The sequence below is a fragment of the Bos indicus genome, chromosome 18, assembly GCF_029378745.1.
Source record: "Bos indicus isolate NIAB-ARS_2022 breed Sahiwal x Tharparkar chromosome 18, NIAB-ARS_B.indTharparkar_mat_pri_1.0, whole genome shotgun sequence".
NCBI classification, from domain to species: Eukaryota; Metazoa; Chordata; class Mammalia; order Artiodactyla; family Bovidae; genus Bos; species Bos indicus.
The window spans coordinates 43,479,273-43,623,451 of record NC_091777.1 but is presented as its reverse complement, the minus strand read 5'-3'; the positions used below and the strand labels follow the sequence as shown (position 1 = coordinate 43,623,451).

At 40.6% G+C, this 144,179-nt stretch overlaps 1 protein-coding gene across 2 annotated transcripts; it reads right to left on the bottom strand.

Annotated features, from left to right (window-relative positions):
* Positions 1–55,554: 55,554 nt before the first annotated feature.
* DPY19L3 (dpy-19 like C-mannosyltransferase 3) lies at positions 55,555–130,296 on the bottom strand. Of its 2 annotated transcripts, XM_070770895.1 has the most exons (19): positions 130,158–130,296; positions 128,231–128,372; positions 124,692–124,825; positions 106,136–106,226; positions 98,627–98,748; positions 97,906–98,051; positions 95,843–95,966; positions 95,170–95,304; positions 84,042–84,173; positions 82,590–82,691; positions 80,380–80,453; positions 80,057–80,215; positions 76,555–76,677; positions 76,060–76,171; positions 75,208–75,264; positions 70,963–71,045; positions 64,002–64,134; positions 61,393–61,551; positions 55,555–59,682 (listed from the first exon to the last, which is right to left on the bottom strand). In XM_070770895.1, the coding sequence occupies exons 2-19, from the start codon at positions 128,331–128,333 to the stop codon at positions 59,521–59,523; spliced, it is 2,151 nt and encodes a 716-aa protein (XP_070626996.1). In that variant the 5' UTR covers positions 128,334–128,372; positions 130,158–130,296; the 3' UTR covers positions 55,555–59,520. The 2 variants fall into 2 exon arrangements, with proteins under 2 accessions (XP_070626996.1, XP_070626997.1); XM_070770896.1 differs by lacking the exon at positions 128,231–128,372 and having other exon boundaries at positions 130,158–130,294.
* Between the last annotated feature and the right edge of the window lie 13,883 nt (positions 130,297–144,179).

The window sequence follows — 144,179 nt, the reverse complement described above, 5'->3', positions numbered from 1 at the left end:
CATTCTCTTTTCTCCCCAAGGTTTCATGTACCACTTGTGAGGTGATGGCTCCCAAAACCATGTCTCTAGTCCCATCTTGCTCCTGAACTCCCAGGGGAAGATCCAGTTGCCTATAAAATTTCTCTCTACATGGATCTTCTGCAGGTGTCTCAAATCCTTGAAGTTTGAAACCAAACTCCTTTTCTACTCCAATTCTGACACCAATTCCCATGTGCTTTTTCACACCATCTAGCAATTCCCCAACATAAAATGCATGTCCTACAGGACTACTCTGGTGGTACAGTGGATAAGAATCCAGCTGCCAATGCAAGGGACATGAGTTCGATCCCTGGTCCTGGAAGATCCCACATACTGAGGGACAACTAAACATGTGCACCACAACTACGGAGCCTATGTGCCCCAGAACCCATGCTCTGCGACAGGTGAAGCCACCTCAGAGAGAAGCCTGAGCACCACAAAGAAGAGTGAAAGTCAAAGTGAAGTTGCTCAGTTGTGCCTGACTCTTTGCGACCCCATGGATAGTAGCCTGCACCAAGCTCCTCCGTCCATGGGATTTTTAAGGCAAGAGTACTGGAATGGGTTGCCATTTCCTTCTCCAGGGAATCTTCCCAACCCAGGGATCGAACCCAGGTCTCTCACATTGTAGCCAGACGCTTTACCTTCTGAGCCACCAGGGAAGTCCACAAAGAAGAGTAGCCACTGCCTAATGCAAGTAGAGAAAACCCACACACAACTACAAAGGCCCGGAGCAGCCAAAAATAAAAATAAACTGAAAAAAAAAAAAAAGACAGGTGTCCCACAATTCGACTCAATTCTGACACTGTCTCTGGAAACAGCAGCTGATCCCATGGGTTAAGGACTCAGTCCTACAAGACTACACCCTCCTCTTTCAGATGCCAACTAGCGCTTCTGACTGACTGATTGTAGATGGAACGTTCCAATAACCCCTTCCTTAGGTTTGATTAACTTGCTAGAACGGCTCACAGAGTGCAGAGAAACGTTTTACTTTCTAGATTACTGGTTTTTTATAAAAGGATATAACTCAGGGACAGTTAGATGGAAGAGATGTGTAAAGCAAGGTCTGGGAAAGGGCTTGGAGTTTCCATGCTCTCTGAGGGTGCCATTCTCCCTGAATCTCCACGTGTTTAACAACTGAGAAGCTCTCTGAATCTGTCCTTTTTGGGTTTTCATGGAGGCTTCATTACACAGGCTTGGTTGATTGAATCATTGGCCATCGGTGATTAATTCAGCCTCTAGGCCCTCTTTCTTCCATGGAGGTTGGGACTGAAACTTCCAAACTTTTTAGTCCCTTGGTTGGTTCCCTTGGCAACCATCCCTCATCTATAAGTGGTTCCCCAAAGTTGCCTCAGTAACATAGCAGAAGACACTTTTGAAAATCACTCTCATCACTTAGGAAATTCCAATAGTTTTAGGAGCTCTTTGCCAGGAACTAGGCAAGAGCGAAATATGTATTTCTTATTATAAATCACAATATCATATCTACCTTCCATCAGACATGATGGAGGTGGGTCTTATCATGGGTTCCATTCTCACCCTTTTTCCTCATCAATAAGTCACCAAGTCCTGAAGTTTCTACCATCTCAAATCAGTTCCTCCCAGCCTCTGTTTTAGTCATCTCTGTTGGGAATTACATGACAGCATCCTCCACTTCCTTCCTGTTTTGCTCCCTCACATCTACCATTTCTGAACTTCTCTGTTTTCCTAGAGATTTAAAAAAATCTATTGAGAAAAATTTTTGTGTTATAAGAGACTCTTCTCTAAGAATGGCTTTTTGTTTGAAAAACAATGAACACAAGGACAGAATGCTGTGTCCTTCCTAACTCTTTATTCTGACCATAGAAACTTGGGATGTCAAGATTCCTTAACCTTGGGATCAGTGCTTTGTAGAGCTTCCTGTATTGTCAAGAGTATGTAGTCAACCAGATTTATCACAAATCCTGTGCAACCTTCTAGCTTGAATCGGTCTCGGGCATCTGAAGCACAGTCTCACTGATACCTAGATGCCTTGCTGTTTCATAAACTGCTTTCCTACTTCCATCACTTGCCTTTCAAGGTTAACATTTAGAAATTTGTATGAGAAAGTTTTATCCAGAAATAGTTCCTTTCTTCTTTTTTTTTCTACTACAACATGTGGCTTGCAGAATCTTAGTTCCCTGACCAGGAATTGAACCTGCATTCCAACAGTGGAAGCATGGAGTCCTAACCACTGGATTTCCAGGGAATTCTCCAGAAATAGTTTTAATTAATCACAGATACCAAGAACCACGGTCTGCTGTCACTGGCTTTTTGAATGACAGAGAGAGGGCTGTGTGTCCTGAAGGTCCATTTGGGGCAGTGGCTGCCAGCCTGTGGGGCTTTGTGACTTCTGGGGCAGGATTCGGCAGCCTGGCAGGTTAAGACTGGGGCAGATGGGCTGTGAGACTGAGGTGGGGCATTGAGAAGCCAGGAGACTGGCCAGCCGAAGGTTCTGTGTGGGAGTCAGACAGGAGCAAGGCTAGGAAGTTTGGGAAGGTCTAGGGAAGGATGGGGGTGATAGAGACTCAACAAATGAGTTGATCTTCTCAGTGGGGGAATAACCTCAGTTTATGGGAGTTCCTGGGGAGAAAGGGAGAGACAGAGACACAAATAGGCTCAGACAGGCACAACAGACTCCATTAAGTGAAGGAAAAACATCCAGAATCGACAAAAATGCCCACTGGGCAGAGAACTTAATTGAAGCGTCCTCCCTACCTGTGGAATCATTCTAAAGCAGTTAAAAGCAAAGCAAAGAAAAAGAAAAAGAATTTGTATATATATACTATCATAATATATATGCTATTCTTACATAATATATATTTTATCACTTCAGAATGATTCAATATGTATTTTTTCTTTTTCTATATTCATAGAAAATAAGTAACATTTATTGAAAGCTCTGTGAGCCAAATACTGTGAGAAAGTGGCGTCCAGAGAGATTGAGCAGCTGGTAATCAGAGATGTTGGTATGGCAGCCCTGGAGCCTGAGCTGTTAACAGCCACTCTGGACAAAGAGAGCCATGACTGGTGTTTCAACCACTGGTGTAGGCTATTCAGAGGTACATTGGACAGTTCTGTTTCTGCTGGTGATGGGTTTGAAAGAATAAATGATGAACTGGTTGACCTTCAGTTCTTGTTGCTGCCTTTGTCCTGTTTGGGACTATGAAGGTAAGGGCTGTTGAGCAGGTGTGAAGGTGGTCAGTAAATAAGTTTCGGGCACTTTAAAATAAGGTGCTGTGAATTGGATGTGAGATATGACATTCCCCACGCCCAAAAACCTTCTTATAAAAGTCACTGGAGTAATCAGCCCTTGATAGGAAGCCAATAGCCGTATCTTTTTCTCTCCATTAGGGCACCCCAATTAAGAGACTGGACTTAAAGTCACTTGAGAACTTTATAAGATTTTAATGTCTAAGAATCCAAATTAGCACGTTTCTGTCCAAAGGATATGAGAAACTAGTCTGAGTGCAATTATCATATAGTGTGATACTGGGCAGACACTGTTGCCTATGGACTTAAGTTATTATTGAGGGAGTGGACCACTAACAGCTCCATCAGTCAGAATCCCACTCGGAGCAGCTTAGGGGAGCACCCCTCAAAGGTCTGAGAGGGGTCAGGGGCCGCTGAATGTTGACAGCCTTACAGCCAGGCCACGCAGAGAGATTGCTTGGGAGTTCTGGAAGAAAAGCCACATTTAAAATTCAGATTTGAGATGCTCTCAGGGGGAAGATACTTGTTCAGTGAGAGGTGTGACTAGAACAACAGGAGGGGAGGGGGTCTGCGAACCTTGATTGAATGCTACCTGTCTCGAAGCATCAGATCTGCCTTCAGGCTGCTCCAGGGAGCTGACCTGTGCCTTCTCTTTGATTCTGAGGGGTGGGGCCACCTCTAATAGGGCATCAATAAAGCTTCAGGATAATTAAGTGCCTAATTGAGTGTCTAAATTCAACTGAAGCAATTTACATGCAGTCTTGCCGAGTCTGGGATGCCTTTTTCACTTACATCTAAGAAGTCACATTTTTGACTCTTTATTTTGTTTCTTAAATTCCTTTGATATGACTGTGGCTGCCTTTGCATATTTATGACATTGGATAGGTCGCTGTGGCCACACTTGCAAATCAACAATAAATGCAGTAGAAAAATAATATGGAAATTTAAAATGATAAACAGCTGGGAGTTAGGAAAGAGGTTAGACAAGAACCCCAGAAACTTCCTTAGTGAGAATGACCCTCAAAGGAGTGCCAGAATATCTGGAATATTGGCACTTACTCCTGCCAGGGAACTCTAGGATTTTTATTGGAAATAATGTACATTTTTATTTTGGCTTTTAATCAACAGACCTCTTCTCTCGCCTCTGGGAAAAACTTACTGCCTTTCTTTAGTATTTGTGCTTTGGTTCCCATCCATCCAGTCAAACATTTATTAAGCGCCTAGTGTGTGCTCTGTTCCAGCTGACAGTCTGGTTCTTGCTCTCAACTCTTGCCCTCACCCTCTCCTCCTGCTTCATTCCAAATCCTCTACCCTCCCTCTCCCCCACCGGAAGTGGCATCCTGGCCTGGCACAGCAAGCCAGCCTAACAAGTGAGTCAGGGGCTGGAGTTGGCGGGGGGTGGGGGGACTCTGGGCTGTTGCAGATGGGTTCTTGGAGCTTTGGAAAGCGTAAAGCATTGTCCCCTTTAGCACAGTGCTGGGCTCTCTGCTCCACACCACCCAAAAGCCAGAGATTGCCAGTGGAGTCCACCCTTCAACACTTCAGAAATGTGTGTTCAAATCCCTTAGAAGGAGGAGAATCTGCCCCAATTAGGGCTTTATTTTAAAACTGAACATTACATTTTTGATTAAAAAAATATAAGATGTCAAGGTATGTGCTGTTACCACTTAGTGTATATGTCCTTATTCTGTGCCTGGCTTTCAGGGACAATTTCAAACGTACATGCAAGCTGAGAAAATCGTATGACCCCCACATTTCATTAGCTATCAACTTATAGCCAATTTGCTTTCATCAGTACCTGCTTTCCACTGGATGATTTTGAAGCAATCCTAGGCATCATATAATTTCATCTGTGAATATTTTTCAATATGCATTTCTAAAAAAAGAAAAGCATTAAAAAATCCACAAATTATGCCATCCACCCCTTCTGCAATTCCTTGATATCCATATCTAATCAGCAAATGCTCAAATGATTCAACTGCTTTTTAGTTTGTCTAATAGGTTTTCAGAGAAGGTCCACGTGTTGCAATTGACTGAGATGCCTGTTAAGTCTCAATCTGTGACACACATCACCCCCTTTCCCTTGTGTTGATCAAGTGTTTCTTAAAATGGTAAAACCACCTGTTTAAGATCATCAAAGATGTGTTTTGATGTCATGAAATGATTGTCAGTGAAAAATTAGAATTGTTTTTTCAATTTACACACAGTTGAAAACATAGATAGAGAATTGCTTACAATGAAAAGAGTCCCCTGTATCATCAGCTTCCCCTCTGAGTCACTGCTCCATTTTCTATTTAGTTTCTCCAGTGTTTATGTCCACAACTGTAATTAACATACATGGATCTCTCTTCCCTGGATATTACACACTGGCTCTTCACTGTGAAAGATGAGGACTTGATGCTCTTACCTTGTCTTGCCTCCTCCCCCTTCTTATATTTTGTTGTTGATAAGGCTGGTGGTTTTTGTTGTAATGTTAAATAACTTAAACTTCAGTGTCTTGTTTCACTACTGTTCAGTAGAACCTCTAAGCTTGTCACCATGAAGGAGAACGTACCGATCTGCTCTAACTTCCCTTCCTCTCTCCTACTAATTTCCTAACGTTCGTTAGAGGTTCCTTTCACTTTTTCCTGTGTTCAACGTTAAAAACATTGACCTTCTGTTCCTGTAACTGTTTGTTCTCTCTGATCTGCTTAGAGGCTAACTCAAAAAGTAGAATCGAATACACCATTTATATTATATGTTAAAAAGAAAAAAGTTGGTTTAGATCTTGCAAATACTATTCACTGGAAGCTTGATTAAGTGCATTCACACCTAACTTGATCAGAATGAGTTCTTAGCAGGTCAGTTTTCTAAATCTTTGCAAATTTGAAACCACTTGATTGATAGTTGGGCTTTCCTGATTGCTCAGCTGGTAAAGAATCCTCCTGCAACGCAGGAGACCCCGGTTCGAATCCTGGGTTGGGAAGATTCCCTGGAGAAGGGATAGGCTACCCACTGCAGTATTCTTGGGCTTCCCTGGTGGCTCAGTTGGTAAAAGAATCCACCTGCAATGCTGGAGGCCTGAGTTCGATTCCTGGGTTGGGAAGATCCCACGGAGGCATGGGATGGGCATGGCACGGGCATGGCAACCCACTCCAGTGTTCTTGCCTGGAGAATCCCCATGGACAGAAGAGCCTGGTGGGCTGCAGTCCATGGGGTCAAAAAGAGTTGGACCCAAGTGAGTGACTAAGCAGAGCATAGATTGATGGTTGGCCTGGGTCAGGAGTTCCTAGGTCAAAATTATTTTCCCTAAGAACCTTGAAGATCTTTTTCTATTGAAAAAGTAATTTGCAAGGTTAATTTCCTTAGGTGTTCATACTCTGGTCATCACATTCGAGTACTTATGATTTGAACAGTGCCAAGCACTGTTCCAAGTGTTTTAATCAGTATCAAATTTAAACCTTAGCCCTGTGAAGTTTGTAGTATTATTATCCTCACTGTACATATGAGGTAACCAAGGCATGTAGCTTATCCAGGCAGGATTTAAACTCCAGAATCCATGTTCTGAACCCGGCAACTTTCTTTTGCCTAAGACCACACCTCTTGTGGAGGACGCCCTCCCACAGCCCCAGTCTTGCAGGATTCCTCCTCTGACCTGTTCAGGCCCAGGAGTAACAAGTTTCCAGGGTTGCTGGTCCCCATACCCCAGACCACACCTTTGAAGAGTCTGTTTGTTGCCAAAATTCAGCCTCTGTTCACTGACGCTGAATAGAAATGTGAAAACAAAGGTTTGGGTGAAGTGAAAAATAGCTCTTTTGCTTTGTCAAGCCAAGGGGACCACAGTCGGCTAATGGCCTCAGAACTCTGTCACACCCTGGAGGAGGTACTGAGCAGACTAAGGGTGTTCAAGGAGCAGGGCATGGTCAGCTCATGGACATTTTTCTGATTGGCTGGTAGTGAGGTAATTGGGAGCCAGCATCATCCACCTTCCAGCTGATCTGGGGTCTATGTGCTTGTGGGCAGGTACAGTTAACTTCTTCCACCTGGTGGGGGTTTCAGGATCTGCAAAATAGCTCAAAGGATATGGCTCAGAATATCATCTAGAGTCTTTGAGGAAGAACTAAAGTTCTCGACTTTGTTTAATGGCTTGCTGTTGTTTAGTCGCCAAGTTGTGTCCGACTCTTCTGCGACCCCATGGACTGTCTGTGGGCTTTTCCAGGCAAGAGAACTGGAGTGGGTTGCCATTTCCTTCCCCAGGGTATCTTCCCGACTCAGGTATCAAACCTGTGGCTCCTGCTGCATCTCCTGCATTGTGGGCAGATTCTTTATCACTGAGCCATTATTTTGTCTTGCTTGACTGTTTTCCTTTCCTTCTGCATTTTTTTTCACTTCTCTGATGAAATTTATTCTTAGACTAAAGTTTTTCTACAACAAAAGACAGGCGGAGGACATGGGTCAGAGCCTATTCTGAGACTACCTCCTAGGGTGGTGCTCAGTTACATGTTTGTTAAACAGCTTTCCCTATACCTTCTGAACACCCAGCAGAGACCATGACCAATGCAGCCAGGTGTCTGAGAAGTACTGAGGCTCAGATTCAGCCTGGTTCTGTCAGACTCTGAGTGCTTGTTACCCAGAAGTAAATTTAAGACATAAGAAGACAACAGTTTAGAATCTGTAGAAAATGAAAATGGAGAAAGTTTAGGCCAGTGTGTTTTAATTTGGTACTGAATATCCCCATATTTAAAAAAAGCAAACCCGTGTTAATATTATTATAACTATAACACTGTTCATTTTGTCATTTGTATTTATTACTAGTTCATATCTGTGTAGTAAAATAGTTGATCTAAGCAGCTTCTCTTTTTACAAGTGTCATCTAACTCTAAGTTCTTGTTTTGCCATTTCTGAAGTGTTTTGAAAACCTGTGAGGGTCCCCCTGTGGTACACCCTGGGGCTGCCAGGTCCCCCTCCCCCATGGGCTTTTTTAGTCATCACAGAGCAGGATGGCTGTTCTCCAAAGTTTAGACAACTGGTCCACAGAGAAGACATTGTTTCTGAAAGAGTTGCCATGACAACCTCCTTCTTCAAGGTAAGCATTTGAGTTTTATCAAAACAAAGGACTTGGCTTTGTTTTAAATTGGTCCCCACGGCGGTGTTCATCATGCCGTGCATGCTGTATTAGCTGCCTTCGCTCCCGGTGTATTTTTTCCCCTCAGATTTAGGGGCTCAGCTCATGGCTGGGTGGCCACCTTCTTGCTTCCTGGACTCTTACCAGAAGTCTGATTTCTTCTGTGAAACAAGATCCATCCCTAAATAAAGCAAGCTCTCTGTTAGCTGGATAGGGCTCTTTATCATGTAGTTACTATTTCCTCTTTGAATACAGGATCTTAGATTTAGAAAGAACGTTTTTTTTGCACTGGAATAGAAGCTTGTTTTTTCATGTTTGGCATTTCTCTCCTCTGCCCCTTTTTCTGATAATAGTATTTCACTATGGATTGATCCATTGATTCCTAAATCAAGTTAGTAAATATTGCCTGGACAACTGGTTTTCCATTTGGGGGAGAAGTCATTTCTCTCCTTTCATGTTATTCACAGAAAATCTTGATGGGTTAAAAATAAAAGAATTTCTAGAACTGCAGAAGAAAACATAGGAGTCTATTTTCATAATCCGAGAGATGGAAGGAAAACTAGAAGCAAGAGAAGAAAAAAGAGAGGCTCCCTCAAATTTAAAACTTACATACATAACTATATAATAAACAGTATATAACAAAATTGAAAGTATATTTGTGACATGGCAAAGTGTTAATATCCATAGCGTGTTAGAAGCTTCTAAAAGTAGATAAGACAAATGTATGGTAAAAGACAGTCAAGTTTATGAATCAAAGAGGTATAAATAAACTAGCAAAAATGCCGCTGTTGGGTCAACCTAAATGTAAAAATGTAGAAGAGCATTCAGTGTTTGTAAGAGTGTGGGGAAGAAGCATTCCTGCACTGTTGATGGAACTGTGGAGTTTACCTTCTTTGGAATAGGTAAGTACGGCAGGTGTGGTCCATTTAAAATGTCCATGGGGACCTCCTTGGTGGTCAAGCGGTGAAGACCCTGCGCTCTCGACGCAGGGGACCTGGATTCAATCCCTGGTCAGCGAACCAGATATCACATGCCCCAAGCAAAGATCCTCTGTGTCACAACTAAGACCTGGCACAGCCAAAAATAATAAAATGAAATGCCCATGACTTTCAACCCCCAAATTGCCTTCATACAAACCTATCCTACAAGAATACTGCTGCAGATTCAGGAGGAGTGTGTGCAAAGATGTGTGTGAGAATGTGTGGGTGTGTACCACAGTGTGTGAATGTGGGAGTGTGCAGGTGTATGTGAGTGTGTGTGTGAATATGAGTCTAGTATCCTTTGTGAATTTGCTCACATGTTCTCTCCTCCACCAGAAGCTCCCTGAGGGCAGGGTTCTCATTGGATCCATTCATCTCTTTATCTCAGCACCAGGGAGGGAGCCCCCCATGTGGCAGATAATCAAATGTTTTAATGAATGAATGAAGTTAGGTAGCTGCAAGAAAAAAACTGAAATTACGTCATTAATATGTGATATGGATTTGGATCAGTCGCTCAGTCACGTCTGACTCTTTGTGACTCCACGGACTGTAGCCCACCAGTCTCCTTTGCCCATGGAATTCTCCAGAATACTGGAGTTGGTAGCCATTTCCTTCTCCAGGGAATCTTGGATGAAACCTGGGTCTCCTGCATTGTAGGCAGATTCTTTACTGTCTGAGCCACTAGGAGAATGATATGGTTGGATGGCATCACCAACTCAATGAATACGAGTTTGAGCAAACTCTGGGGGACAGTGAAGGACAGGAAGCCTGGTCCACTGCAGTCCGTGGGGTCACAAATAGCCGGACGCGACTTAATGACTAAACAACAACATTAATGGTGCAGAGGTGTATTTCACAATGAAGGTGTTCCTATTACCCACACAAATGCAGTAAATTACTGACACTGAAATATACAAAGCAGAAGAAATGAAAGGATAAAGGGTCATAAGGAAAATCAGAGTGGGATGCTTGAACACACGGTTCTCAACCTTTGATAGGTCAAATAGGAAAAACAGAAGAGCTAAGGCCTTTGTATAAAGCTGACTTACAGATTCGTGGAACTTACTGCCCTGTGCACAATCACCTTCTTGTCTCAGAACCTGCACAACTCTTCAGTTCCACACGGCGGGAGTCGTAAGGGCACATTCTCTGAAAACAATGTCATAAAACTAAAAATCCATTACAAAAAGTTTATTTTAAAAATTCAAGGCCTGGAAGTCAAGCAGATACGTCTTTTCAGTAAGGGTTAACTTCTTCCAAGTTGCAATTATGGGCTCTTTAGAAGACAGGACCGTGGAAAGCATAGGGTACCTAAGCTTATGAGAGATGCAGGCAGTCTATGCTCAGAGCAAGAGAAGAAATGTTTTCATTATTAGGCAAGAGAGGATGAAAATAAATGAACTAAAGATTCAATAAAAAGCTGGAAAACCAATAAAACAAAGCCAAGGAAAACAAAAATGGAACTACTGGAGACAGAACTAGAGAACAACAAATTAGAGAGAAGAGCGAAAATAGAATTTTTAATATGAGGAATGGTTCTCTGGAAAAAGTTAAAAATGACTTAGGTTTTAGTAATGCTAATCAAGAAAAAAAGAGACAACATTGGTAAATGGTAAAGAGCATGTAAGCACCGAGATGGGCGGGGGAGACGGATGCATTACATCATGCCCCTACCCCACCCCCATTTTCTCCACGGGACCAGCTCTCTCAGGCGCTGGGAGGTGGTGAGGGCCCTCAGGGCAGCCAACACTGGTCCCTGAAGTAATACGTGCACGTGTGCCTGCTAAGTCACTTCAGTCGTGTCTGACTCTTTGTGATCCTATGGACTGTAGCCTGCTAGGCTCCTCTTTCCATGGGATTCTCTAGGCAAGAATACTGAAGTGAGTTGCCATGCCCTGCTGCAGGGGATCTTCCTGACCTGGGGGTCAAACCTGCATCTTCTGCGATTCATGCATTGCAGGCTGATTCTTTAATGCTGAGCTCCCAGGGAACCCCCTTAAGTAGTATGCAGTGGTGGTGGTTTAGTCGCTAAGTCATGTCCGACTCTTGCAACCCCATGGACAGAGAAGCCTGGCAGGCTACAGCCCATGAGATTCTTCAGGCAAGAATACTGGAGTGGGTTGCCATTTCTTTCTCCAGGGCATCTTCCCAACCCAGAAATAGCACCCATGTCTCCTGCATTGTAGGCAGATTCTTTACCAACTAAGCTACAAGGGAAGCCCCTTAAGTAGTATACAGTAATCCAAAAACAGAAATGTCACAGCCTTGTCCTTATCTTCCAGGAGTTAAGGGACAGATGCTGGAGTCATACTAGTCAGTCTCTCTCCTGGAAATGAATTTAAGATTCTCGGACTCTGGTCCATCTGGGCCATTCCTCTAAATCTAGAATATACAAACCTGAGAGCCATTTTCTCTGGCGTTAGCAACCAGGATCTGGTGCTTGGCCTCTTTCTGCAATAGAAATTGATAAGAGGCCAGACAAGAGACTCAAGCAAGTCTTTACTGGGGCCCCTGCGACAACAGGGAGGGAAGCAGAAATAATAACTGGTTCTCTTGCTTGCTTCTTGAGATAGGGCAAGCTGGTTCCTTATATGGGGTGAGGGTAGTGGTGGGTCCGGGGTCAGGCCAGAGGGGTGACTTATGTGGTCTCTTCACCCCTGTGGTGGTGCTGTGTGGGCTTTTGGTTTTTTTTTGTATCTTGTTGTTCATAATTTGCCCTAACTACGCATGCACAGAGTTATTTTTAGTCCCTTATCGTTTGTGTTTTGTTGCTCAGCATGGCTCTCTTTCCACACCCTTATGAGATAGGCTGGGACCTGGAGCCCTTTGCTGCAGTGCTTGAACCTGGAAAAACATGTCCTTCTGCAACAGAATACAAAGAAACTATAAGGCACTGAAAATAACTGCGTGCAAGTTATGAGTTATCTTATGGACAAGATACAAAAAGGCCCAAAACCAACTGCCACCTCTGAGAGGTGTCAGGAGCAAAAGCTGGGTACTGTGCATGCTCCCTGCACACAGCACCACCCAGGGGGTGAGCAGACCACTTAAGCCACCCCTCTGGCCTGACACACTGATCCTGCCCCTACGCTCATCCCATTTAAGGAACCTGCCTGCCCTCCTCGGAGAGGGAGTAAGGGCAGCTGTTACTTGCTTTCACTCCCTTGTTGCTGCAGCCTGAATCCCATGATATCTTGCCTGAATTCTTCCTTGGGCCTTTTACCAATTTCTAATAAAGAGTCCAAGGACCCAAGTTGGTAACAACTCTGCCAAGAGGAGAGTGCAGCAGTGTGGGGACCAATGGAGAAAAAGAGAGACAGAGGCAGATGCCAAGACCCTGTGGCCCAGAGTGACCCAAAGCCAGTGGCTGCTTCAAGCCATTGGATTCTCTGATAGCGTCTTTTTTTTTTTTTCCAGGTCTTATGTAAAGTGTAATTTACAAAAGATTAAATAACATGACTCAACAATAATGAGAACAAGTGTCCAAGATTTCCTTTAAATCAGGTTATGTGGGAACCAGGAAAATGTTGAAACTGGTTCAAAGCACATTGGAGGAGTTGGGTATTTTAGAGAACTTTAATAAAGGAAAGTTAGGGTAGTGAAACCATTGGGTGTCATTTCAGGGGTTCTGAAGAGCTCCAGAACAACAGTTCTTCATGCCTCAGCACATAAAAGAATTCAGTGAGAGGCCAAGTGATAGATAAGAAGTGATTTATTAAAATAGGACACTTGTGAGGTTTATAAGTAGATGGGTGACAGATACCTTGCCCCGAGAACTTAACTGGGCTGCAGTTTTATAATCAAAGGAAAAGTGGGGAGGGGGAGAAGAACGTCTCCGCATTTCTTAAGTAGATTTCTTTCTTAAGATTTCATGCTTCTGTCATCATCTCTTCCTCCAGGTTGAGCAGGGGAGTTTTCTTGTCCTTACATGTACAATGTAGGTCCACAAATATCCGTTTTTATGTGTGCAGAGAGCATGTCCTAGGGATCGTTAACTTACCGAGCTCACTGGGCAGGATGTGAGTCTCAGGCCACCATTGTTTCATTGTTTGGGGGCATGTCTGGTGCTTCTGTTGCCTAGTTTTGTTGTTAAGCAAGCCTGCTTGGTTTTGTGGTTAAGAAACCTGCTCTCTTGAGTAATCATTACCTTATAGGGGCCTCCTATATATTTTTTTACTTACAATCTCTTAGTGGGATTAATTATTTCATCACCTATTTTGTCCCTTTGGGCTTCACTGATGGCTAAGCTGGTAAAGAATCTGCCTGCAATATGGGAGACCTGGGTTCAATCCCTAGGTTGGGAAGATCCCCTGGAGAAGGGAAAGGCTACCCACTCCAGTATTCTAGCCTGGAGAATTCATGGACTATAAAGTCCATGGGGTGGCAAAGAGTTGGACATGACTGAACAACTTTCACTTTTTGTCCCTTTACTCTGTCCCTATCCATAGGATTGCTGGTCTAGATAGAAAACTGATTCATCTCCTACAGGACTATAACCATAGCATCTGGGGTTTTTTTTTCACTGCTCAGAGATTATTTGCATATCTAACTGAAAAAAGCCTTTAAACTCAGTTCTGCTCATGCAGAGTTGTAAAATAGCCCCATCAATAGAAAAGCAGTCACAGGTGCAAACCCAGCAATGCACTGGACATTCAACCAGCGAATCTCATTTATCTATTTTCAAGTTTGGGATAGCTTTTATGACACTGAAAATAAATCTCTCCTTAACCTAGTCTGAGAGTTTTGGTACTCAGATCCTAAGTTCTGATGAGAACAAAGGGAATCGAACAGTGGGAAGCAACCAGGTATGTCCTCAACTGCTTGGAGGACCAGCCCAGAGCACACATACTCCCATACAAGTGTCCCTTCCCACATTTCTAAGTCAAGCTCTGTAAAAGAGCAACATTTGATCAAATATCAGTGAATTTTAGTTCATTATAAATTAACCAAACTATCAATCAACTTGTGTATTTGAGAATCTGCTGTGTAATCATGATCCGATTGGAAGCACAGTCTGCCCTCAGTAACCATGGGTTCCACATCCACGAATTCAGCTGATCGGATCCATGGTTGGTTGAATCCTTGATGTGATGAGGGGACCACTGCACTATACCTTTTTACAGAAGGAACTTGAACATCCACAGAGTTTGATATCTGCTGAGGTCCGGGAAGCAATCCCCTATACAGATGCAGAAGACTCTTAAGACCACCTGCAAGGCTTCATCATTGTAACCAGAACGTTGAAATTCGTTCTGCACGTATCACCATATACTTGTTATTTTTTCCTAGAAACTTTTTATAAGCATGATCATAGATGTTATTGTGACTTACGGAGAGACCAGGAATTCTATGTGAATTAACACAGCAGCAACACTTACTAGTGAAAAAAAAATGAGAAAAAGGCACATTTATGTTTTCAGGGATTATTCATGATAGTCACACCCACTGTGGTGGTCTCTGGTATCATAGAGACGTTCCTGGAAAACTGGAGATTTGGAGACCGTGTCAGTTATCTAAGGATGTTTAACAAACCACTCCCAAAATTAATGTTTAAAAACAACAATAACTTATTATTTTTCTAGAGTCCATGAATTGGCTGGGCTCAGCAGGGGTATCCTTCTGTTGGTCTCCCTTTGCATTTCTTAAATGACTATAGTTATCTGGCAGCTGGAGGGTCCAAGATGGTCTCCTCACGTGTCTGGGGCCTTGATGCTGTCTGTCAGCTGGACTTCTCACTCCACTTGGCCCCTCATCACTTGGGAGTCTAGGGAAGACTCACAGAGCAAGCTGGAACATTCCAAGAACCAGAACAGGAAGCTGCAAGGTTTCTTCTTGCCTCATTTCATGTCTGTTGTGTTCTATCAGCCAAACTTAACAAAGCTTAGAACCAAGTGGTGGGGAAACTGGACCACACCCCCCTGATGGGAGGAGCTACGAAGTCACGGGGAGTAAAGGGCGTGGCCTCAGGGAGATGGGCCGGGTTTGCAATCTTGTCTCATCTACCAGAAAACTGAAGGAGTTGCTGCATGAGACAGGCTGTTGGCACCTATGACTCAGGCAAGGCCCAGCAAGTGGGAGAATTTTAATAAACACTTGCTGTATTGAACCGGACTGAATTAATTTAGGCCCAAAATGTTTCGTCTCCTTGTTTTATAACCTTTATAACCTTACCTTGTACAGTCAATGGACCAAAAAACCCTGGAAAAGATAGTTAGAGGATTAAGTAAAACTCGCTTCAAAATTTTTCATTCTACTTAATTCTAACAAATAGTATATGTATCAGCTAATGAATATTTCAGTCTTTCATGTATGAACCAAAAATGTAATTATGGATTTGATTTTACCAACGTTTGCTGCCTGCAGTAGTCAGTGATCACAAATCGCATTAAATGAAAGGTGAACCCCATTATGGTATCTAGAAAATGGAACTTAATAAGTTATGTAATTATGGGGCAAATCTATGCAAATTGCAATTTTTATTAGGCAATTTTCCATCTTCATCTAGGCTCTAATAGTCTATTAGACTTGTGGCAGTTCAGTGCTTTTATTAAGGAAGTTCTTTAACTTCTTTTCTGTTTGGTTCCTTATAATGAAGAAATTGTATTTTGGGGTAAAATGGTCACAAGCCTGCTTTAACTTATCTTTTTCAATCTTATTACAAATAACCTGAATTCTAAGTTAATTATTTAGCTAAAACTTCTGTAGAGCCAATTTATGCCCATCTTATATAAAGACTTAGAACATAAGAGACTTTTATGAAAAAAAATCATACAATTGAAATCTTTTCCACTTATTGCACCATGCTGAAATGTTGGCTGAAAGAAAAAGAACTTGATTTTTAAATTTTACCAGGTCAGTTTTTCATCCTAAAAATGTTGTTTTGCCTGTTTGGTGATTATGAAACTATAAATCATTTTATAGACTGAAAATTCAAAATCGACACATGAAATTACTCATCACACTACCTTTTTCTGTACTATTTTGTGGTTGTAGGAAGATTTTTATGATATGTCAGATCTAGTAATTCTGTGTTTAGCAAAGTCTCAGGTCTTACTGTCATTTAAAGCCTTTTGCAGTATGTTTTAAAACTGTGATTTGATGAGAAGTAAATGACCCTGTGTTGCTAAGGATTAAGAATAGCCTTAGACTTCCCTGGTGGTCTGGTGGTTAAAAATCCACCTGACGACGCAGGGGACATTGGTTCAATCCTTGGTCCAAGAAGATCCTACATGCCAAGGGGCAAGTAGGCCTTTGCATCCCAACTTCTGAGCCTGCACGCCTGAGCTCTGCAACAAGAGAAGCCACAGCAGAGAGCAGCCTGCACACTGAAGTGAAGAGTGGCCCCCACTCCCTGCAATTAGAGAAAGCCTGAGCAGCAAGGAAGGCTCAGAACAGACAAAAATAAATTAATTAATTTTAAAAAGCCTTGTGGAAGGTTTTTCCGGGTTGCTTGTATATTTCTATATGCCGTGCTGGAGGTGGCTCACGTGGGACAGGGCTGGACTCTGCTCTAAACTCAGGGATTTAAAGGATGAACTTGACCTCGAAACAGAGGGCATGACAAATAATGCTTGCCATGAATAATTCCCAGTGCACCAGAACTCTCCTGACTAGGCCCAGGGACATGCACACTTTTGGTTTAGTTTTAAGAAGATTTTATGCCAGGTACTCACGTCTCCATAATACTTCAGGTTTTCGAGGATGTGAAAAGCACAACTGTCTTTTCCAACAAATTACTTTACATCTTGTACCTGCTGCCCTTGCAGACGGTGCAAATAACCTCTTACTTGGTGGGGTTGGGGTTCCCAAGTAAATGATTATCTGAGTTTCCTTGGGATCAGTGATCCAACAGAAGTATTAAATTTGATCAAGATTTGGTATTCATTAATATCCATGCTGTAAGACACTTCCTCTTTCCTCTCTTGTTAAAGTGATAGGTAACATCAATCTGACAACTGAGTTATAACTATACTTGCATTAGTATCTTTCTTTACTAATCTGGTACGATTCCTGACTCCTCAATGCCTGTTTATGTCATCTGATTCTTAATTTGGAAAGATGAGCAGACTGGGAATGGTATTCTAGGTGCAGAATTATTTTCCTTAAAACCTTGAAGACGTTGCTTTCCTGTCTTATGATTAGGGTTGTTCTTGAGAAGTTTGGGCTTTCCTGGTGGCTCAGATGGTAAAGGATCCAACTGCAATGCAGAACATCTGGGTTTGCTCCCTGGGTCAGGAAGATCCCCTGGAGAAGGGAATGGCCACCCACTTTAATGTTATTGCCTGGAGAATTCCATGGACAGAAGAGCCTGGCAGGCTACAGTCCATGGTATCACAAAGAGTTGGACACGACTGAGTCACTAACATACTTTGAGACGTTTACTGATTCTTCTCTGTTGTAGGAAGTATTTCATTGGAACCTTCTAAGAGTTTTTTTTCTCTGCCTCTCTCTTTCCCCACCTCTTTCTCTGACTCTCTCTCTCTCTCTTTTTCTGACCCTCTACCTTTCTCTCTCCCTCTCTGTGCTGTTCTGAATTTTACACGCTGTCTCTGAGGTAGGTCGCCTTTCTGCTGATGTTCAGAAGGCACTTTGATCTGGGGACTCAGGTGTCTTCAGCTTCGGTTATTCTTTCTCCATTTTTTTTCTCCTCCATTTCCCTCCTGGATCTTCAGCTGAATTGCTGTTAAAATTCCTAGATCTCTGTCTCGCTCTCAGCCTTCAGGCTTTCCATCCTGGTCTCGTGTGTGTCCAGATCCACACTGGATTCTCTCCCTGGCTCCTCAGCACTATCCATTCTGTTGCTTGGCCCATCCCTTCATTTTCAAGATTCTTTTTCACACAGCCCTTTCTACCCACTCCAGTATTCTTGGGCTTCCCTTGTGGCTCAGCTGGTAAAGAATGTGCCTGCAATATGGGAGACCTGGGTTCAATCCCTGGGTTGGGAAGATTCCTTGGAGAAGGGAAAGGCTACCAACTCCAGTGTTCTGGCCTGGAGCATTCCATGGACTGTATAGTCCATGGGGTCACAAAGAGTCGGACATGACTGAGCGACTTTCATTTTTCTTGCTTTGTGGATTCCCAGGAACTCTTCCTCTTTGCTCTTGCCCACTGTTTGGCATGGCCTGGTCGGGGGAGACAGACTGGGTGGGCCTGCCTAGGGGTCACTGCTGCAGTATGACCAGCATCTGTTTGAACACTGACTGGAGCCTGGAGCCTCCTCCTGTCCCAGCATTCCAGCTACTGTCGCAGTCCACAGAAGTTCACTCTTGTGCGTGTTTTGGCGTGGTGAGTTCCTCCAATTCAGGCCCATCTGCCTTCTGAATTTCAGGAATTCTTCATAATTACTGTGTATTGAAGACATTTCTTCTTTTTTTGAGGACTATGTCATAGATTAAACAATACGTGTGTGGGTGTGAGTATGCATGCGTGCCATTTTTAGGCATTTGCAATTAAAGGAAGCTGGATACACTATCTTGTCCAGTCTCTTTGTGTTGTTCTGAGTTTTTTTTCCCATTGTGTGTGTGTGCTTGGTTGCGAAGTCGTGTCCAATTCTTGGAGACCCCATGGACTGTAGCCCGCCAGGTTCCTCTGTCCATGGAATTTTCTAGGCAAGAATATTGGAGCGGGTTGCCATTTCCTACTGCAGCAGATCTTCTTGACCCAGGGATCAAACCCACTTCTCCTGTATTGTCAGGCAAATTCTTTACCACTGGCTCCACCAGGGAAGGCCTTTTTCCCATTAGATGATATATTTTTCAGTATCCTAGTCTTGAGAACAAGATTCTTAGTGGTTGCATGCCATTTTGTTGTCTCTATCGTTGTTTATTTAACTAACCCCGTATTATTAGATTATAATTTTTGCTATCATAGAAAGATGTATAACAAATATCATATACATTATAACTGAGGACTTTCTAGTTATTACCTCTTCATTTGTATTTCCTTGTGTCATTATTCATATATTCCATCTCTTGGCTTTGAGACTATGACCTTTTGTTTCTTTTGGCATTATAAATCACATTTCTTTTTTTTAATTGAAATGTAATTTGCAATGTTGTGTTGATTTCTGCTGGGCAACAAAGTGGTCCACACACACACACAGACACACACACACACATATATTCTTTTTTATGAATCACAGTTCTAGTGAATCATTTTCCAAATGTCTCTTGCAGTACATGTGAAGGATTTCCTTTAGTTGTGGAATTACTGGATCAAAGAATATGTGTGTATCCAATGTCACAAAATTGCTGTGTTCTTTTCCAGAGTGGTTTTGGCAGTTCACACTCTGATCCGCAAAGGGGCAAGTTCTTGCTGGTCTGTGAGCTCATCAACACGGGTCAGGCTTCCTTTTCTGTTAGTCAGCTGCGTGGAAAATTATGGGCTGAATCGTGTTCCCCCAAATTCACATGTTGAAGTCCTAAGCTTCAGAACCTCAGAATGTGACTGCGTTTGGAGACAAGATCTTTAAAGAGGTAGTTAAGTTGAAATGAGGTCACTGCGGTGGGCCCTATTCCAATATGCCTGGTGTCCTTAACTGAAGAGAAAATCATGACACAGATGTGAGCAGAGAAAACAGGGTATGGAGATGCAGGAAGGAGACAGCCAGCTTGCAAACCATGGAGAGGGTCTTCAGCAGAAACCTCCCAGCCGACACCTGGGTCTCAGACTTCCCGCTCTCAGAACTGTAGAAATAAATTTGTGTTGTTTAAGTCCCCTAGTTTGTGATACCTTGTTATGGCTGCCTGAGCAAACTAATATAGTCTCTGTTTGTGCAGTTTTGGAAAACTTTTTAATACGGACATTTTCAAGTGTTTTTAAGTAGGGAGAATAGCATAGCTGGCCTTATTTCCCCATCACCCAGCTGTGTTTATTTACTGAAGCAGTTTAAGGCAGGTCACAGACATATTCACTGCGGTCTTCAGTTGCATTTCCTGGATGTCTAATGAGGTTGAGTCATGATTATGTTTATGGGTCATTCTTGTGTGAAATGACAGTTCATCCGTTTTTGCTTTATTTTTGTGTTTAGTGTTTTCTGTGTCTGTGTATGTACTTTTTTGTCTATTGGGTTATTTGTATTTTTTTTTCTTATTGACTTTTAGTGGTTCTTCACATAGTCAAGACATTAATCCTTTTTAAAAATACATTTATTTTATTTTTGACTACACTGGCCCTTGGTGGCTGTGCACAGGCTTTCTCTAGTTTGGGTGACCAGAGGCCACTCTCCAGTTGCAGGCTTCTCATTGCAGTGGCCTCTCTTGTTGCAGAGCGCAGACTCTGGGGCACACAGGCTTCAGGAGCTGTGGGGTGTGGTGTCAGTCGTTGCGGCTTATGGGATCCAGAGCACAGACTCACTAGTTGTGGCACACCAGCCCAGCTGCCCCGTGGCATGTGGGGTCGTCCCGGACCAGGGATCGAACTGGTGTCCCTTGCATTGCTAGGCAGATTCTTAATCTCTGGACCACCAGGGAAGCCATGACATTAATCCTTTGGCTGCTTATATGTGTTGCAAATATTCTGTGGCTGATCTCTTCACTTTCTCTATACTTGGTCTTCAACTTTTAATTTTGAGATAATTTGAGACTAATAGAATAGTTGCAACATAATACAGAAAATTCTTATATACCCTTTACCTACTTTCATTTCTGTTAACACCTTATATGACCTAGTAATATTTTTGGATGAACAAAAGTTCTTAATTTTAATGTATGCATTCATATTAATATATAATGTATGTAATATATATCTATATACAAATCTATGTAATATATAACATATTATTTAAAATATAATATAAAAATATATTCAAGTAACTAAATATAAATGTATATAAGTGTACAATGTGTTGATATTCCTTTACAGTTGGTGCTTTCTATATCTTATTCAAGGACTTCTTCTCTACTCAAGGTGTTATCCTCTGCTAGCTATGCCTATGAAGCATTTTTTAAAATTTATTTTTTGGTCTTGCCAATGTGGGATCTTAGTTTCCCTCCCAGGGATCCATCCTGTGCCCCCTGCATTGGAAGTGCAGTGTCTTAAACACCCAACACTAGTGAATTCTCTCCTAGGCATTTTTAAAGTCTTGCCCTTCATGTTTAAATCTTTATAACTCATCAAGAATTTCACTCATCAATTAAAAGATAAGGCTTTGATTTCATCTTATCTATACAGATTCAGTTCAGTTCAGCTGACTTTTTGTGACCCCATGGACTGCAGCACGCCAGGCTTCCCTGTCCATCACCAACTCCCAGAGCTTGCTCAAACTCATATCCATCGAGTCGGTGATGCCCTCCAACCATCTCATCCTCTGTCGTCCCCCTCTCCTCTCACCTTCAATCTTTCCCAGCATCACGATCTTTTCCAATGAGTCAGTTCTTCCCATCAGGTGGCCAAAGTATTGGAGTTTCAGCTTCAGCATCGGTCCTTCCAATGAATATCCAGAAGTGTTTCCTTTAGGATGGACTGGTTGGATCTCCTTGCAGTCCAAGGGACTGTCAGGAGTCTTCTCCAACACCACAGTTCAAAAGCATCAATTCTTCTGTGCTCAGCTTTCTTTATAGTCCAACTCTCACATCACACATTATCTTGATACTATTATTGAATGTTCTAGCCTGTAGTGCCACCTCTGTCACATAGGGTTTCAATATCTGCTAATGTGAGGTGAGAAGGCACACCTAAGTGCAAGTTTAATGTACATTTCTCTTATGCATTAGGGTTATCTTTTAAGTAATATTTTCAAGACAAGAGGTGAGAAGTGGTGGGTGGAGGAGGAATTAACAATTGCCGAGGACCCTTTATGAGGCCCAGATGCTGTACTTCACTTAATTCTCATGATGGCCTGATGAGATGAGGAACCATTACCTTCCCCATTCTCGGTGAGGATGCTGTGCCCACAGAGCCAGCAAGGGGCTGAGCAGCGGCTCTGGCCAAGCCTGTCTGGCTCCCCCATTCTGCCCCCTGCAATGCCTTCAGGGACGCTGCAAATGCCCCAGGGCCATGTGGGGTCGGAGGTGGGGTGCTGCCAGCTGTACCGCCTCTCTCGTTGCTGAAATGACAGCGATGGGGGACTGGTTAGCTGCACAGGGCCTTGGTCTATGTGGAATGTAGGCTTTCTCCTTGCCTGACTCCTTGTCTACCTTCTCATTGGGACACAAAGCTTTATTGAAAGATATAATCTTGCTGTAGACACATAAAGCTTTATGATCTTTCTAAAGAATTAAATCTGTCAATCATGGAGATATTGTGATTTATACGAAATATATATTGCATCATTCAGATGGCCAAAATACCTTTCTCATATATATTTGTTCTGCATTCATAGTTCCTGGCTCACAACTCCCCAAACCCTTGGAATTTCCTAAATGTTGAGAATGATAAAGGTGTCTTTTACTATGTGAATGAGGTAACTTTTAGAAGCACCTAAGAAAGGGGGCTGGTTGCCTGGAGAACTAGGCAGGTGATTAGAGGGTGGGGGAGGAGAAAGGGATTAGGGGTTGAATAAATCATCAGCAGCTCATGATTTAGTTGATCATGACTGTGTAATGGAGCTACCATGCAGACTCAGCGTGGGTACTGTGCGGGTTTCGTTGCTCAGTTGAGTCCGACTCTGTGTTCCTTTAGGTTGTAGTCTGCCAGGCTCCTCTGTCCATTGGATTTTCCAGGCAAGAGGGGATCTTCCTGATCCAGGGATTAAACCCGCATCTCCCATTGCAGGTGGATTCTTTACCCGCTGAGCCCTCAGGGAAGCCCAGTAAAGATCCAGAAGGACAGTTTTTTGGCCCCTTTTTACATCAGGCAAACAGAATGCTTCTAAGCGCCCCCTTGTGTGCCCAGGGCTTCATGAAGATGGAGCTTCTTTGTTTGGAACCTCGTTTTATGTATCTCTTCACCCGGCTGTTGATTCATATCCTTTAACAGCCTTTTATAATAAAGTGGCAATCGAGTGAGTAAATGGGCTTCCCTGAGTTCTGTGAGCTTTTCCAACAAATTAATCGAACCCAGGGAGTTGTGGAAACTTCTAGCTTATGGTCAGTTGGTCGGAGACACAGGTAACAACCTATGTTAACTCCTGATGTCTGAGGTAGAGGGCGCTTTTGTAGGACTGAGTCCTCTACCTGTGGAGTCTGATTCTATGTCTAGGTAGAGAGGGTCAGAATTGAGTTGTAGGACACCCTCCTGGCATCTGAGAATCACCATTTGTGGGTGTGGGGCAGCCTCCACACACATGAGTTAAAGCTGAGTCCAGGAACCCTTTCCAATCACTGACTATAGGAAGAAGCTACAAAGTCTCTTGGTTTAGGCAGATATTTTAAATAAGGTTGGCTTTGTTTATTTACTTTAAAATTTGTTTGATTATTTTTGGCTGTGCTGGGTCTTTGTTGCTGCATGCGGGCTTTCTCTAGTTGCGGCAAGCAGGGGCTGCTCTCCAGCCGTGGTGCACAGGCTTCTCACTGGGGTGGCCTCTCTTGTTGCGGAGCACAGACTCTAGGGGGCACTGGCTTCAGTACTTGAGCCATGTGAGCTCAGTAGTTGTGGCACATGGGCTTAGCTGTCCCACGGCATGTGGAATCTTCCGGGACCAGGGATTGAACCTGTGTCCCCTGAATTGGCAGGCAGATTCTTCACCACCGGATCACCAGGGAAGTTCCTATATATTTTTTGTTTGTTTGTTTGTTTTTAATTGATAGTTTTGATTGAACAGAGTTAAACTTGAGTTGTTGTGACTTTAGGATAAAAAAGTTATGACTCTAAATTGTTCAATGACATTTGGTAACAATTATTTACATGTATGTCTGTTTCAATGAATTGGATGTGACACTCATTTGACACCCTAGAGCTTTTGAGTCAATGTGCTTTTGGTATGTAAATGGTCTAGAGCCCTAAGGTTCTATCTCTGTGTTGCCTACAGATTCATCTTCATTTGTGTGCAGGGAGACAGCCTAAAGAATCCCAGGGGACAGAAGCATCTTAGACAGGGTGCTTTAATCTCTTGCTTCTTGCCTCCGTAGACAACGTGCGTGAGCACATTTTTATCAATGACATGAATGATAAAAGCAAAGTCTCGGGATTTCTGCTTTCAGCCCCAACATCTAAAGAGCTTAGAAGAAATAGATAAATCCACTATTTGGAGATTTTAACCTCTTCTGTCAGTAATTGATAGATCAAGTAGGCAGAAAATCAGTAAGGATATAAATGATCTGAGTGTTATCAATCAGCTTCATCTAATTGACACTTATGGAGTACTCCATCCAACCACAGAAGATCACCAAGAGAGACCAACATTCTGGGCCATAAAACACAACGTAACAAATTTAAAAGAGTATAAAGCATACAAAGTATGTTCTCAGAACAAAATGTAATGAAGCTAGAAATCTATAACAGAAAGCTGGAAAGTAACAGAAAGCAATAAAGATAGCTGGAAAATTCCCAAATACTTGGATATGAAACAACCTATTTCTAAACAGCACACGTGTTGAAGAAGATGTCTCAAGACCAAGTGGCCAACAGGTTCATTAAAAGAGGTTCGATGCACGATACTGGACGCTTGGGGCTAGTGCACTGGGATGACCCAGAGGGATGGTATGGGGAGGGAGGAGGGAGGAGGGAGGAGGGTTCAGGATGGGGAACACGTGTATACCTGTGGTGGATTCATTTTGATATTTGGCAAAACTAATACAATTATGTAAAGTTTAAAAATTAAATAAAAATTAAAAAAAAAAGTGAGGGTAAAGTAAAAAAAAAAAAGATGCTCGACATCACTAATCATTAGGGGGCTTCCCTCATAGCTCAGTCAGTAAAGAATCTGCGTGCAATGCAGGATATTCAGGTTCGATTCCTAGGTTGGGAAGACCCTCTGGAGAAGGAATTGGCAGCACTCCAGTATTCTTGCCTGGAGAATCCCATGGACAGAAAAGCCTGGCAGGCTGTACAGTCCATGGGGTCACAGAGTCGAACACGACTTAGTGACTAAACCATGCGATGTGATACTACTTCACACGTTCAGAAGGCACTAATGAAAAAGACAAAACACGTGAAAAGGGAACACTTGTGCACTGTTGGTGGGAATGTAAACTGGTGTAGCTACTATGGAAAGAGTAATTTCAAAAAATTAAAAATAAAACTCCTACAAGAAAAAATAAAAAAGCTTCTTGACTTAGCGTTGGTGATGAGTTTTTTGGTACAACCTTAGAAGCACAACCCATGAATGAAAAAACTGATAAGCTGGACTTTATTCAAATGAAAGCCTTCTTCTCTGTGCAAGACACTCAACTGTTAAGAGAATGAAAAGACAAACCATGGTAATTAACATATATATGATAGAGGACTCACATCTAAGATATACAAAGAACGCTACAAATTCAAGGATAAGAAAGCAAACCCCAGTTTAAAAATGGGCAAGATACCTGAACAGAAACTTTATCAAAGAAGCTATCAGTTCAGTTACAAATAAACATATGAAAAGGTACTAAACATCTTTTGCATTAAGGAAATAGAAATGAAAATAATAAAACACCACTAACATCTATTAGAATGGCTGAAATCCAAAAACCTAAATGCCAATTGTTGGTAAGGATGCGGAGCAAGAAGCACTCATTAATTGCTGGTGAGAAGGCAAAAGGGAACAAATACTTTGGAAGACTTGTTTGGTGGCTTATTTTGAGGCTGAACTTAGTCTTACCATATAATTCAGCAATTGTGTACCTAGGTATTTACACAACTGATTAAAAAGCTTACATCCATACAAACACTTGCACACTAATATTTTATAGCAGTTGTAATCATGATCACTGAGAACTGGAAGCAGGGACCTTCCCTGGTGACCCAGTGGTTAACAATCTGTCTTGCCATTCAGGGGACGCAGGTTCGATCCCTGGTCAGGGGCTGAGATCCCATACGCTGCAGAACAATTAAGCCTGCCCATCACAGCTTACTGAGCCTGTGTGCTTCAGAGCCCGAGCGCCACAAGGAAAGATCCCGCGTGACACAACCAAGACCTGGTGCAGCCAAGTAAATAATTAAATGCTTTGAAAAAGAACTTGAAGCAGCCCCAACTGAAACAGTTTCTCCTCATCAAGATAAAATGTATGTGATATCAAGCCACACAAAAATACAAGTGAATCTTAAAAACATTGCTAAATGAAAGAAGCCAGTCTGTAAGGCTACATACTGTATGACTGTGATTCCATGACGTTCTGGAAAAGGCAAAACTGTAAAAACAGTAAATAGAAAAGTGATTGCCAGGGCTTTCAACAGGTGAATTACAGGGGAGGTTTTTAGAGCAGTGCATCTATTCTGCGTGACATTAATGGTAGTGACGGATATGCAAGACTGGGCATTGATCAAAAACCATCAAGTGGTTTCTGTATGCTTTCCAGTTTGAGTTCTGTATGCTTTCAAGTTTGAGAAGCACAGTTTGCTATGACCCATGTATTTCCAGGTGGGACAGTAGTAAAGAATCCTCCTGCCAATGCAGGAAACGCAAGAGACACGGGTTTGATCCCTGGGTAGGAAAGATCCCCTAGAGAAGGAAATGACAATCCACTCCAGTATTCTTGCCTGGAGAATTCCATGGAGAGAGAAGCCTGGTGGGCTACAAAGAGTCAGATACGATTGAGGGACTGAGCACACAGCAACACACTCAGTCCGACTCCACTGGTGCTAGACATGTGAGTGAAGACGACCTCAGATGACCCCAGCCCTAGGCCTCAGCTGAGTGCAACAGCATGATGGACTTCCCTGGTGGTCCAGTGGTTGGGAGTCTGCCTGCCAGTGTGAGGGACACAGGTTCGATTCCTGGTCCAGGAGGATCCCACATGCTGCAGCTCGTGTGCCTAGAGCTCGGACACTGCAACGAAGAGTAGCCCCTGCTCATCACAACTAGAGGAAGCCTGTGTGCACCAAGAAAGACCCAACACAGTTGAAAATAAATAAATGCAATAGCATGAGACATGAGAGTCACTCAGCTGTGCCCCGTCAACCCACAGACTTGTAAAGAGACAATAATAAATTGTTGGACTTTGCTATTAAGTACTGGAGTGGTTTATAAGGCCACAATAGATAACCAGTCTGGATGGCTCAGAGGGTAAAGAATCCACCTGCGATGCAGGAGATACAGAAGATGCGATTTGGTCCCCTGGAGTAGGAAATGGCAACCCACTCCAGTATTTTTGCCTGAAAGATCTCATGGACAGAGGAGCCTGTCGGGCTACAGTCCATGGGGTTGCAAAGAGTCAGACACAATTGAGGAGAGCCAGAGCTCTAAGGTTGTACCTTGATCTGGGGACTCCTACCATGTTGCCTTGCTTACTCCAAAGAGAGAAATGCCTGAACTATCAGAGGATAAAAATGGAAAAGATCTCTAGGCAACATTCCCAAGTCAAGGCAGACAGTTACTCCAGCTCATTCTTCACCCCTCTCACCCATTCTCCAGCAGAATGAACAGATTTCATTATAAATGGTCAATAGCTAGTTCTTCAGTTCTCTTTCTAAGGGAAGAATTAAAACAATGCTCAGATTATCAGGAAAAAAATGGTGATGGCATCATGCAGTTCTCAGGAAGGCTCTAAGAGGTACCGCACTTGGTATAACCAGAAAGGAACCAACGAGGGACGCAGGCCTAGATGTTACAAAAATGGGGGTGGAGAGTACAGATACACACTTGAACAAGAATTAGCTCACACAACTGAAGAGGTGGAAGTCGCTCAGTCATGTCCAGCTGTTTGCAACCCCATGGACTATACAGTCCATGGAATTCTCCAGGCCAGAGTACTGGAGTGGGTAGCCATTCCCTTCTCCAGGGGATCTCCCCAACCCAGGAATTGAACTGAAGAAACATACTTCTTTTCTGGCCACGCCGTGCGGCTTGCAGAATCTTAGTTTCCTGGCCAGAGATTGAATTTAGGCCAGCAGTGAAAGCGCTGAGTCCTAACCCCTGGATTGACAGGGAATTCCCTGAAGAAATATTACAGAAAATGTCTCCAAAATCTCAACGAAATTATCTTTAATCTTAATCATAGGGCATGCCTACGAAGCAAGAGGTTAAACAGAAGGTCAAAGACAAGAGCATCAACCGGCAGAAACAGAAGGGAAGTGGCTCTTGGAAGCTGAGTGGAGGGGACAAATTTATAGAATGAAAAGCACCTCAGAAGCACCTAGAAGCCAAATGTGTCCTGCTGCCTTGGAGATGAGGTCCAAGGGAAAACCCGTCAGGTGCATGGGGCAAAGGCAGCAGAGAAATGTGATGAGATGGTGGATATGGAAGCTGGCAGTAACGATGCAGCACACAGTGGGTTTTCCCAACGAGAACAGAGCAAGCGTAACACAACCAAATTTGTAGGATGACTGTAATTTGTCTTCTAAAAGGATTCTCTTACTATAATAAGACAAACAGCATAAAACCATCAGAACCAATACAAATCCTATAAGCATCAGAGCAGAATAAGGCCAGCTTATCATGGGAAATTTCAGGTTGGCGTCAGACTTTCCTCCAAAATTCAAGATGCCAAAGGAAAATGGAACAGTCATTTGCAGAGTATGGTGGGAAAGCCTTTGAGCTGAGAACTCACAAATGCTTCTCAAACTATATGCTTTAAGGGAAGACATATTCAAAGAAGAATCAAAATAAAGGACATATGAGTATAAAGATTGAAGTCTGTGATGGGCCTTGAATCTAAATAAACAAAATTATTAGGTTAAAGTGACTGACAATTGTGGCCATAAACCAGAATTTAATTATTAAATTGTTATTATTCTTATATTATGTTGCCTATTCAAGAAATGTAAGAGATCACAAAAATCTCAGCTAGTGCCAGCAGAAGCAATGGAAGCAGAGAAAATTGGAAAGGATCTTGGCTGCTTCATTTTTTTCTACAAGGGGAATATCTTAGTCCATTTGGGCTGCTATAACATAATTCTACAGACTGGGCAGCTTATAAACAACAGATATTTATCTCTCACAGTTCTGGAGACTGAAAATCCGAGATCAGAGTGCCAGCATGGTTGGGTGAAGGCTTTTCTTGCTGTGTTCTTGCCTGGGGAGAGGAACTGTGGGGTCTCTCTCTCATTTTTTTTTTCCATACATAGCATTTTATTTAGTATAAGCATTATATCTCCTTCCTTTTTTCCCTTTGAACTTATTATTTTGTATTGGAGTATAGCCGATTAACAGTGTTTTCAGGTGAATAGCAAAGGGACTCAGCCATACATATACATGTATCCATTCTCCCCCAAATTCCCCTACCATCCAGGCCACCACGTAATATTGAACAGATTTCCATGTGCTATACAGTAGGTCCTTGTTGGCTATCCAATAGTGTGTACATGACCACCCCAAACTCCCTAACTATCCCTTCCCTCCTCCCAGCAACCATAAGTTCATTTTATAAGTCTGTGAGTCTCTTCCGTTTTGTAAGTAAATTCGTTTGCATCATTTCTTTTTCGATGTATGGGGTCTCTTTTATGAGAACTTTAATCCCAATGGTAAGGGCTTCACCCTCATGACCTTATCATCTCCTGAAATTCTCATCTACTAATACTATCACCTTTGGGGATTAGGATTTTAAAATATGAACTTTGCAGTGGGGAGGACACCTTCATATCATAGCAGGGAATCAAGAAGTGATATTTTATTAATTTATTTGCCTTTGGGCTTCCCAGGTGGCATTAGTGGTAAAGAATCCTCCTGCCAATGCAGGAGATGCAGGAGATGTGGGTTCAATCCCTGAGTCAGGAAGATCCCCTGGAGGAGGAAATGGTAACCCACTCCAGTATTCTTGCTGGGATAACTCCATGGACAGAGGAGCCTGGCAGGGTTACAGTCCATGGAGTTGCAAAGAGTCGGACATGACTGAGCGTAACTCAACTTCACATGTGGGATCTTAGTTCCCTGACCAGGGTGGAACGCCCACTCCCTGCATTGGAAGCTCAAAGTCTTAACCATTGGACTGCCAGGGAAATCCAATAATATTTTATTTTTAAAGCTCATAAATAGGGACTTCCCTGTTGGTCCAGTGGTTAGGAATCCACCTTCCAATGCAGGAAATTCAGGTTCCATCCCTGGTCAGGGAACCAAGATCCCACATCTAAGCCCACAATTAAGCCCAGGCCCCACAAGTAGAGAAGACCCAGTACAGCCAAAATTAATTAATTAAAAAACATAATAAATAACTAAATAAAGCTTATAAATAAACTTTAACTTTTTTATGTTATTGTTCAGTTGCTAAGTCATGTCCAACTCTTTGTGACCCCAGGGACTGCAACACGCCAAGCTTCCCTGTCCTTCACTATCTTCCAGAGTTTGCTGAAATTCATGTCCATTGAGTCAGTGATGCTATCTAATCATCTCATCTTCTGCTGTTCTCTTCTCCTTTTACCTTCATTCTTTCCCAGCATCAGGGTCTTTTCAAATGAGTCAGCTCTTCGCATCAGGTAGCCAAAGTACTGGAGCTTCAGCTTCAGCATCAATCCTTCCAGTGAATATTCAGGGTTGATTTCCTTTAGGATTGACTGGTTTGGTCTTCTTGCAGTCCGGACTCTTGAAAGTCTTCTCTAACAGCACAGTTCAAAAGCATCAATTCTTCTGCACTCAGCCTTCTTTATGATCCAACTCACATCGGTACATGACTACTGGAAAAACCATAGCTTTGACTAGATGGACCTTTGTCAGCAAAGTGATGTCTCTGCTTTTTAATATGCTGTCTAGGTTTGTCATAGCTGCTGTCATCTGCAGTGATTTTGGAGCCCAAGAAGTTAAAATCTGCCATGGTTTCCACTTTTCCCCCATCTATTTGCCATGAAGTGATGGGCAGTGAAGGGCAGAGTAGGCACAGATGATTCCAGTAACAAATCTGTTTCCTCCAAGACAAAAATATACTTCCCTTAATAAGCATTTCCCCACTTTTAGATTGCAAGCTTAATTTAGAATTTTACTTGTAAATGAATCTTTGAAGATGAAGATATCATGCAAAGACAGCATAATGTAGTGGTTAGGAGCAGACTCTGGAGCTAGGCTGCTGGTCAACTCCAGCACGTACTAGCTGGGGGATAATTTTTTTGCCATGGGGCATGTGACATCTTGGGCTTCCTTGGTGGCTCAGCTATAAAGAATCTGCCTGTGATACAGGAGACACAGGAAACAAGGGTTCGACCCCTGGGTCAGAAAGATCCTCTGGAGGAGGGCATGGCAACCCATTCCAGTATTCTTGCCTGGAGAATCCCATGGACAGAAAAGCCTGGCAGGCTAAAGTCCGTGGGGTCACAAAGAGTCAGACATGACTGAAGCAACTTAGCACACATGCACGCATGTGGGATCTTAGTTCCCCAACCAGGGATCAAACCTTGAACCTGTACCCCCTGCATTGGAAGCACAGAGTCGTAACCACTGGATCACTAGGGAAATCCAGCTGGGGGATCTTGAACAAATGCATTGGTTGAATTTTCTCATCTGAAAATGGGGTTTGTGATAGTACTTTTCTCATGGTGCTGAAGTGAGGATTAAATAAACTGCTATATGTATATCATCTAGAGGGCTTCCTGGCAGAGAAATGATGCTGTGGAAATGTTAACTGCAATAAATACAATAGATAAAGGGAGATAGAATGTCTGACTGCCTTTTACTCTTGTCCTTGGTGAAGGGTGTGTTGATTGTGGTTAGCCCAGCCCATGAGTGTTCTATCTTTGTATGTTGTGAGTGGGGCAGCACACTTGGGGTTGGAGTGATGAACTTGGCATCTGGCTCTTAAGTCTCTGGGTGGAGAGAGTACCACCTTTAACTCAATTTAGAAATTCCTGTCCAGTGCCCGTAGATTCTGGGCTTTAAGCTTGATGCCATGACTGGATGGAACTTTTGGATATCACCCTTGGAGGGGAGCTGTGTAAGTATATATTGTTTGTAGGGAAGAAGGGTGGTCTAAATATTTAGTGACAAGAAGCATAGACTGTGATAATCTTAAATTGGCCAGTATTTCCGCTTCTCCCATTTCTGGGTATACTGCAGGGTGCACTTTGGGGCCCCCTGGTGGTAGAATGAGTTGTGAGCAAAAGAGATGTATCATTTCCAGGTCAGAGTTTGGGGTGTTTTTAAGTATTTATTTATGTATTTTTGGTTGTGCTGGGTCTCTGTTGCTGTGTGCAGGCTTTCTCTAGTTGTGGCGAGCGGGGGCTACTCTAATTGCAGTATGGAGGCTTCTCATTGTGGTGCCTTCTCTTGTTACAGAGCACTGGCTCCAGGGCGTGCAGGCTCAAGCAGCTGTGGTGCACAGGCTTAGCTGTCCTATGACATCTGGGATATTCCGGGACCAGGGATCAAACCTGTGTGTCTTACATTGGCAGGCGGATGCTTAACCACTGGACCACCAGGCGAGTCCAGGCCAGAGCTTTTAAGTACTGGTGCAAGACCCCCTCAAAGCCATCTCTTCCTGTGCCACGGTGACCAGGCGCATGCCACACAAGGGCCGCTTCATCAATCAGTCTAGCGGGGAGGATAGCATGATGGAAATTTCCAGTCAACTTGCTGGATATGTAGGAAGAGTGGGAAATAACATTTCATTGCTTTAAGCTGCTGAGATTTTAGGGCTGCTGGCAGCAGAATTAAGCCTATCCTGAAGACACAGAAATGTGAAGGGAACATTTCACTTGTGTGAAATCGCCTTACACTCCATCTCTCTGTTTGGGGGCCAAAACCCTTGTTAAGGCCAGAGAGGAACCAGCACGGTGCTGATATGTCGTGGCTGCCTAGAAGGTAGTTTATGATTGATCGGTGAACGTCATATTTTTCATGCTAGAAATTCACTGCCATTGGACCTCTAAGGTCTTCACTAAGCTATTATTAGAACATAAATTGGAGCAGACTGCTTTGTAGTGACAGGAATATGAAAGTTGGTAACTTAGAGGCACTTCATTTTGAAACCGTTTGGACAGCTCACATTCAGGTATTACAGCAGGAGAGTTATAAGGAAAGATGAGCATGGGGAAGGCAGACAGGTTTAATATGCGGCTGCTGGAAATACTCTGAGGGGATTCCAGCATCTCACTATTTACTATGTGATGAGTGTTGAAGGGAGGCAGATGCTTTTTACCATATCAATGTCCAATGACTTTGTTTTTTTTTTTTCAAAGATGAATTATTCTTTATTTTTTTAAATATAGATTTATTCTTATAGACCAGAAAAGGGGCCTAGTAACCCATGGTTATTAAATTTAAGTACTTAAGTAATTTAAGTATTAAATTGTTGGATGTTAAGTTGTTGGGTGTTGAGCAGGCCAAGGCCAAGTTCAAAGTCATTCTTTTTTTGAAACATTTGCATTTAAATGTTTTTGAAGTATAGTTGATTGACAATGTGTTAATTTCTGCTGTACAGCAAAGTGACTCGGATATACACACATATACATACTCTTTAATATTCTTTTCCATTATGATTTATCCTAGAATATTGAATATAGTTCCCTGTGCTATACAGTAGGAACTTATTGTTTATCCATCCCAAATGTAACATTTTGCATCCACTAACCCTGAACTCCCAGTTCATCCTTTCCCTACTCTCCTTCTCCTTGGTATAACCACAAGTTTGTTCTCTGTGAGTCTGTCTCAGTTTCATTGTCATTGTTGTTCAGTCACTAAGTTGCGTCTGACTCTGCAACCTCATGGACTGCAGCCCACCAGGCTCCTCTGCCCATGGGAGTTTGCAGGCAAGAGTACCGGAGTGGGTGCCATTGCCTTCTCCTCTCTGGATCATAGATTATTTCATTTCTGCCATATTTTAGATTCGACATATAAGTGATATCATATAGTATTTGTCTTTCTCTTTCTGACTTATTTACCTAATGTGATTATCTTTAGTTGCATCCGTGTCGCTACAAATGGCATTATTTCGTTCTTTTTATGGCTGAGTGGTATTCCACTGTGTATATGTTTCACATCTTCTATATCTGTTCACCAGTCAATGGCCATTGAGATTGTCTCCATGTCTTGGCTATTGTGACTAGTACTGCTATGAGCATAGGGGTGCATGCAAAATCATTCATTTTTGTAGTGACTCCTCTTAGTTGTTTTAAAAAACATTTCTTTGCCTGCTATATATCACTTTTTTTAAGACCTCATAAAGCTTATCCTTTTAATTCATTCTCATTTTTAATATGGACTTGTTATTTCTATTAGTTCATTTCATAAGAGAGTGAAAAGGGATGAGTGGCTTGGGCAGCATAATCAGATTTGCATTTTGAAACAACTCCTCTGCAATATGGAGAACAGATCTCTGGGCACAGGAGTAGGTGCAGACAGACAGAAAGCTGCCCAGGACTCTAGCTGAGAGATGATGCTAGCTTGGATTAAGTTATATAAAAATGAGGAATTGACAGGTACTAGAGATGTAGAAGAAATAAAATGACTTCTGGACTGCGTCTGATACTGGAGACAAGGGAAAAGATAGTATAAGGATAGTCAGGTTTCTTAAACGTCAGGCTTGAACACCAGGATGGATGAAGGTACCATTCACTGAAGTAGATGCAGTGGGTTGACTGGTGCTCTCCCCAGATGTCTACATGTTAGAACCTATGGTTATGACCTTATTTGGATAAAGGGTCCTTGCAGAGGTATTTATGAGTTAGGATCTTGAGATGAAATCATCTTGGATTTTTCCAGGATCTTCTAAGAGAAAGGCAGAGGGAGATTTGAGACATAAAAGGAGAAGAAGTGAAGATCATGTGAAGATGGAGGAAGAGACTAAAATGATGCAGCCACAAGTCAAGAACACTGGGAGCCACCAGAAGCTGGAAGAGCCAAGGGAGCACTGCCCCCTAGATCTCACCTTTTGAGAGAGGCTTGATTTCAGACTTCTGGTCTCCAGAACTGTGAGGGCATAACTTTGTTGTCTGAAGTCACCAAGGTTGTGGTAGTTTGTTATAACAGCTCCAGAAATGAATGCACTAGTGAACACTGGAAAAGGAACAGGCTTGGAAGAAGAAACAATGAATTTGTTTGGACATGTTGAACTTGAACTGCCTTTGAGACAGCAAGGAAGAGAAGTTGAATGGGCCCATATGTACTTGTCTAGGCCAGAAAAATCAGTTTGTGGGTCATGTACATTTAGGTGGTCTTGGAAGACAGGACACAGTAAGATCAGAGGAGAGAGAAAATACAAGGAAGAGGTATTTACAAGAAGACTAAGTCCTGAAGTACCTCAACCTCTAAAGAGATAAGTAGTAGAAGATACACCTGTAGAAGAGCTAGGGAACGGGAGGGCAGGGAAATAGAATGAATCAGGAGAGCACTGTCTTAGAAAATAAGGGAAGAGGGTCATTTTGGAAAGGATGGAGTGGTATATTTTTATTTTTTATTAAAATATACTTGATGTACAATACGGTGTTAGTTTCAGGTATATAGAAAAGTGATTCAATTTTATACATATATTCACACATACATATGTGTATATATCAATTTGCATAAGTATGAAAATATATATATTCTTTTTTCAGATTTTTCCCTGATAGATTATTACCAGATATTGAATACAGTGCCCTGTGAATTGAATACAGTCCCCTGTGTATACAGTAAATCCTTACTGGTTATCTATACAGAGCAGTGTATATATGTTAATCCCGAACTCCCAATTTGTCCTTCCCCCACCACCTTTCCCTTTTGGTAACTATAGGTTTATTTCCTATGTCTGTGAGTCTATTTCTGTTTGTATATAAATTCATTTGCATAATTTTTAAAAAATTCTACATATAACTGATACTATATGATCTCTGTATTTATCTGACTTACTTAGTACGATAATCTCTAGGTCATCCATGTTGCTGAAAATGGCATTATTTCATTAATCTCTATGGCTGAGGACTATACCACATCTTTATCTAGTCATCTGTCAAAGGACATTTAGGTTGCTTCCATGTCTTGGCTATTATAAACCACCAATGTTTAACACTAAGACAGCACAAGGACTAAAAACTGTCTCCAAATCTCATGAAGTCATTGGTAACAAGAGCTTTGCTAGTCAAGTAGTCCTGCTAAAGCCACACTGGGGCGGGTTGAAAGTGACTACAGGCAGCTTTTTGGGGGAGAGGACAAGGGCGTTAGGCCTGTTCAACAAAGGAGAGAAATTTACGCGTTGGAACGAGAGGATGTGAGGGTTCAGTTGGTTTGGTTTGTGTTTCTGTTGGTCTGTTTCTGTGAGAAGAGTCACGAGTACACTGAAAAGCTGATGAGAAAGACCCAGCTGAATTCAGAGGTTGGCTGTGTAACAAAGGAGGGATAATCCATTCTGAAAGCATCCCGAGAAGAAGGGTCGAGACGGGAACCAAACCACAGGTGAGAGGGCGCTTCTCTGCTGCGACAGGTGGTCAGGGTGATAAGATGATGCAGATGAACGAACAGGTGAGAAAGCTCTCGTGCCATGGCTTCTGTTTTCTGTGGAAAATTGGAAGTGGGGTGTGGGTGGTAGCCTTCAAGACGGCCCCCAGTGATGCCTCCTGGCGCTCATGCCCTTCTGTGACCCCTCCCTAGAGTGTGGGCTGGACCCAGTGACTTGCTGCCACCAGACCCAACATGGCACAGTCACGGGAAGCTGCTTCAGTTATGAGATACCCCGAAAGGCAGTGGCTTCTGTCTTGAACCTGTTGCCTGCAAGTGCACTTAAGGAAAGCAAGCTGAGCTGCCCTATGGAAAGTCTCAGAAGGTGAGGAACTGGGGAGGGGGGCTTCTAACCGATAGCCTGCAAGGAGCTGAACACCACCACCAAGCATGGGAGTGATCTTAGAAGAGGACCCTGCCCCCACTTGGGTCTTCAGGGGAGGCACAGACCTTACCGACAACTTGGCTGAAACCAAATGAGACCTGGAGTCAGAGGCATCCAGCTGATCCACACCTGAATTCCTGAACAACAGAAATGATGGACAGCAAATGCTTTTCATGTTGTAAGCCATTAAGTTTTTTGAGTTAATTTATTACACAGCAATAGATCACTAATACTTGGTTTTATCTACTGAGAATGAAGGATGGTCTCTCTGTGACATCTTCAGGGACATAGACTCATTCAGCACATTTGCTGAGGGTTTATTATGTGCCAAACACTCTTTATGCATTAACAAATATTTACTGGGTGTCTAATTGGGCTTCCCTGACAGCTCAGACAGTAAAGAATCTGCCTGCGATGCAGGAGACCTCGGTTTGATCCCTGGGTCAAGAAGATCCCCTGAAAAAGGGAATGGCAACCCATTCCAGTATTCTTGCCTAGAGAATTCCATGGATAGAGGAGCCTGGTGGGCTATAGTCCATGGGGTTGCAAAGAGTCGGACACAACTGAGTCAGTAGCACTTTCACTTTCAAATTGGTGCCAGGGCTTCCCTGGTGGCTCAGACAGTAAAGAATCTGCCTGCAATGCGGGAGACCTGGGTTCGATCCCTGGGTTGGGAAGATCCCCTGGAGAAGAGAAAGGCTACCCACTCCAGTATTCTGGCTTGGAGAATTCCATGGACTATATGGGGTCGCAGAGTCGGACACAACTGAGCGACTTTCACTTCAATGGGTGTCCACTGTTCTAGACACCGTTCTTGTGGGCGATGTGGAAAATTAATAAGTAAACAAAAAGGTGATGCAAACTCAAAAGGAAAGGAAAGAGGAAGGGATGGGATGAAGGGGGCTCTTTTATATAGGGGGCCAGGGCAGCTTAGTTGCAGGGGCTTCTGTAAATAGAGGATAGTACAGTGAACAAGATAAAGTCTTTGCTTTCTTGAAAGTTACATTCCTGTGGAGGAAATAGAAAATAGAACAAGCACAATCGTGGGACTTCCCTGGGAGGGGTCCAGTGGTTAAGAATCCACCTGCCGATGCAGGGGACACGGATTCAATCCCTGGTTCAAAAGGATCCCGTATGCTTGGGGCAACTAAACCCGTGTGCAGCCACAACTGAACCGGTGCTCTGGAGCTCCACAACAAGAAGCCCAGGCACAACTTAGAGTAGCCCACGCTCACCCCGCTGGAGAAAGCCTATGCACAGCCGTGAAGACGCAACGCAGCTACAAATAATAAATAATTTTTTAAAAAGTATAGCTGTAGGCACTGATAGATCGTAGGAAGCAGAATTAGAGTGAGCAGGGCATGCTTCTCATAAAGGGTAATATCTGAACAAAGTTGAATGGAGGGAGGGAGTCCTGTGGAAACAGAATCCCAAGCCAAGGGGATGATACCTAGAAAAGCTCTCAGATGGGGCCGTGGTTGAAATGTTCCAGCCTTGGCCAGTGCTCTGGGAAGTGAGAATTGCTTTTTGCTGATGGCACAGAGTATTTCAAAATTTTCATGGAGTTAAAAAAAAAAAAAGAGCAGAAAGTGTCTATTAACAGATGATCTCGTCACACCAGGGGTAAACATTTTATTCCATGGGGTAAGAAGAAGAATTACACAAGTCAAACTCCCCTTTAAGAAGTGTCAAAATTGTGTTAATAACAGCAGTAAATATTTATTAGGTGCTTATGCCATGCCTGACACTGCCGGAGAGCTTTAAATTATTAACTAATTTAATCCTTTCAAACCTTATGGGATGAGACTATTGATTTAATCTATTTACAGTTCAGGAAACTGAGATACAGTTTCCTGTGTTTATGTGTTTCTTGTCCAAGGTCACGCTGCTGTCAAGCGACGATGCTCTGGCAGAACCCTTCGCCCTTGTGCTGCCTTCATCCAAATCTCTTGGAAGGGTATTAGAAAATATTAGCAAATAATATGCATTATGATTTAAGTTTAATGGAGTGGATTATATATGTGAAGGGGAAATTAATTTCAAATATCTTAATGTAACATTACAGTAGTTGGATAGAAAGCAGCTTAGATTTTACAGATGGCTTAGTAGTTGTTTGGGTTAGAATTCTTAAAATGTCACTCACTGAGTTTGTATCTTATCATAAAATATTAATGGGCTAAGGATGGACAGGGAGGCCTGGCGTGCTGCGATTCATGGGGTCACAAAGAGTCGGACACGACTGAGCGACTGAACTGAACCGAACTGAATGATTTAACTCCCAGCTGCTGATATGCCGAATCTTTTCAAATATTGTCCATCTGGAAAAACCCTAACTGATCATGGGGTAGGAGTCACTCTTTGTGTTTTATAGTCTTTCCATTTACACAGCAGGCTCAAATACTCTGCATTTGGTTTTCCTTTGATAGTTTTGAGCTCAGTCTGTTAATGACTGATTTTCATATAATTAACTTAAAGACAGACTTTATTTTTTAGAGCAGTTTTAGGTTCATAGAGAAACTGAGCAGAAAGTATAGCGGTTTCCTATATACTCCCGGCTCCCCGCTGACTCCTAGACAGCTTCCCCCACCATCATCTTCCACAAGAGGAGGCATTTGTTACAATTGATAAACCTACATCAGCACATCCTAGTCACCCGAAGTCCACAGTTTAGGGTTCACCCTTGGTGGTGTACATTCTATGGATTTTGGCAAAGGTATAATGACAAACATCCAACATATATTTAGGGAAGATGCATGTCCCTAAAAATCCTCTATGGTCTGCCTATTCAACATTTCCTCCCACCAGCCCCTGGAAACCACTGATGTTTTATGGTCTCCCTAGTTTTGACAGTTCCAGAATGCCATATAGTTGGGATCGTACAGCATGTAACCTCTTCACACTGGCTTCTTTCGCTTAGTAGTACGCCGACTCCTCTATGCTGCAGGCTTCTCATGACTTGATAGCTCATTTCTTTTTGTGCTGAATCATATTCCATTGTCTGGATGTACTACAGTTTATCCATTCACCAACCAAAGGACATCTTGTTAGTCGTTCTTCGGTCACCCAGTCGTGTCCAAATCTGACCGCATGGACTGCAGCACTTGAGGAACAGGGAGGCCTGGTGCGAAGGACGTCTTGGTTGTTCCCAAGTACTGGCAGTTATGAATAAACTTGCTATTAAAGTAGATATACATTTTCAACACATTTGGGTAGTGTGATTTCTGTCTGGGTCATGTGGACTTGGTGGCAGAGGGACCCCTTCTGAGTGACACCCTTGCTTTCAGAGGAGGACGCTGGCTGAGGACAGCAGCTTTCCAGCTTCCCAAACTGCCCTTCCTGGCACTGCCCCTCAGCCCTATGAGTAGGGCCTGGTGCATGCAGTGTGCCATCCTTGAGGAGAGCCCCCGTCTGCGGGGCCTGGATGGAAGAACGGAGCCCCATACCCTTGGCCACAACGGCCTGGAATCTAGTCTCTGCAACACGTAGCTGGAGTTGAAGGGTAAGAAATGCTGTGCCTCCTGGAAAGACACTGCAGCCATCAGTTGGGAGGTTGGGGAGGGAGCCGTGTCCTCATCTACACTGGCCTGGACCGGAGTTCCTGTCACACTGAATGGGGAGGGGGAGGGAGAGGGGCTGGCTGTGGTTCAGATACCACAGACTTGCACTGTGTTTATTTTTAATAGATTTTCTTGAATAAATGTTTTTTTATAAGATAATTTCCAGAGACTTTAAATGGTTGGGTTTAAAAAATTATTTTCCCAATTTATACTCATCAGTGAAATAAGTATAAATTTGGAAAATAATTTTTTCTGATGAGCAGAAAATAATTCACTAATAATTCACTAATAATTTCACTGATGAGCAGGTCCATAGAATTCCTCATGCTACCTGTGTGGAAGTGACACTCTTTGGAAAGGCTTTTGCTAAATTCAATTTTATTAAGACATTAATTCCTAAAGTATTGTCTAAATAGCTACAAATACAGTGTGGTAAAGAGAGAGGGTGAGGGAGATTGCTTTAAGGTTTACAATAGGTAAATACAATAGATAAATACAATAGGTATTCTTCATTATAGAATACCTTCAAATAATACTGTATCACTTCAGGTAAAATATATGAATCTTATAACAGGTGGAGACAAGGGTGAGAAATAACAGTAAACAGAATATAGCCTGACAAAGTGTAAGTTATGACTGAAATTTGGAGGAGAAGGGAGAAAAGCCAAGGTAGATGTGATAATTGATTGTTGCACAGATAACAGGTGAGACACCAGAGAGTAAAAGCTAAATGAGTTTTTCTCACTTATTCCTAATGAAGAACATAAAAAGTACAAATATAAAAGTAACCAGTGAAACAAGATACAAGCTTTCCTAAATATAAACAATAATTTTAGAAAGAAGTTGATATATCACATAAAGAAACATGGCAAATATAACAGGCACAATAATTAAAACAATAAGAAGGCATTAAGACCATACATATCAATCATATCAATAAATGTTTAATGGGCTTAACAGCTATTAAAAATAAGTAAAATTTCTATGCAAATATGTGAGATGATTTCAAGGATATAGCATTAAGAAAAAATAGCAAAGTGCAAAAGAATATATTCATTTTGTGTAAGGAAAAATGAAAGATAAGAAAACATACACACACCTGCTTAGTTTCACAAAAAGATACAAAGAAAAAATAAACACCAGAAACTAGTAAAATGGATTGTGCACAAGAATGAAGTCAGGTGGGAAGGATAATGGAGAAAATGACACCTCTTTTTTATTTTTTTGACTTCTGTAATCATATTAATGTTCTAAATACTAACAAACAAAAAACAGAACAGCATGGATGGGGAGAGAGGAAAACTAAAACTAAACACAAACATAAACCGGTGAATCCAACTGTGTTTCATAAGAATAACAACCACAATTAAAGGGGGACGGGATTAATTTGAGCAATATTTGAACACAATACTTTGACTATATACCCACCCTCAGTCTAAAAAATAATAAATAAATACTGAACACTTTCAAGTAGGTTTTATTTTCATAGTGACTTATAGGCACAGCAGTTCTGAAACTATTTTACATGATTTGGGATTGCTAACATTGGAAACCAGGGTTCTCACTGCAAAAGGAAGACATAAATATTAATTTTTTCTTTAAATATAGGGAAAGCAAGGAAGAACATTGTGGGGTTGTATTGGAATTGGCTGTATCAGCACAAAGTCATGTGTGTGTTTATACATACATGCATGTATATATTTATGCATACACATATGTATATAAATTTTCTCATGCTTGAATATATGTGCATGCATATGTGTGTATGTGTTTCTGTGTATTTCATCTCATAGTCCACTGGAGAAGCCTAGAAGCCACAATGGTCAATAGCAATGAGTACATCTAGCATTCAGAGTTTGGTTTCTAAATACCATTTCCTATTAAAAGGACCAGAGCGCCTTAGAGAAATGCTTGGGTATAGGGCTCAGGAAGGAACACAAAGTAAGTATGGAATGTCTTATTGTACCAAAAAGAGAGGAAAGGTTAAGATAAATAACAGGGCATGTGAAAAAGGCGGAAGAGTCAGCTTGAAGGACTTCCACTGTTCAAAGCTATTAGAATGTGAACACTGAAGAAATAAGATCAGGCATGGTTTGTAAATCTAGTGGAGGAGCCGAAATTGATGAAAAACAGTGTTTTTGTTCTCAAAATATCTTCCCACACATCACTTACTATTTATCTTTTCATAATTATTAATAATAACTATACAGTGGGTTGGAGAAGCTAATGGCAACCCACTCCATAATTTTTGCCTGAAAAATCCCATGGGCGGAGGAGCCTGGTGGGCTGCAGTCCATGGGGTTGCTAAGAGTCGGACACGACTGAGCGACTTCACTTTCACTTTTCACTTTCATGCATTGGAGAAGGAACACTCCAGTGTTCTTGCCTGGAGAATCCCAGGGACGGGGGAGCCTGGTGAGCTGCCGTCTATGGGGTTGCACAGAGTCGGACACGACTGAAGTGACTTAGCAGCAGCAGCAGCATACAGTGGGTAATTGGACAACACCATAAGTAAGTGACCAAAATTAGTATCATTGAGAAAAGAAAAATGGTATCATGTGTCTTCAGGTGTGGTGCCCTGAGAAGGACACAACATCCCTGGTTTAGTATCACTGTATCTACATAATGTATTTATCCACGATTACCCTAAAATCTAAACAAACTGAACATTTCTTTTGAAAGGACAACATTTTCAGAATGGAGGAGAAAACCCTACTGTATGTTTATAAGAGACATCATAAATGTAGGAATACAGAAAGTTTCCAAGAAGAAGGGTGGAAACATATATATATACCATGCAAAGAGAAATGGGGTAACTCTACTAACATCAGACAAAGTAAGCTAAGCCAATAAGCACCATTTAGAAATTAAGTGGGGGAATCTCATAATATTGAAGGGATTCATCTACCAGGAAGGCACAGCAATTCTAAATCTTTTAAAATTAATTTGTCTTGGGTTGTGCTGGCTCTTTGTTGCTGTGTGTGTGTTTTCTCTCATGGTGAGCAGGGGCGACTCTGGTTGTGGTGTTCCGGCTTCTCACTACAGCGGCCTCTCTTGTTGGGGAGCACAGGTTCTGGGTGCGCGGGCTTCAGCAGTTGCTGCACGTGGACTCAGCAGTTGTGGCACGTGGGCTTAGCTCCCCCCATAGCATGTAGAATCTTCCCAGGCCAGGAATCGAACCCATGTTCCCTGAATTGACAGGTGGATTCTTAACCACTGGACCACCAGGGGAGTCTGCAATTCTAAATCTTAATGCATCCAGTAGCATAGCTGTAAGACATGTAAACCGAATTAACAGGAGTAAACTGAGGAACAGGCGAGCCCGTAAACACAGTGGGTTATGGGTTCTACCACCTTTCTCAACAACTGACAAGAAGAAACAAAGAAATAAGCAATTCTATATATTGAATATCTAAATAACAAAATTAAATTTGGCCTAACAATAAATAGTAGAGCACTGTATTCAATCAATAATGACAGATATCCTTTTAAAGTGTATATATGTGTGTGTGTGTGTGTGTATAGTAACCTTTTTTTTTTTTTTTTACTGTTGACTGCTTGGATATTTTTGAGTGGAATTCTCATATTCATACATTCTTTTTGGAACGTAGATGAATCAGTTTCTTCAATAGGTCATAAGAAGGGAAGGTTAGCTTGCCAGAAGCCATGCTCTTGTTCCCTTTCTCTCCCTAAGAGGAACTGACTGACTATAGCTCAGTGAGTATTTGGCCACTTTGATCTTAATTGCAGAATCCAATGCAATAAACCCCTACAACACACTCACTCTCGGTGTCCATTCAGAGTTTGAAGATGAAAAATAAATAGTCCCTCTCAGGAAGTTCGCAGCACAGTCAGAAGGGTAGAAACTTACATAACTAACCAGTCCCTGGTGCTGGGAAAGACTGAGGGCAGGAGGAGAACTTAGTGACTCAACACCAATAGGATGACAAGTACCATGTTAACTGTGTAGAAATGTCTTATGAAATTAAGAACATCAAGAAGAGATGTCTTAAGAAAGCCAGACTCCTGAGAGTTCTTTGCCTGTACTATCATTTCATCAGGGATCAGTTGGTTATAAGAAACAGACACAGTAGCTCAAGTCAAAGAAGTAATTTACTGGAAAGTGAGTTAACAGGTACTTCCTGGAACCCAAGAACAATGCATGAGGCCAGCCTCAGGGGGACTATGATTAGGCACTGATCAGCCACAACCTGCTATTTCTCCCCCTGTCTCGCCAGGCAGCCACATGGCTTCCTAGGCCCGCTTTTTCTGTCTGCTTCACTCTTTCTTTGCAGGATGGCTTTGTCTAGTTTGGTGTGCACATAACTGCTCCAGTCTTGTGGTTTTACAACTCAAAAAGCCAGTGAAGACTGACTGGGGTCCTGAGGTCATAGTTCCAATTACACTTATGTTAAGATAACCCATTTAGTAAGTCAGCTGTGGGGAGGATTCAGGAATGTGCTCTTTTTTGTGTTAAACAGAGGCGGAGAGGGCAATGGCAACCCACTCCAGTACTCTTGCCTGGGAAATCCCATGGACGGAGGAGCTTGGTAGGCTACAGTCCATGGGGTCGCGAAGAGTCGGACACGACTGAGCAACTTCGCTTTTCACTTTCATGTACTGAAGAAGGAAATGGCAACCCGCTCCATATTCTTGCCTGGAGAATCCCAGGAATGGGAGCCTGGTGGGCTGCCGTCTATGGGGTCACACAGAGTCGGACACGGCTGACGTGACTTAGCAGCAGTAGCAGCAGCAGAGGAGGGCAAACTCTCTGGGAAGCACATGTGGGCAGTGCGGGTAATACTCGCTATAGATGGGCAGACCCATCAGTTTCTCAGACTTCTCTCTACATGGTTAATTATCACAGTTGTGGCACTGGAAACAAATGTTAATTATTGTTTTCATAGTATCTATGGGGGAAATGTCAAGTTGAATCTGTGGGTAGATAAAAGTTACATACATGATATCTGCAACAATTTTAGAGGAGATTAATAGTGCTCATAATGGGTTCCATGAAGGATGGGATTACTGATAAAATGGTACACGCTGGGAATTCCCTGGTGCTCCAGTGGTTAGGACTTTGCGCTCTCACTGCCGAGGGCCTGGGTTCAGTCTCTGGTCAGGGAACTAAAATCCCACAAGCCACATTCGGTGCAACCACAAAACACCAAAAAAATGATACAAGCAAAGTATCGAGCATTGTGCCAGACCTACAACAGGAACTTGAAAATGTGTTTTCCTCTTGTACTGAACATGCATTCCCAGCAGCTTCCCTCTCAAGAATGCTCTGGTTTTCCTAGTCATGTGAATTACATGTGATTGGTTTCACAATGAACTCCAGAGGGAGACACACTGATTGGCCTAAGTTGTCAATATAACCCATTCCCATGGTCTCAGCAGCTGGTTCTAAGACAGACACATGAACAAGATCAGGTCATAAAAACTCCATTCTTGGACCTCTGAGCTTATCTGAATCTGGATCATGCCAGCATATAGATCTTGAGAGCAGCTGACAGCAAGTCTAGAAACAGGAAGAGTTCTCTGAGAATGGAGGTAATACATTAGCACTAAATTGCACTCATTTCACATGCTGGTAAGGTTATGCTCAAAATCCTTCAAGCTAGACTTCAGCAGTATGTGAGCTGAGCAATTCTAGATATACAAGTTGGGTTTAGAAAAGGCAGACGAACCAGAGATCAAATTGCCAACATTCATTGGATCATAGAGAAAGCAAGAGAATTCCAGAAAAACATCTGCTTTATTGACTACATGAAAGCCTTTGACTGTGTGAGTCACAACAAACTGTGAAACATTCTTAAAGAGGTGTAAGTACCAGACCACCTTACCTGTCTCCTGAGAAACCTGTATACAGGTCAAGAAGCAACAGTTAGAATCTTACCTGGAACAATGGATTGGTTCCAGATTGAGAAAGGAGTATGACAAGGCTCAATACTGTCACTCTGTTTATTTAACTTCTATGCAGAGTATATCATGCAAAAGCCAGGCTAGATGAATCACAAGCTGAGATCAAGATTGCAAGAGAACTATCAACAACCTCAGCTATGCAGATGACACGACTGAATAGCAGAAAGTGAAGAGGAACTGAAGAACCTCTTGATGAAGGTCAAAGAGGAGACTGAAAAAGCTGGCTTAAAACTTAACATTGAAAAAACTAAGATCATGGCATCCAGTCCCATCACTTCATGCCAAATAGAAGAGGAAAAGTGGAAGCAGTGACAGATTTTATTTTCTTGGGTTTCAAAATCACTATGGACACATGACTGCAGCCATGAAATTAAAAGACACTGGCTCCTTGGAAGGAAAGCTATGTCAAACCTAGGCAGCGTATTAAAAACCAGAGACATCACTTTACCAACAAAGGGCCATGTGGTCAAAGCTACAGTTTTTGCAGCAGTCATATACAGATGTGAGAGTTGCACCATAAAGAAGACTAAGTGCCAAAGAATTGATGCTTTCAAACTGTGGTGCTGGAGAAGATTCTTGAGAGCCCTTTGAATAGCAAGAAGATCAAACCAGTCAGTCCTAAATCGGCCCTAAATATTCACTGGAAGGACTAATGCTGAAGCTGAAGCTCCAATCCTTTGGTCACCTGATGCAAAAAGCCAACTCATTGGAAAAGACCATGATACTGGAAAAGATTGAAGGTAAAAGGGGAAGAGGGCAGCAGAGGATGAGATGGTTAGATAGTATCACCGACTCAATGAACATGAATTTGAGCAAACTGTGGGAGATAGTGAAGGACAGGGAAGCCTGGCATGCTGCAGTCCATGGGGTCACAAAGAGTCAGATACAACTTAGCAACTGAAAACAAAACTGAAGCAGAGCAGTAAAGTAGACAAGAGAGGCATGTTTTCTGACACACCATTGATTAAGCATCATGAACTTAACTGGTCAATTCATAACTCTTTATTCCTGCTTCTGCAAAAGGGCTATTGCTTCCCCACTACGTCAGGTCAGGATAGGTGAGATTGAGGTGCAGTAACAAACAACCCTAAATCAAGGTGACTTAAAACAACCAAGGTTTATTTCTTACCTTACATGTCGAATGTAACTTGGCAGGAAGGTCTGTTCCACACCATCCTTTTTCAGGACCTAGGCTGACGGAGCAGCGGCCACTGCCTGGGAGAGAGCTCCTGAGAATTTTGCGCTGGAGGGTAAATGCTCTGACCCAGCAGTGACACATCTCATTGGCCAGAATTGGTCACAAGGCTGCATCCAACCAAAAGGTGGGCAGGGAGAGGGGAGAACCAGATTACTGAACACCAATAAGGACTACAATGCCAGTCTTCTCCATTTCAAAAGCTACTACCATCATATACCCAGTTTTCCAAGTAAAAAAAAAAATTTAGGTGTTTCCTTTGATTTTACCCTTATTCTCAATGTATAATCCACCTACAATGTATAATCCAGCTCCTATTTAACCCTACTTCTCTTCCTTCTCCATCACTACCATTCTGTTCCCCAAGCCACACACTTTTACTTGGAGTACTGAAATACCCCTCTAATCTTACCCTCTGCCCACTCAAGTCTGATTTCCACACAGCATCTGTGGTAAGCTGGGTAATACCCTCCTCCCCCAATTTCTACTTCCTAACCTCCAGAATCTGTGAATATGTCCTGTTACTTGGCAAAATGGTCTTTGCAGGCCACAAACCTTGATGGTTATAAACCCTGAGACGGGGAGATTATCCTATAACTTCCGGTGGGTCCAATCTAAGGCCACAAGCCCTTAAAAGAACACTTGGACTTTGCTGGTGGTCCAGGGGTTAACAATTCACTTGCCAATGCAAGGGACGAGGGTCCAGGAAGATTCTACGTGCTGTGGGGCAACTAAGCCCAAGCGCCACAACTACTGAGCCCATGCTCTAGAGCCTGTGCTCTGCAACAAGAGAAGCCACCTCAAGAATAAGCCTGTGCACCCCAATTAGAGAGCAGTCCCTTTTCGCCACAACTAGAGAAAGCCCATGTGCAGCAATGAAGACCCAGCGCATACTCAAACAGAAATACAATTGTAAAAAGTGGAAAACTTGTCCCAGCTGAAATCAGAAAGATGCAGTAGACAGAAGGTAGAAGTGACAAGTGATGCAGCAGAGAGGGGCTCCTACACCTTGTTTCTGGTCCTGAGATGTAGGGGACTTGAGAAAGGATCACAGAGAGAGAGATCACCAGGAGCTAAGGGTGCTCCCCAGCTGAGAGCCAGCAGAGAAATGAGCACCTTAGTTCCACGTGTGCTTGGAACTGAATTCTGCCAACAACCAGAATGAGGCTGGAAATGGACTCATCCCCAGAACCCTCAGAATGGAGCCTCAATTTCTTGGGAGAGTTTGAGCGGGACAAACAGCTGAGCTATGCAGACTTCCAACTACAAAACTGAGGTAATGCTTTAAGCATAGAAGTTCTTGGTAATTTGATACAGCAGCAACAGAAAGTGAATACAGCATCCACGGATACCTTTCTTGAAACAGAAATTAATGTCACTACTCTGCTCAAAATCCTCCATTATTTTCCTATCATATTGGAGTAAAATTCATCCTCTTTCCTGTGGCATCCATGGTCTGAGGGCTGCAAGCTTCCACCATCCACTTCCTTCCCTATGCTCTCATTTCTGACCCTTAGTGGACCCAGACTCCTCCCACCTACTTGCCTCCTTCCTGTGGGTCAAATCCTAGCCTACGTGCCATCTCCTCCAACAAGTCTTTCTGAGCACTTAATACCAAGTAACCCCCTAATTGGGCTTCTTAGGTGGCACAGTGGTAAAGTATCTGCCTGCCAGTGCAGGAGACGAGGGTTTGACCCCTGGGTCTGGAAGATCCCCTGGAGAAGGAAAATGACAACCCACTCCAGTATTTTTGCCTGAAAAATCCCATGGACCGAGGAGCCTGGTGGGCTACAGTCCATGGGGTCGCAAAGAGTTGGACACGACTGAGCAACTGAGCACTGTAACCCCCTAATTACACTGTCACAACACCTTATTTTCTCTCTAAACATTTAGCATTTTCTTATTTTTTTTCTTATCATGTGTATCCTCCACTAAAATATAAGTTCAGTGAAACCATGGACCTTGTCTGTCTTGTACACTAATGTGTTCCGAGTGCCTACGGGTCTCAATAAATATTGAGTCCATTTAGTCACTGGGACATTGCTAATGCTAAGTCACTTCAGTCGTGTTCGACTCTGTGCGACACCATAGATGGCAGCCCACCAGGCTCCGCCGTCCCTGGGATTCTCCAGGCAAGAATACTGGAGTGGGTTGCCATTTCCTTCTCCAATGCATGAAAGAGAAAAGTGAAAGTGAAGTCGCTCAGTCGTGTCCGACTCTTAGCAACCCCATGGACTGCAGCCTTACCAGGCTCCTCTGTCCATGGATTTTCCAGGCAAGAGTACTGGAGTGGGGTGCCATTTTCTTCTCCGCACTGGGACATTAGACTAAGTCTTATCTAAAGGCCTAATGTGCTAATAAATTCCTTTTATGGTTTGAGCCCGTTTGAGTTAGGTTTTCTGTAACTCTCAACATGAAACTTCCTAACTGGCACATCTTTTGTTTTCCCTTAGAGGAGTTTTGTTTTTTTTTTTGATTAGAGGTTAATTGCTTTAAAATGTTGTGTTGGTTTCTGCTGTACGTGAATCAGCCAAAAGTATACATATGTCCCTTCCCTAGTGAGCCTCCCTCCCCCTCACCTGTCTCACTCCTCTAGGTCATTACAGAGCACAGACTGAGTTCCCTGTGTTTATACAGCAACTGCTTACTAGCTATCTATTTTACACATGGTATATATATATATATTTCAATATTTACTTTCTCAATTCGTCCCACCCTCTCCTTCTCCCACCATGTCCGCGAGTCCATTCTCTACATCTGTGTCTCTCTTCCTGCCCTACAAATAGGTTCATCAGTATCATTTTTCTAGATTCCATACATATGTGTTAATATATGATATGTTTTTCTCTTTCTGACTTACTTCACTATGTACAACATGCTCTAGGTTCATCCACCTCAGTTCAACTGACTCAAATTTGTTCCTTTTCATGGCTGAGTAATATTCCTTTGTATATATGTACAACTTCAGCTGTGTCTAAAGCATATCCTTATAACCGTTTCACTCAGTATAACAGGGTATTTCTATTCATGTTCATATTATAGGACCTTCCCTATCCTTAGGCTTCACCTTGTCAGAGAGTAGGTCCTCAGTAAGTTCTCATGGAAGGAATCACTGAGCTGAATGATGGTACAGGGAAGGTTGTATTCATAATGTTTATAACCCAACAGGCTCTTACAGACAATCAGATTTCCTATTAAACAAGCAAAAAATACCACCCAAAAAGCCAGAGCAAAATAGCTGTACAGCAGGCTCTCCAATAATGGTTTTGTCCGTTTCTGTCATACTATTAATTATCAATAATCCCCACATACTTTCCTGGCCAGACAGAGAATCAAGCATGAGATCAGGCATTGCTTAAAAAAAAAAAAGCATTAAGAGTGAATTCTGAATGAGCGCAAGTTATGTAAATAATCTTAATAGCAATGATAAAAAGATAATTGTTCACAGGTGTCATTTCCTGGGGAAGGGAGAAATCCACCATTTCTTGCAAGAGAAAATGCTAATAGTTACATTAAATTTATGAGCTTTCATTATCACTCTGCTGTTCTAATTACTATGGTAATTCCTGAAGTCATGTTCTTTTACTCTTTTCCCTCTCTTAGGTAGATTCAGACACAATCAAACACTTTTACTTTCTTTATGAATATGTGCATTTTGGCAGGGCTTTGACGTTTATCTTCAATAATGATGATGTTGCTTCCAAAAACATGCAAATAATTAGCTTCTCAATCTTTGTCTCTGGCTCCTTTTCCTCTCATATATATATATATACTTAGCTAGCCACAGACACAAAAATACCTCTCTTTGTGATGTAAACACGTAACTCAGAAAATACTGAGAAGTTAGTTTCCCTACAAGCTGTATGTCCATAAAGGTTTTTGTTTTGTTTTTTAAAGATTTTTTTTTTTAAACAGCAATATCGCAAGAGTAGTTCACAAAATTATCAAGGGTTCTTCTGGTTGAGTCACATAACTTTGTTCTTCATACTCTTCTTGAATTCTAATTTTGATGACAATGACGATGGTGATAATATCCTGTAGCTTCCACCTGCTGTACTCACCTTGTACAAAGTATTAGACCTATTGCTTTAAATGTTATCATCTCATTTAATCCATCCAGTGACCCCATAGGTAGATGATTAAACCTCTATATACAAAAAAGGAAGCTGAAGCTAAGAGTATATGTAGCTTGTGCAAAGTCATCTAGCCCCATTCTCTTCCTTCTCCCTGTGGGGCTTTAGTTATAGGAAAAGTAAAATGTTTTAGCATATACATCTCATGCTCTTTCCTTTTTCACTTTTTTTCTCCTTTATGTTTTAGTCTGAATATTTTCTTCTAACCTATCATCTAGTTGATTAAGTCTCTCTTTAGCTGTATCTAATTTTTTATTTAACCCTTCACTGAAGACTTATTATTTTTCAATTCTAGTATTTCCATTTTGTTCTTTTTTTTAGTTTTCACTTCACCTAAATTTTCCATCTTGTCATTTACTTTCTTGAATATAATAAGCACTTATTTTTGAAAGTTTAAATGGGTTTCCCAGGTGGTGCTAATGGTAAAGAATCCACTTGCCAATGCAGGAGACATAATGAGCCGTGGGTTCAACCCCTGAACCCACTCTAGTATTCTTGCCTGGAGAATCCCATGGACAGGGGAGCATGGTGCGTTACAGTCCATGGGGCTGCAGAGTCAGACACGACTGACGCAACGTAGCATAGCATATGGTTTAGACGCTAACGTTGGGCTTTTGTGGTGGCTCAGTGGTTAGGAATTCACCTGCCAATGCAGGGGACAGGGGTTTGGTCTCAGGTCTGGGAAAATCCCACATGCCCCAGGACAACTAAGCCTGTGTGAGACAACTACTGAAGCCCCAGCACCTAGTACCTGTGCACAGCAACAAGAGAAGCCACCGCAATGAGAAGCCCACGCACTGCAATGACCATCCACTGCAACTAGAGAGAAAAGCCTGTGCACAGCAACGAAGGCCCAGTGCAGCCAAAATAAATGAATAAATGAATAAAAATACAAAGATGGTACTCTGGTCAGTTGCTGCCAGATAGTCAGTATTGGCCAGACTCTAGTTTTCTTTTTAACTTGTAATTCTGCCTGTGGTAGGCAGAATTCTAAGATTGCCCCTAAGATTCCTACCCCATGGTGATCACGCTCTCTATAATCCCTCTCCCAAGTACCGGAGGGTCCTGTAATGATGATGATCTGATTACATCACAGTCTATGGTAGTGGTGAAGGAAATTTGTTGATGTAATTCAGGCCCCAAGTCAGTTGGTTTTGAGTTAATAAAAAAATGGAGATTATTCCAAGGGGGTGGGAGTGGGAGTGGGTGGGTGATGGAGTCTCACTTACTCAAGTAAAAGGCCTTAAAAGAATCTTTCCTGAAGAGAGATGCATTCCTGCTGGTCTTAAAGAGGCAAAAAACCATGTTATGAAATGCTTATGGAGAGGCATGGGCTCCAGGAGCTAATGGGCTCAGTCCTACAATCACAAGTAACTGAATTCTGCCACCACTTCTATGAGCTTTGAAGAGGATCCTGAACTCCAGATGAGCAAGCTGCCTGGCTGACATCTTGACTGAAGTCTTGTGAGACCCAGCTAAGCTGTGCTTGGACTCCTGCCCCATGGAAACGTTGAGATAACAAATGTATGTTGTTTTAAGCTGCAAAGTTTGTGGTCACTTGTTATGTAGCATTAGAAAACAAATATACTATCTGTGTTGAATTCTAGTGAACTATTTGAACAAGTTTCCTAGGAGAAATGTGGGAGATTTCCTTATTTTTCTATGGCCCAAATTAAATTTGGAGTCATCCTTTCTTTAAAACTTGCAATTTGGCTGTGTATCCTTCTTGCCCAGGTGTCCTTTACAACCTTTGGGCCTCTTTCCAGATTCTTCTATGGTTCTTGTCTATTCAAGTTTTCATCTTCTTCTTTGGGTTCATTTTGACAATTTCTGTTTTGTTAGGAAATCACCCAATTCTGGTAGGGTTTCCCAATTTATTTTTTGCTACAAAGTTGTATACATTATTTCATATATATTTTTGGTCACTTCTGATTCTGTGATTGTCTTCTTTTGCTCTTTTTCTTAATCAGGTTTACCAGGTGTTGTTTTCATTAGTCTTTTAAAAAAATATCCAGCATTTTGGGGGTGGGCCATTTGTTTATTCTATTGTTTTCCTATATAACTGGTTTCAGTTCTTACCTTTTTATCTTCCTAGCTTCCTGGTTAAATTTGTTAGTTTTTTAATAATATTACTTGGGTAAGTTAATGTTTTTTTAATTTAATTTTTATTTTTGGCTGCGCTGGGTCTTCGTTGCTTTCTCTAACTGTGGCAAGTGGGGGCTACTCTTCACTGCGGTGCTCAGGGTTCTCCTTGCAGTGGTGTCTCTTGTTGGGTAGCAATTTGGATATAAACCCTGTATGTATAATCTCTCCTGTAAATATTTCAGTATATATTCTAGAAGATAAGGATCTAACAAAATAACAATGTCCATATCATCCCTAAAATGTATAATTCTTTAATATCATCATCATTGTTCAAAAGGGTCTACTCTAGTAGAGTTGGGAGGACAAGCACAGAGCCAAGTTCAAGCTGCCATCTTCCCAGAGTCCTCCCTGCTGTAAGGGCATGGCTTTCAAATTGACTATGAATTCACAGAAACACGTTTGACATTGCATTCCAATGCACAGATATTGACATGTATAACTGAAACAAACATTTCACAAAACAATACTTATAGTTACCATATTGGCTGTCTGCTCTCTCCCTTCCCTTTTCCTCTCTCTCCTCGTCCTTCCTCCTTCCTGTCTCTCTTTCTCAACTACTAAATGTTGGCTGCAACCTACTAAGCTGATTTCACATTACACTATATTTCACATTACACTATAGCTCTGTTATCTGCACTTCAAAGAACAATCCTATAAAGCAAATATCTAAGTATTAACTGAAAAGGGGTACCTCCTTGGCAGCCCAGTGGTTAAAACTCTGTGATTCTATGGCAGGTGGCATGGGATTGATCCCTGATCAGGGAACTAACATCCCACATGCTTCGTGGTATGGCCAAATACAAATAACGAAATAGTTTAAAGATTAACTGAAAAGGTTTGAGATGAGTTTCAGATACCTCTTCTGAAAGGAGGGGCAGAGAACTAGCATTTTATCTGCTCTGTGCCTAGTGTCACTTGTCAGACCGCTACATGTTCATTCACATCCTGAATCTCTCGCTTATCTGTACTGTTCGCAATTCTTAATTTGCTAGACCGTTCTAGCAACATGGACTTAATTGTAAGTATACTGAAACTGTCTATGTATAGAGTCAGTATGAAATATCTGAGATCCCACCACCATTTTCCTCTGTTAGGAAGTATACCTGTCTCCCTGACCATTTTTGCTTGGAATTTCAATATCTGCTTTGAACGATAGTCAGGCACATTTCTTATCTATACACTTAGCAAAAATGTGAACCACTGGCATTTTCCTGAGGTACTAAAGACTGAGAATTTGATCAAGAAGTAGAAACAATTCCAAAGGTCAAAACAATAGCATTTATCTCTCTGAAGATAAATTCTGCTGATAGCAGCCTTCTCTTTAGAAACCTTAACTATAACCTTGAGGTTCAAGTGAAGCAAATAAGCAGCTAGCAAACCAAATTTTGTGAAAAAATGAACCCCTTCAACATTAGCAAGCACAATTAAGACCTTGCCACATCCATCTTATGTGATGATACTCTATTTAGCACATATTTAATACACTTCAGTAAGCCAGTTCCTTGTTTTTTGACCTTCAAAGAACTGAGAGACACTCATTTTGTGTAACTTAAAAGAGCTTTATTCAGTACATAATCTTCATACAGTTCAACAAATTATAAAAGCTCTTTGTAAGATTTTACCCATAGGATATTAAGTACAGAAAATGAATTGCCACAAGAAAGTAAGCCTCTCTCTCATTTTCAAAGCTTTTTCCCATGAACAAACAAGCACTCTCTTTTATGCCAAAAGGTTGTTGTATATAACGCACTTAGGAGCATACTGGCCAAGTTATATAATCTGAGAACATTTTGTCTTCCTATTAATTCCAAGGTTTAAACGAAAATTTAAAAATGGAATATTTCTGTGTTACTTTAGGTTAAGTTTTGGCCAAAGATGAGCTAAAATTGTTACAAGGTTCATGTGGAATAAGAATAAACATTTTTAGTTAGTTTTAAAGATGCAGGCCAGATGAAACATTGGTCTGCAGTATCTACATATGCCCTTGAAATCACCAGCCTCAACCAAACACATACAAAGACACGCACACTCACATAAACATATTTGTCTAGTTGATCTCGGTGAGGTCAAGAAAATCACCTTTAAGTGGACAACAAATGACGCAGATAACACCTAACTGTGGTCCTGGCTAATATATCTGAAATGAATTCCTACTTTTAAGTCTATAATAAAGTGACCGGAACCTTTCAACTGTAGTAGATCAGTCACTGTGATCAGCATCAGCAGCTAGTCATTTAATGAAGATAAGTAGGTCAAAGCAGGGAATCGTAACTTCACATGTATAATTTGTATATTCATTTGCTCATCTTTTGATGTAAAGCTGAGACGTTTCCTTTGCATAAGGGCCCAATGACTGTGAGAATCCCAGGGACGGGGGAGCCTGGTGGGCTGATGTCTATGGGGTCACACAGAGTTGGACACGACTGAAGTGACTTAGCAGTAGCAGCCAATGACTGTGGTTTTATTCTTGAATAAATCATACCAATAACATGCTTTGGGTACATTTTAATATCTTCTGATCAGTCTAGATTTTTTTAAAGGTGAAATGAGGACTAAAATAAATAAATCTGTGAAGCAATCTAAGCTCATAAATTTTCTTGAATTTTAAGTACTCCCAATATTTTATAATTTTCCCAAACACAATTAATTTAAAAGCAGTTTTTACTAGTGGTAACGTTTATCAAATATGATCAAAGCATTCTAGCTAACTTTCACAGAAATAATCCTTTTGTTTTAGATCGAAATGTCCTGGATTTATGTTCAATCGTGTATTTACAACAGGAAGTAGAGCATGCACAGACAAGCAGAGAACTCCAAGGAGGGAGCTGAGGCCTGTGAGAACAGAGCAGCGGGGAGCAGCCCCCCGTGGCGCTGGGTGGCAGTCAGCTTACATGACGTTGGAAACCATGAAGGGATCTGGTGAGTTGTGTACGTAAAGGATAATAAGAGCACTTACTGTACTTAGAGTTTCTTTTGAATGCTAACTCTGAAGCAAAATCTAGTGGTATTTCTATGCATAAAATACAGCCGTAATTTGAGGTCATTATCAAATATTAGCACAGCCACGGAGATCCGTGTGGAAGGGACCCTGGGCTACAGGTCACTTGCTCTGGCTCGGCAGAGAGCCAGGAGTCTGCCGCATTCCTCTCTTTCCTCCTGTGTACTCCAAGGAGAGGGTCATAAAAGAGAAAACTGAGGAGCACTAAAATATTTAACATGATTCACTGAGAGATTTGGTCATCAGGAAATAAAAACGTCTACTATACATGGTCACAGTGTTTTGGAAAGAGTGTATGTATGGATTCTGTCTTGCAAGATTTCTTGGCACTTTATATTTTTCACTAAAGACTGAACACTAAGTGTTTTGGCAACAGATGGCACCTAAACCACGAAAAAAAGATTACTGTGTGCCATCAACGCAGTGATGATAAGCATAAAAATTTAAGTACGTGTGTCTAGTATACTGAAACTCCAAATACCCAAATGTGTAGATTATAATAATACATATAGAAATATTTAAAATAAATCAAAATATTTCTGAGAAGGTAATAGGGGGTTTTAAAAACGTAACTAGATAGTCTAACATACTGTACCTTACATGTGCTTGGTTTCAACTAGAGTAAGGCACTCACTGAAGAACGGACTGACCCATGCTGTCAGCTACAATAGGCATGCATCATTACAGAATCAAAGTTTTAGTACTGATTAAAATGTTTCATTATTGTATTATCCTAAACTGCCGTGGTCTCCAACCCTATTAAGGGATATAAGACATAATTCAGGAGTTTCAGTTGCATAATTTAATAACCCAGCTACTGGCAATTTTTTATTTAAATAAGTTGTGATAAAAGCCAAGTGTCCTTGAGTCCAACATGACAGTGTAAAATTTCTTTCTGAATATTGCTTAATAAGTAGTAGGTGAATAAAAAATCATTTGGACATATGATCCATCCATCTTCATGCCTACAGCGATTTACTTTAATACGATTGTGAGGAGAAACATTTAAATCATTTCCAACATGAGAGATGAAAGTTAATCTCATTAGCCATCTTGATTTAGTTGAAAACACAATATGCTTTTATCAGCAACTTCTTTACATGTCCCTATCATTAGAAATTAATTATAAAAGCAATTATCAAAAACTTTGAGCAGGTACAAGGTACACATGATCCTCTTCATTGTTGTTTACAAGTAAGCATGACTTAGAGGCACTTGGTTACCTTTGAGTAAGAAAAAGAACAACCTATCAAGGGCCCTTGCAGTAAGATTGGAGACCACAAATCAAACCTAGTATGAAAATGCTTTCTGCCAAAAATATCATAGTTGTAAGTTAGTTAAGATACAACATTTAAAAAATAGTAAGACTTTGCAAGGTTCTAGGCTGTAAAAAATACAAAGGCTAAAAACAAAGAGTTTACAAAATCTTGCAAACCCAGTAAATTTGAATGAGTAAGAAATAAAGAAAAATTTTCTTACTTACAGGATAGGTTAAATAGTATCAACAGGTTTTAAAATAATAACACTAAACAGTGACAAATTTGACTCAGCTACGTAACATTGCTGCTGCTTTAAGGACTTACAGTATGGAATTTGTAACCCTTTTCTGTGTCCAGCATTAAAAGACGCATGCACGTGCTCATGTACACACATGCACACAGACACACACTGCTGAAGTGCTACCCATTACATTGCAGACACAGCACAACGAAAATTTAGATATATACGAAGGCCTAACATGATCTTTCTTTAAATAGTAAAAGCATGACAAATGGAAAACATTATAAAATTTTTAGGTGAAACAGGACAATAAAGAGCTTTTTAAAAAGTCACCAGTTGGTCTTCACTGGTGAAATAATATTAAATAACTTAATTATGCATTTCCTCAATTCAATTCAACTATAGCTGTTTTAAGTCAATTAAAAATTAGAAGTATTTCAAATCCTGAACAGGCTTTGGATTTACAACAGGATATGCAACTGTTCCGGGCTCCCTAGGTGGCGCTAGTGGTAAAGAACCCACCTGCCAATGCAGGAGACATAAGAGATGCAGGTTTAATCACTGGGTCGGTAAGATCCCCTGGAGGAAGGCATGGCAACCCACTTCAGTATTCTTGCCTGGAGAATCCCATGGACAGAAGAGCCTGGTGGGCTACAGTCCATATGGTTGCAAAGAGTCAGACACAACTGAAGTGACTCAGCATGCACACACGCATGCAACTGTTCAGGCTTCCTATAGAACACTTAATTGTTCTACCCAACAACAAACTTCTAGATCACTTTTAGAAAGTGGAAACATTTAGGCTAAAGAACATTCATGAAACAGGACAAAGACTGAAGCTTGTATAAGATACTTTCAAAGATGGTAATGCTTGTGTAAACATTTGTAGACTTAATCATATCACAGCTTTAAGGTTCGGGCTACCTAATTACATATGAAACATCATCTGAGTTTCATTATGATGGAGTTTCACGTATCAAAAATAGAGATTGAATAGAAAGCTCTGTTACTTGTTTCTGGATAGCTTGTAAACGTGGAATGTTTTGTTCTGGAACACTCTAGTGAAGTATGCTGTGTAGCTGGGCAGGTTTTTTTTAATCTCTTCACAGAAGCGAGGGTGGCCTGCAAGTTTCAAATCAGGATCGTTCTCTCCTGGGCCATCCATCATCTAAAGCCAAAACAAAACCAGATACAATTTGGGAAAAAAAATCGTATTTACAAGCCAAACATAAGTAGGAATAGGGACTGAGTTTCTTTAAGAATGATATGCTAGTGAACTTAAATTGAATGATGTCAATGTCACCTGCGGCTTGGAGATCATCCGGTTCATCCTTTTTCCCTTTGGAAGTGTGACCCGGGGCTGAAGAGGAGAGTTCTGTGTCCAACAGCGCTTGCCTTTAATGGTAAAGCTAGAACTAGAACTTGGATCTCCTTGTCCTGAGGAACACACTACACTGTTCCTCTCACAAAAATCAAATATAAGAGAAGAATTTCTATGACCAGAGAAAGCTTTTCAACTCATTAGATGGCCTTGTTAGAAAAAGTTACAAAAGTTACCCACGAAGCAAAATTTAAATGCAGGTGTTTGGTCTGTACCTTCTCGGAATTCAAGATAGTTATGGACAGTTATTTTCCTTGGGCAAAAATCAAATATTCCTTTTTCTTCCCTCGGCTTTATTGAAGCATAACTGACAAATTATATATATTTAAGGCATATAATTGATGCTTTGTTACACATAAACATGGGGAAATCAGGACCACAATCAGTGGGTCAGGACATCTGTGTTGGTCAGCCTTTATAAGATAAGTAAGTTCTGGTGACCTGAATGCACAGCATGGCGACGAGTGTTAATCCTGTGCTCTACACTTGAAATCTGCTAAAAGTAGATCGTTAAGTGTTCAGAATCTCAAATTCTGTAGTGAAGTTTTTTAAGAGTTAGACTAGATTTATCACCCCCCCCATTCTAGAAATATCTATCAGCTTTTATTTTTATTTTATTTTTTATTTTTTTGGTGTCAGCAATCCAATTTATTGATTATGTCCTCAGTGAGGTGGAGGGAGGAAGGGCCACGTCCTCCTACTGCAGACCTTTGATCATCTTGACGGCTTCTGCTCTCTCCTGTCCCTTCAGCCCTGCCTTGGTTTCCCCACTGAGAAGGGAGGGGCTTCTGCTGTCCTATGTGCCTCTATCAGCTTTTAATACAGCCCCAATAATTACAGCAAACACCACTTCTAAAGGGTGAAAATCTTCTGTTTGCTCTATCTGGCACAGCTCCAAAAATATTTTCCCTCAGAAGGGAGAAAAGAGAAGTAGCTTGTTTTCCTGCTCTGGAGCGTAAGCTTGGCCGTAGAAAGCCATCTCTGTGGAAGTGTGTTAGAGGATGGAAAGGGACACCCAATGGGAGAGCAGGGAAGGAAATGAGATTCTGTCGTGGGTGGGGGCGGGGTGGGGGGAGGGCACAGGGGTGGCAGCGATGTGGGCATGGGGCACTGCAGTCATTTTGAACGAGCCAAAATGATGGTTTGGAGAAGCGGTTTTAAAAGGCTGAGGTTTCTTTTTTCACTTCTGAAGCAAGATCGTAAAAAAAAAAAAAAAATTCTACGCAGAGCATGACACAAACCAGGTGAAGACAAAGTTGCTTTATTTGGTGTGAAGCTGGGGATTAGAGCCCCACTCCTATCTCTCCTGCTGTCCAGCTCCCGTGGCAAGTATCTAACATGCCAAGGTAGGAATTCTGCAGAACACAGCAGATGAATGCTTCATCTATCGTGCAATTCTGCAGACACTCAGTCTAAAGGCTGTTACGTTCCTCAGGACTCACCCTGGACCCTCTCCTCCCCGGGAGATGCCCTGTGTGTGCTGGCTGGCATGCTTACGTGTCCATTGGCGACGTCCAGCAGGTCCCGCAGCCGGCAGCCCCGGCGGTGCCTGCGCTCGTAGCAGATGCTGTCTTCCAGGATCACGTAGTCAGTGCCAAACGACCTCAGCAGGGCATGCACTTCCTCTGGGGCCCTCTTTGCATATATCTGATAAACCTTCAAAAGGAGATAAAAAGTGGAATAGGGCAAAATACCAGTTAACCGCTGGGGAAGCTAGTCAAGGACTATCTACGGATGTAACTTCCCCCAGGGGCGAGTCTAATTGCAGCCACCTAGCTCCCTCACCTCTTCCCATGCAGGTCATCTCATTCACCTATAGTCCTGGGGTGTGTGGAACATTTCAAAACAAGAAAATTGTTGGCAAGGGGGAGACTGAGTCATGCTGAATATATTTGGATTTATACACCAAAGAGATCTGGATTGAGAATGTATTACCTTGAGTTATGAATATATTCATTAGCAGATCTTGATTCTAAGACTGCTTCACCAAGGTAAAGAATGAGGCGAAGTGAAAGTCGCTCAGTCCTGTCCGACTCTTTGCGACCCCGTGGACTGCAGCCCGCCAGGCTCCTCTGTCCATGGAATTCTCCAGGCAAGAATACTGGAGTGGGTTGCCATTCCCTTCTCCAAGGTAAATAATGTGATTTAGTAAATAAGGCACGACCTCTCCCTTTGAAAAGGGGACCTTCAGACTAAGGAGTGGAGGAGACTTTGGAGCTACAGATGCGTGTAAGGAGACCCAGCCTCTGATGATGGCAGTTGGGGAACAGGACCCTCACAGGGTCCCTGGACCCGGGCAGGGGAGCACCCATCCTCTACTGCTGCTCTGCTGCACTCGGCTTGACCGGCAGACCCTCCACTTTCTCTCTCGTCTTTCCTGGAGGGAGAGCAACGTGCAGTGCTCAGGGGCACCAGTAGAAGGTGTCTTCCCAGCCACCGCCAGCTTCACTGAAGTCCTGTCTCCTAGGACTTGGCGGGGTGGGGGCGGGGGGAGGTGGATGGGGTGTGCATGGGGAGGGCGTGGTAATGAAGAGAGCTGCTGCTTCCTGTGCCGCCCACTGATTTCTCATATGTCTCTGACTTAGGAGACTGGGTTCTGACAACCTCGGTCAGCGTGTCTGGATGGACGCTGAAATGGTACAGGGTATCTGTACTGCTAACACTGTTACGTTAATCCTACCTACAGTCCAGCACCAGCCTCAGAGTAAGGCATTTCAGGAATTTGAAGGTCATGACTGAGGAGGGCACTGGGACCTTCAGGACATCAATTTTTAGGGCATAAAACAGCACTGAGGTAGAGACTGGATCTTGGAGAGGATGAAACACAGCACTCCCATCTCTCGAGTCAAAGCGGTGGCCACCTCCTGGCTGAACTCTGCATTTTGGTGAGCCAGGCACCTTCCCCTCTTCCTCGAGCTAACCTGGGGCTATCTGGAACATTTGGGCCAGTGGGAAAATTCCCATTTTAGCTGAAATCAGACTGTTCTCTTTAAAATGGAGGAGTTAGTAAAAATCATTTGCTTTTAGGCTAGTTATTAATAAACCTCATCCCCCCCCAAAAGACTTTTCAACAGACCTTCAGCCACCACCAAGATTATGAAGTGACTGACAAGAAACACTGAAAAGTCTGGAACCCCTGTTGGTAAGGACTAAGACAGGCAGCCTTCTGTAGCACTGACCGGAATGTAAAGTTGGTGTAATTCATACAGACTTAGTAATTCTATCTCAATAAAAATGCCCATACCCTGTGACCCAGCAACTTCACTTCCAAGAATCTGATGCACACTTGTACCTGTGCAGAGTGAGTTCTATACAAGTATGTTATTTGAAACACTGTTCATGGAATTGCAGAAGACAGGCAAACAACCTAAATGGTTAAATAAAATTTGCTATTTCCAAGTAACAAAATATTAGGCAGCTTCAAAAATTGCAAGGAAGCTGTTGAAAAACCAATATGGAACAATCTCCAAAATATATTATATGCCCAAAAAAGGAAGATGTAGTAGGTTAGTTCTTTTGTTTAAAAAAAAAAAAAAGGAGGGAAAAGAATATGAATTTACATGTGTATATACATACACACACATTTGTACATACATAAAATTGCTGGTAATGTTATTTGCCTCCTGGGAGAGGAACTGCTAGTTGAAAAACAGTGTTGGGATGGAGACTTTTCTCTATGTTCTCTTTTGCGTGTTCTTAACTTCTTAACTGTGTGCTGCCCCCCTACATACACACACACACTCACACTCACTCACTCACTCACTAGAAATGGCCCATGAACACTGTGACCAGCACGGCTTGCCCCCTTTCCCTCCTCGCTCCAGTTCCAGGCTCCGAGGGCTCCATCCTCAAACATTCTGCCCTAAACATCTCCAGGTGCACTTCTCCTCGGGTACTCTTCTGACCCGCGAGGAACATAAGGCCTAAACGGCACGCCTTTAATGGACGGGGCAGGTCAAGGTCTAGGCTCCGGAGACGTGAGTCCTACCAGGCACTTCAGTTGTGCCTTCCCCTCAGGACCCGCAAGACAAGCAGCCGGAGCCCCGGCTTTACCAAATACAAGCCAGCCCACAGCTGCCCTGCGAGGAGGAGGGTGAGGCCCTCACCGCTTTGGTCCGCTCTCTGAGGCTGTTGTCTTCGTAGTGTGGGTGGTTGGTTAAGGTCCGTCCCGTGCACAGCTTCACGCCCGCCAGCAGCTGCATGCTTCCAGCAAACACAGCCTTCCCTGGAGTGTTAGCGCTAAAAGATTTTAAGAGTCTGAATTAACCTCACTGCTAAGACTTCCATGAAGACAATGCCACACACTCAGGATGACCCGGCTGTGTTAAGAAAGGCTATGTATGAGTTGGGAAAAACAAGAGGCTGCTGTGATTCTGATCTGCACTCAAGCTGTTCTATGAAATTTTTCCTATCTGATTTTGACAATGACTGGGAAGTTTCTGATTTACTGTTTTGATGGGTTTACTCTTACAATGAATTGTCTTAGGATGTGGGTACCTCCTGAGTCTTCTAGGCTCAATCCCACAACCCTCTCCTGCTCCTGTTCCCAAGGGACAGCTTCTAACAAGAGGCCTTAGAAGACTGCCAGTGCCTTTTGTATTAAACTTAATTAAATGGGCTGCCTAGAGTAAAACAAATTATAATGCTAGAAACTGCAGCTGGCCATGAGTTGATTCCAAGGGTTTTTGGTTAAAACAAGAAAAAAAGGATCACAGATACTACTATAAATTACTTTTCAGAAAAAAATAATGGCTAAAAACAAAAGAACACGGAAAGAAGATTCTGAACCAGCAGATATCTTATTACTCGGTATGAAGCTATACAACATTTTTGGTGCGAGGCAGAAGTATTTTATGTATTCCTCTCCTTTAGCCCTGATTATGAAAGACTGCATGCATCTTAAGGAGTACAGGACATTCTGATACTAAATTACGGTCTCACTTTCCAGTTATCACCAAGCTGTGACTCTCCGCTTCCCCATAGGGTGTGAGGGACAGCTGACGGAGGGCCAAGGGAAGACTTCCTGATTGCTGTGATACCGTGAAAGCATGTTTTCCTTTTCCCCCTGGAAAAAACTAATCTTAGTCGTTGATCCAATTCCCTTCCAAAACCTGGGAGCTACCTTCAAATCAATGAGGTGTCATTTTATTGTGAAGAACATAACAGCTGTTCTATGGACTCTCCTTAATGCAGAATTTCCAGTAAAGGTCCACTGGAATAGTGTGAGATACACTCACCCTTCTTGTGTTAAAAACAAGGAGCTGTGGCTGCTAGGGTGAGTTAAAATGGACATAGTCTTTTTGAGAAGGAGTCTAACTGAAATCATTAAAACTATTGCAGAAAAAGCCAGAGCATACCATTCTCAATGTTTTGGACATCAGGGCAGGAAACTTGCTCTAATGTTCATTCTAAGAGGAGCCTCATTGTATTCATACATTCCATGAGGATGTTCTAACTTATTACATTTTTACGCTAAGACTACAGCATGAACACCACTCAACAAAGGCCTTAGGATGTCTACAAGCAAGGAATTCTACAGCTCAAGCCAAAACACTGACAAATAATATACTTTACAAAAGTGCAATATTTTCTAACAATGACATCTAGTTCACTTGAATTCCAATAACCTTTCTTAAAGTGATAGAATTACAGTGAGCACTCACAGGGAATGACATAGGCTGTACCCTCCCTCATTCCTGTCGGACGCCAGAATGGATTACAAGAGAAAAACTTTTACATGAACCTGGCTGTGCTTCACAGGATATCATCATTCTGACAACCAGATCCAAGAACACAGGCATAAATACATGTCTGCTCTGTCCCCCGCCCCAAACCAGCACTTTATAAGAAATTCTTGACATGTGTCCCACATGATCAGGGAAATAGGAGGGCTTAAATGAAAAAGGGTAAAGCTGCACAGAGTTCCTTAGTGAAAGATTTTCTAACAATTCAGCTTAATTCAATGAATACTTACTAAATGCTCAGTCTGTGCCATATATACTATGCTGCTCTCATTTATAGAGTATCATAATTGCTAAAGAGAACAGATATGAACAAATGAGATGAAAGAAAATGTCAACATTTTTCCAAATCTGTCTTCTTTCCTTCTGAATACTCTTAACTGGAACAAAACATCCTACTGCAATACCTTATACAAAGAAGATGTCTTTGGGTCCTCTGAACCAAAGAGATTTAGAATGCGGGGAGAAGATGTGTCTGGTCTCCGTGTTTGGCAAAGCACGAGGTCAAGGTGAGAACTCACAGAGACAGAACCATCCTGGTCTGTATAGTCTTACTGAAATGCAGCAGCTGCGCTGACAGTATCCACTCAAATCTTTAGGCTGTCTGAGTATCATCATTTTGAATATGCAACAGGATTCAACATCAGGGAGATGCACAGAGCTGTTTGTAATGTTGGCCAAGATGGCTGACTGGCCTGTTATCTATTCATGGCTAACGAACAAGGCTTCTTTCCCCTTCCTGGGCTATCATCAGAATACTTCAATGAGTTATATAGTTCACAAAGGTTTAAAACGTCAACAATCCTAAACTGCTTGGTGGGGACTTACAAGGTTCTACTTGCTTCAGCCAAAAGTTATTACTGAGAGCCTACTACGTGCTGGGCTGATATGATACCCTGTCTTCAAGCAGCTTACTGGTTGACAGACTCAGCTCCCACCACTGGCAAACACTTCAAAACAAACCCGTAACTAGTCCACCACATACTGACGCCTGCCTTTTGTGGGCCTGCAGCTGTGCTGGAAATGGAACACCTCAGACGCGGCAGGACAGTGGTAAACACGCCTCTCCCCTCTGACAGCACCTGCTGCCCCTGCCTCCCCGCTGGCTACGGTCCCCAAGGCAACTGCAGCCTCACCAGGAGAGCAGGTCATGCCACATGACCGCTTAGAGGAGGTGAGGCTCATTCAACTGTGACAAGATTTTCATGTTTGGCCTCATTAGTAAAAGAGTCAGAAAGTTTAAAAGAAATGTAATCCGTCTCAACTGCAGGTGCTACAATCCTCCGGATTCTTAAAGAGTCTTTCACTAAAGGTTCTTGGTTTCATTTTCAGCAAAATACAAGCACCCTAATGCCTATGAAATGGATTTAGATATAATAATTTCTTTGAAAACGACTGACTTCCAAGCATACTAAAGATGCTGTTTATTCACGGGGTTGTTTGACTTGGTTTTATGTGCTAGCCCTGTGGTAAATCTGGGACATTTAACTGCTCCCTTAAATATTTAATTTTACCCATAAAGCAAATGCAGAAGTAAAACAAGCAAAGTGAAACAAAATGAAAAAGAATCACACGTTTTCTAAACTTTAAAAACCTAGGTTTGCAGTATTTTATGTTTTCTGTGGTAAGCTCAGTGGGCGAAGGGAGCAGGGGTTCTTTGTCTTGACTTAAAATATGCAGCGTGACAGATGGAACGATGGGTATTCTTCCTTCACGGACACTTCTGCTGACACAGTCTGTGGTCTGTGTCTAAAATAGCTAATGTGCTTTTAACCATTGAATGACACTTCTCTATTATAGAAAAACAAAGCAATTTTTACCAATGTTTGAACAAATGATGTATAAAATGAAAGAATAATTTGTTTTTATAGCTCTCTGCCAAGCTCCATAGCAGGCTGCCCAACCTGCAAACAATTTATTCTGTAAGAAATGTCACTAAATAATGACAAGGACTCACAGGTCAAATGGATTTACATTATATAATTTAAATGTCATTCTAGGAAGACCTGATGGCATTTTTGAACAAATAATCTCATTTATTTTTGAAGCTCTAAGCTTCAACAAGTTAATTACTGTTGAACTAATGGGTAAACTGAGCATTATAATATAACGTGTGAACATTTGCTTTATCTACACGTCAAAAATTTATAGAATTATGCAAATGCCACAAAATGATTCATTAAATATAAAAGAGGCTTATTGGCATTTAAGGTCTGAACTTAACCTACATCATATTTAAAATATACTGTAATTCTTTCTGCTTTGATTGTGAAGGAAGTCTGGTCCATTTTTTCAGGCCCATTGAGAAAATATTGCACATGCAGGCTTCATCACTGGAAAGAAACTATTTCTAGAGAAAATCTCCTATAGCCAAGTAGGTAAAATGTCACACCTCAAAACAGTCTATCTGAATTGCACAGTGTCCAAGAAATGTCTCAGGAGCCAAAAATGAAACACTCTAAGGATACAAAGGAACAAGGAATGAACTACCAATTGCTGTGAGATTTGGCCTTGAAGTAAATGTGCTTTCTAGTCACACACAAAATTTATAAAAGTTCCACCTGGGTTCTGCTGAAAGAGATACTAGAAAGTAAAACAAAAAAGCCAGGTTTTTAATTTTCGTATTCAGGAAGAACATCATTAGCAAAAAGGGGTTAATGTGAACACATACACTTAAATCTACTGGAAAAGAGGGCATGCTGCACCTCAGTATAACACGGAAGGTAGGCAACCAGCCCCATGAACACACAGTTGGGGCTGTGGAAGGCATGGAGAGATGACGTCCTAGTTCTCACAGGGAAGACGCTGGGGGCCAGACTGCAACAAAAGGTCCTCACTGATTAAAGAAGAATTTAATCTTCAAGCATCAAGCCCTAGCATCAAGTACATGAGGCAGACTGGGAGATGGTGGTAGCTTCTTCTGAACACTTTGCACAAGGGTTGCCCCTGCTGAAATAGAGAGTCATTTGTCTTTCTGAGTTTCTTCAGGTCACTGTTTCTTGTTCTGACTCATTCTAGAGGCTGAGCAGCCATCCTGCAAGGGAAGCTGTGCCCTGACCCCAAAAGATGCTGTCATGACCACCCTGACAAAGGACAGATGTGAGCATATCACTCTGGCTACCTGAAAACAGAAGCAGACAGGATGGAGAGGAGGCGTCTCTCAGTAACAGTGCTGGGTGGGACCAGAGGCCCAGCTGCTGCCTTCAGGCAATTCCAAACAGGCTTTCAGATACACTCCACGAATCCTTAGCCCACAGCCTTTCCTCCAGCACAGCTCAGACCCAGTAATGTCACGAACACTGTGTGATTAGTCAAGGTAGTAGAGTCAAAGTAGAAGGTCATATTTTACATTTAAAAGCAGAAGAAATCAGGACAGGTTAAATGAATAATAAAGTGTATTTGCTTGTGTTTGGAAATGAAATCTAGACTAGAGCTGATTTAAATGTTGATTTAAACAAATGCATTTTGTGTCTAAACAGACCCTATTTTGACATACATTCATCATCACTTAAGCTTATTTCACAAACATGCCTAGCAGCTATTTTTGCAAAAACAATAATTTAGATTTGAAGTCTTTGAAGGGAAAACAGGCAAGATTAGATCACAATGGAACCATTTTTAGGGGAACAATACAAATCCTTCAGTTGCTGAGATCTATAAAAAGTGAAAAGAGTAAGTCTACATACAGGGAGAAGAACTGTTAGTGGAAGGAGAATGTAAGAACAAAGCCCACTTTCCCAAATGCAGACTAAAAGATTATCTTCTTTACACATGGAATAAACTCTCATCCATAATTTTTCAGAACCAGAAATGTTATTTTAAATAACCTCTGTGAGCGAAAGCATGAAAATAAAGGCATTACAATAAGTATATCCAGTCTGACACAGCCAAAGATAACTCCGCTAGAACAAAACCTTAATGACATTACAATTAATTCCTAAAAGACCGGGAAGTGGAGGTGGGATGTTTCTAATGCCAATCCAAGTAGATCCAGAAGGTGTGCCACCCCCAGGACTGTACCCGAGGGGGCACCCTACAGCACTCCTAACAGTGGTGCAATCTGAAAAACAGAAAACATCAGCCTCACCTTCAGATGCACATGTCAGAAATTTCCAGCTGACTATAGCTAATGCAAAAGTAATCAGCTTTTCTTTATAGGAATAAGCCTTTTTTTTCTTACACAATAAATACTGAAGGAATTATTGTCTGCCATGATGTAAAGTTAAATCAATAAATAAAGATAAAGCACTGCTTCATACTCTCAGCACTGGAAATATATGAAAAATTATACTCACTGCATCTAGTCAAATCCAGTCCAACATTGGGACCAAAGCCACATATATATTTTAGATACAAGTCTCTATAAAATCCATGTATTGTACTCAAGAGGCCCAAGCTATCAAACATTTACCATCGCTTAATACACAAGCAGTGCTAAACTGTACTGGTTAGTGAACATCAGCCACGAGCAAGTGCCAATATGGCTACTAAAATTCTAAGTGATGGAGACAATACAGCCGACGCTTTCAGAATATGTCACATAAGATTTGCAACATCTATTTATGTGGAAATAATTACACTGCTGCGTTTTGGTTATAAAATAGGGAAATACAACATTACAGGGCACAGGAATGCTGCTTGGAGTAAAAGAGTTAATTTTTGCTGGTGGGAGGTGGGTTTCATTAACAAAACTTTGAAAAACATGAATCTCATTCTGCTGCTGAATGCTGAGGTGAAGCAACTGTGCAGGCAAAAATAAAAACCAATATAACATGAAAGCATTATGATGTTCGAGGAAGGAAAAGCTCTAGCTTTTGTATTTTAAATTTTCTCTAGGCCTAGTCTTGGGCAATATGATCAGTTAAAATGAAGTCTGCACTGAGCTAGTATGACTCTACTGAACTGTATTTTTTTTTACCGTATAATTTTAAAATGATTAACAAGGAAAGAATACTTTATATGTCAGTATTAATAGAAAATTTGAATGCTATTAAAGGGAAAGAAATGCTAAAGATAATACTGGCAGAGAACATAAAACTTGATTTCCACTGCTGTCACTGCTCTGACATATCTTCCGATTCTTTTCCCCTCTCTATACTGGTACTTTCCCTTCTTCACGGGACTGTGGTTAGAGAGAACATTTCTTGAATGGAAAGAAATTATTTTCAAGTATAGAGTTTTAAAGAAAAAACTTGAGAATGAATGTATCTTCATAATTAGATTCAGGAAAAAAAAAAAAAAAAAAGACCAAAAACCAAATGAGGCCTACAGTGACTCTTAAAAAGGCACTTTAATTTTTAAAGGTTAAAAAAAAAAATCCTCTTACTTAATCCAGTTCATCAGCTCCACTGTATCTGGATCATAGAATTCTCTCAACTCGGAGAGTTCATCCATCATTCCTGGCCAGAACTGAAATTAAAAACAAAACTAAACAAAAACAAAATCCACCCCCAGGCCCACAGCTATCACTAAAATTAAAGTGAAAAAGGAGAAACTGCATATAACTTCTGAACTAAGTAAACCCAGTAACTGGAATAGAACTCCTTCCCCTCCTTACACTTCTAAGTGTAAAGTGAGACAAAATCTGAGAAAAGTTCCCCAAATCATTTTGAGCTGCAGCTAATTGGAAGTACTGGTGTTGCCAACTGTAAAAACTGAGCTTTTATTTTACACTAACAAAAATGCTGTTGTATGTGTGTTAATATCTAGTAAAACATTAATTTGGATATGATAGGAGTGGCAACCATGAGGAAGTTCACAGGATATGAGAAAAATGTGACTAACTAACTCCATGTATTTATCTTTAAATGCAGAATGTACCCTTTGAATACAGAATCTCATTGTACCCTCACAACTCTTCAGGGAGAAAGATGACGCAGAAGGCATCATTACCATGAATATCTGTTCTTCATTTTTCTGGTTTAGAGACCTTGGCTCAGAGAGATAGATAACCTGACTTGCTCAGATCAGACTGGCAGAGTCACAACTGGAAACTTTTCATTCTGTGCTATGGTGAGTATATTGTTTGTACTAAAATCTGGACAAATGGTTTGATGAATATTAATATAATTACAGGTACAAAGGGAGAGAAGAATATTTGAAAGAAGGGTAGTCCAGGAAAACCTGGTACATATGAGTACTATCTTTATGCCATGGTGCCTCCTACTCAACTGGAGTTACTTAAGCTATGAAAATATAATGCAAAAATACATGCTGAATCCACTGCTTTTATATTATAACTTGTCTAATTCAACTATTAATTAAATGTTCATTGTTTTATCAAATGGCAGTTACCTAAGAAGACTTGATCATCTAAATACATGTTAGGATGAACTACAGAACTCAAGACCTATATTGAAACAGAAGCCCAATAATAATGTATCTATACTTCATTAATGTAAATAGAAATTTTCTGTTTAAGAACCATTAACTAGAACCAAAGTGGCACCTGACTGGTCTGTGGCTGTTTTTTAAATCCCCATCACTTTCTTATCTTCTTATCATCTCATCTTTGGCCATTTTTACTGCTCATTCATATCTGGTCTCCAGGGTGGGTAAATCAGGAAAATTGTTGGTGATGGAAAATCAGGTGTCTGCACTACTAATCCTAGGTTTCAGAAGAAATGTAATAAAAATTACTGATTAAATGATGACGTTTGTAAGATTTCAATTACCCATTGTCCCTATTAATTTTGATAATAATAGAATACCAACTTTTAAATGATATTTTAATTATTTTGGTATAAAACATTTTGAAACCTGTGAATCAATGATTATCAGATTTTTTTCCTAGTTTGAAAGTTGCTGTTGTTAATTCTGAAAATGTTATAATCTAATAACACAGTCTTACGGCAAACGTCTTAAACGCTGTGTGAAAAAATGCCTAATTAACTAAATGCTGTTGGCTAAATGATCAGCAGTAGTTTGTATGAGACTTCAGATATCCAAATAAGTGAATTAACATGAGGGCAATGATTTTATTAAACTCTTGATTTTTGAGTGGAGACTAGTACATACTTTTCCCTTTAAAAGAGGATTATCCTAAGCAGACATAGAGCAAAATAGGTATTATTAACAAGAAAATTTGAAATCCTCATTACAAGTGCTATGTAAATAAACTTAAATCAGACTTTGAAATATTAGTTCCTATTTCTTACAGATAAATCTATTCAATAGTTGGAAAACATTCAGTTTCAGGCTAACTGCTAATATGCATAAAATCTTTATTGTCTTTGTGATTTTGTATTTTACACGTTCTGAGAAGCTGAACTATGTAAATGAAACTATACAGTGAAAGCTGGATGCATCAGATTTCTCCTGAAGTCCAATACTGAGAGAGGCCTGGCCACCTGTCTTTGAAAGGATTCTTCAGAATTACTACTATCTGTCCTGTGTGTGTGTGTGTGTGTGTGTGTGTGTGTGTCTGTGTGCGTGCACACGCTCACACACACACACACACACACACACACACACACACACACATTCAGTCGTGTCCGACTCTTTGCAACCCTCTGGACTGCAGCCCACCAGGCTCCTCTGTCCATGGGATTTTCTGGGCAAGAATACTGGAGTGGGTTGCCATTTCCTCCTCTCCAGGGGATCTTCCTGACCCAGGGATTGTACCCACGCCTCTTGCGCCTCCTGCATTAGCAGGATTCTTTACCACTGCGCCACCTGGGAAGCCCACTAACTGTCTTACTCAGGATATATCTACAAAGACTTCCTAAGGAAGTGATGGCCTTTTCAGTGCTATCATTGGTTCTTCTCTGGCAATGGTTCTCAAGAGGGGTGGTGTCGGGGGATTCTGCCACGCCGGTAAGGGGACGTTTTGCAGTGTCTACAAATGTTTTTATTTTTGACAGTCACACCTGGAGGTTGGTGCTATTAGCATGTAGTGGGTAGAAGGTAGGGATGCTGCCAAGTGTCCTAGAACGCTCAGGACAGCCCTTAAGTCAAAGAATTATCCGGACAAAGTGCCCACGGTGCTGCCGCTGAGAAGCCATCCTACAGGGGTTTCTTAAGCGTGGGGGTGCAGTAGCACCACCGGGGAGGGCTGGTTAAACCTGGATCCCTGGACCCCACTCCCAGAGCTCCTGATGCGGTGGGTCTAGAGTAGGACCCAAACATCCGTGATTCTAACAGGTTCCCACGTGATGCTGATGCTGCCTGTTTATTTCTTCTATTATGTCCTTCCTCAATTTTGTCCAGAACAAGAGACTTTAGTCCTCAAGTAGCTTTTAAAAAAAATCAACAAATGTTCAAATAAATATTTGAGACATCAAGGAACTCAGCCCCACACAGAACAGTGGGAGAAAAGACTGCTGGGGTGTGTGTCCTTAGTGGTGAGTCAAGGATGAAGGTGAGCTGAATCTTTTCTGTGCTCTATGTCTGAGAATCAATGTGTAAAGATAAAGTTACCTCCTTCATCAACACACTTATACTCTGCTTAATCCTTAGTTGTTGCTTTCCAGATGTTTTTAAGAAGTTTCATTTACTTACAGTAGAGCAATAAAATTCCCAGAGGCATGGCGACAGAAATGATCTAGTTCTATGTTTGCCAGTATCTGGGAATTGGCACAGTGGTCTGCCTATAATAGCAAATGTTTTGGTAGACAGGAATATGATAGAACATAATTTTTTGAAATAGTTACAACAGAACTGTTCAATACAGTGATTATCAGACACTTATTCTTAGCCTAAAAACTTTGCTTCAAAAAAATCTTACATGAAAATACAAGCAAATAAACTCAGAAGCTGAGCTGGTAAAGCTGATCTTTTCTGTGGGAGAGTCTCCCCACATCCCACCACCTTCTTTAGCTACCCTCCTAAATCAGAAGCTATACACAGGAGAGTTTGAAATCTACTGTTCTAAAGTCTGAAGAAAAAAACCCTAAACTTAAAATATATATGTTTTTTTTTCCTTTTAAGAGAGGGTAAGAGCTCAATTGGATAAAACCATTCAAGTTCCCTGCCGAGGTAACAATTCAAGTGTCTAAATTTCAAAGATGTGAAAACACAGACTCATGGTTTTTATGGGGGAGTCTCAGAACTGAAACACAGTTAATGCTGTTTCAGAAATCAGTCAACTGAGAATATGAAGAATTTCTTTACTTCCTGCTGAAACTGAAGAACAGATCACAAAGCTAATCTTAGACTGTATTTATATGTGCTCGGTCTTCTTACACAGATGATTTTAAGCATCTAATAAAATGTGTAGGTTAAAGTAAGATGCATTTTAAGATCTTACTCTATCAAAAGCAGGTAATGGGGAAAACTAATTTTTCTCAAAATGGGTCTGAAAACATCTTTATTTTCAGAGTTTGTATCAGCTGAATAGTAAGTCAGAACCAAAATTAACTAGAATAATTAAACTGTAGTATTTTTTGCTGTAATGTTTTTATCTGTTAACCCCCTTTTTGGGAAGTAGATTGCTTTTCCTATCAATGTCAATTGCCATAAGAAACTAAGCAGATACCTGCAAACCACTCTACTTGCCAATGACACTAAAGTACACTGAGTCAAAGCAATTATTCTGCTAAATAAAGACAAGAATGAGGACAATTAGTCTTACCTTATAGCACAGATACAGCAGTATTAATATCGGTATTGAATATCGCATTATACATATCTATATAAGAAAGACATTATTTAGATTACAAGTATTTGGAATACTTTTACTTTAATTTTTGCTTTGTAAATACATTATTATAAAAAATATATATATATATAATCTAACAGGGCATGAATCTCCAATAGGTGAAAAAAACTGAGTCAATCATTTGTAAGGTATTTGTAGCTTCCACCATATTGCCACCTAGTGAGTTTATAGGGCAGAACAATCCAGAACTGCACTTATGGGCTATTAATCATTACCATATTCTTATTAGTAATTATATACATATTATATATTATAGTAATTAACAATAATAATAGTGATAACTCTAGATAATGGGATTACTGGTAATTTTTAATATTCCTTTTTGTGCTTTTCAGTATTTCCAAATTCTGTATTATGAACATATCTAACTATGAAAAAAAAATTAGAAAATAAAACTAAAATTAAGCAAAAAATTATTTTAAAATAATTCCTTATAATGCAGGGAACCCAAAGCTGGTCCTCTGTGATAACCTGGAGGGATGGGATGGAGGGGGGAGGTGGGAGGGGGGGGTTCAGGAGGGAGGGGACACATGTATACCTGTGGCCAATTCATGTATAGCAGTGGCCATCACAATATTGTAAAGTGATTATCCTCCAATTAAAATAAATAAGTTTAAAAAAATTATAATATATCAATTATTTTATTTTTAAAGTTTAGTATCCATTTTATCAAACTGATACTTGGACAACTCTTGGGAAAACAGAATTGATAATGAAAGAAATACTGAAAGTCAAAAATGAAATGGAAAAAGAGATAGCACTGACCCTCTTTGGGTTATAAAGATGGATCAACTTCAGAAGTAACTCCCATATTTCAGGGCTGCATAAGCCAAATGACGCAAACACACACATGTGGGACGTCCAGAGGTACTTCATTCTGTAAGAAACAGGCAGGCAAAGGTCAACAGCGCCAACTGTGCAGAAGCCGGAGACAGCTGTCAAGGCGGCTATATCGTTTGTGATCACTATATTATTTGTGATCATAGAACTTACTAAAACTATGCAGAAACCAACTGCCAAGGGGTTAGTTATTAATTCCACTGCCTTTTGAGAACCATCCTATAAGTAAAAATAGAGGAATATTTGGTAATTAGAACTGGTTTTAAATGGTATTTTGTACTGGGAGAAGACAGTAAATAAGGATATTTTTATGGGAACCATAATCATTAAAGAAGATGATTGTCAGTTTCCAAATTACACTGCCAAACTATGTCAGGTAAAGAGTGGTCATAAAAAAATAAATAGATAAAACAAAAATACCTCATTGTACTCAATGCCAAGAATCCAAACAGAATCGTGTGTATTAAATTGTAGGCAGTGTCTGGTTTCAGGCCAATTGTGTACTTTCCCATTTTACACATGGACTGCTGATTGGCAGAATCACTGGATAAAACAGCACATATACAAAATTAGTACTTAATTTTAATTCAGCTAAATCTTTGTTAAAGAAGAAGATACAAGAAAGCTATGCCTTCATATATTTAGAAACGTTTTATTTCCCTAAAATAAAGTGAATCAGCTCTGATCAATTTTGAATTTGTTTATGAGGCCAAAATTGTCATACTATAAATATATTATTAGAGTACTTAAAACTGCATAAATTTCATTTTAATTTAAGCAAAACCTTAAAGTCCTTCAATCCCTTCAATTATAAGAGACAGCAAAAAATTTTGGAATCATTGAAACTATAAGAGATCTTCAGAGGTGTTGTAGTACTCATATTTTTCTAGTTTTTACAAATAAGAAGTAAAACTGTATCCATAAACTTGGAATTCAGTAGTTTTATGAATCAATGATCACATTCTTAACCTATCACCGAACCTCATTACATATATCTAACATGATTTTTAAAATCAAATATGGCTACATTAGAATGATTGTTGTACCCATAAAATTAACAATAATCCTTTAACATCACCTAACATCCAGTTCATGTTCTAGTGTCTTTGTTACAACAGCTTTTTTCAGGTAGTTTCTTTGAATCAGGATCCAAAGCTTTCATATTGCATTTCAGTAATGTCTCTTAAATTATCTTTCAATCAACAGAATTACTCCCCCCTCCCAACTTTTTAAGGGCACTGACTTGTTGAAGAAAATGTATCATTTGTCCTGTAACTATCCCCACCTTCAGGATTTGGTTGACTGTCTCCTTGTGGTGCCATTTAATATAATTCTCTATTCTCATACTTTTGATAAACTTTGAACTAGATCTGCTGCTGCTGCTAAGTCGCTTCAGTCGTGTCCGACTTTGTGAGACCCCATAGACGGCAGCCCACCAGGCTCCCCTGTCCCTGGGATTCTCCAGGCAAGAACACTGGAGTGGGTTGCCATTTCCTTCTCCAATGCATGAAAGTGAAAAGTGAAAGTGAAGTCGCTCAGTCGTGTCTGACTCTTAGCGATCCCATGGACTGCAGCCTACCAGGCTCCTCTGTCCATGGGATTTTCCAGGCAAGAGTACTGGAGTGGGGTGCCATTGCCTTCTCCTAACTAGATCTAGAGGTTAATCATTAGGGTCAAGTTCATTTATTTTGGTAAGCACACTTCATGAGGGTACAACGTATTCCATACTGCATCAAGTTGGAAAGCATGTACTGTCTGGTTATTCCTACTCGAGTGATACTGAGATGGACGAGTGCGTTCAGATTTGCACAATTTGTTGTCAAGGGGGAAAGGAAACAACAAGTAATGGCTGCCTGTTTAGGATAAAAATACTTCTTCCAGTAAGGCTCCACTTATCCTTCATACAAATCCAGTAGACTGGGATATGTACAATGCTTCTGTATAACTGCTGACCTATTATTTCCTGGAATTCTCTTTTCACAACTCTAGATACATAAGAAAATGAAAATGATACTCAATGATAATTTTCACCACTGGTGATATTCTTTACCTAAGCGTTTTGTATCACAACCCAAACTCTGGCTTCCATTGACACTAAAAGATTACTCCAGACAAGAACATACACTTTCATCCTCCCTTAATACTTGGGAGAATTCTGCAACACCTCTCCCAGTCCCTGCAACTGAGCCAGAACGCTCAATTCTGTGAATATAGAACAGGGCGCCCCTTTCAGTTATATACTGCACACTAATGTAGATGTGCTGTATAAACGTAATAGTATCATCCTTCCTAGCACCAGAAGGCAGGAATACTTTAAATACTTGGCATTGATAGTATATCCTTCAAATTACTTAGACATTAATTCACATTAAGACGCTGTAATTCTTAAGAGACTTTAATTAATGTAGTGCTTTCCTCTAATCAAGTCCTAATATCCCTACCTGGTAGATGAAGATGCTCTAAAATCTTTATCTATAATCATATACCAAATCAGCTTCCAGGGACGGCTCATAGATTCACACTGAGCATGGCAGACATTTTCACACAACACTGCAGGCCCACTGAACTTCCTGCTTTGCATGCAGTCTAGAGTCCTGTCGACACTTGATGTGTCTGGAATAATATTAAATTATACTGTCTAGAATAATTTCCATCTATTTTCACAGGGCTAAATTTTTATCTTGGGCTCAGTATAAAAAGAACACTTCTGAAAGATACTAAAATAGTTTATAGTCAATGAAATATCTTCATGGTTCAATGTTGCTTCACTCTTAATAATCATAAAACACCTCAGCTGAGCTGGGCTCACTGTAATGACTTTCTCCCAGCCAGTTCTTGGTGGCTGTGAATCAGCTCACCAGCACCTTAATTGGCAAGGTAACTACACAGAAAAAGGGCTTCCTTCTGGGCTTCATTACATTTTCACAAATGACAGTAGCTTCAACTTCTTACACTTAATTTTCTTTCAATTTAACATGGATAGTAAATGCAAAAACCTCCATCAGCTTGAGAGGTAGGTATTCCATAAGGTTTTAAAAAGTCTTCATACTCCCTGACTTTTTCTTTTAAGTAAGTTAGCAGATTGCTAAGTTTTAAAAACTGTCAATTAATACCTTAAAGACTTTCAGTAGACGCTAATAATTATGGTCCATTCCAACTTCATAAGCCCTTAAACAAGATGCAACAAAACAAACAATGGTTTGTAAATCAATAATAATACCTGCTGCTGCTAAGTCGCTTCAGTTGTGTCCGACTCTGTGCGACCCCATAGATGGCAGCCCACCAGGCTTTCCCATCCCTGGAGTTCTCCAGGCAAGAACATTGGAGTAGGTTGCCATTTCCTTCTCCAATGCATGAAAGTGAAAAGTGAAAGTGAAGTCGCTCAGTTATGTCCGACTCTTCACGACCCCCTGGACTGCAGCCTACCAGGCTCCTCTGTCCATGAGATGTTCCAGGAAAGAGTACTGGAGTGGGCTGCCATTGCCTTCTCTGAATAATACCTGCTAATGACAGCTAAAACCAACAAAATACTCTATGCACAAGGCACTAAGGACTTTCTGTAGTTTTAACTTATTTCTCACAAAGACTTAATGGGTAAATACTCTTAGTGCTCTCATTCTATAGAAAGGGGAATAGAAATATGGAAAGGTTATGTAACTGGCTCAAAGACCACATCATTCCCAAGTGTGCGGGCCAGGACTTCAACCCAGACCTGGGTGCATGGCAACCACTGCTATTTACCGTCTCTTCACTGTTCGATAACAACTGAGAGAAGAGTCCATGCTAACCTGGGCATGTTCTCCCTTTCAGATGACTGTACTCTGTTCTGTATCTAATGCTTTGATTTTCAATTTAGCAATTTTTCTGCAACACAGAACAAGGTCATTAAAGCACCAAATTAGATTTCTGAAATATGCCATACCTGAGATTACGGAAGGCCACAGCTAATGCTGCAATCACTGTGATGGACAGAACAAATATATAAGCATAAAAAAGCAGAGTGTCTGAAAGTCTTTCAAATGTATTAAAAGGTAGAAGGCCAAATGCTTCTTCACACAGGTATAGGTTTGCATCAAAATCTCTAGGAAATAAAAGGAAAGCAAAGTATTTAATTCAATACAAGATAAGTAAACCTCACATTTTCCCTCAAAACAAGCCTAAAATTAAAATAACTGATAACTTACATTTTAAAGACTCTGCTGATTTAATATAAAAAATAAACACAGACTTTAAATTTAATCATACCTTGTTGCTCCAAATCCAAATTTTGCCTTCAGAAATTTAAATATGTGTTCGTCTGACTTAAGGTTAAGAATTTTCTGTCAGGGAGGGAGAAAACGAAAATCGCTAATTAGTTCCTTATACATGGTTTTCTGATAATTCCCCATTGAATACACTTATTCAATGTCCCATTTCATAGGACTGTATGTGTGTATGTGTAAAATTAGTAAATGCTGAAAACAATTCTTAGAATCAAGAAATTCGAAAGCTGAGATTTTCTTTCTTTTTAAAAAAAAAGTTTTTTAATGAAGTATAGTTGATTTACAATGTTGTGTTAGTTTCTGGTATACAGCAAAGTGACTCTGTTATACATACATGTATTTGTTTCCATTATCATTTGCTACAGGATATTGAATACAGCTCCCTGTACGATACAGTAGGAGCTTGTTATTTATCTGTTTTATATATAGCAGTGTGCATCTCAGAGTCGGACACGACTGAAGCGACTTAGCAGCAGCAGCAGCAGCAGTGTGTATCTACTAATTCCAAGCTCCTAATTTATCCTTCCCTGAACTCCTTTCTCCTTGGGTAACCATAAGCTTGTTTTCTATGTCTGTGAGTCTGTTTCTGTTTAGTAAATAAATTCATTTGTATCGTATTTTAGGTTCCACATGTAAGTGATGTGTAATACTTGTCTGTCTCTGTCCGATTTACTTCACTTAGTATGATAATCTCTAGATCCATCCATGTTGCTGCAGATGGCATTATTTTATTCAAAAGCTGAGCTTTTCAAACTCCCTTTCTTCCTGTTTTTTTTTTTTTTTTTCCTTAGCAGAATCACTTTTGCAAACAAAATCTAGGCTTAAGTTCAATATGAAAAATAGATAAAAGATGAGGTTCTTTGGTTTCAGGGAAAGCGAGATGGCTGAAGCCCCAGTGAGTACAATTTTTTAAATCAGAAAACTGATAATATCATGATCTGAAACCTCAAACAGGAACATAGTCCACAAATCCTATTTTGCTGATATAAGACTCATTCACTCAAAGATAATTCAAGACACAGCAGTAACCCTCAAGGGGTGAAGAGACAAATGCCAGTGTTTATCATTAATGAGTATAATTTTAATTCACAGTATTTTAAATTTATGGCTTACAAAAATTCATACAACTTAAATGGGTGAAGAAATTATATCAGAAGAAAAATGAAGGTAGAAAAAAAAATATGATTAATACAGAGCTGAGGTTGGTACATAAAATATATTCACTAGAGATGGGCCACAAATCTCGACTCAAGCATTCTAGCAGAAAATGCAAAGAAGGAAATAAAAACATCTATGCTACTCACAGGGTCGTAAGATTAAAACAAACCAGTTGCTTCTGAAGAGATCCTTATGGTCTTAAAATTGAGACTCAAGAGAAATTTCGCCCATGGGTATATTAAAAACAGTGAGCAGTCTCAAAGAGTATCTCTTCCTAATTCTTCTCATTAGGTGGCTGGCAGAATGTCAAGTGCAATTCAATAGATGTTATTTTTTGGGGGAGTAAAAAACAGTGGTCCAGATATGCAGCTCTCTCCTGGTTTAATCCACACACAGATAACTGAACATCTAGACTGGCGAAGTGAACAGACTGCATAACTTTCAGCCAGTCTTTCAGAAATGCTGACTGCTCTGCTCAAATATGTTTTTGGTGAGTACTGACCGATAATGGAGTTTAAGGACATAGTGACAAGGACCTGGAGTAAAGGTGTTTAATGTAGCTGGCTGAGTGAAGGGTCTTTTTTTCTTTCTTTGACAGTCAACAGACAGGGGGAGGGACTGCTATTCTCCTAGAGGAAGGGTCTGTCCTGGGTCCAGCCTTCCCAGAGGGGTGAATCATCTCCATCAATCAATGTGGCTCTGATAATAAAGCTAGTTTATTTATGAAATCAACCCAATAAAAATCATGTCATTTTTTTTAGTACTGTAGTACAGAAAACAATCTCTAAAAAGTAGATTTTTTAAATTTAGAGATAAATGCTTGTTAAATGCTTTTAAAGCTGAGTTTTTAAAAAAGTTTAATAAACTCAAAGGTGGGTTCAAAGTAGAACATGTTAAAGAGTGAACAGAAATCAAGGACTAAAATAAAGAAAACAATCCTGTTACTGAAACAAAGTTTTACACTGAAATCTGTTTAAAGTAAAACTAGTAACTCTTCAGTAATGCTAAATTAAATATATCATTTTATTAACATACCTTAATAATGCTGTTGAGAAAAAGTGTCAAACATAAAACGACAAATAAATGTAATAATAGTTTCCCAAGTCTATTAAGGAAGTTTCCAGTTTTCAGATTTTTCTAGAAATTAAGAGAGTTAAGTTTTAATTTTTTAACATTCATTTAACTTCACAAACATTTAAAATGAGATTACTTAAAAAATTCAAAACATTGAGTCATGCAACATACAGAGAAAATATAACCTAATTTTCATGTGGTAACATTGCTTAAAATTTGTTATTTTCTAATAGTAAATGAATCACTTAATAATAAGCTCCATATGATAAAGAATGTATCTGAGTCCTTTCTGTTTTAAAGACCTCTTCAACCAGAGTATGGAGTCGGCTCCTTAGAAGGTACTCAGCTCATAGTGACTGAAGAAATCTTTTGATGATTTATCCACTGATTTGTATGTCACAGACTATAACCCATTAAATAAAAACACCAGCACAAAAAATAAATTGTGCTCTTTGATATATAATAGTTTTATTATAACACTCAAATAACTTTACAGATTATCAAATATAATAATATCTAAACAGTTCAAAGATGAGTGATAATTCACTTCTAATTAAGGTTAAAAGGATAAACAAGATGTACAGTGTCTAACAGTCAGCTAGAAGCCATTTATTACAATCTTTGTGAGTATTTGTCATAGCAATTCTCACTCAAAAGACGAGTAAGAAAAAGGATTTATTCTTCCCCACATGGAAAACAAAACAGCTTCTTGATTTAAAAGTGATTATGAGAAATGTTTCTCATATGCTTATGAGACAGAGAACAGGCTTTGCAACATTGTTAAGGAAAAGACAACTCAAATTTTCTGTAAATTTAAGAAATTTTAATTGTATAATAAAGTCAAAGATCAGGTGAATGTCAAACATGTTATTCTAATAAGTGCCCCAGGTATTTATTTATTTGGAACCTCAAATTCTCAAAACTGCTAATTTTAACTGACTTTAAAATCAATAATAATAATATAATATGTAAGAATGAGGGAGAGGGGTGTTACTACTTCAAATAACAAGGTGTCCACCAACTTTAAAGACTGTGACAAACTTCCCACAAGCAATAGGTTCTTCTCATTCTTGAGTTCACACTTGAAAAATTCACATTTTTTTCTCTTTTATTTCAACTTTAAACCAACAGCATTCAAATAAGTATCTCTGGCTAATCCTGAATTTAATTAAGATTCCAATTTTTTAGGAAATAATAATGTCAAAACAAAGGAATGATGACATATCAGAGAGCTTGAAAACCAGTGCTATAGCATGCACTTCAAAAAAAAAAAAAATAATAATAATGCCCCTACTGTGAGTTAGTGGGAGTTTGGTCATAAATTTTCCTTTGTATCCTATACGAAGACATGGTCCAAACAAACACACGTTTTTTAAAAAGTTTAAGGATCAAAAAAAAAAAAAAAAGTCCTACCTGAAGTTTTCTTGCAATTAATACCGAAAGGTTAAAACTGATAAGCAATGATCCAAGAATCATGGAATTAAAAAACTGAAGCATGCAGACCAGGAGTAAACCTGTGAGCTGTATACCATACAGCCATGTCACCTGCAGCAACCAAAGGTCAGACGATTAAACAGATTTTATCTGGGGACTCCCACATGCTGACGGGTTGGTCCCAGGCTGAATACATCTCAAATTTTAAATAATGCAGAAGACACGCCTAGCTTCAAGTAATACAGTCTAAGAAAGGAAAATAAAACATTACACCTTTTAGGTACAGAACATTTTAAGCTTTATAACATTAAGAAGAAAGGAGATATATGAAGTAGAGGAAGCAAACAATGGTATAAATCAATTCTAGAAATAGGCAAATGCTGTTAATAGCTTTCAATTTTCTTCTAAATTCCTTTACAGTTATGGTTTATAATATTTTATCATATTCCAACAATCAATAATTTAATGTATACATTATTTCTCAATCTTTTATTTCCCAATCTTCCCTAATGATGTTGAACATCTTCATGTGTTATTGAACCTTTCTATATCTTTTCTGGAGAAATATCTATTTAAGCTTTTGCCTATATTTAACTATTGAAAGTACTATAAGAATTCTTCATATATCCTAGAAATCCCTTTTCAAACATGTGATTTGCAAATTTTGTCTCCCATTTTCTAAGCTGTCTTTTTACTTTCTTGGTGATACTCTTTGAAGTACAAAAGTTTTTAATTTTGATGAAGTCCAATTCATCAGTTTTTTCTTCTTTTACATACTTGTGATTTTGTTGCTGTTGTTTAGTTGCTGAGTCTGACTCTTTGTGACCTCCCGGGCTGCAGCACATGACTCCTCTGTCCTCCACTATCTCATGGAGTTTCCTAAAATTCATATCCATTAAGTCAGTGATGCTATCTAATATGTTGTCCTTTGCCAACCTTTTCTCTTTTTGCCTTCAATCTTTCCCAGCACCAGGGTCGATTTTGGTGAGTCGGCTCTTTGCATTAGATTGTCAAAGTATTGGCGCTTCAATTTTAGTCCTTCCAATGAATATTTAGGGTTGATTTCCTTTAGGATTGACTGGTTTGATCTCCTTGCAGTCCAAGGGACTCTTAAGAGTCTTCTCTAGCATTACAGTTTGAAAGCATAAATTCTTCAGCGCTCAGCCTTCTTTATAGACCAACTCTCACATCTGTGTGACTACTGGAAAAACCATAGCTTTGACTATACAGACCTTTGTTGGCAAAAGGATGTTTCTGCTTTTTAATATGCTGTCTAGGTTTGTCATAGTTTTTCTTACAAGGAAAAAGTGTCTCTCAATTTCATGGCTGCAGTCTGTCCACAGTGATTTTGTGGACAAATCACCTAGAAAATAAAATCTGTCACTGCTTCCACTCCCTCCCCCACCTTCTATTTGCCACGAAGTGATGGGCCCTGATGCCATGATCTTAGTTTTTTTGAATGTGGAATTTCAAGCCAGTGTTTTCATTTTCCTCTTTGATCCTTATCAGTTCAGTTCAGTTCAGTTCAGTTGTTCAGTCGTGTCCAACTCTTTGCGACCCCATGGACTGAAGAACGCCAGGCCTCCCTGTCCATCACCAACTCCCGGAGTTTACCCAAACTCATGATCCTCATCAGGATGCTCTTTATTTCCTCTACACTTTCTACCATTACAGGGGTATCATCTGCATATCTGAGGTTGCTGATATTTCTCCCAGAAAGCTTGATTCTAGCTTGGGATTCATCCAGCCCAGCATTTCACACGATGTCCTCTACATATAAGTTAAATAAACAGGGTGATAATATACAGGCTTGACGTATTCTATTTCCAATATGAACCAGTTCATTGTTCCATGCCCAGTTTAGCTGCTGCTTCTTCCCCTGCATACTGGTTTCTCAGGAGAAAGGTAAGGTGGTCTGGTATATAGTCAAAGGCAAGCCATTCAATATCACGGTAATCCAAGTCTATGCCCCAACCAGTAACACTGAAGAAGCTGAAGTTGAATGGTTCTATGAAGACCTACAAGACATTCTGGATCTAATACCCCAAAAAGATGTCCTTTTCATCACAGGGGACTGGAATGCAAAAGGAGGAAGTCAAGAGATACCTGGAGTAACAAGGAAGTTTGGCCTTAGAGTACAAAATGAAGCAGGGCAAAGCCTAACAGAGTTTTGCCAAGAGAACACACTGGTCATAGCAAACACCCTCTTCCAACAATACAAGAGATGACTCTACACATAAACATCACCAGATAGTCAATACTGAAATCAGATTGATAATATTCTTTGCAATTGAAAATGGACAAGCTCTATACAGTCAGCAAAAACAAGACTAGGAGCTGACTGTGGCTCAGATCATGAACCCCTTATTGCAAAATTCAAACTTAAATTGAAGAAAGCAGGGAAAACCACTAGACCATTCAGGTATGGCCTAAATCAAATCCCTTACAATTATACAGTACAGTGGAAGTGACAAATAGATAATAGATTCAAGGGATTAGATCTGAAAGAACGCCTGAAGAACTATGCATGGAAGTTCATAACATTGTACAGGAGGCAGTGATCAAAACCATCCCCAAGAAAAAGAAATGGGTGAAAAAGGAAAAATGGTTGTTTAAGGAACCCTTACATATAAATGAGAAGAGAAGAGAAGTGAAGGCGAAGAAGAAAAGATATATCCATCTAAATGCAAAGTTCCAGAGAACAGCAAGGAGAGATAAGAAAGCCTTCCTAAGTGAACAATGCAATGATATAGAGGAAAACAATAGAATGGGAAAGACTCGAGATCTCTTCATGAAAATCAGAGATCCCAAGGGAACATTTCATGCAAAGATGGGCACAATAAAGGACAGAAATGGTATGGACTTAACAGAAACAGAAAATATTAAGAAGAGGTGGCAAGAATATACAGAACTATACAAAAAAGATTTTAATGACCCGGATAACCATGACGGTATGATCACTCTCTTAGAGCCAGACATCCAGGAGTCTGTGGGTCTAAGGAACCACCACTACAAACAAAGCTAGTGGAGGTGATGGAATTCCAGTTGACCTACTTCAAATCCTAAAAGATGATGGTGGTAAAGTGCTGTACTCAATATGCCAGCAAATTTGGAAAACTCCAGCAGTGGCCAGAGGACTGGAAAAGGTCAGTTATCATTCCAATCCCAAAGAGAGGCAATGCCAAAGAATGTCAAATTACTGCACAACTGCACTCATTTCACAGGTGAGCAAAGTCAAGCTCAAAATCCTCCAAGCTTGGTTTCAGCAGTACGTGAACTGAGAACTTCCAGATGTACAAGCTGGATTTAGAAAAGGCAGAGGAACCAGAGATAAAATTGCCAGCATACACCAGATCATAGAAAAAGCAAGGGAATTCGAAAAAACATCTACTTCTGGTTCACTGACTACACTAAAGTCTTTGTGTGGACTGCAACAAAGTGTGTAAAATTCTTAAAAGGTGGGAATACCTGACCACCTTTCCTGCCTCCTGAGAAATGTGTATGCAGGTCAAGAAGCAACAGTTAGAACTGAACATGGAACAAGAGACTGGTTCAAACTTGGGAAAGGAGTGCATCAAGGCTGTATAATACTGTTGCCCTTTTTATTTAACTTATATGCAGAGTACATCAAGCGAAATGCCGGGCTGGATGAAGCACAAACTGGAATCAAGATTGCAGGGAGAAATATCAATAACCTCAGATATGCAGATGACACCACCCTTACGGCAGAAAGCGAAGAGGAACTAAAGAGCCTCTAGATGAAGGTCACAGAGGTGAGTGAAAAAACTGGCTTAAAACTCAACTTTCAGAAAACTAAGATTATGGTATCTGGTCCCATCACTTCATGGCATATAAATGGGGAAACAATGGAAACAGTGACACTTTCTTTTCTTGGGCTCCAAAATCACTGCAGATGGTGACTGCAGCCATGAAATTAAAAGATACTCGCTCCTTGGAAGAAAAGCTATGACCAACCTAGACAGCATATTAAAAAGCAGAGACATTACTTTGCCGACAAAGGTCCGTCTAGTCAAAGCTGTGGTTTTTCCAGTAGTCATGTATGGACACGAGAGTTGGACCATAAAGAAGGCTGAGCACCAAAGAATTGATGCTTTTGAACTGTAGTGTTAGAGAAGACTTTTGAGAGCCTCTTGTACTGCAAGGAGATCAAGTCAGTCAATCCTAAAGAAATCAACTCTGGATATTCATTGGAAGGACTGATGCTGAAGCTGAAGCTCCAATCCTTTGGCCACCTGAGGCAAAGAGCTGACTTACTGGAAAAGACCCTGATGCTGGGAAAGACTGAAGGCAGTAAGAGAAGGGGATGACACAAGACAAGATGGTTGGATGGCATCACTGACACAAGGTCTGGGAGATGGTGAAGGACAGGGAAGCCTGGCACACTGCAGTCCATGGGGTTGGAAAGAGTCATACATGACTGAGTGACTGAACAAGACAGCAGATTAAAGACAGAGACATCATTTTGCCGACAAAGGTCTGTATAGTCAAAACTATGGTTTTTCCAGTAGCCATGTACGGATTGTGAGAGTTGGACCATAAAGAAAGCTGAGGGCCAAGGAATTAATGTGTTTGAATTGTGGTGCTAGAGAAGACTCTTGAGAGTCCCTTGGATGGCAAAAGATCAAAGCAGTCAATCCTAAAGGAAATCAACCCTGAATATTCCTTGGAAGGACTAAAGCTGAAGCTCCAATACTTTGGCCACCTGATGTGAAGAGTCAACTCACGGGAAAAGACCCTGATGTTGGGAAAGATTGAGGGCCAGGGTTCAGTTCCCTGTTCAGGCGCCAAATGTTGGGACCAGACCAACAACGAACCAACCTGAGGGAAGAGTGCCACAGAAGAATAAAGAAAAAGAAGATTCAGAAATACAGAAAAAGAAGACTCAGGGGGGTCTGATGCCATTTACAGGCAAAAGCCCAGATCCTAATCCTTGCATGCCTTTTATTGTTAACTTCTACTTCCTTGTTTGTGCTCTAGAGATATCTGTTCTTTACAATCTCAGACTGGGGATAAAGATGCACAAGGCACAGTCCTCAATGTCAAGCCTTCAGGCCTTTCATGACTTTGTTTAGCTCTTCGGTTAGTGACAACCTTTCTCAGCAATGCCCTCAAGGCTCTGGTTACGGGAACAGTCACTAAAAGTTTTCCATCAGTCACATCAATACTGCAACATCTTGTTTTCAAGATGTCTTTCCATGATATACTTTTTCCTGCTCCCAGCCCTTCGTCTGGGGGTGATAAGAAAGTCCTTCTTTTTCAAAGAAGCCCTGTTAATTATAGTACAGGCCTGTGCATAGCATATTCCCTACACAGGAAAAGGGGATGAACAGAGGAGGAGACGGTTGGAAGGCATCACCAACTCAATGGGCATGAGTTTGAGCAAACTCTGGGAGACGGTGAAGGACACGGAAGCCTGACATGCTGCAGTCCGTGGTGTTGCAAAGAGTTAGACACAACTTGGTGCCTGAACAACAAGTTGACAGCTTGGTTATAACTGCGTTTTTCCTCTTTGTAAGTACCATAAGTATGTAAGTATGCAGTGCTACACATTTCTCTGCTAGTGCTGCTTTAGTTGCACCCCAAAAGGTTTGATGTGCTGCGTTTTTGTTGTCACTGAATTCAGTTTTCTCAAGGCTGCCTTTTTGACCCATAGATTATTTAGAAGTGCACTATTTAGTCTCCAAGTTTGGAAAGTGTCCTACCTTTTTGTATGATTTCTAGTTTGAACCCATTGATTCAATCCATTGGGTATTCTGCTGTTGTTGGGTGGAGTGTTCTATAAATGTTAGTTAGAGCCTGTTGGTTGACGGTGTTGCTCAGTGCTACATCCTTAATGATTTCTGTCTGGTTCTCAATTGTTGAGAGAGGGTTGCGGATGTCCTCAGCCCTGTCTGTAGGTTTGTCCGTTTCTCCTTTATAGTTCTGTCAGTTTCTGTTTCATATATATTGTGGCCCTGTTGTTTAGTACATATGCATTTAGAGTTCTCATGTCTTCTTGGTAGATGAATACTTTTTTCAATATACAGTATTCTGGTAATTTCCTTTGTTCTCATGCCTATTTCATCTGGTATTAATATAGCCACTCCTACTTTTTTTGGTTAATATTTGCAATGGTGTTATCTTTTCCAACTCATTTAGTTTCAATCTTCCTATATTGTTTGTTTTGTGTGGAGTGAATTTCTTATATAAAACATTTTGGTTGTGTATTTTTAATCTGCTTTGACCCATCTCTTCAAATTATTATATTTCATTGCCATGTGTGTGTTAGTAGCTACGTGTGTGTTAATAGCTCAGTCGTCTCTGACTCTTTGTGACCCCATGGACTGTAGCTCACCAGGCTCTTCTCTCCATGGAATTCTCCAGGCAAGAATACTGGAGTGGTGTGCCATTCCCTTCTCCAGGGCATCTTCTCAACCTGGGGACTGAACCCAGGTTTCCTGCACTGCAGGCAGACTCTTTACCATCTGAGCCACCAGGGAAGCCCTAAATAATTATTGCTATGCTAGATCTTAAAATCTGTTATTTTATCATTTGCTATTTGTTCATTCTGTTTTCTATTTGTTTTCTCTTTTCTGCCTTCCTCTGGGTTCTGATTACATGAATTCAAGTTCTTGCTATGGTCCCACAGGTCTCTGAGGCTCTGTTCACTTTTTCCAGTCTATTTTCATGTTCAAATTAGTTAACTTCTAAATTGTCCTATCTTCAAGTTCACTGATTCTTTCCTCTGACCATTCCAGTCCACTGCTGAATTGATCTTCTGAGATTTTTACTTTCATTATTGGAATTTTTCAGTTGTAAAATTTTCACTTGCTTCTCCTTTTTATCTTTCAAATCTCAGTTGAGAGTTTCTATTTTTTCGTTTGTTTCAAGTGCGTCTGTAATTGCTCAGTGACAGTTTCATGATGGCTGCTTTAAATTCCTTGTCAGATAATTCAACTTTTGTGTGTCTTGGTGTTGCCACCTGTTGATTCCTGCTCATTCAAGAGATTTTCCTGGTTCTTAGTTTAATAAATGATCTTCAATTATACCATATGATATTATGGATCCTGGAACCTTCTGTAAACCTTCAGTGTCAGCAGACCTCCTGATACCATCCCAGCCTCATGCCACTGAGGGAAGAGGGATGCTGTCTCATTATTTCCAGATAAACTGGCTGTCCAGGGTGCCCATTTGACCTCTGCTGACTTTTAAGGGGGTATCTCATTACTGCAAGGTGAAGATGAAAGTTTAGGCTCCCCATAAGCCATCTGCTGACACCATCCTGGCAAAGAGGGGAAGGGATGTCTTACTACCAATAGTTAGAAGTTGGAGGTTCTCCATGTGCCATTCATGCTTCACCCTTTTCTTGAGGCTTTTTCCCCCCTCTGAATCCATTAGTACTTCCTGGTTGTTAACTTCTCTAGTACTTAGTCTGAGATAAATACAGCAAAGAGAAAATCGAGGGAACTCACTGTCATGTTTTTCCTTTGGTCTTGAGGTCTCTAGGCACAGTCTACTTTCTTTTCTCCACCTCTCAAAATCTTATGTTTGTTTTTTATATAACATCTAGGGCTGCTTTTAATTGTACTTAGGAGGAGGAATAAGGAGAAGTGCGTTTACTTCATTTTATCTGGAAATAATTTATTGAGTATTTTAAAATTGCCTCCCAGGTATTAATCACTAATGTGTCTTGTTTTCACAACAGGTAATCTCTATATTCTTAGTAAAGGAACAGAATTAATTACATGCTTAATAATAACATTTACTGTTCTATTTTATACTTTTAAATTCTGTACACATTTCTCACTGAAAACTTCACTTTTGATGGTAAGAGACTTTCCATCATCCCTGAAAAGATGACACATACTGAAAAAGATAGTTTTTTATCACCAGATCAGGCTCTGAATTTGTATTATCTTTTTCTGTATCAATTATTCTGACTCTTTCCCATGTGACATGATTAGAGATCATGATTCCAGTTTATGAAGAAACTAAGGCTCCAAGAACTTATATCAGTTGACAAAGCTTAAAGAGCTAGTTATTTTCAGAACTGATAGTAGCAACTTGGTATTATAAGCCAGGATCCTTTCATTATGATACTGTTCCTTCTTAAATTCTGATACTACTTCTAACACCAACAGAGTTTCAAATATGAAAAGTTCGGTGAAGTTTAGAACTGAATATAAAATAAATTAGCTGTATTATTCTTTAGTTTTGTGTGTGTGCCAAAATAGTATCTTTTATTGTTTTCTAATTAAAAAGTAATAATAAATGTTCATTATGGAAAATTCAAGAGATCTATAGAACAAAAAGAAAATAAGAGTACTAAGCACATTTTGTTGTTGTTTAGTTGCTACGTCATATCTGACTCTTTTGTGACCCCATGGACTATAGCCGTCAAAACTCCTCTGTTCATGGGATTTCCCAGGCAAGAATACTAGAGTGGACTGTCATTTCCTTCCTCAGGGGATGTTCCCCGCCCACGGATCAGATGACTGCTAATACTTTAATGTATATATTTCTGGAAACTTTCCTTTCTATATACATGTTTTATTTTTGAAAAAAAGGGAGAAGGATTATATATATGGTTATATACAATATGGTTATATATAATACTAATGGTTATATATAATACTCTGTTGCATAGTTAAGACATGTTCATTTAACAATACTCTACTGCTATTGACTTAGGTCATTTCCAGACTTTTCTTATTACAATACAACTAAAATGAACATCTTTGATTATTTCCTTATGATAAATTTCAAGACGTGAAAGTCTGGTGAAAAGACAAACACATTTTCTTGGGCTTTTGATACTTACTGTAAAAATACACTAGAGAAAATTATATACTACAAAAAAACTTCATAGTTATATTTTCAAAATTGCTCATTATTTATTTTTAAATTTCTTCTATTAATTAACTAATAAATCAATTTACTTATGTTAAAGTGTACAGTGTTCTTTTGAATGTGCTTGTTGGGGGTTGGGGGAGTCATATGAAGAAGCTGACTGGCCTAGGAGTGCATGACAAGGAGAAATACAGAGGCATCTGGGCACTCCTTCCCCTTAACTTGCAAGTCTCCATGAGCAAAGTATAAAGAGTTAACAAAACAGGAAAGCAAATATAAACCAACAGGAATGGACTCAGCTTCATTTGTACATATAGCTTTTACAGGCACGTGGCTTCCATTATTATTATCCAATATCACACATATACATATACACACATACACAGTTTAGCTTTCGCTTATCCACCTGCTTTCTTTTCTAATTTTTTCTAAATTAAAAAATTTTTATTTTATGTTGCAGTTTACTTGATTAACAATGATGTGTTGGTTATTAGGTGTACAGAAAAGTGATTCAGTTATACCCATATCAGTATCCATTCTTTTTTGATTCTTTTCCCATTTATCCACCTGCTTTCTTTACTGTATTTTACCTTCATTATTTTGCTTTCTCACATTCCATCCAAATTATACTCTCTTCATTTTTTGTCCAGCTCAAGCATCTCATTTCTGTGAAACCTTTTTAGCCTAAAAATAACTTTCCTCTTCTAGACTTCTAGTGCTTCAATTCAGTCAGTCAGTTCAGTCGCTCAGTCGTGTCCGACTCTTTGCGGCCCGATGAATCGCAGCACACCAGGCCTCCCTGTCCATCACCAACTCCCGGAGTTCACTCAGACTCACGTCCATCGAGTCGGTGATGCCATCCAGCCATCTCATCCTCTGTCGTCCCCTTCTCCTCCTGCCCCCAATCCCTCCCAGCATCAGAGTCTTTTCCAATGACTCAACTCTTCACATGAGGTGGCCAAATAACTGGAGTTTCAGCTTTAGCATCATTCCTTCCAAAGAAATCCCAGGGCTGATCTCCTTTAGGATGGACTGGTTGGATCTCCTTGCAGTTCAAGGGACTCGCAAGAGTCTTCTCCAACACCACAGTTCAAAAGCATCAATTCTTCGGTGCTCAGCTTTCTTCAGAGTCCAACTCTCACATCCGTACATGACCACAGGAAAAACCCTAGCCTTGACTAGACGGACTTTTGTTGGCAAAGTAATGTCTCTGCTTTTCAATATGCTATCTAGGTTGGTCATAACTTTTCTTCCCAGGAGTAAGCGTCTTTTTTAATTTTATGGCTGCAGTCACCATCTGCAGTGATTTTGGATCACTAATGCTAGTGCTTAGTATTACTACAAATTGACGTCTATCTATCTATATATATAGAGAGAGATAGATATATAGATGTATATATTAGACATGTAATTGTGTAGACATCTTCATTTTCCAAGTTAGATGGCAAACTCCCAATGGATGAGACATCTTATATGGGTTCCCACCTGTGTTTTCTGTGCTGACTGATTTTAATGTTTCCTAATTCAGATTCAGTCAGTTTTCAAAGATTGCTACACCTCTTCTGACATGGAATATGTGAGCTCAACTCTTCTCTATGAGATTATATTGCTGCCCTAGGTCTGGAGATAATATTTCATTGTACTTGGGAAATACTTAAGTTACTGTTACTTTAGAATAGTAACTATGAGCAACTTAAAATTATACACAATACATCATAACATAGTTCTGCACGTGACAAAAACCATGCAGTTAAATGACAGCAGCACACACTGGGAGACAAACAATGGTTTCCTTCATAATTTTCTTATTTCGTAGGTGGCCTCTGGCCAATCAACAGGGATTCAGATCCCACACTGGTAAACGTTACTATGAACATTTTATAAAGTACCACAGAAAAGTTGTTACACGTCCACTGATTTCCTTGGGGGGAGAAAGGATGGGGAAATACACAGTAACACATTTTAAAACAGCTATCCCATATTTTAACATTTAAGTAAACTCTATAAAGGACAATTGACTCAGACACTTGTGCTCCAAATAAATATGTCTTTTAATGTAAAATAAGCAAGATAAAAGTTAAAATCATCAAACTAGGCTGTATAAATCACTCAACTTCAACTGACCACAACATATTTACATTACAGTTAAGAAGCAGCTTCAACTTTATCATTAAGCATGTGCATATTTTGAGCTCATTCTATGATATAAAACATTAAACAATGACCATCTCAACTGAGAAAAGAAAGCAAAGCTTACCTTCATTGCTGGCAACATGTCTAGGGAGTCCAGTATGAACAGCACTAATGCTTGCATCAGCATCATAAACTGATTAAATTGCCATGTTAGACTAAAGAGAAAAGTTGATATGAAAATGGCAAGAAGTGTCAGCCTCTGTAAAAAGAAAATCTTATATAATTTACACGTCTCTACTAATAAAAAGCCTCTCAGACAAGTGTTCTCAAGAGCAGCCAATATCTCTATAAACAAAACAGAAAAAAACTATAAAATGTTGCTCTGAAAACTCTTGCATTTGTTACTTATGCTCTAAATATCCTAAAGTGACACTTTGCATATAAATATTCACATACAGTATGTGTACTCCATATTATTATGGAGGCGATAATGCACCAAGTCACATCTCAAGAGCAATCGCTTAAAAATTCTGACAGCTCTGCAGGAATTTTGTGTGGGTTTGCTGCAACTATTTAAGGGCAGATGATACAAAGAACATTTTTAACATCGAAAATGAAAACATTTTCTTTGTAAAGTAGGGAAAGGCTTGGGAAAAAATTTTAACTCAAGTTAAAAAACTAGTCGTGGAATAAGAACTATCAACAGACACGGGGACACTATGAACATCACATTTTCTGAAGCTTCTAAGATAAAACTGGAGAACTAAAAATAGACACAAAGGATTGTAAAAACTTACTTGAGAAAGAGGCTGTAAGTTTGGTCTCAGGAAGTATGTAATTGCTGCTATCTGGATTGCAAAGAATGGCAGCGCCCAATTCTCTCTCAGGGGGATGGTAAACTCCACCCTTGTGGTATCTATTCTGTACACGGAAAACACGAAGGGCCAAAGGGGTAATTTTTACTATCGCTACCTCAAAGACTTCCTGAAGTCAAAGACGTGTTACATTAAGTATATTTAGATTTTGGTTCTTGGTTCTCAATAATTTGTCCCTATCATCATCCCTGTAACATAAAACTGTCATTGGGAAAATTTAAATAACCTGTCCACAGGTAGACAGGGGTAGAACTGGTAGTGTTTTATACTCGAGTCTTAATTTTGTCATTGATTAATAACTGGTAAAAATGGTACTGAAGAATTTATTTACAGAGCAGCAATAGAGAAACAGACAGAGAATAGACTTATGGACATGTGGAGAGGGGAGGAGAGGGTGGGATGTGTGGAAAGAGTAACATGGAAAATTACATTATCATATGTAAAATAGATAGCCAACAGGAATTTGCTGTATGGCCTAGGAAACTCAAACAGGGGCTCTGTATCAACCTAGACGGGTGGGGTGGGGTGGGGAGATGGGAGGTTTAAAAGGGAGGGGATATATGTATACCTATGGCTGATTCATGTTGAGGTTTGACAGAAAACAAAATTCTGTAAAGCACTTATCCTTCAATAAAAAATAAATAAATTTAAAAAATGCTGGTAAAAACTGCTTGACCCACACCCCCCCTAGAATGTGAACCCCCAGAGGGCAAGAATAGCTTTCAAGTTTGTACACCCAGTACAAGAACCATTCCTACACACACTAGGTTTCCAACAAATGTCTTTTATTTACTTCTAATAGAAGCAAATTTGACTTTTAGCAGGAATTATATGTTAGATTAAAATGTTAAGAAGCAGCATAACACAGCAGTCTCACACTTTGCATCTGAATTCTGATTAAAACTCAGCATGTGTGTGCATGTGTGTGTGTGTATAGCTTTCTATATAAATATATATGCCTAATAAATAGTCTCATATACATGTCTATGCATATAATTTAACCTTTTACATATATTTATATATATAATATATACTATAAAACTCAACCTTTTAAGCTTCAATTACTTCATCTCTGAAATAGTAATAATAATAGTACCTACACTATAAGGTTGCTAAAATAATAATATAAAGCACTAATGTAAAGTGCTTGGCATATAGTAACCACTCAATAATGTTATAATAAAAAGTAATTTGTTGAGGTTTAACTAGCATTTGAACTCATGTTCAAATTTTAAGACTGATACTGAATATTGATGTTGCTTTTACGGGTCAGGCAATAATTCGATATATCTTGAATATGTTTTTTAAAAATGCTACTTCAGAATGTTCTGGTATTTGGAAATTTATATATATTAATTAAATAATGTAAGAACTTCCTTACGTTTGTACAGTGCTTTATGCTTTGCTAATTAGGAGCTCCACACAATTTTATTGAGGTTGATAATAAAGCTATTATCAAACGTTTTAAGAAATGAGACTTATGACTAGAGAAATATTAATCATACAGCAAGTTAGTAACAGAATTGGGACTATTATAGATGATCCTCTTGACTTACAATTCAATGTTTTGTTCCTCAGTTGTAGATATATTAATACAGAAGTAGGACTTCCTATGTTACTAAATAAAAACTTCACGAAGTAACCCAAAGAGAAAATGGTGGTTGTTTAGTCACCAAGTCATATGTGATTCTTTTTCAACTCCATGGACTGTATCATGCCAGGCTCCTCTGTTCATGGAATTTTCCAGGCAAGAATACTGGAGGCGGTTGCCACTTACTTCTCCAAGGGATCTTCCCAACCCAGGGATCAGACCCATGTCTCCGGCACTGCAGGTGGATTCTTTACCACTGAGCCACCAGGGCTTCCCCAAAGAGAAAATACTCTCACACATGGAAGAACTACCTTCTTTAAACTGGAAATGAAGTAACTTCATTTTCTAAACTTACACTTTAGAAAGGGAGAAAGGAATACTGATTCCTACTCACCTATTTGTGACGTACCAGAAGGCTGCTAACAGTCCTGAAAGCCACGTACCACTCAGGAGCCAGCTGGTTATGTAAAGAGCTGTGACATAAATTGCTTGGAGTCCAAATAAGGTGTAAATATAAAAATAAACCGGTTCTATATATTTCTGTAAAAGGGAATGATAAAAAAATGTTTGTTACAGAACTCCTACTCCTACTCATTGCCACTTAAAAAACATGCAAGTGGAAATTTAGTATTTAGAAGTTTGGTATCAATACCAAGAAATAAGCACACATCACTCCTTCCCATGTAAAAGTGTGCAAGCAGCCTTCTTTCTCAGTATCAAGAGCAGAAGAGGGAAGTTCCTGAGCACTTTGGCTTCAGAAAAGTTTTACACCTAGTTTTGTCTAGCATTCCCTTATTTAGGTGAGGAGGGTCACTGTGATCTGCTAATCTTCCAGGTTTTTCTTTTCTTTTTTTTAATTCAAAGGTAAATGAAGAGTGATTACACATTTCCAATTGAAAATACTTACCAGCTTTCAAACTGCACACTTATAAGCCTCGAAGTATCTATATGTAAAAATATCTTATAAAATACAAATAAAAAGCAAAATTCACAATATGTAAAGAGAAAATTAGCATACTGTTGTTTTTATATCAAGACAGCTGAAGATCAGAAAAACATTTCAACACTTTGACTTTCATCGGATATTAAATTCAATGTCACAGATCACAACGTACCTGTATGGGCAGAACTCTATATAAAATACTGAGAAAAACCTCTTGGTAAATATTCATTCGTTGAAGGAGGTTAATTGTCCTCATAGATTCCGTTTTGTTATCATATATTAAGCCACGAAAACCTAAGATTAATATTTGAAAATTCAGGAAAAGATAATTATAATTATTCATTCAAAACTATTCACAGATTCTTTAATATATGTCAGAGAATGTGCTAGATATTGGGGACATAATATAGTCCTATCCAAAAAAGCTTGGGCTTCCCAGGTGGCTCAGCGGTAAAGAATCCACCTGAAATGCAATGCAGGAGATGCGGGTTTGATCCCTGGGTTGGGTAGATCCCTTGGAAGAGGGCAGAGCAACCACTCCAGTATTCTTGCCTGGAGAACTCCATGCACAGAGAAGCCTGGCAGGCTACGGTAAATGGGGTTGCAAAAGAGTCGGACACAACTTAACGACTAAACACCACCACCACCCACACAGAGCTTACCCCCCAATATATCACATGGACACTTGTTTAAATGTTTACACAAACATAAGTAAATTATAACTTTCGTGATGTGAGAGAATCTTCTACAGAAATTTGCACAAAGGATTTTATATTTTCCTGCCCTGCCTTCCTGTCATGGGGCCTATTAGGACCTCCTTGGGGAGAATACATGAAGCCTCCCTTACTCCCCTGGGAGGGGTTTGGCCATATGACTTGCTCTGAGCAATGGCATGTGAGTGGATGTGACAGAGGTCATATCAGCAGAATTTACTATGTTTCCACTATGTTTCCAGAATCCAACATGTTTCCACTAGCAACCTTGCTTTCCCCTCTGCTGTGATAACAGTATGTTCTACATAGGGGTTGGATAATAAGAGTGAGAAATAAATCTGTTGTTAAAGAATTCCACTGCTGTAATTTGGTCACCTGTTACTGCAACCAAGTCGACTATTCAACAGAAGGTATGAATAGACAGTTTACAGAAGAACATGCACACAGTTCTTACACATTTGAAAAGATGCTCAACCTTACCCCTACTAGAAATGCAAATTAAAACTTCACTGAGATAACACTTCTCAACTACCAGCTTGGAAACAATCAAGAAGCTTGACAATATATTCTATTAGTGAGCCTATAAGGGAAAGGAGTGTGTCAAGGCTGTATATTATCACCCTGCTTACATGCAGAGTACATCATGCGAAATGCCTAGTGGAGAAAGCACAAATCGGATTCAAAATTGCTGGGAGAAATATCAATAACCTCAGATATGCAGATGACACCACCCTTATGGCAGAAAGCGAAGAGGAACTAAAGAGCCTCTTGATGAAAGTGCAAGAGGAGAGTGAAAAAGCTGGCTTAAAACTCAACATTCAAAGAACAAATAGCATGGCATCCAGTCCCATCACTTCATGGCATATAGATGGGGAAACCATGGAAACAGTGACAGACTTTCTTTTCTTGGGCTCCAAAATCACTGCAGATGGTGACTGCAGCCATGAAATTAAAAGATGCTCGCTCCTTGGAAGAAAAGCTATGACAAACCTAGACAGCGTATTAAAAAGCAGAGACATCACTTTGCTGACAAAGGTCCATCTAGTCAAAGCTATGGTTTTTCCAGTAGTCAAGTATGGATGTGACAGTTGGACCATAAAGAATGCTGAGTGCCGAAGAATTGATGCTTTTGAATTGTGTTATTGGAGAAGATGCTTGGGAGTCCCTTGTACTACAAGGATATCAAACCAGTCATTCCTAAAGGAAATCAACCCTGAATATTCATTGGAAAGACTGATGCTGAAGCTGAAGCTCCAGTACTTTGGTCACCTTATGCAAAGGACTGCCTCATAGGAAAAGACCCTGATGCTGGGAAAGATTGAAGGCAGGAGGAGAAGGGGACAACAGAGGATAAGATGGTTGGATGGCATCACCGACTTGATGGACATAAGTTTGAGAAAGCTCCAGGAGCTGGTGATGGACAGGGAAGCCTGGTGTGCTGCAGTCCATGGGGTCACAGAGTCGGACATGACTGAGTGACTGAACTGAACTGAAGGTACTTTCATACAGTGTAGCTGGGAAGGCAAAATGATATAATCCTTATGTAAGAGAATTTGGCCTAGAGAAGGCAATGGCAAGCCACTCCAGTACTCTTGACTAGAAAATCCCATGGATGGAGAAGCCTGGTGGGCTACAGTCCATGGGGTCGCTACGAGTCGGATGCGACTGAGCGACTTCACTTTCACTTTTCACTTTCACGCAATGGAGAAGGAAATGGCAACCCACTCCAGTGTTCTTGCCTGGAGAATCCCAGGGACGGCAGAGCCTGATGGGCTGCTGTCTATGGGGTCGCACAGAGTCGGACATGACTGAAGAGACTTAGCAGCAGCAGCAGCAAGAGAATTTGGCAACACCTAGGAAAATTACATATGCATTTACTCTTTGATCCAGGAAGCCCATGTCTAGGAATTATTTTCAAAGACAGACTGGCAAAAAGACAATGACATAGGTACAAAGTTATGCATGCAACTCCAAAGTCCATCAATGGGAGGTGTTATGGACTGAACCATGTCTCCCTAGATTTCTATGTTGAAGCCTTAATTCCAATGTGTCTATATTTGGATAGGGTCTATAAGGAGGTAAAAACTTTAATATGTGAGGTCATAGGGTGGGACCTTAATCTGACAGGACTGCTGTCCTTATAAGGAGAGGAACTGACAAAAGGGGACTCTCTCCGTCTCTCTAAGAATACACACGGCGGAAAGGCCATCTAAGACCACGGCAAGAATGGGGCCATCTACAAGCCAGAAAGAGGCTTCACTAGAGACCAACCCTGACAGTACCTGATTGTAGACCTCTGGCCTTCACAACTGAAAAAAAAAAAAAATTATACTGTTTAAGCCGCCCAGTCTGTGTTATTTCGTTACAGCAGTCCCACTAGACCAATGTAGGAGTGTTATGGAGTCTGTAAGTGCCTCCTGTCCATGTCAAAGTCCTAAGGACCCCCAGTGCAATGGTATTTGAAGATGAGCCTTTGGGATGTAATTAGGTAGAGATGAAGGTTAGAAGAGGGGGACCCTCATGATGGGATTAGTGCTCTTATCAGAAGAGACACTAGAGAGCTTGCTCTCTGTCTCTCCTCCACGTGAGGGTGCAGAGGTGGCCATGAACAAACCCAGAGAGTCCTCGCCAGAGCCCAACTGTGCTGGCAGTCTCATCTCAGACTGCCAGCTTGCAGAACTGTGAGAAAATAAATCTCTGTTTTTTAAGCCGCCCAGTCTATGTTAGTTTGCTACGGCATTCCGTGCAGACAAGAAGGCTACTCGAATAAAATATGGTGACCCACACAAAGGACTGCTGTGCCACTGCAAGAATGTAAGTAAGTAAATAAATGAGGAACATCATGATATTCTACTACAGAGTGATGAAGATTTCAGTCAAGTAAAAAAAAAAAAAGCAAAATAAAGAACAGTGTGTTCAGTAAGCAGGGATTTTTCTAAGTAAAAGGGAAAATAAGAATATATAAAATATTTGCTTACACTGAAAATATTAACTGTAGAATAATAAACCAAAAACTAATAAAAATAGTTACCTTAAGGGTAAGAAAAGAAACAGGGTGGAGATGAGAGGAGGACTTTCCTGAATGCCCCCTGTTTTATAGTTTTGACTTAGGAACCATGTAAACATTTAAAAAATAAATATAGAAATATATATAAAAATGTTTTACAAAGCAATCCCTGAAAATGAAAAGCAAGATAAAACAAAGATACCTACTGAGTTGGTATTAAAAAAAACAACAACAACAAAACCTCTTTCCAGTGTTCTTGAGAATAGAGAAATGTGACTATAAATTTCTAGGAGGCTACATCCTAAGGACAAAAATCCCTGGTGGCCCAGTGGTTAGGAATCCACGCTCTCACTGCCATGGGTCCAGGTTCAATCCCTGGCCAGGGAACTAAGGTCCCATAAGTCACATGGTGTGGCCAAAGGCAAAAACCAAACAAACAAAAAATACAAAAATAAAAAAGAATTACAAAGACAGCTTTGTTTTTCAGGCAGTCACACTGTTGGTAGCAATATTATCATTTCTACACTATAAGTATTATACACAGCAGCAAAAAATAGATAAGTGATGTTAATGTCATAAGAAGTCAAAATTTTTGACTTAAATAAAAAAGATACAAATATAAAGTTGAAAAAGTAAAACCTTGCTCTAAATTTGAACTAAAAATAGCTATATTCATATTTTCTCTCAGGGGGAAAAAAAAATCACATTTCCTAGCTCTGCTCACTAAAATGGTCTGGAAACAAAGACCAAATTAGCAGCAGTAAAGGCCTTGAGTACCCAGAATGTGGTCTCTAGATAGCCATGAAAGAGGACTGGGGCTCCTCTGGAGAAACGGCTGATTCTAAGCCAGGGGTAGAAAACACACAAAATGGGTTTGAAAGGATGTGTCATGCCAAAAACAAGGGAGTCTGCAAAGACTACAGGAGTCATATCAGAGAGACAGAAGCTGATCCCACTGCCCAAGGATCGGACAGTTTGTTGTAAGAAGAATAATGCAAAAGATTGAAACACGTCAAATATGTTAGAAATCCATGCATTTATGGTGATATTTAAGAAAGCAAACCTTTAGGGGATGCAAGAGATGTAACTCATTCTACAACAAAAGGAAAGGATCAGTACTTCTCCCATCTTTCCTTTAGGAATTAAAATTCTGGGTTGCCAAATAGTTGAGAAAATGTTTTTCTTTAGAGAGGAATTCCATCTGATAACGATGGCAGGAATTATAGACTTGGATTATCATGACATGTGTCATGATACAATGAACAGATTTAGGTAGTGATCATCAGTGGTGTCAAACCAATAGGTGAAAGGCTGAGAATTCAGTAATGGATGGCTTAGGCCTAACTCCAAAAGAAAGAACTGTGCATTCCCTGACGTGGAACTGTACAACACCACCTATAAAGTATTCTTGCCAAAAAGCAGAACCTAAATCTGGGCAACACTCTGGATCTAACTGCCAATCAACAGGAAATTCAGCCAACAGAGAAACACCGGATGCAGCCACTGGGGCTCCGCAAAGCCCAGCAGGTGGAAAACTCACAGACAAAGCAATCCGTGTTTGTTTTCAACAAGGAATTACAAGAAAAAACGATGGCAAGAAATCTTTAGCTTAAAAGAAAGAGACACAGCAAAAGATTGCAGTGGATGAGCTTTACTTGGATCTCAAAAAACCACATCAAAAATCTATAAGACAATCAGGAAAATGAGAATACTGAGTGGATATTTGATACTAAGTCATTTCTTATTTGTGACAATGACAACTTGGTTATATTTACAAAAAGGAGTTGCCATTCTTTAGAGAAATATACTGACATATTTACAGATGAAGCAATATGAGGTCTTGGAATTACTCCAAAATAATCCAGGTTGAGGGTGGGGGGTAGTGAGGAGACAAGATTGGTCATAAATTGGTAACCACTGTAGCTGAGTGATACTTGACTGCAAACCCATTAGCGAGTTCTACATTTTTATATATATGAACACTTCCAAAAGAATAATCTTAACAAATGACTTAAATGAACTGAAATATCAACTACTGCGCTCACAGTGATACTTAGAAAATACTCATTATTCACCTTTAGAGCAGAGTTTCTCAACTTCAGCACTACCTGTATTTTGATATTTTAGTCCTGATAATTCTTTGTTCTGGGGACCGTCCTGAGCATTGCACGATGTTTAGAAACATCTCTGCCCTCTGCTCACTAAATTCCAGTAGCACACTCACTCGCTCCCCTCTAAATTGCAACTATCAAAAGATCTGTGGACATTCCAGTTGTCCCCCAGGGACAACAACTGCCCTTCAATAAGAACCACTGCTTTAGAGAATGCTAGAGAAGCAACTCATAATTTTGAGAACTAGTAAGGACAGTTGATTCTCATACTCACTGTAGTTATGTTATATAAAATTGCAAAGAAAACTGAGCAATACTGAAAGAGTAGGAAAAAAAAACAGGGTTAGGTTCTTCCAAGCTTCTGGTCATGTGTTTTCATCAAATGGTCAACACATGACCTTCATTTATATAAGTTTTTGTCTAAAGACACCATTTGTTGATTCATAAACATTTAACTCAACAGCACTCTTAACTCACAACTGAACAATGCTTATCTAACACATGTATTTTCTCCGTATGCCTTCAGCACAGCCTTCTCGCATTTAAGAAGACTATATAGCACTCCAGTGCTATGCTTGGGGATCACTTTAAATATCAAAGTCATCAACAAAAAGCCCCAAAATGCAAAAAACATGGCACTAAACAGACTGTGACAAGGACTCTGTAGTCTGAGAGCTGGAGCATGAAAGCAGTGTGTCACCTTGTCCACTTCAGCTGGGACACGCACACCAGGCAACTGAAACTTGTCCCTGCTGTGCACACGCTTGTTGATGACCATGAAGGCACCAAAACTATTGACTCCGCGGTTACAAGTGAGTTTCAGTGAGTACGTGAATGTGCAAATATTGAATCCGTGAATAATGAGGATCAACTATATGGGATGAGAAATCAACATTTACCCTGACATTTTTTTTTTTTTAATAAACTACTTCAGGGTAACCAAACAGCTGATGAGAAAAAGGTTTTCTATATAACAGAGTTTCGGGTAATAAATGCAGGAGGAATGACAGTCACTTTTGTAACTATTGAAATAATGTACATAGGCAATAGTCATCAATGGCTGCTAAAACCATTAAGTGCAAGGCTGGTGGGTAATTCACCTTATTATGTCTGAATGTGATTATCTACACAGGAGTCAACTGATTAACTTTTATGGCACTAAAATGAAAGGCGGCCAAAATTTCAAGTCTCCTATTGTGATGAAATTAGAAGTACAAAACATTACCTGTGACAAATACTTGCCAAAAATATACCTGATTCCAAACAAAGCCTAGAGAAAGGCAATTCTCTGTCACTGCACCCATATTAAGGATATAAAGCGTATATTAAGTAGGAGAGAGCCTTTTGTGGGGGGGTTCCATTAAATGGAGTAAAGGTAGAGAGTACACACTAAACCACTTATAAACACAGAAAATGGAGGAAAAAGGTAATTGCAAAATAAAGGAATGAATGGGGGCACTGGAGACAAAAAAGACAACTGTAATTCTCATTTGTATTGCCAAAATGTCTCCTGTTTTCAGACAACACTGCTTTTAAATACAGAGACCTTTTCCAAAATGATCACGAAACAACAACAACAACAGTAAAACCAAGAAAATGCAAACAGATAATTTGGGATGGAGTACAGCTGAGACGCAAAGGGAGGAGAATTACATACAATATTATACATAACTTCTTCCCAAGCAAAACATCTTCATGGATTGATTATGTTAAGGAAAAACATACAAGTACAAAGAAAAACTACACCAGCCCTATAAAACATTTAAAATGTATTAGTGCAGAAGTATATTTTGGCTGGAATATGAAAAAGAATGCAGTAGATCCTAAATAAGACTGCTGGTTGTGATTACCTTGCATGAGGGTAGGAGCCTGCAGCATCTGCTTGTAGTAGGAGTAATACAGTCCGCATTCTGTCCTGAATGAGATTTCTCGCTCCACTTCCTGAAATAAAGTGAGGTTTATTGGGTTTACTTGACCTAGTTTTTGTTTAAACATCTACTGTCACTGTAGAAACAGGACACAGAACTACAACTTAAAAAAAAACAACAAAAAACTTCTGACAAAATAGTCTTAAGAAATGTTGGCAAATAAAAACAATGGAAGGCTTGATACATACATGTATATGTATAGCTGAGTCCCTTTGCTGTTCTCCTGAAACTATCATGACATTTTCTGCTAATCAGCTATACCCCAATAGAAGACAATGGAAGGCTTGATACATAATATGTATATGTATGGCTGAGTCCCTTTACTGTTCACCTGAAACTCACAACACTGTCTGTTAACCAGCTATACCCTAAAATAAAACAAAAAGTTAAAAAAATATAATCTATAAGGACATACTGTATAAGACAGGGAATATAGCCTACATTTTGTAATAACTATAAATGGAATACAACCTTTAAAAATTGTGAATGACTATATTGTATACCTGTAACTTATGCAATACTATATATCAACTATTAATATGCTTCAATAAATAAATAAGCAATAGAAGCCTAATAATTATTGAAGCTGGGTATATATTATAGGGGTTGATTTTACTATTCTATTTTTGTGGATGTTTAAAATTTTCGTTTTAACAAGTAATTTTTAACAATGGAGAAAACTAGTTCCATTTAAGTTAATGTTCTGGAGTTAATGTTTTTTTACTTCATACAAATTAAAACCTTAAAAAAACACCATTCTTACGTACTGTTACTTAGAAACAAAATAGGGACATAGAAAAAAGTCCCTCAAATAAAAAGAACTACAATTGCATCAGATACTTGCCTAAAAGCTAATAATATTATATAAGATTGATAATCATTTTATTCTAAGAATATAAGGTATTCTTAGTAAAATGGGGCAGATCTCTTACATATGAATTGTACTCTGATAAGTGTAGCCTTGGTGGAAAGACTTTCTTGTAGGAAAATGGATATAAGAAATATTAAACTGCTTTTATATAAATATTCAATTTTAGAAGAACTGAAAATCTAAAGTAGTAGCTATTAGTCAATTTGGTTGCAAGATGCTTTTATGAAGTTTAAGATTTAAATCAGTAATACAAAATATGGAGGCAATTGGTAACAAGCATGGGGAACTTTCTAGAATCATCCTATTAATATTCTTAGACCTTAATTTCATATATATATAAAATAATATAAATGAACAAAAATTTTTATAACCTATGTTATTATAGATTCTTAACACCAGTATTTAAAAAGACCAGGTTCTGTAGCACAGTTGAAAACATAATACCATCTATGTTTTTTTCCTATACAGCAGATCCATATTCCACAAATTCAGCTTTATTGGGGAAGAAAAGCACAGAAAATCTTACTTTCTAGTCGATAACTTCTTTTAGCACATCTTTGCTTTCCCCGTCTCCAATTATTTTTCAAATAATAATAAACATTTCATTAAAAGAACCATTCATGCTATTTACCTTCAGATCTGGAAATTATGCAATGTATTTCCTTTTGCCCTTATGATACTTAAAGAAATATTTCTCCTACCCTTTAAAAAAGTATTATAAATCAATTCATGAATAGAGCACTGAAGAAATATTCAACTTTCAAAAGAGTGTGTAAACATCCGCTTAGTGATACTGAAACAAACTGTTAACATTTTATCATTATTAACTTTTTTTTAAAAAGCCAGGAGATACAGGGTAGCAAAACTTCTTATATACTGAGTTGCCTTTCACAGAAAACAAATTTATCCTTGGGAAATCAAACACAAAAGCAAATATTTCAGGCCCATGAGGTTCTGAAAAGGTAACTTCATGAGCACAGTTGCTTTATAAAAAGGACAGAAAATGATACAGCTCTTTTAGCCTTTACATTGGCTACTGATCTGTGCTGTATCTTTTATAGCTACAAAGTTTTATCTTCTTAGCAGTCACATTAATCCATTCACCTTCAATCTTTCAGCAAAACCTGCTCCATTGCTTTTGATAACATAAAACTAAATTGTATCACTTGTTCCGAGAATGTTCAACCTCCTCCTTGATCAAGTAACCACAGCAGCTAGGAATTGACATTAAGCAAATATTAGCTTTTGTCCATACAAATAATAAAAAAAAAACCCCAAACCATTAAGTATATTACATTCCTTTCCTTCTCTCCTGCTGCCTTAAAGTGTTCAAAGTATGGCTGCTTTCAGTGGAATATTCTAACATCAAACTCACATGCCCAACCAAACTGGAGAACCAAACCAGCCATTCACATGTAGGGGGCTTCCAATCTGACACACTTTTAGAAATAAAAGGAGACTGACTTCATAAAGATGAGGAAAAAGAAAAAAAAAAAAAAAACACTGCTCAAAGTACTAAAAGTAGAAAGCCACTTCTGTGCCCCATCTCTCTCTCTAACATACCCAGAACGTGTAAAGAACAGAGGGGATCCTGATTAGTAAAAATGCATTTCGACATGATTAATTGGTAATCTTAGCACCAGCTGCATAGAACCAAATGCTGTACTTTATTAGACAGACACTTGCAAGTTTTACATCTGCTTCATGCTAGGAGAACATCTGCTTTACTCATTCAAACGCTTTTCCAGTTTTTATACAGCAATTTATGCTTTGCCTGGTGGATAGTGCCAATGAAAATGCACACCAATAGAAGTTACCCTCTAAAGATTGTAAAATGAACAAATACAATACTTCATATTTTAACCTGCCCAAGTTCCACAGGGGAAGAAGCACTGTTGAAAGGATAAAAAAAAAACATGGTCTCTGAAGATAATGACAGAAAAAAGGAGAAAGACAAAAGATTGCATTTTTAAGAAATTGTACAGCTAAAACCATGTAAGTAGTAGTTTATATGGTAATTTAACAGAAGTATTAAAAAGAAATAAGCATCAAGAAAAAAAAATGACAGCTCACAATTAATGATACGCATACCCTGGCAACATACAAAAGGTAACAAGCCCTTTCAGCCAAATGACACCAAATTTGCAAAGAAACCGTATCATTAGCTTTTAAAAATCTCATGTAAATAACTTTTGTTTATAAAAACTGCCCCCCAATTAACTAGGCAACTGGTAGTGGGGAAGCCACTGAAAAACTAACATTAAAGATCACATTAACGTTAAAGATTACATTAAAGATAAATGTAACCTTTCAGAATTCAGTTAACAAATCATCTCACCAAGAAACAGTAGCTCATGATAAGACAGCTGTTCTTAAAGTTCTGTACAGGGAATCATGCCCTCAGCAAACATATTTATGGCACATACATGGTTTATTGTCTGGTTAAATTCATGTCCATCTGTTAGAATGGGATGATTCTTGCCCTAGCGTTGATGAAAGCAGTGACAAGTGACAGGTGCCAAGCAGTGTTTGTGAGCAGGTTAGACTAGCTGAGTGACAGTACTTCCTCTGGGCTCAGCTGAAGCAATTATTATCCCCGCTCTACCAGTTACCACCGTGCCAATTAACCTGACTTGGTCTAAAGGCTCCTTGCTTTGCAGGAGTATTCAATGGGGAGATGTGCAAATTCTACAGTATCAAATAAATAAGAAAAAATGTTAGCATAAGGTAAAAAGACTTCCAAAAAGTGAGTGACTTTAGTACTTTTAGCCAAATAAGAATTACCTATCCTTATCACTGAACATTCATTTGCTGAGGAAATAAAAGGTGTTAAGAATTCAGTCCTTGACCCCAAGCAGTTTGAGTTTCAGTGAGAAAGAACAATGCATTTTTTAAAAAGGGAAATAATTATTCAAGCAAAGACTGGTATCAAGAGAAAAGGAATGACTTTTCTTTGCCTATTCAACTAGCCTCCCAGACATCGCAGGTGGTCTAGTGGCTAAGACTCTGAGTTCCCAGGTTGCAGGGGCCTGGGTTGGATCCGGGTCAGGAATTAGATCACACATGACCCGACTAAGAGTGTGCATGCTGCAACTAAAATTAAAAAAAAAAAAGATCCTGCATGCCACAACAAAGACTGAAGATCCTGCGTGCTGTAACTGAGACCCTGTGCAGTTACATAAATAAATAAAAATAAATATTTTTTAAAAACCCAAAACCTAGCCTCCCCACTGGGTTCGGTGCTTCTGATTGGTTATCTTTTTAATCCAATTGATCCTCCTCATTCACTCATTCATTCATCCATCCATCCATTCATTTATTCATTCAACAAATACCTACTAACCACCAACAATTTATAAGCAATCTTTTGCCAGGAGATTTAGCAGGGAACAAAAGAGGCACAAGTCTCTGCCTTAATGGAATTTATAATCCAGAGCAGGAAGAGAAGAGAATAAACCAGTAGAACATAAAAGGGAGAGCAGAGAAGAGGGATAGGAAGGGAAGGGGGTGGTACTGTGACCCTGGAGCTGGGCAGTGAAGGTCTCATTGATGAAATGACACTGACCAGAGACTGGAAGAGGTGAGGCAGTGGGCCCCGTGGAGGTCTGAGGGGAGAGCTCAACAGTCAGAACCGCCCACACGCACCCTGGAGATCACTGAGAAGACAGGGTGGTTTGAGCAGAAGGAGCAAAGGAGGGGTAGTCGTATCAGAGAGGCTGAGGGGCAGAGACAGAATCTGAGATGTAAGCAGGGGTTGGAGGCTGACCACTGAGTCTGGGAGGCACACGGACTCTGGGCTCGTGCCCTGAGCTAGAAGGTGGGTGTGTAGGGAGATGTGAGGTAGGAGTTTGGTGTTAGGCATGCTGTGTTTGAGTGTGAAGGGTTTTGAGCAGAGACATACACTGCCAAACATCCGGGAGAATCTCACTGGCTGTTATGCTCAGGATAGTCTCCACAGGGCACGGGCAAAGCGTGGAAAGCAGGAAGGGAGCTGCTGAAGTAATCCTCGCAGACACAAAGGCGGAGGTTGTGAGTGGTGATCTGATTCTAGATACTATCAAAAGAAAACTGAGAGACTTCCCTGGTGGTCCAGTGGTTAAGACTCCATGGTTCTCAACCTAGATGTCCATCGGCAGACAAATGGATAAGGACGCTGTGGTACACATACACAATGCAATATTACTCAGCTATAAAAAAGAATGCACTTAAGTCAGTTCTAATAAGACGGATGAAACTGGAGCCTATTATACAGAGTGAAGTAAGTCAGAAAGAGAAACATCAATACAGTAATATTAACACATATATATGGAATTTAGAGAGATGGTAACAACGACCCTATATGCAAGGCAGCAAAAGAGACACAGATGTAAACAACAGACTTTTGGAATATGTGGGAGAAGGCGAGAGTAGGATGATTTGAGAACAGCATTGAAACACGTATACCATATGTAAAATAGATGACCAGTGCAAGTTCGATGCATGAGCAGGGTACTCAAAGCCAGTGCTCTGGGACGACCCAGAGGGATGGGGTGGGGAGCGAGGTTGATGGTGGGGTTTCAAGACGGGGGGACACATGTGCACCCGTGGCTGATTCAAGTTGATGTATGGCAAAACTCACCACAATATTGTAAAGAAATTATCTTCCAATCAAAAAAAAAAAAAAAAAAAAGACTCCATGCTTCCAATGTGGGTTGGAGGTGGGGGGGGGGGGGGGGGTTCAATCCCTGGTGAGGAAACTAAGATCCTGCATGCTGCACAGTGCAGCCAGAAAGAAAACTGATAGGATTTCCTAAAGGATTTAATGGCATTTGAAAGAACTAGAATTCTCTAAGGACAGAAATCCTGAGCCACTGAAGGACAAAGTTGCTATTTACAGATTTGGTTTTTAAGGAGAAACACCTGCAGCCAGGGAAGGTCAGGTGTTTAAGACAGTTAAATCAGAAACGCCTATTGGACAAATGCAGGTGATCAAGTAGGTGCCTGAATACACAAGTCTGAAGTTCAGGGGGATGTCTGAGCAGGGATGGACATCTGGGAGCTGTAAGCATAGAGATGGTGTGTGCGTGCTCAGTCACTTCAGTCATGCCCAACTCCTGGCAACACCCTGGGCTACGGCCCGCCAGGCTCCTCTATCCATGGAATTTTCCAGACAAGAATACTGGAGTGGGTTACCATTTCCTACTCCAGGGCATCTTTCCAACACAGGGATCCAACCTGCGTCTCCTGCACTGGCAGATTCTTGACCATTGAGCCACCTTGGAAGCCCACAGAGACGCTATTTAAAGCTACAGACAGACTGTTCTTAGCAGTTGAGGGTGGACAGGAAAATACAGGAGCTAATTCTTAGGGTTCTCTGCCAATAAGAGGTCACTAGGGAGGCTGAGGAGTAGCCTGTAAAGGAGTCAAAGGAGCCGCTGGAGAGGCAGGAGGAAACCCAGGAGACTGTGTACTGGAGCCAAGAAAAAAATGCTAATAGGTCAAGTAAGATGAGGACTGAGAAATGACCACTACAGTTAGTAAAGTAAGTGAGAAAGTCACTCAGTCGTGTCCGACTCTTTGTGATTCCATGGACTATACATACAGTCCATGGAATTCTCCTGGCCAGAATACTAGAGTGGGTAGCCTTTCCCTTCTCCAAGGGATCTTTCCAACACAGGGGTCAAACCCAGGTCTCTCACATTGCAGTCAGATTATTTACCAGCCGAGCCACAAGGGAAGCCCACAGTTAAGTAACTTGGGGGATATCTGTGACTTTAGCCAGACATTTTTAAGCGCAACATCATGGGTGAAGCCTGATTGGAATGGGTTTGAGAGAGAGAAGGGGAAGAGAGGAACACAAATGACCAGTCATCAAACTTTGGGGGGGAATTTTGGTGTTAAGATGAGCTGAAAAATGGGACAGTAAGTGCAAGGGAAGGGGAGAGGGGTAGAGTAGACTATTCCGTCCAGGATGGGAGAAAGTGTGAGAGAGAAGTAACTGCTAGAGCGATGTGGATCAGTGGAAGACAGGGGCGCGGGTCTGGCACATGCGGGGCAGGACGTCGGCGAGCAGGTGGGCAGCTACGGAGTGGAGGCAGGCGGGCGATCTCTGCAGTTTGCTTCTACTTTCTCAGCTGACAGAGTTCAGAACATGTTACCTCAAAATATGGCACCTTGGCATACTGAACACTCTAAGCTGAAGAAACTGGAGGGACGGCAGGTGCAGAATGGACTCTGACCTTTCGTTTCTCCCCAGAAGCCGTCATTAAGACTCTTGTGAGAGGTGGCTTCTGAGAGGAAAAGAACCTCTCATCGCTGAAGATGGAGGTGCTGAGAGGACTCTGAATGAATAGGCCCTGCTCAGTGTTCCCCCAGTGTACTGCCCTGGGCTCACACACCATCACAGTCTCCCGTTACTTTCGATTCTTCATCAAATCCAGTACAAAAATGCAAAAGTTTAAGGATTTCTTTGGGTCGTTTCATTATGAAGGTGTTTGTGCCTCGTAAAACTTGTATTAAAGAAATTTGTCTGCTCTTCTCTTGTTAATCTTTTGCCAGTTCAATTTATGGGGCTCCAGCCAGAGAACCTAGGTGGGTAGTAGGAAAAATAATTTCTTCCTTCCCTACATGGTGAAACAGGAAGCAGCCACTAGCTGAAGTGAAGACTGGAGAAGGTCTGGTAAAGAAGAGGGAAGACAAGGCTAAAACAGTCACATAGGAGAGCTGGGGACTGAATGGATGTGTTCTAGGACTGCCAGGCAACACTTTTTAAAAAAAGGGCATATGTGAAGTCTTCCTTCCCTATTAATTTCAGGTTTTGACAAATGTAAAAATAAAATTATCGTGGCGTCTGTATATTTAATTTTAGCTTCAGTATAATTAATCCCTGGTACATTCTGAATTTTCTTATTGCTTGTAACCATTCTTTAGATTCTCTTGGGGTGAACAGGTATATAGTTGCATCATCTGCCAATAATTCTATCTCCTCTTTCAGTAAGGGGCAGAGCAGCACAGTGCAAGATGCCCCAGCTCCGGGGCCAGTAGACAAACTTTGAATCCCAGCTCCTTCAAATATTAGTGGACGGCCTCAGGCGACTCATGTAACACTTCTGAACCTCATTTTTTTTCTTTTGTGAAAAAAAGGAAAATAGAATCTACCAGGAGGAGATTTTAGGATTTAAGACTGTAACCTCTGTGTGATATGAGTGTGCTATATACATGTACATATTTCCCTAAAAGCAATGGTTCGGTATTCTCTAACTCACGGTTCTCAATGACTTTATAGATCATAACTGGTGGAAAGAAGAACTGACTGTAGCTACATTCTGATCCTCAGGTTCAGTGTGTAATTCTTGATTTATAACAATATCTTGGAGATTTTCTTCCTCTTTAGTGTTCTAGAATAGCTCAAACAGCAGTGGAATTTTTTAAGAGTTTGGCAGAATTCCTTCATAAAATCAACAGCATCTGGTATTTTGGGGGTGGGGGTTAGGAAGTTGTTTTCCAAGTTTTCTCTATCACATGTACAGAAACAATTTGTGTTTACTGGGACCATTTTGGTAATTTATATTCTAGAAAATCATCCATGTTACCCACTCATCTAATTTGCATAAAATCAAACAAAGTAGTATCATGTGGCTCTTTCTTATTTCATGGCCTTTATGGCTATTTCTTGGTCTTTATGGTTATTTCTCTGTGACCATATTTCATGATCTTTGTAATTTTTAGATATTTTCACTTCCTACCACATCTTTATCTTTTAGTTTTCATTCCCCAAACAACCATTCATTTATGAACTGTCTTCCTACTGTTGAGGTGACAATTTCTTTTATTAAAGTTCTTCCTTCTGTTGCGAGACTTCAGAAGTGGAATAATTCATTTATTTCATAATGAAAGTATTAACAGCTATAAATTTTCCTCTGAATACTTTCATTTTATTAATTCTGAAACATAGTTTTCAATATTTTCTAGATTTCATTTGTAATTTCTACAGTTTTAATTACCTGTGTCAAAGATTCTTTTTAAAATTCAAGGTACTGATTTTTCTTTTTAATTAGTTATCTCCAATCTTTATTTAAATAAAGGGGATATTGTGACCTTTATGCCCAAAGTCAGGAACAAGCCAAGACTATGTGCTATCACACTGTGACTAGAGAATATTATCATATAATTTCCGTATTTTTGGACCAAGATTTTCATTATGGCTTAATTTATCAATGTTTTAGTGAATGTTCTGTGGAAACTGGAGATGAGTGTATGTTCTCTCTTTAGATCATATTCAATATTACTGGGTCTTTATATCCTTATTTTAAAAAAATATTTATTTTGCTGACTGGGCCTTAATTGCAGCATGTGGGATCTAGTTCCCTGACCAAGGATGAAACCCAGGCCCTCTAGCATGGACTCCTAGCTACTGGACCACCAGGGAGGGCCCCCCCCCCCCTTACTTATGTTTGTCCTCATGCTTTTCTATGAATGGGAAAGAACTAAAACTCAATACTAGTGTATTTCTATATTCTTCCTGCATCTCCTGTGGTTTTTGCTTTGTAAATATTTGGATTATTTGATACACAGATAGTCCTATTTGTAGTCTGTATGTTTATCACTGGAACACTGTCCTTCTTTGCCTCAGTTCAGTTCAGTTGCTCAGTTGTGTCCAATTCTTTGTAACTCCATGGACTGCAGCACGCCAGGCTCCCCTGTCCATCACCAACTCCTGGAGCTTATTCAAACTCATATCCATCGAGTCAGTGATGCCATCCAACTGTCTCATCCTCTGTCATCCCCTTCTCCTGCCTTCAATCTTCCCCAGCATCAGGATCTTTTCCAATGGGTCAGTTCTTCCCATAAGGTGGCCAAAGTACTGGAGCTTCAGCTTCAGCATCAGTCCTTCCAATGAATATTCAGGACTGATTTCCTTTAGCATGGACTGGTTGGATCTCCTTGCAGTCCTAGGGACTCTCAAGAGTCTTCTCCAACACCACAGTTCAAAAGCATCAATTTTTTGGCACTCCAGCCTTCTTTATGGTCCAACTCTCATATCCACATTTCACTACTAGTAAAACCACAGCTTTGACTAGACAGACCTTTGTTGGCAAAATAATCTCTCTACTTTTTAATATGTTGTCTAGGTTGGTCATAGCTTTTCTTCCAAGGAGCAACTGTCTTTTAATTTCATAGCTGCAGTCACCATCTGCAGTGATTTTGGAGCCCAGAAAAATAAAGTCAGCCACTGTTTCCCCATCTATTTGCCATGATGGGACCAGATGCCCTGATCTTCGTTTTTTGAATGCCAAGTTTTAAGCCAGCTTTTTCACTTTCATCAAGAGGCTCTTCAGTTCCTCTTCAGTTTCTGCCACAAAGGTGGTGTCATCTGCATGAGGTTATTGATATTTCTCCCAGCAATCTTGATTCCAGTTTGTGCTTCATCCAGCCTAGCATTTCTCATGATGTACTCTGCATATAAGTTAAATAAGCAGGGTGACAATATACAGCCTTGATGTAGTCCTTTCCCAATTTGGAACCAGCCCGTTTTTCCATGTCCGGTTCTAACTGTTGCTTCTTGACCTGCATACAGATTTCTCAGGAGGCAGGGAAGGTGGTCTGGTATTCCCATCTGTTGAAGAATTTTCCAGTTTGTTGTGATCTACACAGTCAAAGGCTTTGGTGTAGTCAATAAAGCATATGTTTTTCTGGAAGTCTCTTGGTTTTTCAATGATCCAACAGATGTTGGCAATTTGATCTCTGGTTCCTCTGCATTTTCTAAATCCAGTTTGTACATCTGGAAGTTCTTGGTTCACGTACTGTTGAGGCCTTGGTTGGAGAATTCTGAGCATTATTTTGCTAGTGTGTGAGATGAGTGCAACTATGTGGTAGTTTGAACATTCTTTGGCATTGCCTTTCTTTGGGATTGGAATGATAACTGACCCTTTTCAGTCCTCTGGCCACTGCTGAGTTTCCCAAATTTGCTGGCATATTGAGTGCAGCACTTTCACAGCATCATCTTTTAGGACTTGAAATAGCTCAGCTGGAATTCCATCACCTCCACTAGCTTTGTTTGTAGTGATGCTTCCTAAGGCCCACTTGACTTCACACTCTAGGATGTCTGGCTCAAGGTGAGTGATCACACCATTGGGATTATCTGGGTCATTAAGATCTTTTTTGTATAGTTCTTTTGTGTATTCTTGCCACCTTTTCTTAATATCTTTTGCTTCTGTTAGGTCCATATCATTTCTGTCTTTTATTGTGTCCATCTTTGCATGAAATGTTCCCTTGGTATCTCTAATTTTCTTGAAGAGATCTCTAGTCTTCCCCATTCTATTGTTTCCCTCTATTTCTTTGCATTGATCACTGAAGAAGACTTTCTTATCATACCTTGCTGTTCTTTGGAAATCTGCATTCAGATGGGCATATCTTTCCTTCTCCTTTGCCTTCAGCTTCTCTTCTTTTCTCAGTTATTTGTAAGCCCTCCTCAGACAACCATTTTGCCTTTTTGCATTTCTTTTTCTTGGGGACGATCTTGATCACTGCCTCCTGTACAATATTCATTGTTCTTCAAGCACTCTGTCTATCAGATCTAACCCTTTGAATCTATTTGTCACTTCCACTGTATAATCATTAGGGATTTGATTTAGGTCATATCACATTGACCTTCTTTGCTTCACTTAATAAAATTTTTTGTTTGAGACTTTCTTTCCCCCTTTTGCATTTATTAAGTCTTTATCCACACCTTTGGTCTAATCCCTCTAAGTAACTTTGTTCTGGGAGGATCTTATGCATATATGATGTGATTTGCTTTATGATCCAGAGTTTTTATTAGATGAGTAAAATCCATCGACACTTACTTAAACAAAAAGATCTGGATATAGTTGTGTTAATACATTTTGTGTGATGCTTTTTGCTGCTTTTCAGAACACATCCTTTGCTACATGATTTGTCTGCTTGTTTCTATGTGTGTGTGTGTGGTTGCATGTGTGTACATGTGTCTTTAACTTGGACGGTTTATGTTTTTGTTACCTTTCTTTATAACCTCAGAGGATAACTTCTTTACCTCTATGGACAGTATCTACTTACTTCCTATAAGGAGTAATAACAATCTTATTATGAGATTCATATTTATCCTCTGCCAATTTTACTTGATATTTTTCTTGGAATGTTCTATTATATATATACTGTGTGTCTGTTTCTGGACATGATTTTTAGTTGAAACTTTTTGAATTCTAGCTATAAAAGATAAATCAGGATACCTCCACCATCTTTTACCTTCTCTTTCCAATTCCTCTTCTAACTTGTGCTATTATGTTATTATTACACTGTGGTGTGTTACTATTATAGAATAACATTATTACATGTTACTACATTGTTCATGGGCTTCCCCGGTGGCTCAGCTGGTAAAGAATCCACCTGCAATGCGGGAGACCTGGGTTCAATCCCTTGGTTTGGAAGATCCCCTGGAGAAGGAAAGGGCCACTCCAGTATTCTGGTCTGGAGAATTCCATGGATTGTATACTTCATAGCGTCATAAAGAGTCAGACATGACTGAGTGACTTTCAATTCGTTCACATTGTTCACATATGTTTTGTTCTGTAACTATTTAGTCTTAGTCCTAGAGTTAAATAAATTTGAACTTCGCTGACAATTTTTCTATCACTGTTTTGCCTTTTATCTCTTGACAGGATAAAGTTTTTCCTCTATCAACTTCTCCAAGTGTTGTTAAAAATACATGTTTCTCAGAGTCAAAAAAATGTGTATGGTGCTTCATATATGGTGGAGTAATCAGGTTAAAATATGCAAACCCCTTTCTTAGACGTCATTCGTGGTCTTGGAGCACTAGGTGTGACTATGGAAAACGTGGAAGCCAGGTTGACCTTTGTCTCCTATTATACGCAACTTGATGTTTTTGTCTGGATGACCAAAAGTTCTTTACTACTCAAGTACAGCAACTTCATAACTACAACTTGCTAACGACTTTTCTAGGCCTAATCTTCTGGGACCCACTGTGCCTGTTCAATTTGTAGATTCAAGTCTTCTTTTATTTTTGGAAAGTTTTCTTGAATTACACATTTAAACTTTTTTTCTTTTCCTGTTTCATGGTTTTGGTTCCTTTGGGACGCAAATTATGCAGTCTGGGTGCTGTTTTTCCTCAGCTGTCACTTCTCTTTAATATTTTAACTTTACTAATTTTATTTTGTGTAATCAGTCCCGTCCAACATTTCTCTGTGCTTTCTGCAGGTTCTGGCCTCCTGTAGTCATGATTTCTATCTATTATGATTATATCTTTAAATATTCTATTTATTGACTAAGTTCTGTCAGCTCAAGTTTCATTTCCTTTTGTCATCTTCCTACTTCTCTTTAAAGATGGTACATACCTTGCTATATTCCTAATCTGGATTCACCTTCTACAGTGGCAAACACTGCATTCTGTTTGCTTTTCAGTGTGACAGGATTGGCTAGAACCTTCTTGTCTCTGCTGTAAAAGTTTTCTGGTGACTATTCTTCATGTGTCATTTGCTCTCGATTTTCTCTTCCCTTTTTTCTTGCAGTATCATTGTACAGATCCTGTACTAGCTCCTTTTTGAGTATTAAGTAATTTCTGAATGTGGCAAGTTCTTACCCAATCAGCTACACGTCAGAAGTTCATACAGGGGAGAGGCCTGGGCCATAACTTAGGCCTGCAAGAATTTTTCTGGTGCTTCAGAGTGGATTACAGAGTGCGGTTTTAGTCTTCTCCTCAGTTTACTGAACAGAGATTGGCAGCTGTGGGGCTGTTGAAAATGCAAGTTTTCTCTCTTTATCCTGGTCTTCCTAAACTTCTAAACTTTTATAAAAATGGCGTGTTTCTGTGATGCGTTTCAGCCTGTCTGTCTTGTTTCTCTTTCACATCAGAGTGTCTCCAGGAAAGCTTCCGTCATTGCTCCTTACATCCAGTCCCATTAGCCACCACGCCCCCCAACCTAGGATATGCCAGTGAGTTTGGAGGACTAAACTTTGGCAGGTTTTTCTAAAATCTGCAGCTTTGAGATTCCTCTCTCAGCATCTTTCTACACTCCTAGGAGTTTCACTGAATTTGGCAGCCCTTCCTCATATACTGCGATTCCAGATTACAGGACTCTTTAGTTTCATCAAAGAAGGAATTTGACTATTTTTCATTTTCTCAATTGCTCTGAAGTAATTCTAAAAAAAAGGAAGAGAACTGACATCTTTATCCTGTCACTTTAAAATGAGAAGTAAGCAATTTTAGGGCTCTACCCACACAGTCAGAAACAATCTACCCCAAACTGGGGAGCAAGGAAACAGTGAAATGACCAAGGGTATAAAAATGCCAAAAAGATTAAATTATATAGCTATCATTATTTACATAATAATTGTTCATGAAAATATACAATTGTATATTGAAAAGCATATGATCATTATAAAAACTACCTATATTGAAGTCATAAATAAGTAAAATACATATACACATACAGAATGAAGAAGAATGGAAGGGAAAGTGAAAACTGTCTTCTGTTACAGGTAATGAATACCAAGTAATGTTTTTCATTGAAAAAGTTTTTGTTGCTATCACAGTATAGTTTGTGCAATTAAAAAAAATACACGTTCAAAAAACAAAAACAAACAAGACCATACAGATATTTACTTTAGTACCTACTGAACACAAATTGTTATAAACACAATTAACAGCTCCCCACTTGCCATTGCTAACCATGCACCAACCTTGAAGGCAAGCTCCGAAGGCTGCACCCTTCGGCTCTGGTTTCAACCAGATTCTTTGCGGCAGCGTGGTCCCCAGGCTACACCACTCCCTCACCCTTAGACGTTAACCCTGCTCCACAAGAGCACTGTCTACTCAGCACTGATGATGTGCGGGTCACTGTGAGGGTAGCACAGCAAGTAAGAGTATGGGCTTTAAATTCTCTTAGTTTGTTTTTTTTATAATATAGAGCAGGAGAAAAAAAAAAAAAACAACCATGGTTGCATTTAAAGGACAAGTTAGAGTTAAAATGCTTGGGCTTTGGAAACAGCCAGATTAAATAAAATATGTGTAAAATGCACCTAAAACAAGGTCAAGCACATAGCAGACATTCAATTAAGGTTATTTGAAAAAAGCTCTTATACTCTGAAAATGACTTTCTAATTAAAAAAATATGCTACGAAAGGATACTACATACACATGTTCTAGGACCATTTAAACCAACATTTTCTCCTTTTCAGCTCTCCAGTTTCTCTGTTCCAGAGTTTCCCACATATTAAATACTAACATTGTTATGATCACTTAAAAAAATTACTTTGAATGCATAAACTGAATGTGTGATTAGTCTATTTTATTAGCAATATCTGTACTCTCTGAATAATTACAACTAATTCAAGGTGTTCAAGAGATCAAAGTATTTTCATAAAAAAGTAGCCTAGTAATTTTGGTAAGTTATAACTCACAAATAAAAAAGAGGAAAACAGATTTACACGTCTCAAATACTTCCATAATCCTCCAAGATGAAGGTGATGAAATGGAGTAAATCTAGGTATAAACTCTGAAAATGAGCTTCTCTTTTGGCTAAGTAAATCACTGATCAATAATGGCTACAATTGTCATTGGTTTATTAACAGAGAATGTATACATACTTGAAAATTAAAGTTCAACTTAAGTAAAATTTGAAGCTTAGTCCCTGTGCTGCACTGGCCGCATTTCCAGTGTTCCGCCGCTACCCCTGGCTGGCGGCTGCTGTACTGGACAGGGCAAGCTTAGATCACTGCCTTCCGTGCAGAGTTCTGGAGATTGCTGGGTTTAGATGGGTCAAAGAGGAAAAATAAACCAATGCCTGCAATCTGGTTTGAGAAATGATTACAACATCTCAGGACTCCTCTTGTGACACAGGGGAGAAAAAGAGAGAGAGGTTGAATAGAGACCAAAAAAAAAAAAGCATCAAGACTCTGGCCCAGTTTTAAGCTTGAGGGGCTGGGGGTGGTGGTTGACGGTGAGAAGGAGAAACCTGTCAGAGGATGGGCCTCTTTCACGGCTTCTCCCAGATGCCATGTGAGGCACAGCCAGAATCCAGCGTAGGGTCTCTTTTCTCACTCTACATACTCCCCAAACAATCTTGCCCACACAACCACAAGCTGGTAACATCAAAGTGTCTGTTTCCAACACAGATGGAATTCCTGCCTTCAGGTCCATAAATCCAGCTTCCTTTACTCTAGGTCTTTACTTGGATTGTTTTGAAAGTGACTCACAATGTATCCAAACCCGGACTCGTCATTTCTTGCCTCACTGACTCCTGTATAATAAAGAACTGGTTGCCCTTTGTCCCCTGTTCCCGCGGGCAGCCAATGAGCCCTGGAACTTCCCTGTGACAAGAGTATCTTTGTTACTCACGGTGGGCTCCTTGGCCCACATCTGATAGCTTGTGTTAACACGTGACTCAGGGTGGACCCCTAGACAGTTTTCGCTAAGGAGATGATTCAGGATGGGAGTTGGTCAAGCCAGAAAGTCCAGCCATATCATCAGAGGCTTGGGGCATTTAGCCAGCAGATATCAGACCAACATCTGGGGAGTGGAGAGGGGCTGGAGATTGAGTTCGACCTTGTGGTCAATGATTTAATTAATAATGCATACATAATGAAACCTCAGTAAAAACTCTCAACACCAGAGCTCAGGCAAGTTTTTCTGGCTGGCAATACTCTATATATTGCCATACAAGAACATAACAGTCATGTCCTGACTCTGGGAGATGGGACAATGGAGACTTTGAGTCTGGGGTTCTCCCAGGCTAGCCGGATGTGCCTCTCCCTTTGGCTGGCTCTGATTTGTATCCTAGTTCTATAATAAAATTGTAATGATAAGTACAGAGCTTCCCTGAGTTCTGTGTTACCTGAGTGAATGTATGGCCAGTTGGTCAGAAGTGAGAGTAGCTGGGGGACCCCCAAAGTTGTGATTGGTGTCTGACGTGAGAGGCTGTTTTGGGGAGGACTGTGCCATCAACCTGTGAAGAGTGGCTTAACTCCAGGTCATTAGTCAGGTGTTACTGTCTCCTCCAGACCTTCTCTTCTCATGGGGTTCATGATCACAGTGAATGAAGACCCACCCATCTATCCTTCTAATAGAAGAAAGGTCATCACTGATGATTCTTCCTCCTCAATCGTCCTCCACACAAACGATCAATCATTACATCCTTCTGACTCTTGTCTCTGTCCATTTCTCTCCAATTCCTGCCCACTCCACAAAGCCCTACATGACCTGGCCTTTTCCTCAGGTTTCTTGATGAGGGGGTATATTAGTAAGGCCACTTATCAGCTTTAAATTAAAGAACTAAACTTACATTTTAAAATTATGTGATCTCTTTCACCTGTTACCTTGCTATACAGTTCCTAGCATTTAATTTTGGCTTCACGCCCACAAAGGGGAAATTCCCTGCTTTATTCAAAATACTTGTGTTAAATAAGTTTTAAATTTCTTATCTCCAGGGAATCTATTTACAGGTACTCCATTTTAAAAAGACATAGGTGAGTAAAATTTTTCTTGACAAGAAAAACTACCAAGTGTCATTGAAGGATAAGAATTATTATTCTTTGGTACCATGATCATTTGTAAAAAGATACATACATAGATACTTGCTATACCTATAAACTAATATGACAGGTTTAAAAAAATAAACATATTAGACATTATTCATAAAAATAAAACTTGTCATTCAAAGTAGTCTCCTTTGGAGACTCATCCCAATAATGGAACTGAAGCTCCAAATATTCTGGAAAACACTGGACACTGTCTTTATATTCTGCATAGATGCTTCTGAATATTCTCACAGACGATAAACTTTGCTTGTGAAAGTCAATTTACCTTCATCACCAACTAGTCATTAGAAGTCATGGTGGGAAATAAGGTCAAAGATCATGACATTTTTGGATGAAAAGCAAGCTATATTTGGACGAAAAACACTGGCAACATGTAAGTCTCCTTTTAAGTGATATACTTGCTCGGAACCAAAGCCAAATTAAAGGATGTATAGAAATGTTGAGAGAGAGAGAAAGACAATAAGAAAACCGGTGTTTAAAGAATCACAGACCCTCCTGAAAATCTAATGACATTTATCTTTTGTATATACTTTTAGAAAGGTATACCACATCAAGGTCATCTATGGAGCCAGATTAAAACTCCTTGGTTTAGAACAGTTGCTTTGGCTTTCTTTCTTTCTCCCCCTGCCCCTCACCCCCCACTTTTTTTCTATACCCAACAGAAAAAAATTATACTGTGACCCATTTTGTATATACATACATATAGTTAAAAGTTTCACAAATAATTATCAGTCTTACTATGTGACCATATTCTCTTATATCTGATTTCATTAAGAAAAATGTTACTCATGACCTACTACACCACTTTCACAATATACAGTTTGAAAAATACTGGTTTAGAGTAACTGATACATAATTGGAATAAATTAATGAAAATGGAAAAACTCATTTGACTATAAAACTTCTGATGTTATTTTAAATTAACAAAAGTCATTTTACTCTGCATCCAAGCATAAGAGCCTGAATTCTTTATGGCAAAATGAAACTGTCTTGGTCATACATCTAAATGGCTAACTAACTACTGGAGACCTTGATAGGTAAATCATACAATGTTCATACCTTAATATTAGAAAACCACAAGTCATTCTCATGTAAAGTGGCCAGGTAGACAGACGTAAGAAGCCCAATGCACAGGGCAACAGTTCCGCCAACTGTAAATGACAGAATCTTCCATAATCGTCTATTGGTACAACCTTTTAGAAAAAATAAAACAGATGAAAAACCAAATCAGTAAAGGATTTAGCAGTTAATAGTTCTATTTCAGACTGTCAAGCATGCTAAGTTCCAGCTGCCTGTCGTTGGAGAAGTTCTCCTTGTCCCCCGCAGACAGTTAGGGGCTCCTTTCTGTGATTCCACAGATCTTTCTATACTTTTATTATAGCTTTTCCCACCACTGTATCTAACTGTTCATTTCTCCATTTTGCCAACTAGAATGTGAACTTCGTGAAGACAAGCACACTGTCTCATTCACCTTAAAACCTAGGACCCATGTTTGACCTACTTTAGCTAATAAGTTTCTTAAATGGAAGAATAAATGTGTTATAGTTAAAATATAAACAGTCTTTTATATGATCTACTTAAAATGTGTGGTTTATTCATTAAAAGCTACCCCAAAATTTGATTAAAATTTTAAAATCCATAGGAAAAAATCCATCACACTAAAGTTAAAGGACGTATAAACTAGGAAACATAGTACATATAAGAAAGGTTAAGTATTCTTAATATAGTATACTTTCAAGATAATACAGCAATGAATATTCCAGTAGGAAATTGATTAACGATGAGAATAGGCAATGCACAAAAGAAAAAATGGCCAATAACATTAATAGAAAAAAAAAGGTTAGTATTAAAGAAATGGAAATCAAAACAAAGAGCTATAACTTTACAATACTAGCTAATTTGATAGCTTAAAAATGCTTAGTATTCTGTTTTGGTGTGTACACACACACCAAAAAAGACATTTTAAAAACAATGCTGGTGTTAGAATAAATTGATACCTTTCTGCACTGCAACATGGCAACAGGAAGTAAAAGCCACTGACACGAGCATCCTATTTGAACAATAATTCTAAATCTAGGCATATGCCCTAAATAAATAGTTTTAAACAAAACATTTGGCCACGAGGATATTTATCACAATTCAGTTTGTAGAGGTAAAAGGTTAAAAATCATCTAAATATTAAATAAGAAATTAAAGAAATTATGCTATAGTTACACAGTGACTAAACACGGACAAAATTTTTAAAATACACTGACTGATGTATGTTCATATATATCATAATAAGAAAAAGATAGCAAGTTACACAACAGCATGTAGGATCTCAATTGTGCAAAACCACATCTGAATGCTTGTAGGTATATATGTACAGAGAACAACATGCAGATTGTGAGATAATCAAAGGGCCATAAGCGGTCATCTCAGGATTAGTGGGTTTCTGGGAATATCTGTTCCTTCCTTTTTGCTTTTGTTTTTTTCTGACAAATAATGCTTTGGTAGAATTAACAATTCTCAAAGCTATGTTTTAATTTAATGTTAGCAAAACTAAAATTGAGGAAATCTTGTTCAGGCTTCAGAAGCAGGACAGCAGGTCTCTGACCTGCTTCTGACCTTCCTGAACACTGCTTGGTGTTCAGTGCCTGATTCTGTGCCTGCCTGCAAGTACAGCAAGTCAGGTGGCACTTTAGACAAGAAAGGGAGTGCGTCCTGAAATTTTTGGGGCCCCGGAGGTCTGGCCAGTCCCGCAGGGTCTAAGAAGTCTTGTGACTCACAAGGTAAAACAAACAGCATTATAAAAGTTAAAGAAAAACCAGAGCTGCATTTTTGTGTGCAAACTAATGATGATATCAGTTTGTGGCCTGGGATTATAAACGAAAGTGAAAAGTGGAAGTGAAAGTCGCTCAGTTGTGTCCGACTCTTTGCGACCCCATGGACTGTATAATCCATGGAATTCTCCAGGCCAGAATACTGGAGTGGGTAGCCTTTCCCTTCTTCAGGGGATCTTCCCAACCCAGGGATCCAACCCAGGTCTCTGGCATTGCAGGCGGATTTTTTACCAGCTAAGCCACCAGAGAAGCCCAAGAATACTAGAGTGGGGAGCCTATCCCTTCTCCAGGGGATCTTCCCAACTCAGGAATCGAACCAGGGTCTCCTGCATTGCAGGTGGCTTCTCTGCCAACTGAGCTATGAGGGAAGCCCCAGGATTATGAGTGGGAGTCCTCCTAACTGCAATCTCAAATCTTGCCTGTTGGGTGAACACACCACCCAGGATCCTTCCCCAATTGAGAGTCCAGATTTGCTGTTAAGGAGGGACTGCCCAGCACTGTTTAAGTCTGGATGTTGGTCAGCCCAATTTGGTGATGTATGTGCTGTTACTTTTCTCTATTGTTTCCATTTATCTTCTTTTAATGACTGTATATTGAAATTAAGTCAATCCTCTATCAAATGCTGAAATTGTTTACTGTGTGTGACAAGTGTTTTCTTTTGTTAACGAATCCTTCCAACCTGAAATGAAAGTAAAACTTTTGGCAAAAATTTAAAAGGACAAACTTGAACTTGTATTTGTATAAGATTTTCACAGAGTACTCTGCATTATCTCAATTTGCTAACAGCCGGGTGGCATGACTGCTCAACTTTATAAAACTGCTACCCCCAAATTACTTTACTAGCTCTACCTGCGGAGAAGGCAATGGCACCCCACTCCAGTACTCTTGCCTGGAAAATCCTGTGGACGGAGGAGCCTGGTGGGCTGCAGTCCATGGGGTCGCTAGAGTCGGACATGACTGAGCAACTTCACTTTCACTTTTCACTTTCATGCACTGGAGAAGGAAATGGCAGCCCACTCCAGTGTTCTTACCTGGAGAATCCCAGGGACGGGGAAGCCTGGTGGGCTGCCGTCTATGGGGTCGCACAGAGTCGGACACGACTAAAGCGACTTAGCAGCTCTAGCTGCAGTCGACATAAACTCAGTCATATCCAAAATGGCTGATGGACATGGACTTTTTCATGCCTACTTTTAAAAATCCTGACATGCTTAGTCTTAGCAACTCAGAAAGCAAAAGGTTGGCAATTAATGTCATTTGATGCATGGTTTAGCAAAAGTCTTCAACACTGTATAAACAATTTACCAAATTCTGACCACTTCCCTCCCCACCCCCCAAAAAGGCAAAGAAAAAATATTCAGGAATTTGACTGAAAATAAAAAATTAAAAAATGTTTTGATTCATCTTTCAATACTTTAATGAATTGAGAAACTCATCCAAGGTAAGGCTGTCTACTGTGAGCAGCATACACACACCAGAAAAATAAGAACGAGACTAAAATCTGAACAGTGGGAAAAAGTATTACCCTGAAAGTCAAAAGATCAGGTTGGCATAATCATACTGAACAGACACCTGTGAATCAAAGGATTCTAAGCATAACTGTAAAATGAATATTATCAGATTGCAATCAAATCATCTGTAGAACCCTCAGGTAGTAGAACAAGTTTCTTCAACGATTAGGTCTCTCCAAATTTTGTTCCTGTTGGAGAGTGATTATTTCAATATGCAGACAAAAAAAAAAAAACAATCCAAAATGCTGCTTTAATTTAAATCACATACTAGATGGCAATTTATCTTCCAACTTCACATTTTCTTCTTGTGCCGTGTAATCCTCAGAAACTTCTGTGGTTTGTATTCCTTTTCTTTGCCTGATGGATATCATGGTGTCAAAGACTCACATGCATTGTTCTTCCAACCACTCCTACAAACAACACAGAAGTAAACCACCAGCCATGTGTGAGTACCCTCTCTAGCAAATACACCCTAGCGCTCATCTGTGTTTAGAGACTTTACCTGAGCCATTTTCCCATGCTTACCATGCCCTCCCATTTTCCCATCCAAACCTTAACTAGCATTCAAAGCTACTCTCAAGACACAACACAAATATTTCTTTAACACAACCACATTTATAAAGCGCCGGTTCTATGGCAGGCACTGCCAAGAGTTAGGAACACAGGTGAGCATCACAGACACACCCCTGCCCTTCTTCTAGGAAGTCTTCTTTTCCTGGGATGCACCAACCCCTACTGATCCTTCCCCTTTCTGAGTTATAGCAGTCATCATGCAATTTGTCACATAATTAGGTAGCTTCCTATCATTTTCTATAGTGCCATACCATGGAAATGGTATTAAGTATAAACTGTTCATTGTTGATAGCCTGATTTTGAAGAACTGAAATACTGTTTTGTCTCAGATATCTGGATTCTGATACCTGTGTTCCTTCAAACAATACACTCTGGAAGCTTTAGGAATATGACTGGGCGGTGATGGCAGCGGGGGTGTGCCAATCAGGGCAGCTGCTCCGCCAGGGAGCAACAGTGGGAGTGCCAGCAGGGAGCAGGAGCCTGGTTTGGAAGCAGCAAGTGGGAGGCGGGGGAGTGCTGGCAGTGAGTAAGCTGGCTACCGTCCCCCAGAACATCTTGCGTCTCTCCTCCGACGAATGAACAGCCTTAACTAATTATTTATCAACTATGACCGGCCGCCGGACATGATAGTTGGGGCAGTTTATTAATTCCTAAAAGTAAACAAGTTGCTCTATTGAAAAGAACACATCATCCAACATTATGCAATTCATTCATTCTTTCAAACAAGCAAAAAAACCTGAGAGGCAAAACAGACTTCGGTGCAAACACGGAAAATGGAGAATCTGGAGCAACGAGACAGAAAAGGAGTGTCGGCAAAGTCGTACCTCCATAGATGAGCTTATCCCCAAGTTACCTCATCCTACAGTCATGCTCAGAAAGAGGCTCCGAGCGGAGTTGTAAAAAAAATCCCACAACGGATACACTGTAACATGTTAGGACAGACGGCAACAAATATTTAAGTGTCAACTATGTGTGATAATTGCATGAATCCATGGAACAAAAGTTTCCCCACTAAATTACGAGCTACGCTATCTTAATGTTTGAAAAGGGAAACGACAGCGGTGCTTTTTTCCTCCATTGCTTAGAAGGACCAGCGCGTACTGGACATCCGGGGCGCTGCAGGGCACGTTGTTCAGCTCACCTCCGCAGCCCAACCCTACAGTACCAGCGGTCCCCGCCGGCAGCCGAGGGGCCGGAGAAGTTCAGTAACTCGCCCGGACTCACCCAGGAAGTGGCGTGGCCGCCGAGGCCGGAGACCACCCAGGCCCTCCCTCCGCCCGCGTGGCCAAAGCAAGAAGTCGCCCAAGAAGGCGCCCCGCCCTCGGCAAACTTGCTCTCTCCAGAGTTGCTGCCCCCGGCCCCGCACGTCGGGTGGACAGGGGGCGACCCGTCCCAAATCGGGTGCCCCAAGACACCACGAGGGGCGGGGCCGCGCCCCCAGACTGCGCGACTGAGCGGGGCGGCCAGTGGGCTTTCGGTCTTTGCGGCTGATCCGGCCGAACACCACCAGGCAAAGGCGCAGCGCCAGCCACCCGCCCGCCCGCCGGACAGTCCCAGACCGCCGAAGCCTGGCGCCCAAGCGTCCCTTCGCGCCGCCCGCGGCCCGACACGCAACCACAAACCTGGAGCCTCAGCCGTCCTCGAGCGTGGCTCGGGACCGGGAAGGAAGGCGGCGGGCCGGCCGGGGGCGCAGAGGGTCGCGGGTGGGCGGCCTCACCACGGCCTGCAACGCGCCGTGGGTACCGCCTGTACCCCGCAGCCGCGGAGCCTTGTGCAGCACCCTGGAAATGGGGGGCTGGGGGGCGTCTGCCGCCCCGGGGAGGGGGCGCGCCGGGGAGGCCGGGCCGCTGCGGCCGCGCCCATAGGTCCCGGGAGCCGTCCGTCAGCGCGGGCCCCCGCCCCCTCTCGGGACTCCCCGCCCCGTCTCGTGCGGCGCCGACCGGAAGGAAGCAGCCCACTTCCGGTCTCCAGAACGTCCTAGCGTGTGGGATACAGCTATCTCCACGGCACCCGGGACCCCGGGAAGAGCACTGGACTCGTGCTGCAGACCGCAGGGCCGGAGGCCAGCTTCCTCCACGCAGACGTCCACCACCCCGGGACCAGAGCGAGCGGTGGGGCTCGGGGGAAGAGGGCCGAGCTGCGAGGAAGGGTGGCTCGGGTCGGACCGCGGAGCCGTGGCACCTCTTCGTGCCCCAGGGGGAAGGTGGGCGGGGAGCAGAAAACTGTTCTTTCCGCCGGCGCCCGCCTGTCACCTGTGCTGGTCGATCCGGAGGGGCGGGTAAAGGGCCCGACTGACGGAAGCACTCCGACCACTCGGACTTCTCTCAGCTTCCTGGGTGGCAGGGCCTGCGCACCCCTTCCCCGGTCTTGGCAAACTCCCCAGGCCTCAGCTGTCGCTGATCTGTGCTTGGAAGTCTTTCACAGACTGCCAGTGAGAGTACCTACAGAGATAATTTCGTATCTCTATAGATGCCCTTTTTTGGGGGCAGCGAGCAGTATCTTCTTCCCAATTTTCTCTTCTAGAAAACAGTATGTTCCTCTTTTTACTCTCCTGTGTTACTCGAGTGTCTCCAAACTGGTGTCAGCTTTTTGGGGGGCTTTTACTCTTCTGTCTACGTAAATATCTTTCTTAATCACACTGCGATGAACAGTAGGTAAAGCCTTTGTCAGCAGATTCTCAGAGCACATGTTAATTCATTTTTGTTAAATGGTCTTATAGGTCCTCCACCTGTGAAAAGGCTGCCCATCTGTTTAATTCCAGGAATTACTTCAGCCAGGTGCCTTTCCTAGTTACCTCTGTTTAATATTTTTCTCCTCCTTTGTGTGTCTGTTGCTGTTAATAACACACATTCTGTGAGTATGGATTGAGGTAACTGCTGGGTTGTTTTAATAAAACTAAATGTCAGCTGTTTTTTCAGATGGTGTTTGTCATGTTTCAACATGATTGTTGGTGTCTTTACTTCATGGTGTGGACCTGCGAACAGGGACTGTGTATTTATAATCCGCCTATTTCACCTTAAGATGCAGTAGTAAAATACATTTGTGTGCTTAATAAATACATATGTGAGTTGATTCCTCATTAAATAGGGATTCCCCCCTTCTTTCTTATATAGGATTTTTTTCTTATTAATAAATTTTCGTGAGTCGGTTGTGAAACATGTATCTTTTGAGTAAAGGAAATACTGTTTGTTAGCAGCTGCTTGTTGTTTTAATATGAAATGGTTTTACTAAACAAGATACAGCTTTGAGAGAAACAGACACCCACTGCAGAGAGTAAGTCTTGGTAATAAATAAGTTAATTAAGAATGAATTCTTCATTCTGATACAGCAGTTGTGGCTGTGGGGGTGATGGGTAATGAGTGGTAGACCTTAGCCCCCGCTGAGCTCTGGTCATGGACTGTGACCGCAGAGGTGAGCACTTCTTGTTTGCATTATGTTTTGAAACAACAGTGGACTCTGGCTTTTCCTTTGTTGGGGTCAGCAACAGTTAAGTTGTGCTGAAACAGGTCAACTCAAAAAGTATGGTCTGGAAACCTGCGTCATCATGGGCAGCTTGTTGGAAATTATCAGAGTCTCTCCACGCCTATTGAATCATAATCTGTAGGGGTCAGGGACTGAGAATCTGTAGAAGTTCTCCATGTGAGTCTGTGTTCAGCAAAGTTTGAGACCCATATCAGGACCTTGCTATTCAAAATGTGATCTGTGGACCAGCGGTGTTGGCATTACCTAGGACCTTAGAAATGCTGGATCTCCAGCTCTCCCCAAGACCTGCTGAATCAGAAACCTGCATTTTAGTATAATCCTCAACTTGCATGTACGTCACACTGAGAAGCACTGCACCAGAAGTCATTAATGCTGTTCACATCTTTCCCATAAAAGCATCTTGCCTGGACCAATGGAGAGAGCGCTCTACTCCACCGGCTTTCTTCCCATGCACGACGTCTGTTCAGTTTTTAAGTTGTTTGGCTTAGTAGTGTGAACACTCTGGACCACTCCTGTTTTCTGCGGCAATAGACTCTCCTGGTATTCCTTCTTTGTCTTGTTCAGTCTGTTAAGTCATGTCCGACTCTTTGCAACCCCATGGACTGCAGCAACCCAGGGTTCCCTGTCCTTCAGGGTCTCCTGGAGTTCACTCAAACTCATGTCCGTAGCGTCGGTGGTACCGTCCAACCATCTCATCCCCTGTTACCCCCTCCTCCTGTCCTCAATCTTTTCCACCATCAGGGACTTTTCCAATGAGTTGGATCTTTGAATCAGGTGGCCAAAGTATTGGAGCTTCAGCTTCAGCATCAGTCCTTCCAGTGAATACTCAGGTTTGATTTCTGGCATTCCTTTTCAGTCTTTTGTAAGCTCCTTTTCCTCTCTGGCTCATGTCTCCAGTTTCCAGTGATATTGTGGTGACTCATAAGTTTTTATGTCAAGGCATAGCTCCTCACCTTCAGGTCCCATATGTTCAGTGCCTGTTGGAAATTTCCATGTGTACAAAGCACCTCAAACTCACCTTGTTTAAAATTAAACTTTCTCTAATCCCCCAAACTACTTTTCCTCCCACATACCCCCATGTACCTAATTGCCAGTAACCTAGAAAACAAACTTTATTTCTCCCTGTTGTGTAGCACAAATACCTAGTCAAATACTGAGTCCCATCGGGTTTATTCCTAAATATCTCAGACCTTGCCCAACTTTTCTCCCTCGCTTGAGCCAGTACTGTAATCCAAGGTACTATCTTTCTGTCTGGATCATTTCAGTAACCTGCTGACAGATCGCCTTGCCTCTGGTTCCTGGTCCCTGGCTTTGTCCACTCAATCCACCCTCCAACCCTCCATATAATAACCAAACTGATCTTACTAAGACATAAATCTTTTGGTGGCTTACTGGCTTTCTATAAAAATCAAGCTCCTTAACAAGTTTCTAAGTACTGCCATGAATCAGGCTCCATTTACCTCTCCAGCCTCATCTCTACTTCCTGTTCATAAATTTCCAAGTATTTATAAGTGGTCTCCTTGCCTGACTTATCTACTATTCAGCCTTTAAATTTCAGCTTAAATGATCCTTGCTGCTTGGTATTTATATACTCCCCTCTCACTGAATACAGCTGTTCTATGTGATGCGTAGGATATGGTGGAAGTGACACTGTGGGATTTCTGAGTCCAGGTCATAAAAGACATCCCAGTGTTAGCTTAGCCTCTCCGGGACTGTTCAACTATAGGGCCACCAGCCCCTGTGTTGAGAGGACATTCACACAGCCTGTAGTGAAGGCCCCATGGGCAGCACCTGGCCTCTGACCAACAACCAGCCTGCTGTGTGAGTGAGCCACCTCAGAGCAAGACCTGCCAGGTCCAGGCCCTCCGTGCCACTCCCAAATATCTGATGGTGAGAATAGTAAATGTTTATTTTTGATATAGCTGAAGGGATTTGGGGGTAGTTTTGTTACACCATGATGGCTAATCAATACAGTAGTCATCCTCCATATGGATATATTATCCATTATATCATATGGATATGATATATTTATCATCATTTAATATTTCCCTGTAATTTGACATTTACATGATTTCTAGCTCTATCCTATTACAAGTAATGCTATAGAGAATATCCTTATATAATTTTTTAGGATATATTTCTAGAATTATAATTGGTAGAACTCATATTTTCAATTAGGATAAACATTGGCAAACTACATTCCAAAAAGGTTAAAACCTCTGTGACTTTACACTTGCACCAGTGTGCGTTATGGTGCTTATTTCTCCCATGTCCTTGGCAACAATGGCTGTTTTTCATCTTTGCCAATCTTAGGTGACAAATGATATATCACTTTAGATGTATTGCTGAGGTGGAGATAGTTATATCGGGAGATTATTGACTTTGTATTGCTTTTTTCCGTGATTTATCTTTTCATGTTCTTCAACCAGTCGTCGATTTACTCTTTATGTCCCAGGATTATTTGTAGATTGTGGATATTAATTTTTGTCATTAACATGCAGATCTCCTCCCAGTGTTGTGTGCTTCATACTGTGTGTTAACTGTGCACTGATTTTCCATTTTATGTCGTCAAACCTATCCTCTTCCCTTTATAGCTTCTGGGTTTTTTGCTATGCTTAGGAAAACTTTCACCATCCCAAGACTGTAAAATTTTTAAAATACTTTTTACTAGTTTTTAAATTATTGCATCCTTTTAATAGGAGTGATAGAGATCTGATAGTTTTTTAAATCGGAGAATCACTTGTTTCACCTTCATTCTTACTGATTTGAATTATCTGTATCACATACTAATTCTTGTATGTATATGGCCTGTTTGTAAACACCTGTTTAAATGATTCTAAAAAAGAGCTAGTGTGCAACAGTTCTGCATAGTGTATTATTATTATTTTACAATAGGTCCTTGCAAGGAGATCAAACCAGTCAATCCTAAAGGAAGTCAGTCCTGAATATTCACTGAAGGACTGATGCTAAAGCTGAAACTCCAATCCTTTGGCCACATGATGCAAAGAACTGACTCACTGGAAAAGACCTTGATGCTGGGGAAGACTGAAGGCAGGAGGAGGAGGGGATGACAGAGGATAAGATGGTTGGATGGCATCACCGACTCAATGGACCTGAGTTTGAGCAAGCTCGGGGAATTGGTGATGGACAGGGAAGCCTGGAGTGCTGCAGTCCATAGGGTTGCAAAGAGTCAGACATGACTGAGCGACTGAATTGAACTCACTGATTATCTGTTTTAAATATAGTAGTGTGTACATGTCAATCCCAAACTACTTATCTATCCTCCCCTCCACATTTCACCCCTGGTAACCATAAATTCATTTTCTAAGTCTGTGAGTCTGTTTCTGTTTTGTAAATAAGATCGTTTGTAACATTAAAAAAAACATACTGTATATAAGTGATATGATATTTGTGTGTCTCTGTCTGATTTACTTCACTTAATATGATAATCTCCAGGTCCATCCATGTTGTGAAAAATGTCATTGTTTCATTCTTTTTACTGGCTGAGTAATATTCCATTGCACGTACGTACCACATCTTTATTCATTCATCTGTCAGTGGACATTTGGGTTGCCTCCGTGTCTTGGCTGTTGTAAATAGTGCTGCAGTGAACACTGGCATGCATGTATCCTTTTGAATCATGTTTTCCTCCAGATATATGCCCAGGAGTGGGATTGCTGCATCATATGGTAGCTCTATTGGCAGGTTCAGTCAAACAGTTCAGTCACTCAGTCGTGTCTGACTCTTGGCGACACCATGGACTGCAGCACACCAGGCTTCCCTGTCCATCACCAACTCCCAGAGCCTACTCAAAACGCAAGTCCATCACATCGGTGATGCCATCCAACCATCTCATCCTGTGTCACCCCCTGCTCCTCCTGCCTTCAATCTTTCCCAGCATCAGGGTCTTTTCCAATGAGCCAGTTCTATGCATCAGGTAGCCAAAGTACTGGAGCTTCAGCTTCAGTCTTTCCAATGAATATTCAGGACTAATTTCCTTTAGGATGGACTGGTTGGATCTCCTTGCAGTCCAGAGGACTCTCCAGAGTCTTCTCCAACACCACAGTTCAAAAGCATCAACTCTTCGGTGCTCAGCTTTCTTTATAGGCCAACTCTCACATCCATACATGACTACTGGAAAAACCATAGTTTTGACTAGACAGACCTTTGTTGGTAAAGTAATGTCTCTGCTTTTTAATATGCTGTCTATGCTGACATAGGATTAATTTCCAAAATATACAAGCAGCTCATACAACTCAATGCCAGAAAAACAAACAACCCAATAAAAAAGTGGGAAAAAGACTTAGACATTTCTCCAAAGAAGACATACAGATGGCTAACAGACACATGAAAAGATGCTCAACATCACTCATTATTAGAGAAATGCAAGTTAAAACTACAATGAGATACCACCTCACTCCAATCAGAATGGCCATCATCAAAAAGTCTGCAGACAAGAAATGCTGGAGAGGGTGTGGAGAAAAGGGAACGCTCTTTCACTGTTGGTGTGAATGTAAATTGATAGAGCCACTGTGGAAGACAGTATGGAGATTCCTTAAAAAGCTATGAATAAAACCACAATATGACCCAGCAACCTCTCTCCTAGGCATATACTCTGTGGAAACCAAAATTGAAAAAGACACATGTATCCCATTGTTCATTGCAGCACTATTTAGAATAGCTAGAACATAGAAGCAACCTAGATGTCCATTGACAGATGAATGGATAAAGAAGTTGTGGTACATATATACAACGGAATATTACTCAGCCGTAAAAAGGAACACATTTGAGTCAGTTCTGATGAGGTGGATGAACCTAGAACCTATTACACAGAGTGAAGTGAGTCAGAAAGATAAATATCATATTCTAATGCATATATACAGAATCTAGAATAATGGTACTGAATAATTTATTTACAGGGCAGCAGTGGAGAAACAGACATAGAGAACAGACTTATGGACATGGGGAGAGGGGAGCAGAGGGTGAGATGTATGGAGAGAGTAACACGGAATGTTACATTTCCCATTGCCAATGGGAATTTTCTGTATGGCTCAGGAAACTCAAAACAGGGGCTCTGTATCAACCTAGACGGGTTGGATGGGGTGGGAGATGGGAGGGAGGTTCAAAAGGGGGGGATATGTGTATACCTATGGTTGATTCATGTTGAGGTTTGACAGAAAACAAAATTCTGTAAAGCAATTATCCTTCAATAAAAAAATAAAACACCCCCCCCCACACACAAAGTAATAAAAGAGCAGTGGTCTCCAAACTTTGATCTCACAACTTAAATAACAAATTTTGTCCTGTCTCTGTGTGTATACACACATATTGTTTATATAAATGTATAGCTATAATACAGATAAATATATGTGTGTATGTATATATTGTTTAGTCACTAAGTCATGTCTGACTCTTGTGACCCCATGGACTGTAGCCCACCAGGCTCCTCTGTCCATGGGATTTAATACTGCAGTGGGTTGCCACTTCCTTCTCTGGAGGATCATTCCAAACCAGGGATCAAACCTGTGTCTCCTTCACTGGCAGGGGGATTCTTTACCACTGAGCCACCAGGGGAGCCTGTGTATGTCTGTGTACATATATACACACACAGACACACACTACATATGTATATGGAAATGCTAGTATGTTCTTCTGGCATCCCATGTGTGGTTTTACATACTGCTCGTGTATGACCCATGTCATAGACCTCAGAGATCAGCTGTGTCTACCGCATTCTTTCAAGCCTGATTTGGCATACGTCATCTTAAGCACCCCATGCTGAGTCCTAAGGAGGACTTCAGTGCTCAGAGATCATTCCGGAGTCGCACAGGAATCAACGTTACCCCCAAGTCCTCCTCCCTCAGTACTCCCTCTCCTTCTCACCCTCCACCCCCATTTAAAATATTTGGTTCCTTGCTAAGAGTAGGCATTAGGTAATATCATTCATAACTTTTTCTCTCTTCCTTTGATCAACTGGACTTGTGATGGTTTAAACAGTGAAACTTATAGGCAGATTAGCATAGGTGCATGGTTATCCAAGGACTCTACTATTTACACATTGTGAGTGTTCTTTTATTTTCCTCAATACCTGCTACTCTTCTTACCCCCACTCTGTGTTAGTTTCCACCTACACCTTTCTTTTCTGATTCTGTGGTTAGATTAACTATTGGACTTGTGTATTTTCGAATGAGGAAACAAAATGCTAGTGCTTTATCACTCAAGCTCTAGGCCAAATGTGATGATTCCTAGATGTTGGCTTTTCAAATCCACAGATGAGTGGCCTTGGCTAGGCTTTCCAGTTTGTTCTCCTAGACTGCACTAGTATCATTCCCTGCAAAACAGGGTGTACACAACAGTGTCTGGAGACCCTAGAAGCAGGTATTTCTGACTTCAGTATTTTTTTTTAATAGGAAGAAGTAGGACTTTTAGCCATAAATGTATGTGTTTCTAAAACCCTCAAATTCAGATATTTTATCATTTCCTTTTTGTATATATTTTATTAGTTCCAGGTTTCTGATGGGTTCAGAATGTGTCCAAGTATATATTATTTATTTATTGACTGTGCTGTGGCTTACTTGCCCCATGCAAACTCTTAGTTGCAGCACGTGGGAGTTAATTCCCTGACTAGGGATCAGACCCAGGCCCCCTGCATTGGGAATAAGGAGTGTCAGCCACTGGACCACCAAGTCCCCCTAAAATATTTTTTAACCAACCCACACAATGGAATTGATGATTGGTTGTTGGAAGGGATCTTGCTTTAGGGATACACGCCTTAGTCACCTGGAGCCCAGAAAAAAGATCTGGCCAAATATTTGCCCATAGGCATTATACCAGGGAACTTTGACCACATACTTGTTTAAACATGCCACTTAAGAGAATCAGCATTAGAAATACCACTGATGAGAGCAGCAGTAGAGTAGAAAGCAGGTAAGCAGGGTTAGTTACAATACAGTGGCTGTAATAACGGAGTCGGATTCCAGAGAAAACAAAGGTGGTGGTGTGGTTGCTGTTGCTGTTGAGTTGCTAAGTCCTGCGTGATTCTCTTTTGACCCCACGGACTGTGGTCTGCCAGGCTCCTCTGTCCATGGGATTTCCCAAGCAAGAATACTGGAGTGGGTTGCATTTCCTTCTATCATTTCTTAAATTATGGCTAATCTAGCACTGGGTTGAATTTTCACTAACACTTATCCAATCCTGGTCCCCAAACCTTCCTGAGTCCACCCATGGATGTTGATAAACTTGCTTAAGAATTCAGAGGACTGATTGCATCTCATCAGACCTGAAAGCTGCTAGGATTCAAATGACCTCCATAGCTGTGTGGAGACTGGAGTGGGCAGGCTTTGTCTGTTGTGTTCCCCACGTGATGGAGGAAAGAACACAGCTAACTCAGAGGTTTAAATCACCGTCTCTTGATGGCTTAAAATGTTTTCAGTCAAGATACTGGGAAACAAAGCCTGTTTCTTCCGACCACTGTCACCAACCAGCTCATTTGTATGAGCATGACTTCTCCATGGTGACACTATTCCCTCCACTCCCAATAGGGAGAAAATTGGTTCTTAGGAGTTGAAAAAAGAATTAGTGTTATGTATTGGGTTGGTCAAAAAGGTCATTTGAATTTTTGCATAATATGTTACAGAAAAATCCAAATGAATTTTTTTGCCAACCCAGTATCAAATGCAGATATACAGTATATCTAAGGTATTCAAATTTCATGGAGGAGGGGTGATCAGGAAAAAAAAGTCTAGAAAAGTTTCCTTCAGTTCGGTTCAGTTCAGTCGCTCAGTCATGTCTGACTCTTCGCGACCCCATGAATCGCAGCACGCCAGGCCTCCCTGTCCATCACCAACTCCCAGAGTTCACTCAGACTCACGTCCATCGAGTCAGTGATGCCATCCAGCCATCTCATCCTCTGTTGTCCCCTTCTCCTCCTGCCCCCAATCCCTCCCAGCATCAGAGTCTTTTCCAATGAGTCAACTCTTCGCATGAGGTGGCCAAAGTACTGGAGTTTCAGCTTCAGCATCATTCCTTCCAAAGAAATCCCAGGGCTGATCTCCTTCAGAATGGACTGGTTGGATCTCCTTGCAGTCCAAGGGACTCTCAAGAGTCTTCTCCAACACCACAGTTCAAAAGCATCAATTCTTCGGTGCTCAGCTTTCTTCACAGTCCAACTCTCACATCCATACATGACCACAGGAAAAACCACAGCCTTGCCTAGATGGACCTTTGTTGGCAAAAGTTTCCTTAAGGAGGTGATAATGAGAAAAAGGTTGAAATGCTGATATAGATTAAGTCTTGGGGGTTGGAACCCTGACTAAATCCTAGCAGTAAACTTTTTTCTTTAGTGAATTTTCACTATGCCTGAGTGTGTGGCAGGGGGCAGGGAGGAAGACGGGAAATAATGTTAGGTTACATCAACAGATAATGGTTAAATACAGGTGCTGCTTTGGGTTTTATCTTTGCCCCTTCTGCCTTTTTCCTTTGGACAAAAAAAAAAAAAAGAAAGTATTAGTCACTGAGTCATGTCTAACTCTGTGATCCCATAGACTGTGTAGCCTGCCAGGCTCCTCTGTCCAGGGAATTCTCCAGGCAAGAAGACTGGAGTGGGTAGGCATTTCCTTCTCCAGGGGATCTTCCCAATCCAGGGATTGAACGCAGGTAGGTCTCCTGCATTCCTGGTGGATTCTTTACTGCCTGAGCCACAGGGAAGCCCTTTCTCCCACCTGATCCTAATTCTTCTTGGTGGAACTATGAGAGCTACGCCCCAGGCCCACAGGACAGTACCCCACAGAACGAGGCTGGCTTTGGGGCTGGCCTGCAGGTGTACTTCAGAATTAGGATTGCTCTGCAACCAGAGTCCTGCAGGTCAAACTGTCCTGTGTGATGGTTAGAAGACTGACTTTCGTGTCAGAGCCCTGCATGGTCTAAGGACATTTCTCCTGTTTTCAAGAACTTCCACCCTTCGCTAATGGTCCACTGCACTCCTGTATAGTCAGCAGTTGGTTATACTGAATGCATACAATTTAAAGTACCATTCTGTTTCCTTGGGCCATTCTGCCAGGTTACCAGATTATTTAACAAAAGAGGCATTCTTACATAGTCCTTAATGGTGGTTTATGGATGTGAGAGAGGGACTGATATAATGGTATCAGGGTAATGTTCTGATACTTTATCCCAGACCATTGTCTTTTGAGATGTGACATGAGTTGTATGCAATACAGTCCAAGGACCAAGTTTGTCTTTTTTGAGTCTATTTTAAGAGAGAGGATTATTTTGAGTTATTGTTCAGTCACTCTGTCATGTCCGACTCTTTGCGACCCCATGGATTGCAGCACTCCAGGCCTCTCTGTCCCTCACCATCTTCTGAAATTTGTCCAAGTTCATGTCCACTGCATCAGTGATGCCATCCTCTGATACCTCTTTTCCTTCTGCCCTCAATCTCTCCCAGCATCAGGGACTTTTCCAACGAGTCAGCTGTTCTCATTAGGTGACCAAAATACTGGAACTTCAGCTTTAGCATCAGTCCTTCCAAAGAGTATTCAGGGTTGATTTCCCTTAAGATCGACTGGTTTGATCTCCTTGCTGTCCAGGGGACTATCAGGATTCTTCTCCAGCACCACAGTTCGAAGGCATCAATTCTTCCGTGCTCTGCCTTCTTTACGGTCCAGCTCTCACAACTGTGTGTGACCGCTGGGAAGACCATAATAGCCTTGACTATACGGACATTTGTTTTCAGAGCAATGTCTCTGCTTTTCAACACACTATGTTTGTCATAGTTTTCTGCCGAGAAGCAATCGTTTTCTGATTTCATGGCTGTAGTCACCCTCCACAGTGATTTTAGAGCCCAAGAGGAAATCTGTCACTACTTACACCTTTTCCCCTTCTATTTGCCACGGGGTTGGATGCCATGATCTTAGTTTTAAGCCAACTCTTTCACTCTCCTCCTTCACCCTCATCAATAGGCTCTCTAGTTCCTCTTTGCTTTCTGCCACTAGAGTGGTATCATCCGCGTATCTGGGGTTGTTGATGTTTCTCCTGCCTATCTTGATTCCAGCTTGTAACTGATCCAGTCCGACATTTCTCATGATGTATCCTTCCTCAAAACACAAACCAGTATGGTTCTTAGATTCCTTTCCAAGGCTGTAACAGAAGCTTTGATACCATGATTTATAAGGGCATTTAATGTCTCCCTGTCCCCAACACACACACTGAATACTCAAACAATGATAGGAGCCACTGTTTGAGCTCACAGATGGCCAGACCCTTTATACCCATGGTTCCTGATCTTCACAACAACTCTACAAGGTTTAAGTATCACTGTTTTACTGATGAAGAAACCAAGGCTCAAAAAAAGGTTGAAAGCCTTACTCAAGGTTACATAGCTTAGACCCAAGGACCATCCAGAACTGTCAGAACTTGAGTAGGTATCTTACAGATGATCTTCTCCTTTAGTCCACATAACTCTGAGGTAGGTATTATAACATCAATTTGACATTTCAGAAAATAAAAGCAATAACTGAACTTACAAGAGGTTAAAACAGGTAAAAGCAAACTATATTTTGTGCCAGTTAAGGTAGCAATACTCATTTTGAGTACAGCCTAGTGGGCTGTCCAGGGACACGATGACTCTTTCCCCATTAGGAGGATTCACACTTTTTTTTCCCCCTGTGATTACAAAGCAGGTTTTTAAAAATGTCGCACATGGGGCTTCAGGATGGAGGGGACACATGTATGCCTATGGCTGATTCATACTGATGTATGGCAAAAACCATCACAATATTGTAAAGTTAATTATCCTCCAATTAAAGTAAATACAGAGTCACACAGTAAACTGGGGCCTTTTTATCAGCACTGGAGCACAGAGCACAGGGGTGGCTCCAGCTGGGCAGATTCTGAAGGGTTTGTTAACCTACAAAGTGACACCCTGCATGGACTCATCTCAGCATCATGACCATACCGTCTGCCTTCTCATGCTTCCTATGGAGAAGGGCTTAGAAAATAAAGAACCTCGAAACCACTGGTTTCCCACAATTATTTAATTATCTCTGCACAACTATTTTTTGTAGAATGTTAGCTGTAGAGGACCAGAAATAAATACAGCTTCAGATTTGAACCGTATCCTGCTGTACTTTTTCTTAGAAGCCTGAAATAGAATTTTCTAACACCTTTTGTGGTTGGAAATACTGAATTTAAATAGGATTGCAGATACAAACATGTAGATTGATGTGTCTATTTCCATAAAATGCAGCCACCATATTGGTGAAGTATGGATACTAAAATTAATAAAATGACAAGTAGAAAAAAAAAAAAACCCAAATCTGGAGATAGGCACTGTAGTGACAATAAGCCTTTACATAACGTTAGGTGCTAATAAAAGATGTGAAAAATGAGTAACTTGTTTTATTTTGTTGAGGGACTCTTCAGGTCACAATTTTCTGTTGTGTACCTATTTAAGATGATATACTTTATTGATAAGTCAACAGGGCTTCCCTGGTGGTCTGGTGATTAAGAATCCGCCTGCCAGTGTGAGGTGTATGGGTATGATACCTGGTCTGGGAAGACTCCACATGCTGCCAGGCAGCTAAGCCAGTGTTCCACACCTACTGAACCCCAAGGGCTCGATAGCCTGTGCTCCACAACAAGAGAAGCCCCCACAATGAGAAGCCTGTGTACCGCAACTAGAGTAGTCCCATACGCAGCAACGAAGACCCAGCACAACCTAAATAAATAAATCTTTAAAAACTAATTTTAAAAACATGTTACTATTGCTGATAGCAGTGGCAATGACATGCATAATTATTCTTCCAATTTTTAAGAGGATAAAGCTGAGAAATTGGGGCTTACCTTGTGGTTCAGTCAGTAAAGAGTCTGCCTGCAATGCAGAAAACCCGGGTTTGATCCTTGGGTCAGGAAGATCCTGTGGAGGAAGAAATGGTAACCCACTCCAGTATTCTTGCCTGGGAAATCCCATGGACAGAGGAGCTTGGTGGGCTACAGTCCATGGAGTCACAACAGTTGGACACGACTTAGCAACTAAACGACGACAAAGCTGAAAAATTAGAAAGATGGAAATAGTTGGATCTGACTGCATGGTTAAAGAATAAAAACCCACCCGTCTTGTCCTTTTCAAACAACGGCCCCATGTGCCTCTGAATTGCCGTGAT

What these genes read in the sequence shown, in the direction of transcription:
- DPY19L3 (XM_070770895.1), bottom strand. Translation starts at nt 128,333, where the DNA reads ATGATATCCATCAGGCAAAGAAAAGGAATACAAACCACAGAAGTTTCT. An exon ending in ATCTTTATAACCCAAAGAGG is followed by an intron (nt 75,265 to 76,059) that starts GTCAGTGCTATC and finishes TTTCTTATATAG; the next exon opens with ATATGTATAATGCGATATTC. An exon ending in GAGCTGATGAACTGGATTAA is followed by an intron (nt 64,135 to 70,962) that starts GTAAGAGGATTT and finishes AAAATCTTTTAG; the next exon opens with CGCTAACACTCCAGGGAAGG.